This window comes from Micromys minutus (genome assembly GCF_963924665.1).
Source record: "Micromys minutus genome assembly, chromosome: 1".
Lineage (NCBI taxonomy): Eukaryota > Metazoa > Chordata > Mammalia > Rodentia > Muridae > Micromys > Micromys minutus.
Window position 1 is genome coordinate 241310660 of NC_137969.1, and position 144179 is coordinate 241454838.

The 144179-nt window shown below is 40.9% G+C and overlaps 2 protein-coding genes and 1 pseudogene across 3 annotated transcripts in view; 1 reads left to right on the plus strand and 2 right to left on the minus strand.

Moving 5' to 3' along the window:
• Positions 1 to 46219: 46219 nt before the first annotated feature.
• On the minus strand, positions 46220 to 94384 carry GALC (galactosylceramidase; the record flags this gene model as incomplete). Its single annotated transcript, XM_080938724.1, has 17 exons — positions 46220 to 47831; positions 51116 to 51192; positions 52335 to 52498; positions 55697 to 55874; positions 57144 to 57294; positions 59247 to 59333; positions 62091 to 62180; positions 72251 to 72378; positions 73569 to 73693; positions 75999 to 76154; positions 81652 to 81782; positions 82561 to 82599; positions 86047 to 86186; positions 88284 to 88397; positions 90681 to 90744; positions 90921 to 90989; positions 94190 to 94384. 17 exons carry the CDS (start codon positions 94382 to 94384, stop codon positions 47685 to 47687), a joined length of 2055 nt encoding a protein of 684 aa, XP_080794850.1. The 3' UTR covers positions 46220 to 47684.
• Positions 94385 to 110228: 15844 nt separating this feature from the next.
• Positions 110229 to 111242, plus strand: GPR65 (G protein-coupled receptor 65; the record flags this gene model as incomplete). The annotated part of the gene is made up of 1 exon (XM_080941863.1): positions 110229 to 111242. The coding sequence occupies one exon, from the start codon at positions 110229 to 110231 to the stop codon at positions 111240 to 111242; it is 1014 nt and encodes a 337-aa protein (XP_080797989.1).
• Positions 111243 to 129050: 17808 nt separating this feature from the next.
• The window catches only part of LOC308417800 (lipoyl synthase, mitochondrial-like), a 15377-nt pseudogene continuing 248 nt past the window's right edge, over positions 129051 to 144179 (minus strand). Inside the window, exons 1-2 of the transcript in view lie at positions 143795 to 144179; positions 129051 to 129169 (exon numbers count right to left, since the gene is read on the minus strand). The exon at positions 143795 to 144179 is cut by the window's right edge and continues 248 nt beyond it. The product of the transcript in view is annotated as a lipoyl synthase, mitochondrial-like (transcript). The remainder of the gene's footprint in view (positions 129170 to 143794) is intronic.

Here is a 144179-nt window from a genome sequence, read left to right on the forward strand (position 1 = left end):
ACAACTAATACTGCAGAAATTCAAAAAATCATCAGATCCTACTACAAAAGCCTATACTCAACAAAACTAGAAAACCTGGAAGAAATAAACAACTTTCTAGACAGATTCCAGGTACCAAAGTTAAATCAGGATCAGATAAACCATCTAAACAGTGCCATAACTCCTAAAGAAATAGAAGCAGTCATCCAAGGGTTAAAAAAAAAACCCAGGACCTGATGGGTTTAGTGAAGAATTCTGTCAGACCTTCATAGATGACCTAATACCAATAATCTCTAAGCTATTCCACAAAATAGAAACAGAGCAAACATTACACAACTCATTCTCTAAAGCCACAATTATCCTCATTCCTAAATGCCACAAAGACCCTACAAAGAAAGAACACTTTAAACAACTTTCCTCATGAACATTGATGCAAAAATAATCAATAAAATCTTGCAAACCAAATCCAAGAACACAGCAAAATGATCATTCACCATGACCAAGTAGGCTTCATTTCAGGGATGCAAGGATGGTTCAATATATGGAAATCTATCAATGTAATCTACTATATAAGCAAACTCAAATTTTGAAAAAAGCACATGATCATCTTATTAGATGCTGAGAAAGCATTTGACAAAATTTAATGCCCCGTCATTTTAAAAGTCTTAGAAAGATCAGCAATTCAAGGCCCATGCCTAAACATAGCAAAAGCAATATACAGCAAATCAATAGCCAACACTAAACTAAATGATGACAAACTTAAAGCAATCCCACTAAAATCAGCGACTAGAAAAGGCTGCCCACTCACTCCCTACCTATTCAATACAGTATTAGAAATATTAGCAAGAGCAACCAGATAGCAAAAGGAGCTCAAAGGAATACAAATTACAAAGGAAGAGGTTAAAATATCATTATTTGCAGATGATATGATAGTGACCCCCAAAAGTTCCACCAGAGAACTTCTGCAGCTTTTAAACAACTTCAGCAAATTGACTGAATATAAAATTTATTCAAACATATCAGGTGCCTTCCTGTATTCAAGGGATAAACAGGCTGAGAAAGAAAGTAGAGAATCAATACCCTTCCCAGTAGTCAGGAAGAATATAAAATACTTTGGTGTGACCCTAACCAAGCGAGTCGAGGATCTGTATGACAAGAACTTCAAGTCTCTGAAGAAAAAAATTGAAGAAGACCTCAGAAGGTAGAAAGATCTCTCATGCTCATGGATTGAAAGGATCAACATAGTAAAAATGGCCATCTTGCCTAAAGCAATCTACAGATGCAATGCAATCCCTATCAAAATTCAAACTCAATTCTTCATAGAGATAGAAAGATCAATTTGCAAATTCATTTGGAATAATAAAAACCCGGAATAGCAAAAATATTCTCAACAACAACAAAAAAAAATCTTCCGGGTGGGAATCACCATTTCTAACCTCAAGCTATATTACAGATCAATTGTGATAAAACCCGAAAGGTATTGTTGGTACAAAGACAGGCAGGTAGATGAATGGAACATAATTGAAGACCCAGAAATAAACCCACACACCTATGGTCACTTGATCTTTGACAAAGGAGCTAAAAACATTCAATGAAAAAAAAAAAATAAAAAGATAGCCTCTTCATCAAATGGTGTTGGTTAAACTGACAGTCAGCATGAAGAAGAATGCAAATCAGTCCTTTTTTTTTTTTTTATCTCCATGTACAAAGCTCAAGTCCAAGTGGATCAAAGACCTCTACAGAAAACCAGGTACACCGAATCTAATAGAACAAAAAGTGGGGAAGAGCTTAGAACACATAGGCACAAGGGAAATTTTCCTGAACACCAATGGCTTATGCTCTAAAATCAAGAATTGACAAATGAGACCTCATGAAGGTCCTATTGTTGAGCACGTGTCCTTGTTAGATGTTGGAGCTACTTTTGGGTATATGCCCAGGAGTGGTATAGCTGGGTCCTCAGGTAGCACTATGTTCAATTTTCTGAGGAATCTCCAGACTGATTTTTCAGAGTGGTTGTAAACTGATACAACAATGTTTATAGCAGCCTTATTTATAATAACCAGAAACTGGAAAGAACACAGATGTCCTTGTACAGAAGAATGGATACAGAAATAGATGTACATTTACATATCTATTCAACTATTAAAAACAATGACTTCATGAAATTCCTAGAAAAATGGATGGAACTTGAAGCTATCATTGTAGGTGAGATAACCCAGTCACAAAAGCACACTCATGGTATGTATTCACTGATAAGTGGATACTAACCCCAAAAAGATTGGAATACCCAAAAAATAATTCACAGAAGGTATGAAGCTCAAAAAGAAGGAAGGCCAGAAGGTGGATGCCTCAGTCCTTCTTAGAAGTAAGAACAAAATATTCATGTGAAGAAATAAAGGGACAAAGAGAGGAGCAGGGATTAGAAAAAAGATCATCCAGAGGCTGTCTCACCTGAGGATCCATCCCATATACAGCCACTAAACCCAGGCATTATTACAGATGCCAAGTAGTGCTTACTGACAAGGACCTGATATGGATGCCTGCTCAGAGGTTCTACCAGAGCCATACTGATACAGATGAGGATGCTTGCAGCTAACCATCAGACTGAAAATGAGGACCCCAATGAAGGAGCTAGAGAAAGGACTGAAGGAGCTGAAAGTGTCTGCAACTCCATGGGAAGAACAAAATTACCAGCTAACCAAACCCACCACAGCCCCCAGGGACTAAAACACCAACCAGTGAGTTCACATGGAAAGACCCATGGCTCCAGGTGCATATGGAGCAGAGGAAAGCATTCTGACTTCAATGACGCTGAGGTGGAAGAGGATGGTTGGAAGAGGGAGCACTTTCATGGAGGCAATGGGAGGAGGATGACAGATGGGATTGAGGGGAAGGTGATAACATATGAAACTTAAATATGGAGAATATCCAATAAAAAATAAGCTTATCAGCTACATGCTTTAGCCAAAATGAAACAAATCCAAATTTTAATTTTCTTCTGGATCAGACTTACACGGTTGGTAATCTATCTGCATATTGATGGAATTAGGAGTCCAAATTAGTTTTTAGTATGTGTTCTGAGAAAGGTCAAGTTCATCTCAAGCAGGTAAGTTTTCTGTTATTAATGGAATTTATTTTTCACGTTTGTGTCTGACTCAGCAACTTTTACATTGATGGCATACGAATCCTAAAAGTTCTTCCAAGCAGGATTTGTCTAACACGATTACCATCATTTGGGCTTTTATGCTGTTTTTCTAAGACACATATTTCCCATTGGTATAACATCAAAGAGACTATAAAACCTCCTTTCAATGTGGTCCATAGAAGATATGAGAAATGAACATATCAGAAGTAAGCAGATATTCAATGCAGACATACGTAAGTGACTGCTTAGTTGAAGTATTATATCATAGAAGACCAACCTGGGAAACATTTTGTAGGTAGGTTGAATTTCAAGCAAAATTCCCAGCTGTCTAGACAAATAAAATACCTTAGAGACATTTACCAAATGGAGAGTGACAAATTATCTGAACAATACAACCAGAATAGGAGCATCTTCTTCTAAAGAGGGTTCATCTCTGAAGTTGCATGTTCACCCACAACATGATTTTGACCATGGGTATTTTGAGGTGCCCTCTTTTAGTTACCAAGGAGACAACTAAGTTAGAAATTCTCCGAGGTCTCTTACCACCAGTCATGTCTTACAACTGTACATCACCATGCCTAAGACATTTTCTTGAGAGCCATTTGTCTTCTATTCAAGATTCTCTTTAAAATGCTCCAGTAAATGGCTCATAGTCAGTACAGGTAACTACACTCCCTCCAATTTCATTTCAGCTCATCCTTGTGTGTTCCTTGCACTGTAATGTTTGACAAATAACGTTGCTCCTCCAATAATTTGCACTCATAAATATAATAGAGTTTCATCCCCCTAAAGAGAAGCTAAATAAACTTAAATGTGGCTTGAACCCTTCATAGTGATCTCTTCTCTGGGTGGGGCTCAGGATTGAACAATTTATCAAGCTATATCTGTATTTCTGGGAGGCAATTTCTGGGAGACAAGCAGAGAATCAATTCCACATACAGTGCCTATGAATTGTATATGCACTGTACTGGCTTCTGAGATCAGGAAAGAAACAGATATGCTAGCTGTAGAAATCAAGTGCTTTGAGAGAACAGCTTCATAAAGACATACTAAACACAATAAAGTGTTCCCTATACTTAAATACTTTTTAATGAGGATTATGACACATTCACATTCAGTTTTAATAGAGAAGACAGATACTCCAACTGGCTGCCTTCTCAATCAGCACAGCTGTGCACACATAAAAAGCGTTGTACTTCAGAGATGTCTCTACAAGGAACAGATAGACCCATGTGCTTTACCAGGTAGGGATTTGGATGCTCGTGGAATGTACATGTTAATTCTGGCTGGCTGCCAATAACCAGTTCTTCCCATTTTGCCAGGATGTGCACCCCACTGTTGTTGCGCTCCTCCAAGCTCACAAACAAATGCTGAACACACAGGCAACTCAATACCAAAGAGCACAAAAAGGTTCCAACAAGAAAGCCCAGGGTAATCAAAGATTGTATCAACTTAGACCTCTGCTGACCATTGGGACATGCCTGCACACCACTGTAGACATCAGAGAAAAAAGAATCAAGTAACAATGGTGATCCCTGAGTGGATGTGCCTTACACACCTCTCATAATGCCAGGCAGGTGATCATGCAGAGGTGAACACTAAAATTTATGTTATGCATTTAAAGCATTTATTCTTTGTGTTGTCTTCAAAGCACATGATGACCAAATGCCACAATGCTCTCTCCTAAATGTACTGCAGACCCAATAAATACATTAATAATTGACATTTGTTTGACATTTATTGGCTTCTCTTGGGGCTTGTGATATATGAAAAACAGGCCACTTGAATTTTAAACAATGTATTACTGACATTCTTTGGATTATCGTCTTAAAATAGTTGTAGCTCTGAGCTATTCCCCCAATACAAGTAAGATAAAAAGGATGGCTTTTGATCAGATGCACACATGGATTCTGGCAGGTGCTTGAGGGAGGATGGAGACAGATGCTTACTTCTTCCCTGTGGAACTGAGCGACAGCTTTGCAGTGGAAATTCCTCCTTTGGCAGTCTGACCTTCTATCTAGTAAGAGAGTATTTATTGCTCTTGAGTTTTAATGGCATCCAATTCATTTGGGGTGACTCTAACAAACTGCACTGACCAGTCCATAAAGGCTGTCCTTTGATACAGGTGTTGATTGTGCTAGGATCTCCCCTGGTGCTTCTGGGCAGAAACATAGCAGCTTTTCCATTAGAACCACCTGCACCAATGGGTAGTACAAAGTCATACAAGGGAAGCCGCGGCTGAAGCTAGACTTGCTTCCTCCAAGCATCTTGTAACAATATGCTACAGCTATTTGAGGAAGCTGTACCTCATCTTCAAATGTCTGAGCTTTCTATTGCAGCTCTTTTTTTTAAAAATGCTGTTTGTAATTGTAACCAGATTGCCCCCCCCTGCCAAACACACCATAGAATCTGGCAATAAAGGTAATGCTTTTCTATAAAACAACAGTTTCATAAAATGATCAGAGCCTAGCCTGGTATCCTAAACACTTACCTCGCCCCTTAAAGTGTTGAATTAGATTAAGGTGTCATGGGGACATAACGGATGGAATGTTTCAAAATCATAAATGCAGGAGGTGGGATTCTAAACCAGTAGAGTGGGTAAAATGGAATAATGCAATAAAAGCTAGCTCAAACGCTAAGTCTGATTCCTGATTTATTGTTTTAATATAATGCTGTAAAGGCCATGCTTGAATATACAGCAGGATTTTATTGATCAAAGAGCCAGGCTCCTAACAATGAGTGGTTAACAATGGTCTTGGGCTGAATGTAGTGGCAAACACAAACAAAGCTGGGCTTGGTATCCCCTAAAAAGGAAACAGGACAGAAGTAGGGGGAAATTGAGAGGCAGTGTTTTAGGAGTTCCCAAGAGCCCTTCTGAAAATCCCATTTCTCATCTTCTCAGTATGGCTCTGCAGCTTTAGAATTACCTCTAGCCCAGCAAAGCTCAACTAACTGCATACATTTTGAAGACCTGGAGAATAACCACAGCCCTTGAGACCAGTCTGAGCTTGCTGTGCTATGTCCTGCCTGAAGCTAATGGTAAGAAACATATATTATCAGGGGAAAGTAGCCAAAGGAAAGGAAAGCAAGGGTTGTATTTATGTGCTGTTTCCTGTTCTCCTGAAGGCTCTGTCCTGACATCTTGGGAAGCCCCAGACACAAACTATGAATATAGCCTAAGTTTTCTTGCTGAGGACCTTTCCAAACCATCTTAGCAAGAGATAGGAAATTATACTGGTTACATTGTCCTGCCTCTGTGTTCCTTAAAAAGAAAGAGTCAGAGGTAGGGATATACTCTTATAATCTCAGCCTTTGGGAAAGTGAGGCAAGATTAGGAGTTCAAAAATTATCCCTGGCTGCACAGGGAGTTCAAGGCCAGCCTAGGCTAAAGAGAATGACTCCCTCTCCCCTCCCGCTTCTCTTTTACTCCTTCCCCTCTTCTCCCACCCCTCTTCCTCTCTCGCTCCTCCCCCTGCCCTCCCCTCTCTCCCACACACACACAAAGCCCAATACTTATGAGTCATCTTTACAAGGCAGCTTTTCAGCAACTGTATCCTTTTTTCTTTCCCCAGAAGCAAGACACCCTAGCTAGGTAAAGCTCCAGGATCCCATATGGTCCTGTGACTTCATGTAGATTAGGAAAAACTGTAAGCTGTAACTCCTTCAACTTCACAATAGGATTAAGAATGTGACCCACTTCCTACAGTCTTGAGTCAAATGTTCAGTTTCTTAAGTTTACGGGTGGGGGGAGCAACTGGAAGTCAAGGTTGCAAAGAATTTGACAACAAAATATGGTTTCTGAATGTATGTAGATTGTCCTGAAGCTACTCGTATTTTAATGCTAATTTACTTCCCCAAGAAGGGCTGCCTAGTTATGTACTCATGAGGTGACTTCATCTGAACCTTCCCATTTTAATTAGAAAATAAAGAATAGCCAGTGACTAGGCAGGATAAGGGAGATGGAAGGAAAGAGTCTGAGGTAAGAGGACAGAGAAGAACTGAGAGGAAACTCCAAGATAAAGATCCAGAAATATGAAGATCCAAGTGGGCTTAATTGGCATTAAGTAGCTATGAAAATTTAAGGATTTCATAGGTCTAATATCTCATATAGAAGGGAAGATTGTATCTTTGTCCATTTGATGTAGTTTTGTTGTGTAGAGGTCTTGTAAATTGAAAATTAGATATATAAACCTGTATGAAAAGCTATTGGGCCTTAGAGTTGTGTTTGTGTTGGGATTTGGTGTAAAGAAACAGCCCAGGATGGAGGCGATAAACAGGTGGAGTAAACTGCCAAGGAAAGGGAGTTGCGCATATGGAGTGAGACTTCTCAGATTCCAAAACTGTGAAAAATAAGTGTGAGTTGGCCCACCAGTCCTTTGAATTTTGCTATAGCAGCCAGAGGTGACTAAGCAATGTATCATTTGGCTATATTCTTTCTCAAATAGTAAGCACCTTTGCTACATCAAAATAAACCCTTCAAGGCTTAAAGGGTACAAAACATGGAGTTCACTTGGTATTGGTTGACTGCTCCTGGGCAGGAAGCCTTCTCTTCAGTGTGGCTGATACACCCAGTGGCACTTCTTTGAAGAAAACTGATTTTCCTTTTGTCAGCAGATGTCAATCACATCATTAGGAGGGATAGGACTTCATGTTTACTTTGCCTTCTCAAAGCTGGTACCCCATTTAGTATGAGCATTTTCAGGAATTTTTGTTCCTTTTTGTTTAGGGTTTTATAGAGAAATTTTAATCCCACTGGCTGGAATACAGACATGCCCTTAGTACATACCTTTAATCCCAAACAATGGAGGTAAAATTCATTTGTAGAAGGGAGTCCTCCATGTTTGATGGGCAAACAAAGTGACAAATCAGAGAAAAAGTTGACAGAGTAAGTCAGAGATAGGACATACTAAACTCTCACCCTAATAGACAGAAAAGGTGGTGTTCAAGAGCAGTGCAGGAAGAGAGAGGTAGGCAGTCAATTCCATTAAGTCACTTGAGAGGCCATGAAGTGATACTGAGTTTATGGCAGTTCAATTCCTTGTGTTCAGGGACAGTTTTTACTGGCACAAGTTTCATGGAGATGGGTCACAGAAAAAACAAGCTAGAATCAGGTAAAGACAGAATGAGCTGGAGAATGGGAAGGAGTGAGAAGACTAGACCAAATTGCTAGAGTTAGTTTGAGACAAAGCAGAACAATTCAGTGAGAAGCTGAGAAAAGCCAGATAGAATCAGTCAGCTTGGAGAGGAGCTTGAGTCAGAACAGCTGAGTTGAACCAGCCAGCCAAAGTTCAGAAAGAACTCAGAAGGGGTAAGATTATTCAGCAGTAAATCTCAGAGGCTAAAAATATTCTAGGCCTAGATAAGACTGTGTGGAGTCTAGAAGCTTCTGAGACTAGGCCTAAGTTAGCAGATGAAGTGAGTAAGGAACAATTCAGGTGAATAAAAGTTGCTTTTGTAGGCTTGTTTCCTTACTATGTTCCTCCCCACTTGAGTGTTTGTTTGGTTTTTTTTGAAGGGGTGAGGACATGCTTTTGATTTTTTGGTTTGTTTTGGGAAGAGAAAGAGAAAGCATGAAGTTGGATGAGAAGAGAGTGAGAAGAATCTGAGAGGAATTAGGGTATGGGAAAACATAATCAAAATATATTGTATTAAAAAGTAAGTAAAAAAAGACATGAAATAGAAATCAAGCAAGTTAGGGGTAAGAAAGAGATCAATGGAAACCTGAGGAGACAAAAGGCAAGCAAGCAGTGGCAACAATAAAAATAATAATATAAACATATGAAATATAATATTTAGATATAGTTTATATGCTATATACTAATAAAAAATTTTAAAGACAAAATAAAGAAAAAGAAAAAAAAAAGAAAAAGCCCTCCCTTCTCTTAGAGATATGCTGTGAGCCAGGCAGAGGCTTTTACCAGGGTCAGTACGTTCTCTCTCTCTCTCTCTCTCTCTCTCTCTCTCTCTCTCTCTCTCTCTCTCTCTCTGTCTGTCTGTCTCTGTCTCTGCAAATTAATAATTCAGCCCCAGATTTAAGACAGAATTTTTACATAAATGTGCAGAGTCATCATAGATCTATAAATTCAAGACTAAAGTTTTCCCCAGTCAAATTCTTTTCAGATTAATCATCACCTTATGCACTTCTGTGAAATTTATCAGTATCTGCTTGGCACTGACTTGAATGCTAGATCTGCGGACAGCTTCTGTGTGGACTCATGCAGCATATGTCACTTCTAGACTAAGTCCTGGAGAGACTTGCACTTTGTGTTTTTCTCCCTCTTAACATTTCTTTTCTTGTTTGTTTTATAATTATCTTTTAATATTGTAATAAAAACATCATTTACCCTATCCTTTTCTCCCTCCAAATCCTCCAGAATACCCCTGTATGCACGTGCATGAATCTGTTCTTAGAGCTGACCATTTGGTACTAGACCAGTGTGCACTTCCCCAAGGAAGACTATTTATCCTGCTCCCAGTAGTTCCTACTATCCTATAGTTCTTTGTGAAGGGTTGAGGCCTCCTGGGCTTTCAGAGATCATTGTTGAAGAGAGATCAGAAAGATTGTGAGTCTGCTGTGAGTAATTTCAGAGGCTATACCTGTAAAGTCTCAGCAATATGAGCAATATGACTTCCCAAGCATGAGCTGAACAAGGACAACAACAGACATGCTAACATGGGAGGGGTTTAAATTTTACTTCTTTTATTTTTTTTTTTTTTTGATGTTATAATTATGTTACATTCCGCTTCCTCTCCCTGATCCCAGCCAAACCCCTCATATACCTACCTGCCCTGCTGTTTTTTAAAACTACAGCCTCCTTTTGCATTAACCATGGTTTTGTATGTGTGTGTGTGTGTGTGTGTGTGTGTGTGTGTGTGTGTGTGTTTGTGTGTGTGTTTGTGTATATCTGAGACACATTTGCAGAGACCTCCCTTCCTCCCCCTATAGACTCCCAGACTACAGCCTAATGCAAACCAATGAAGCAGAACTCTGTGAATATGACCTGCAGTTCAGAGAAACAATGAAGCCTCCCATCCTATGGCTGAATAACTTACCCCAATATCCCCTATTTATTTTCCCCCAAACCCATAAACATAAGTGAGATCACCCACAGCCCCAGTTTGGCTGGAACAATTCAAAGTACAAGGAGGATACTGTGTTTCTCAAAATAGCCAATGAAGTAGATTGAACAAAGGCTCCCTAAGAATCCCTGGTCCAAATGCACAGAACCTGCCACTGTTACTTCACACAGCACGGAGCACGGTCTGGAGGCGATATACATTCCAAAAGGGAGAGAGGACTCTACAGTGTCAAGATGGGCCCTGACTTTAATTATGAATATCCTCATAAAGGAAACTGGGCTATAGAAAAAAATGCTAATACAATCTAGAGCATAATATGATGGGAGGGAAAACAATAATAATCCAAGCCATAGAGGACCCAGTGAAGGCAAGGGCCAGAAAATGTCTGCTGCCCGGCACCTTCCACAAGAAACTAGGTCTTTAAGCATATAGAATTTAGCTTACTCAGTAAGACCAGTTGTAGACATCTGCCTCCCACTTCCAGACACAACCACTGCTGCCACATCTGTGCAATGTTACATTACACGTACGAGAAGATATTGCTCACGACTCATTGTGCCTTGTGACCTCATTATGGACCCAGCAGTCAAAACTGGCTAATGAATAAAATCATAGGGAAAAAATCTAATAGTTCTGGGGTTTGAGAACATGTTGCATTAAATTGTTCCATGTCTATTTAATCCTCGGAGCGATTTCCTTTTTCAGGTGAACAAGCAGGGTTTTAAAAGGTTAAGTAATTTGTCCAGTCATGAAGCTAATAGAGTAGCCAAATGTGTATGCAAACCCAATTTAAGTCAAAATTTAATTACATTGAATTTAATATATGAACTATATCAAAATTGGCTTTTGTAGTAGTGTTTCTTTTTTTTTGTTTGTTTTGTCATATCACATCTGCTAACATAATATGTATAAGTAGAGAGCCACATGGATTGAATGGATGGAACCCACTTTAGCAGCAAAACATAAAATTTCCAATGCCCAAGAGCCCATCTCTTCTTTTGACTCAGCAGGTAAAGGTCCTAGCTCTGAAGCCTGACAACCCGAGTCTAATCCCTGACACACAGGATAGAAGAAGAAAACAATTCCCATAGCTTGTCATCCAACCCCCATGCCACAGTATGCCTGCTTGTGCAAGTGCACATGCTTACATTTGTACAAACCCACACATTTTTGCACACTAAATAAGCAAATGTAATAAAGTAAGAAAAAAACAGTAATTATTTGAGCTAATAATAATAGTTATATAACTCCACTGCTGTGCACATCAGTATGTGTATATGCACATGATTCGTGTATGTGTGTGTGTGTGTGTATGTGTGTGCATGTGTATGTGTGCATGTGTGATGATTTGGGGGGGGTTGTACTCACCCATATAAGACATATAAGAATGTGTGAGGTCTTCCTCAACTGTTTCTCCACCTTTCCATTTAAGGAAGAGTTTATTAGTGAATCTGGAGCTCATGTCGGCTAGACTGGCTGACAGTAAGGCCCAGGAATCCTCTTGTTCCCTTCCTTTCCCTTGAGCACTGAGATTATCAACATTGGAATTGTGTGTGTGTGTGTGTGTGTGTGTGTGTGTGTGTGTGTGTGTGTGTGTGTGTGTGTGTGTTTTGTAGATCAAAAGTCAGCTATTCATACTTACACAGCAAGCAATTTACCCACTGACTTAGGGTGTTATTGCTGTGGGAAAAAAACACACTGACCACAACAACTCTTATAAAGCCAAACATTTCACTGGGGCTGTCTTGCAGTTCAGAGGTTATAACTGGCTTGCAGTTATCAGTAAGATAGGAAGTATGACAGTATTCAGATATCAGGATCCACAGGCAGCAGGAAGTAACAGCAATAGTAGCCAGGCTTGAGCTTCTAAGACCTCAAAGCCCACCCACTAGTGACACACCTCCTCCAACAAGGCCACACCTCCCAGTATTGCCTGTCCCTATGATCCTGTAGATTCATTATTATCCAAACTATACAGCCACTGAGCTGTCTGTCTTCCCAGTCCCACACTACACAGGTTTATGGTAAGTACTGTTTGCTTGTGTCAGTATTCCTAAGTAAAGTTGGGAAAACTAGCTGTACGGGGTATTTTAAGGTTGCCTTTTCATATTGTCAGATGCCAGGACAGTTCAACAAGTCTGAGATAAATGATGCTAATTTTTGCATCACACAAAGTGAAACTTAGAAAGCTGATTTCTCCCCCTCCCCAAGCTCCCCCAGTTAGGAGCAGCAAAGCCAATGCTGGGACTAGTGGCAATCTGACCTAAAACCTGTACTCTCCTGTACCCCATCAAAGGGAGATTATGCCATTGAAACCTAAACCTTGACTTCTTTTGAAAGGAACACATCTTCTAGAGCATTCCACCCCAGGCTCCATCTCTTGTGACTCACTTTGGATATAATGTAATGACTACCTTTTTTTTGAGAAATATGGAAAGAAGGCCAAAGGCAAAGTGAAACAAACATTTTGTTTATTTTGTTTAGGATCTGCAAAGAAATAAGGGACAGCTAAGTCTTGCAGCCCCAGACTAGAAAGTTGCCCGTGCTAATGAGCTGGGCTTGTGGGGACAACTCTGAGCTCCTTCCCTGAGTCTGCTCTGAGCCCACAGAGCACAAGTTCATCCTCCTCCACCCATTCCTTCCATGCCTCAAATTCTATTTGTTTCCGAACTGAATGCTTTGTTCTCTTCAATTGCCTTTGGTGTAAGACAAGGTCTCTGCTTTGGGATCTGCCACAAACACAGATGACTCCCTAAATGACTGTGACCTGCATTTCTTGTTTTGTCATCTCAGCAAGATAGAAGCCTCAGGACACGGGGGGGGGGGGGGGGGGGATAGAGCAGTGAGATACTTTTATTTTATTTTTATTTTCCTTTACCTGCCATCAAGACCGTGCTATGAGACATTTAGCTTTTCTAGTCACAGCTTCTAGCCCGTGGTCAAAGGAAAGAAAATTTGAATAAAGGGCAATCTTAGACTCATAGTGTGGCACTGTTCTCTGACACTTGTGTCGGGGTGGCACAGACAATGAACCACACCCCAGAGCCAGCCTGCAGTGTATGACCAAGAAGCTGAAGTGGTGTGAGGACCAAGCCCCTTGAATCAATTTCCTGGAGGCAGAAGAATCCTACCTCATTGTAAGTATTAGGAGCTGTGTTCCTCTACCTCTGCAGAAGCAGGCAAGCTTAAAGAAATGGCTGGTTAGTACAATACCGCTATAAACATGCAATGAGAGACACTGCCCACAGTTCATTCTGGCTGCTGAGCATATGGGCATGCTATATTTGGTCAATTTGCTCTCTCTCAGAAAAATAATTTGGTTGCCATGCTGGGGTTTTCAAAATGTGGTGATCTCTACTGAATAGTTATTATCACAGCAACAATACCTGCCTGCTGGGTATTGTTATACCAGAAGGGATGGCATAACTACTATAATATGAAAATGTAAGTTGTAGAGATGCCCATGAGGATCTTTCCATAGGACTGGCTTTCTTTTGCCTGTGAACCAGAATAAAAAATATAACATAATGTAATATATTATATTATAATATAATATAGATCAAATTTCATAAGTGCATTAAATACTCTCAATTAATGAAAAAAATCTCAATTCAACTCATGCCTCTTATCCAATTGGATTTAAAAAGAAAAATCTATGCCTTTCAGCCTTTCAGTGTTCACAGCCTACTGCAGAAGGCTGACTGCCTAGGAGAGGGTGGTAATTATCTTTTGTTTTTGCATCTTGTATAGTCGTCCTTTCTCCTCAGACTGTCACAAAGTCATGGTTTCTGACCCTCCTACATCAGAATGTGAGTGGAAGAGGAAGCAAAGCGGTTTCACGTCATAGGAGTCAAGTACATGGCCCTTAGGTTGGTTCTCTGGCCGGGACCCTCTTCCCTTGCTTGTCCTAGCACTAGGCTTTCTCACTAGAAGTTCTATAGACATAGGTAAATGAGCTTGTTCCTCTTGCTGGGTATTTAATCTCAAAGTGACCCCTGAAATTGTGCTATTTACAGGAAAAAAAGCAGTTTCTAGTTGTAATGTGACTCAGTCCTTAACACACACCTTTAATCACAAACAGTGAAGGTAAAGTTAGTTTGTAGAAGGAAGTGATTGTGTTTGTAAGTGACGTCTAATTGAGGGGCAGACAAAGTGATGAATCAGAGAGAGATTTGACAGAATAGGCGATGCCCAACTCTCATGAGAAGAGAGAAGAAATGAAAGCTACTTAAGAGAACAGTGCAGGGAAAAGGGAGGAAGCAGTTTTACAGGGAGAGTTTTACAGAAACAGGTTGAAGAGAAAATAGGCTAGACACAGTTGAAGACAGAAGGAGCCAGAAGATTAGAACAACATGCTAGAATTAGTTTGAGGCCAAGCAAAGCAATTCAGGAGAAGCCCAGAAAAGCTAGATTGAATCAGTCAGCTTGGAGAGGAGTTTGAGCAAGAACAGCTGAGTTGAACTAGTCAGACAGAGATCAGAAAAATCTAAAATGGAGTGATATTATTCAGCAGGAAATCTCAGAGACTGAAAACATTCTAGACCTGGTTAAGATTTTACAGAGGCTAGAAGCTTCCATGACTAGGCCTAGGCTAGCAGACCAAGATATTAAGCCTCAAAGATAACAATTAAATCTGGCTAATAGAAGAAACTGTTACATTTTTTAGATGACAGAAGGAACCTATATTGGTTCCCCCACCCCATGCTTGCTGATGGCCTTAGAGTCTAAGGTGGTCTCTAGACATCTGCACAAGAGAACATGCTTTTCTTGCCTAGAAAAACTCTGGAATATAGTCCACACCAGCTTGTTGACAATCTCTCTTTATTCCACTCTCCTAGTAATTGGCCAGCAAATCCATCACATTCTGGATTTCTGGGTCAGAGTCACATTCTGGTCTGTGGTATCCACCAAACTGCCTAATGTTTATAGGTAGAATCAGTATAGAAGCTCTCTTGGGAATGGAGAGAACTACACACATTCTTTCATCTCTAGGAGACAGATTTATCACACCTATCTCATTACTTCTTCCTAGGTTTCTTGTTTATTTGCTTGCTTGATTGTTTGAGGGAGGGTTTTATGTAGACAAGGCTAGGCAAGAATGACCTGGAACTTCAATCCTTTAATGCCTGCATCCTCAGTGCTGAGACTGCAATTGCATCCAGGTTATACAATGCTGAGATTGAACCCAGGGCCTCATAAGGGCTACCCACATATATTACCAAGTGAACTCCATCCCCAGCCCTGTCGCATTCTGAGTGCACCTTGTTTACACCTCTTTTAATCTCCAGCTCTTTGTTCCATCCTTGTAATCCATCTGAGACTGAATGGAGCGGGTTACAACTCAAGGGTTCTCTCCTCTACTTTTACGAACCTTGCTTCTAGAAACTCAACTGAACAGTTAAAATCAAGACTTGAAGGCTTTTGTTGTAATCTCATTACAGCCATACGGGCGATGACAGTAACAACAACCAGCGTGTTTCAGTCACTGAGATGGTGTGAGAACTAGAGATTCATGCTGGCAGTTCTCCAGATGACTCTTCGCTACAATCCTATGAGAAACTGTAATAGGTAGAAACTGAGGCTCAGAGGAGATCTGTAGCTTGCCTTTGGTCCCTGAGTTTATAACAGTCACTAGTAGGGTTAGAAAGCAGGTTTTCTGATCCCGAGTTCTTCTCTGGCAGCATCTGGACGCCAAAATGTTTGGGTAACCATCAAATCAACCATGTATTTGATAGTCGAATGAGCCCTTTGTAACACTAGTTGTTTGACTATTTACATTGTTACTATAGTTATGAAAATAATCATTTTTTATTTCTCCGTTCTACTCACAGAGCTTTAGGCTACTTACATAAGGCATATTAAATGCTCTAGAAGATTTAAACTGAGGCAGAATGGCAAGGTGGAAGAGTAACCATTAGAGAGCCAACCGAAAGTCTTTAGTGCGGAAGTAACCACAAATGGAATGCGTAACTGTTGGCTCCAAGTTCGATACACGCTTCTGGCAAACGTGATGATGAGTAAGGCCATGTGGCAGAACAGTGAGGCAAACAGACTGAAGTGTGGCCAGTGTAAATGACATGCCAGCCCACCCACCCATCACTCACTGGGCATACGAAGTTCCACTGACTCCTCAGGAAACAGGATAGACGTACTTTGCTTTGGGGACACTCAAACATCAGGGATGTTCTGCACAGTTTAAAGATATTAGGACAGGGCACAGGATAAACATTGCTCTGTGCCAGGCTGTAGGACGAAGGGGCTTCAACAATGATTCTATTTAATCCTCTTAAAGGTGAACTTGTGAAGCAAAAAAAAACTGAGGTTCCCAATTTCCTCTAGGAAGGGCTTGAAGACCAAGACAAACAAAGTGAGTTCATCAAGGGACATTCCTGTTCCCCACACTGAAGCTTCTCACTGTACCAGGTTACATGGCAAACACTTCGCAGATGTGACTAAGGTTCAGCTCATGATGGAAGGAGATTTTAGGGTATTTATTATCCCAGTGGGCTCAATATAATCACAAAGGCCCTAAAAAAGATAAGTAGGGATTGAGACAGGTTCAAAGATAGATTGAAGGAGGGGTCATGAGCCAAGGAATGCAGGTGGCTCTGGAAGAAGGAAGATGGGGATAAATTCTCTCCCTTAGAAGCTCCACAAGGATACAACTCCGCTGGCATCTTACCTGTAGCCCTATAAGACCCCCATAAGATTCATTGAGTCTTTAAACCTCTAGAACCAGAAGATAATAAATGTGAGTGTTTAAGCCGCTAATGGTGTGTGCGTGGCTTGCTGCAGTGACAATGTGACAGTAATAGAGTTGCTTTGCACTAGTTAATCACGGGATCTGGATTTAACAGTGGTGTCCCCGGCACATGCCAGACAGACAACCCACCAGTGTGCTACATCTCCAGTCCCGAAAACCAGGAAGCTTGGAAGCAGACTTCGGTGGGAAAGGGTTGATATGAAGAGATACAGGGAAAGATTGATAAATGCAAGCAAAGCAAACCTCCAGGCTGTCGGTGGTTAAGAACACTAAACCTTCAGCCTTCAGGGGGAGTGTGGCGCGGCTGATCCCTCCATTTCAAACCAGTTGTCTCCAGTACTGAGGCAATACATTTCAGCTGCTCTAAACCATCCCAGTGTGGTGCTTTGCTTTGCTATGTGATGCTCTGAGAAGCTGCCTCATAGATAGGCATCATCATCTTCAGTGTATAGATCTAGGGAGACACCGCCACAATCTTCTCAGTGTGTCCTCGCCTGTTTGTGCCAGTGTCTCATGCAGCAGAGACAGGGTGACTTAGTAGTGAGGAGGATTTATTTCTCACAGTGATGAAGGTCTTGGAAGCCCAAAGTCAAAACGCCAGCAGAGTCAATACGTAGTGAGAATCTAACCCAGTGGTTCTCAACCTGTGGGTTGAAACTCCCATGGGGGTCACTTATCAGGTACCCTACATACCGGATGTTTACATTACAATTCATAACAGTAGCAAAATCACAGTTATGAAGTAGCAATGAAAATAACTTTATGGTTAAGGGCCATCACAACAGAAGAAACTGAATTAGGTCACAGCATTAGGGAGGTTGAGAACCACTAATCTAGTGTCTACCTATAAAGTAGCATTTCAAACACTTTGGATTGTGTAAGTGGAAAAGGAATCTGGAGTACAAAAGAGCCCTATGCTAGTCCTCTCTTGCCCTTCTAGAAGGTGATAATTAGCTCATGGCAAAAGAGCTCTCAAAATTTAATAACTTACCACGTAGTCCAGGTTAGCCTCAAATTTCCTGCATTGCACAAGATGACCTTAAAATTCCTTTTTTTTTTTTTTGCAATATATTTTTTATTATTTTATTGGATATTCTCTGTATTTACATTTCAAATGTTATCCCCTTTCTGCCCCCCCCCCATGCTGCTCCCCCCCCCATACACACACACTTGTTTCTGTGAAGGTACTCCCTCTCCCAACCACCCTCTACACCTCAGTGCCTTGGCATTCCCCTACACTGGGAAAATGAGCCTTCACTGGACCAAAGGCCTCTCCTCCCACTGGTGCCAGAGAATGCCATCCTCTGCTGCATATACACCTGGAGCCATGGGTCTCTCCATGTGTGTTGGTGTTTTAGTCCACGGGAGTTGTGGAGGGTTTGGTTGGTTGATAATGTTGTTCTTCCCATGAGGTTACAAACCCTTTCTGCTCCTTCGGTCCTTTCTTTAGCTCCTTCACTGGGGTCCCCATGTTCAGTCAGATGGTTAGCTGCAAGCATCCTCAGCTGTATCTGTATGGCTCTGGCAGAGCCTCTGAGGAGGCATCCACATCTGGTTCCTGCCAGTGAGCACTTCTAAAATTCTAACCATCTGGTCTACATCTCCAGAGCACTGGGATCACAGGCATCTACCACCACTCTATGCTTTGCTGGGGATCAAACCCATGGCTTTGTGCATGGTAAACCGAGCTATGCCACCAGCTAAGCCTCATTCCTTCGATGAGGATGGCTTCAAAATGGATCACAGAGGGGACGCCTTCATTCAAATGACAGCAGTGTGCCACTGGAAAACAGAACCAAATTGAATTTGCTCAAGAGCTCCTGGCTTCTAGAAGACTTGTCATAAGTATTAACATGTGGGAGCCACACCATAGTCAGGCATGCTAACAAAGGACTATTTCTCCAGAGTGTTTTTATGGTAGTAATGTGCATGTGTTCTGGTTTGTTGTTGTTGTTGTTGTTGTTGTTGTTGTTGTTAATCAATCTTAGGCTGTCTCAGTCCAAATTTTGCCATTTTCAACGGCCCAGGAAGTTTCCAACTTTCCATGTGTTCACTTTCTTTACTTAGGTAAGAGGAGTTACAGTAACCACAGACGCCTGCTAACATTGCTGACACACATTTAAACTTCTTCATTCAGCCCACTTCAAAGTCTCTATTTTACAGATAGAAAAACCAAAGCATAGAAATATCGGGAGATTTACCCAAACACATGTGGCTGCCAAGCAAAAGCAGGATTGAAATCCAAGACTCCTAAATCCTGTTGGCGGAGTTGTTCATCCCACAACCTCGTCTCTCGGTGCCCTTTGATTTCCATGTGGGATTCTTTGCTGTTCTGGGTAGAAATCTATTCGAAACCTCTTTGTCTGTTAAGCAATTATAAGTTTAATTCTGCTTTCAATGCCCAGCCCCAGCCATTCAATAAAGATTACACTTTCTCTAAAGCACAAAGTCTTCCTGCTCAGATTCTTTTATGAGAATCTTTATCTTAAGAATTAACTTGTTTTACTGCCCAACAGCAAAGCAGTTCTCTGGAGATAATGCCATCTCTAAATAAAGCACCAAGGATGTAAAAAACAGAGAAAACACAATAGCCCCAACTACCAGCTACCAAATCACAGACTCCCACCATATCCAGCCTCTGCAAAGTGAGGCTAGCCCCCAAGAACTTACACAGCTTAGGACTGTTTGTCTTTTTTTTTTTTTTTTTCAAATAAAGCCAGCCCTCTGCAAAGCTCCTTTCAGACCCCACTGCCACATTTTTTTCGTATATACTTTTTGCACTTATCCAACCATCTTACAAAACTGTGCTCCTTAAAATTATGGGATGCAGAATGAAAAACCCATCAGGATTTAATGACCGTATTTCAACCTCTTACTGCTTAGAAGAACTTGGCTTTTTCAGCGTTTCCACAATTATTCCAACTGGAAGGGGATCAAAAAGGTAGAGTTTTGAGGTTTCTTTTTTTAAGCTGCCACAAACCATTCATCAAAGTTAAGCACCTTGTTAGGGAGAGGGAGAGAAGACAGGGAGAGACCATGCACATGGAGGTTCGGAGAATATTTAAAAAGACAATCTCACGGTCTAACAAAATACAATTAACTGAATTTCATCAGGGCTTCTATATAAAATACACAAAGAATCAATAGGAGGCATAAAATCCAAAAGTGGGTTGTTATCTCTAGACCAGAAAAAACATTTCATTAGGCTGAAGGATTTTACACTCCCATTGGGAAAATTGCTTTTCCCTCACACCCTTTGCTCTGCTCAGTACAGAAACTCAATTGAGAAGTCAATCATCAAAGCCACTTAGCAAATGTCACAAGGTGCTCTTGCTCTCCCCAGACATTTGTTTCCTCAATGGGAAATTCAGCCACCAGGAGCCCTGGCCCCTTTCTTCCCTGTTGACTGACACTCCCCCATCTCTCAGTGGTGTTTTATTCTCTTGCTGTGTCCTTTACTGTTTGTTGGTCTAGGGAGAAAAAAGTCTGATACTCTAAGGTCCTGAGCAACAGCTTTTCCCTTTAACACTCCAGCATTCTCAACATTCACCACCCCACTGAGAGCCCTGCTTGCCCGAGTTATAAATGAATATCTCTGTCCATCTCTGCAGCTGGGAAAGCCTTTTACGGGCTGATGGCTGGAGGTCTCCTCTTTTGGCACTGCATCCTCAGAAACGCCTGTTGTTTAAGGGACACTCTGCCTGGTCACCACCTTGCAGGCCACAGATCGAGAAGCCCCCCTCCCCATAGAAACAGAACCAATGCATAGTGAGGCACACTGAGTGATCGCTTCAGCAGCATATATACTAAAGCTAAGAGGCACAGAGACCCCAGGATGGAAGTTTGAAGATCAGGCACACACCATCAAAGAAAGAGCTTGAAGAAGCATCTGGAGATGTCGTTATGAAGAACTGAGCTGGAAGAGCATGGTAAGAGACCACTATACCAAGACTTGCAGTGAAGGGTAGCCAGAGAGAAGTAGCAATTTACCGAGTGCTGTGAGCCACCGATATGTGTTTCATCAGTTGACTTCTGAACTGTGTTTACTGGCCAGCTGTGAGCAGAGGCTGCTTCCTTCTTTTTCATGGGTCCTACTTTTTAAATAACCTTTTAGTGTTTTTTTCATCTTATGTGTCTGCCTGTATGTCTGTACACCACATGCACATGGTACTCAAGGAGGCCAGAAGAGGGTCTCGGATCCCGTGGAACTAGAGTTATAGACCATGTGAGTGTTGGGAACCGAACCCTAGTCCTCAGGAAGATCGTCCAGTGCTCGAGACTACTGAGCCATCTCTCCAGCACGATTGCTTCTGTTTTAAAGTGCAGGGCTGTGAAACTCCCACAGGACATGTCTGAACACACCTCCTCAACTACCAGGTTCTTTACAGACATGATTAATGTTTCTGAACCTAACCGAGTGCCTTGTGCTGGTTTTGGACCAGCATGAGCAGGTGGGATGGTGTGCATGCACTTGTACACGTGCGTGCATATATTTACACATTCAAGTGTGCTTGTGTGAGTTCACTTAACTAACTCAATTAACCAGGCTCACTGTGCGCACACATGTCTAACTTACTTTGTCCTAACCACATGGACATGTCTTAAAGATAGCAGACGGTGACAATGGTGGGCAGCCACAATGGGACCCTGGCTCTTCATGAACACCCTGGCATCTGTCTTCCACTAATCTTTAAATTTGGAAAACCATCACTGATGGTCTTCAGCCCAAACCTCTGGTCCTCTCAGTCACCCAGCTTTTTAACAACAATCTATCTAATCAATAAAGTTAAGAATCTTCATCTTAAGTTGATGTTAAGAAAGAATGTACTTGTAGTTATGGAATGTACCTTATGTATGAGTCCCGGTATACGGTCCTCCGCAGTGAAACTGCCAAGCATCTTGCTCTGCATTGCTAACAGCTCACACACCACCCGGCACTCGGCGCAAACATCATCATTTAATATATTGCCCCCATCAAATGGGGCTGCGCTAATATGAAATTGCAGTAGAAAAATGAAGAATGCTCACATCCCATAACCAAGTGAAAATCATGATAGAACAGCAGTTAACAGGCGCATAGCTGCATGGTCTGCTTCAAATGGCTTCGGAGCCAGCTAGCAAATCAACTTCACCTGCCCTCTGAAGAGTGCAGCCTTAGCCAGGCAAACCTGTGACTGGCCAACCAACTGCTATAGCATGAAGCTGGCCACTTAGAAACGGACAGTAAAATGTATGGAAAGAACACCAATGTGCTTCATAGGATACCAGGAAACTCTCGGTGGGTGAGATAGCTCAACAGGTAAATCGCTCGCAGCAATGCAAAGCTGATGATTAAATTCAGCTTCCTGGTTGACCCTTGGTCTCTAGAGAGAACTGACTCCCAAAAAGTTGTCCTTCGGTAGTTTCCACAGCTCTGTGACATATGTGCAAGCAACTACATGTATACACACACACACATACAAAAACACACACACACACACACACACACACACACACAAGCTTAGAATACCTCTAGATTTATATACAGAAAGCCTTTTGCATTCCAACCTCTCCATTCAACATTAAGAACCCTTTTTTAAGAGAACATTCTTTAACTGGAGTCATTCTGCCATCTAGTGGACATTCCTCAGAACTGAGGTATTTCTGTCCTGGAGAACTGTCTCCACAGGGATCCAATACAGTTTTTCCTGAGGGCAGCATTTTTCACACTAGCCCTGGTTCCTGGCTTAGTAAAAAGATATTTTCAAATGTGTCAGTCACACTCAGTGATCTGGAGCAGAATTTCTGTGTTTCAGCTTTTGTCTAAAATCGAGAAGACTCTCAGTAGAGAAAAATTGTCTCCCCCATCCCCCGGGAAAAAAGTGCCCGGGACCAAGCACATCCTTTTTGTGCTGTATGCCTTTGAGGTAACAGACCTCAAACAGGACACTGACATGTCACTTTCTTTCCATTCCTGTTGTTCCAAGACAACTGTATACCACTATGTGGTAAACATGGTACTGTTAGAAAAGGGACATGTCACCTCACGCCTTCACACACATCGATGTGGTTGCAAAGTTACAGCATGAGAGAGAAATCAGAGTAATGGCTCCTTCTTTGAGCAAGTGTCATTTCATATCAAGGCGTCTCGGACTCTCATCTCGTGAAGTGAGTCGTGGCATCGGAAGATTGAAGAGTGCTCAAAGGCACACATAGATATATCATGGGAGGGTCGCATTACCTTATGAACAAGGCAATATTATGCCATGGTGACAAAACAAAGACAACTGCAATATTTCTCACGTTTTCATTTACCTTCTTCTGTTGATAACGGGCTTTTACTGTTATCAAGAACCAAATGGCCAGCACTAAAAGCAGATATACAAGTAATATTCAGTGGACTGAGTTTAGAGCGATGTAGTTATGAATATATATTTTTTCCTTGGATCTGTGGAGGGTAGCATGGTTTTGGCTTTCTGTCTAGGCTCCACCCACAGTCACCTGGCAACAGCCAGGTGTGCCTGACTCACTATAGAAGGGGCTGCTTGCCCTCTCCACTCTTGGCTTCTTGCTCTCTGTCCTCTTCCCACTCCCCCCTCTCTGCATTCCCCTCCCCCTCTCTCCATATGCTTTTGGCTGGCCTCTACTCCTCTTCTCTCTCTCTCTCTCTCTCTCTCTCTCTCTCTCTCTCTCTCTCACACACACACACACACACACACACACACACACACACCTTTTTCTGTCTCTGCCACCCTTCCAACTCTCCTCCCCATGCCATGAATAAATTTTATTCTATACTATACCTTCCTGTGTCTGGTCCCTCAGAGGGAGGGATGCCTCAGCGTGGGCCCATGGAGGCACCTCCTTCCCCAACACCTTCCCAAGGACACTTCCACTAAACATATTCCTTCTCTCCTTATCTTTTTATAAAACATGTACCTGTGTTTTATAAACACATGGTACCTGTATTTTATGGCTAATATCTACTTATAAGTAAAATACATACCATATATGTCCTTTTGAGACTCCCAATTATTATATGTAATCAAAGCCTGGGTTTTCTCCCTTTCTCTTTCCACTCTTTAAGAAACAATAACTTTAAAACAATAACTTCTAAAACAATGCTAAGAATTTGAAAGAGAACAAGAGGTTATATGGGAGGGTTATGAGGGAGAAAATGGAAAAGGCAAATGATATAATTATATTAACCTCAAAATTTTTAAATATTGTGAAAACTAAACAAATCTCCCAAACATAAAAGATCTAGGGCTTGGGTGGTTAAAAGTCAAATTCCTTTTAAGAAGTCCTGAAAGGCAGGAGTATCAGAGCCCTCACTATCAAGGACCTGCATTCCAAACTCTGCACCCCCAGAAAATAAACATAAAATTCTGATTAGGACACTGTATTAACATGCAGAATGTGGAAGGATGCCTGTGCACACAGATGATAGTCATGTCAGAACACACCTGCGTGTCAGCAAAGAGAACCCAAAGGGAGGAAATTGAGGCTTTGATTACATGTAAGAACTAGGAATCCTTCCCCAAAGGACATACATGATATGTACTCACTTATAAGTGGATACTAAACATAAAGTACAGGATACACATGCTACACTTCACAGACACAAAGAAGCTAAACAAGAAGGAAGTTGCAATAAAGCTTGAATCTCACTTAGAAGGGGGAATGAAACAGTGCTAAGAGGCAGATGGGAGGACTGGGAGGGGGGATGATGGGAAGGAGTGGAGGTTTAAGGTCAGGTGTGAGGAAATACGGGAGAGATAGCCAGATGACCAAGAGAATGAACAGGAATCTGCAATTAATGGGGGTGAGGAGGTAAGGGGCAAGGACAAGCCAGAGACCTGGGATAAGGTACCCAAGAATCAATGGGGGTGACCTTAGCTGTGACTCGCTACACTAAGGATATGGAACCTGAAGAGGCCACCTCCTGTAGTCAGACAGGAATTCCAGTGGAATGATAGAGACACTAAGCCACCCAAGAATTTATTCTATCTACAGAAATACAGGCATAGGGGATGGAGCAGAGACTGAGAAAATGGCCAACCAATAACTGTCCCAGCTTGAGATCCATCCCATGGGCAAGCACCAATCCCTGACACTATTCATAATACTCTGTTATGCTTGTAGTTAGGAGCCTAGCATGGCTGTCCTCTGAGAGGCTCCACCCAGCAGCTGACTCAGGCAGATGCAGAGACCCACAGCCAAACAGTGGCTGGAACAGGGACTCTTATGAAAGAATAGGAGGAAGGATAACAGGCTCTGAAGGGGGTGAAAACTCCACAAGAAAACCAACAGAGTCAACCTACCTGGAGCCTTAGGGCTCTCAGAGTCTGAACCTCCAACCAAAGAGTATACATGGGCTGGACTAGGCCTTCCTGCACATATGTAACAGATGTACAACTTGGTCTTCATGTGGGTCCCCAACAACTAGAGCAGGGGCTGTCCCAAAAGCTGTTGCCAGTCTGTGGGACATGTTCTTCTAGCTGAGCTGCCTTGTCTGGCCTCAGTGGGAGAGAAAGCTTGAAATGGGGGGGAACAGGGGAGGGGGTAGGGAGGGCATACCCAGGGTAGGGGATGGGAGGACTTGAGGAGTAACCAGGAGAGGGGCAGTGAGTAGGGTGTAAAGTGAATAAGTAAAAATAATTAAATTTAATTTAAAAAAAGAATTGGGAGTAAATCATATTTATTTTTTAATATTATTTCCTTTGACATAATCATCCTTACATAAAACAATTCAACCTATCAGGCAGGATGAATAGATTTGATATATTTGAAATTCCTATCTTCAAAGATTAAAATAAGTATTGTTCCATTCTAAAAAAAAAAAAAAAAAGATAGGATTTATTACTGCAACCTTGTAACAGCACCAGTCATTTGTTGAACACTTAGTACATTCCAAGCATGAGCCAATTACATCACACACATTATCCCACGTAACCTGCACAATACTCAGAGCATTAGTACGCTACCTCTTTTAACACACCGGAAACTGAATGCCCGAAGAAATCACATTGTCCAAGATCAGGGTGCCAACGAGAGTCAAGCTGCAGATGGCCTGCTTGGCCTCTGAGTCTCATAGAATTCTGACCTTTATTATGCAGTGTACCCAAAGCAATCACATAAAGACTATCGGGAAAAGGACGGTTGGGTAAAGTTTCCTACCCCAGTTAACAGTATAAGCACACCCCAAAGCTTCATTTAGACAGTTTATACTAGTAAAATAAATAAATAAATAAATAAATAAATAAATAAATAAATAAATAAATAAATCTTAGGACCAAATCACACTTCTCATTCTGCCGAGCTCTGAGATATATTTATGAGGTGCCAGGAAACTAGGTGGTTCTTGTGAAAGAGGACTTTTATTGGGTCTTAAATAGCTGTGATAGTGTCCTTGTGAATTTTAATTTGCATCTATTTTCACTCTGAAAATATCATTCGTGTGAGCCTTCCACATAGGTTTATGTGTATCCTGTCTGACTAGTGCCTAATGACTGGGAGTCAGCAGCTGATACTGACACCACCCAGTGCAGTGGATATGAATCAATGTTATAAGACCGAAATGCATGGCTGTAAAGCCAGGAGAGGCTTCAGGGAAACACTCTACTGGAGTCTTGTCGTTCAGCCAATCAGAGTCTTCCGTGAAAATCTCATCTTACAAAACCAGTGTCCTAGTCAGTCTGTGTAAACAAAGTCGTTTTTTGGTAAACTGCACTTTCCTTGTTGGTTGGTTGAAGACCAAGCCTCCTTGTGTAGCTCAGCCTGGCCTTAGACTTGCTATGTAGCCTAGGCTCCTCTCCAGCTCCTGACCTTCCTGCCTCATCCTCCTGTGTGACACGAAAACAAGGTGCACACCACCATGGCAGCAATGGACTATTCTTTCAGGTTCCTGAGTGAGAATCCTGTTGAAAAGAGCTGGTATCCAAGGCACTACAGAAATCATACCCTCACCTCAAAGTTCTGTCTGCTAAAATGAGTCTAAAGGGTCACTGATAACGGGGAGATAAAAAGGTCCTTGTAGGATGACATGCAGGCAGGAAACCTAAGGTAAAGGTCTAGATTTATTTTCTGTGTTGAGAATGAAGGGTAGCCATGTTTGGATAGTAATGCCATTAGCCCTTTGTGTTTTTCTAGGAATCAGTGGAGGTTAAAGAAGAGTTCATGGCATTCCCAAACACCTTACAATCTACATGAGACTGCCTGTGACTCTCATTTAACTTTATTCTTCCATAAACTGGGTCCATACCTTTTGAATTCAGGCTTTCTCCTGCTGAACTAGCTCTTTCTACATGACCCCAGCATCCATTCTATTATGTGATGCCATGGTCCTCCTAGGGAAACACTTGGATTCTTCTTTCTATATAAACTGTTCTGTGTTTCTCTGCTTCTGTTTCTGCCTCTTCCTTTCTCTGTGTGTCTTTCTCACACACATACAGAGACACACACTTCTTCATTGTCTTAGTCAGGGTTTCTATTCCTGCACAAACATCATAACCAAGAAGCAATTTGGGGAGGAAAGGGTTTTATTCAGCTTACACTTCCATATTGCTGTTCATCACCAGAGGAAGTCAGGACTGGAACTCAAGCAGGTCAGGAAGCAAGAGCTGATGCAGAGGCCATGGAGGGATGTCACTTACTGGCTTGCTTCCCCTGGTTTGCTCAGCCTACTTTCTTATAAAACCCTGATCTACCAGTCCAGGGATGGCACCTCTCACAATAGGCTGGGCTCTCCCCACTTGATCACTAGTTGAGAATATGCCTTACAGCTGAATCTCATGGAGGCATTTCCTCAACTGAGGCTCCTTTCTCTGTGATAACTCCAGCTCCTGTCAAGTTGACACAAAACCACCCAGTACATTCATCATATATGTATGTCCTTATAACTGTTCACACATACAGATTCATATGCATAGATTCCTTATACATTGCTTTGGAAACTATGCTTTGGAGGGGTACAACAAATTTAATCAAAAAGTAAAAAAATAAGAGTGACATCTCTAAAACCCAGCCCCTGAAGTGGCTAACTGTCATCTCTGCACACAACACTCCTTAGGCTTTCCCACTTCCAGCAGTGGCCTTTGGACATGATTCCAGCCTGTCTCTTTTCCTTATTCTCTAATATCAAGGTCTTATGAACAGAGATTTCTAAATCCTTTCAGTCACCTAGGCTCCTGCAAGCCCCCGAAGCAGATACTTGCCTAAAATAGCTTCCTTCCCAGAATAACTCTAGTAGCAGATCTGAAAAAAAAATTTTTTTAATCTACTACCTACATTTATTTCTGATTATTTTTCTATGACTTGAAATCTGGTAGCTGTATTCTGGATTTGGTAAATCCTGGCAACAGAAACCACCATTAAAGCAATTTAAGGCTATTCTATCTTTATGAGCATTTTGCTAATATAAAGCACTCTTCTGGCTAGAGTTGTGTGAAAACACAGGGGCCCTGTATATTCCTTGGCCTAGAACTGAAACTACCAAGAGGCCCAGCTCCTTTCAAGGATAGCTGGACATCTACCAGCAACAAAATTTGAAGCCTTGAAGACAGATGTTCAATAACAAAGAGGACTGTTAGGGAGAGGCTCCAAGTATGAGTCTGTGTCAGAACAGAGAGGGCTGCCGAAGACTACATACCGGGGACTAGAGAAAGTCTCGACAAGCAGAAGGGATTTCAAAAATAATCAGCAGGAGTGGGCACAGAGGGGACCAGCTGGGGTGTCACTTTCAAACCTCAGTTGAGCATGCCAGGAACTGAAATTGAACAGAGTAGGAAAAAATAGAACCAAGTTGTCAGCAGATGCAAGCTCAGAGTACCAGGTGTCATCTTCGCATGGCCCAAAGAGGGGAAAGGAAGGAGACAACCAGTATCCTGAACCTGGGACCTGACATGCTAGGCTAGTTCAGGTCAAAACACTGAAGATAACAAACAAAAAGATGTCTCCCAGTGCCTGTTTGCCTGGGTCATCCTGACTCCCTCTGCCTATTTCCTGCTCAAGCCAAAATTGCTGTCAACACAACTACCCACTCACTGCCCACTAACGAAAGACCAGCTCTGCTTTTGCTATGTCCATGTGAAAGCCAGCAAGCTTCCAACACTTCCCAGGACAGTGACTGAGCCACGTCTACCCAGGCAAGAGAAAAAAAAACAAAAAACAAAAATAAAAAACCACTGCTGTCTCAGTGAGGGGACTCCAAGATTTTACCCATCTTGCCTAAGGAAACAAGACCAAAGGATACAGAGCCAATGTATGTATGATTATGATGTGTTTTAGTTTTGTCAGATTTTCAAACTAATTATAGAGATCATTCTTTCCTGCTCCTCCTCTTTCTATTTTTGCCTCTCCTCTCACCTCCCTCCTCCCTTCTCCCTCTTCCTCCTCTTTCTACTTTTGCCTCTCCTCTATCCTCCTCCTCCTCCTCCTCCTTTTCCTTCACTGCAAAGAGAGCAGCTCACCCAAGCGCTGTTGGCAATTTGGAAAGCACCCTTCCCCTGTGACACTGCAAAGCCATGAAGGAAACACAGCTTGGCTACTGAGAGTTAGAATGAACCGTGGTGTGAAATGAAACCTCAGAGAAACAACAGGCAACAGAGGGTGAGAAATAAAGTCTCCTTCCTGAAGAGGACAAAGGGCTCAAGGAGCTGTGGGTGCATTACTCAGTCGTGCTATGTGAGATGGAAGTGCTCCCAGCCTTCTTGCTTCGCACCCCACCAGGAGCACAGAGCACCCCAGTCTCACCTTGCTCATGGCCCACATTCTCTTTTATCACAGTTCACCACATTGGCTGCTTCTTCTGCTTCAAGCTCCGTATTCTGCGAACCGTGGCACATGCCAGCTCTCAGTCCCTTCTGCTCATTTCAAAGTTCCTACGTGACTCATCTGAAGAGTTACAAATATGTCAGCTCTCAAGCTGGTTTGGGATGATAAATGTCGCTCTCACCCTTCCCCATTAAAGGAGACCATTATAAATGCCAGATGACCAGGAAGTCTGGTGTGTGATCTTATCTCCTAGAGATGATAGTGAAGCTATACCCATCTAATTGGTCTTCTACCCCAACTCTGCTCACCTTGCCCTTGGTCATCTCAGGAGAAGAAAAGCCATTCTTCCAGAGGCAGGTAAAATCTTAAGGCCCTCCTTAGACTTTGTTCTTTCTGATATGCCTTAAATCTGGACCATCAGAAAGGCTTATCTCATCTACCTTGTACTTCTATCAGAATCCAACCACTACCACAATGGTTGCTATGACCACGGTGCCAGTCACCATTTATTGGTATCTGGACCACTGATGTAACATAGCGTCCTAACTGGTCTCCATATTTCCACACTTCTGCAGCATGCTACGCCAGAAAGGCACTTTCATCCTGGGCATCCAATCAGATCATGTTCCCACTCAGCACTTCTGAGGATCCCCCATCTTGCCCAGTATGGATTCCCCCAGTATCTGGCTCCTGCTATTTGTTATTCTCTTAAAATTACTAGTGTTTAACCACAACCTTCCATGTGCCTTATACATACAGATGAATAAACAGACCTCAAGACAAGCTGTAGCTGTGTGCAAGATCCCACAGAGCAGCTGCATGCTTCTTACATAGATCCTATTGGAATACAGGCATGGTGAGCTCTTTGAATGAACTTCAATCACTATCCTGTCCACTGTGCCACTATCACTCTATCTCCAAAACTTATATTAAGTTCAAATTTGGCAGGACCTCCACTAGGTCAGTTTAGTAAGACTCTTCTTGACTTCACTATCACTCACATTCATCATCTAACTATTTGGCACACTTTTCAAAACATGGTTGAATTTTTAGGCTGGTTTAACTTGAATCTCCTTTCTTGATAGTCAATCGAGTTCCTCTTAGGAGTTTTCTATCCCTAAGACGTGTTCTGCTGTTCTGTCTGAGTGGTTCTATTGCAAACTCTTTCCCCCTTACTGCAGTAACTTGAAGGCATGCTTTGTGTCATTTTTAAACAAGCATCCAGTGTAAATTTTCCCCACACACCATTAATTTACAGGCTGCCCATAGTGACATACCTAAGTGGTTCAAGGGCAGAGCTGAGTTGTTAAAACAGAATACATCATTTTCAAAACCTAAAATATCTACTCTCTAGCCACTGAAGCTTAAGACGCTTGCTGTTGATTGTGAACGCCACAAAAATAGAAAATTTGTAAATGCTTGGTAAATAGTGATCAGATAAATACTAAAAAAGGGGGGGGGGGATAAAATGACAAAGTAGCAGCTGGATCCCTAGCAAAGGAATCTGGTTGGGACAGCCAAGCGACTACTGCCATTATTACAATACTACAGTAGGAGGGCACCTCTCTCTAAATGTGCATTTAAAGTCTGTGATGCAACCAACAGTGTCTGCTTCCAAAGGAGGGAGATGTGAACTTATCTTCAAGGAAGATCGTACTTTAATTTAGGAAAACTATCCCACTCAAAGATAAATAGTGTCCCATCTGGTACCATCAGGAGCTGTGACAGCCGAGCCACCAAATGCTTCTGCCCCTGATGCTATTTCATTTAATAAGGCAAATGGGAGGGAGGGGGTGTTTCTGTAGAGCTGCAGGCTTTACAGTAAGGTGAAGTGGAACGATTTCTTCCTCTCTCCCTTCCTCCTCTCTCTGTCTCTCTCCATTTCTTCCTGTATCCCTATCCCTCTGTCTTTCTCCTCTCACTCTCTCTCTCCTCCCACTCCCTCTCCCCCCTTAACCCCCTTCTCCCTCTCCCTTTCCCCTCTCTCTCTGTTACCCCCTGAGGGAAGCTCTGAGCAAGGGAGAACCCTGGGTCATACTGTCATACATGTCAGCTGCCTCTTGGGCTGGCTGATGGCTTGCTGTGAGGCAGGGAGGAAAATGGCCTCTGTGGAGGACAATATGGAGAAAAGCCTAGGCCTTACAGTGACCAGTAAGGATTTTGCGTTATTCTCTGTGGTTTTCTTATCTCTGAGATGCTTCTGTGAGCTACAAGTCAAGTGGCTTAGGTGAAACATGACATGGCAAAGTCTGGGTGACAACAACGTAGAGACTTCATGTAGAGGCTTGAGAATGACAGAACTGGTCCTTGTAGAGTTGGGAAGCGGCCCTGATAGAGCACCCCAGAATTATACTGGAGACAGGATTTCTAAACTTAGACTAGACAGAACATTACAAAGTCGATGCTTCAGGGAGAAATGTGATCTCGTTTTAAAACACAACTGTCTTTTTCCTACTTTCTAGCTCATTAGGAAGAGGTTTCTTGGAGTGTTATCCCAGTAGGCAACTCTGCTTTAGAAAACCTAAAGAACAAAACAAAACAACCAAAAAACAGTGCCACCTAAGCTTCCACCAGAAGCACAAAGAACTCCAAGCTGACCCTGCCACACTCTCCATATGAAAGCAGCTTCATGGGGCTTCCCTGAGCCTCGTGCCTCTCTGATCTACTTTACAGTGTCAGAGCATGAGCAGAGGAGACAACAGATGACTCCAATTTGTTCCTATGAGAGGAGAGATGAGTGGTTCAAGCATCCTTTATAGATCTTGGAGCCGTCCTTTCTGAGATATGCTTCTAACAGGGGCACCAAACTCTTACATCCATAAGAGAATTCTTTAACAGGGAGAAGTCCATCTCTAATTTGTGTCTCCTTTACTATGGGAATGTGGACAGATTGCAAATACTACATAAAGTGCTAACAACTTTGAGGTCTCAGTTATAGAGCATTACTGGAAATCTCGGGACAGTAACTCTACTCCCTACCTGTCTATCAGCCACACCTTTTCGTTTTTAATCTTTTTTATAGCTTAAGACCAAAACTTTTGTACTTTCTGTGCAGACGTCAGGGGGGAAAAAATCAGTCTTTATTCTTGGCTAGAGCTCTCAAAGCTCTGACATCTCATTTGATAAAAGAAGACAACTCGGGCCTGTCAACAGTCAGACCACACAATTGCTAGGGGGAACCAAGCGCCCTCCAGATTTCAATGTTGGGGCCACCCAAAAGTATGATGGAATTAGAACATGCTGCCTTTGGGGCAATAAGGTATAAATAAGGTCATAAATATGGGTGGTATTAGAACTACATAAGGAAAGACACCAGAGAGCTGGCTATCTCTCTACCTTGTATGAATGCCACAAAAAGCAGCAATTTGCACAAAGGAGAGCCCTCCCCACATACAGGACCTGGCAGAAGCTTGACCTTGGACTTCCACTCTGCAGACATATGAGTAATAAAGGTCTATTTCCCAGTCTGTGGCACTCTGTTCCAACAGTTCAATATAAGATTCCAACAGCTGACAGACCAGGAAAATAAAGGCCTTTTGGGCTGCACTGGCAGAGAAGCCAGATGCAAGGAGCTGGTCCCTGTTTCCTGGACCAGCTGCAGCACATATTCAATGTTTATCAAGTTCCAGAATATGACAGTTTTGGGAAATGTAGGGTGGATCCAGTCCAACCTCCCCATGCCATTGGAGTGGCTATTAGTTTAAGGAACAAAATGGATCTGAAAATAAACCCTCAGATCACAGAGGCAAGAGCAGCAAAGGTACAACATTTCTTTGATAGAAGCAGGACATTCAGATGGATGATAAAATTTGTCTTCAGTTTGTGAAGAGCAGGCTACATCAGCAGGACACTATCAGAACTGAGGGGACAGCTCCATTGTTCTGATTCCCCCATGCCAGAAGAAAAGGCCAGGTGTAGTGTGACCTTTGTAAAGCTAGCACTGAGGAAGTAGAGGCAAGTGGGTTTTTGGAGACCACAGGCCTATATCTAGCCTATGTGGTGAGTCACAGTGAGAGACCTTTTCTCAATAAATAAGGCAAAGTCTGAGAAGTTACATAAGTTGTCTTCTGGGAGCTTTGAGCACACACATACACACTCACATGGTCACAGACATTTTCATACACACACACAAAGATTCAAATCACAATATTAAGGGTTGACAAAGGAAAGTTGCATTAGCCTTTCACATAGCATTCAAAAATTGTGAACATCTCAGAATCACCAAAATATGCCATCAGAGGTATAGATGCCACTTCCCAAAACTGTTCATGACACTGGCCTCTAATCTATTGTAGAGCTTAGAAGTAGAAAAGGAATCAAACCTTCTTTGAGTTGATTCTGACCTAGAATCGGAATCAGTTGGTGAAAGTTCTACAAAGGCAGATCTGTGGGTTCAAAGTCATTTCTAATGATTATAACTCCTGAAAACATGAAGCATGTCTGTGGATGAATAGAGACACCTGCCAGTACAGGTCAGGTGGAAATCAGCAAAGGCAGAACTACAGAAGTATAAGTTCATCAGGCCCACCATTATCTCCAAATAACTCTATGATTTATTAATTCCATGTTGAAGAAGCCACTCATCTGGATGCTGCATTTTCTTGATGCCTATTAAACCAGGTTTGAGGGTCCACAGGTCATTACTAAAAGGAAGACCATTTAGGAAAACAGCTGGTATGCCACATCATCCATTTGCTGTTCTGTCCTATAATCAAAGTTTGGGGTTCTTGCTGTGTACCCACAGGGAAAAGAGGATTACTGGGTGTTTTTTTTTTTAACTAAAAAAAAAAACTGTTTAGAAGGGGGGATCTGAATGATAAAGAGAAACACTTCCTTCCAAACTCCATAGCTAATGCTGAATTTGTGGTTGCCATGGTGACCTGAGCTGGTGCCTGCCACCTGCCAGGACACCTCCCTATTCCCTGCTGGGGTACAGTGAGTTCCCAAGCTTGGAACACACTCAATTTCCCTTCAGGGACCTCAGAGCCCTTCTCCCAGCCATGAGTTATGTTTAGCTTTAGTCAAAAGAATTTTTAAAAAGAAGAAACTTCAAAACCTTGCCTTGTATTCTTTAAATATATTTAATAACTTTATAAAATACGCATTATAAACAAATCCATGTATATGTACACAAGTATTACATAATACAAGGTAAAACCACCTGAAATTCTATATGACGAGGTTCTTTGTATGTACCAAACACTGAAAAATGCTGTTAACTCCCTTCATTCAAGTATACAGGAACTAAAATGGACACGTTTTACTAATTTATTTAATTCTCATAAGTTCCAGGCAAGTAAGCCTGGTACTGTGACTATTTTATTATTATCTTACTTTACAAACAGCAAAAGGATGCACTGAGTTCCAAGACTGCATGGCTAGGCAATGGTAGGAGTAAGGTTCAACTCCTCACTCCTGACCTCAAAGAAGCCTTTGTGCACTTAATTGCCACAGGTGCTGTGATGGTTATTCCAGGATGCCAACTTGACTACATCTGGAACTGAACTATATTCAAGAATGGAGGGCACACCTGTGGGAGACTTTTCTGCTTGAAAAGAGTAAATCCACATCTAGTCCGGATCTTCGAGGTGAGAAGACAACAGGTCTTTGATCCTGCTTAAGGCAGGAAGATACACTTTTAATCTAGGCCACAACTGCTGGAGGCCTATATAAGGACATGGAAGAAGGAAGCTTTGGCTCTTTGCCTGGTTCCCTCCACCTGCTGACACATCCATTCCTTCAGTGGCATTGAAGCCTACTTCCTCAAGATTCCAGCATATACAGAAGACCTGCTGGGACACCCAGTCTGGTGGAACTGAGCAACTACTAGATTCTTGGAGTTTTCATTACAGCCAGCCACTGTTGAATTAGCTGCACTGTAGCCTATAAGTCATTCCAACAAGTTCCATTACACACACACACACACACACACACGTATACGAGTACACACACATTCATATATATTTATATATATATGTATGTATAAAGTGCATATATATATGTATAAAACACAGAGACATATTCATTCCACAAGTTCTGTGACTCTAGAAAATTCTAATATAGATACCTTCAAGAAACAATAATTTTTCAAAAGTAGTAAAAATGTACCACTGTCTATTCTTCTGCCCCCTTCTGACGGGCAGTTAAATGTTTGGCAACTATTAATTGGCAATGGTGCACAACAGTAATACACTTGCTTAACTAGACTCACTGTAGCTCTATGAGGTCATCTCCTTCTTCAGTACACCCCTGGCAGTAAGATGAGCAAGCCAAAGGCCTCCCTCTTAATGGGAGTGGGGAAAAGGGGGATAACATTTATAACATTTGAAAAGTAAATACAGAGAATAGCCAATAAAAAATGTCAAAAAGAAAGAAAGAAAGGAAGAAAGGAAGGAAGGAAGGAAGGAAGGAAGGAAGGAAAGAAGGAAGGAAGGAAGGAAGGGAAAAAAGAAGGAAACAAAAAAGAAAAAAAGGAAAGAAAGAAAGAAGGAAGGAAGGAAGGAAGGAAGGAAGGAAGGAAGGAAGGAAGAAAGGTGAATATCTCCTGAAGTATTCCAGCCATGGTTGACTTTGGTACTCACATGTATGTGCACCCACACTTAAGTACACATGAATACACACATATATACACACATATGCACAAAGAAAGAAACCAGGAAAACTTAGAAGAAAAGTATTCTTTACATCCTATACCATTAATTCTTGTCCCTTCTAATGATGTCCTCCATGGGCAGTGAGACTCTAGGCTTCTGCTTCTCTTTGGCTTTGTTTCCTTATTGGTAAAGTGAGAATAACAGCTGCTTTACAGAACTTCGGAGGGTTAGATAGGACACAGAGACTAGACTGTTTTCCTGATTCTCTATGCTTCTGAATGTCTGGTAAGAAAAGTCATGTCCTTGCCTATTTCTAATGTTAAGAATGGTTATCTCTTCTGGCTCTGGCATTCCTTCTGCTTTCTCTTCTGCAGGGTTCCCAGAGCCTTGAGGGCATGTGTGTCTGTAAATGTCTTCTGTAAGGTTCAGTCATTCATTCTCAGTACCCTGAGTTTCTCTGCTTAAGGATAAAAAGTAGCTTCTAGCTATGGAGACAAATGTAACCTGGACACTCCAGTTTGGCACCAACAGAAAGTCATAAAGCAAAACAAGGCATATGAGGGAAAGGGGTCTTTAGAGAGAAGAAGGAACCAAGAGATGGGAAGGAGATAAGACAGGGTGGGGTGAAAGAGAATAGAATGTACTGCGTACATGAATTAAATTGTCAAAGAACACAACACAGTCAGTTTAAAGAGGGGAGCATTCTGAGAAAAAAAAAAAATGGATCTAAACTTTTATTACCTGGCATGCTGAAAGTAATGTGTAGAATCCTTCCCAATAGATCTTGCTGTTCATTCCGCATGTACACTGACTATTCCCAGCCACCTCTGCCGCAGCTGTTAAAACTTCACACACTTCCCCCTCCTTTTCCCATTACTGCAGATAATTACATTAGCAGATTTCCTCTATTGATCTACCTTTGATCTGTTCCACTGAACTTCACTCGGCCACGGTGCTATCACACTATTTATTGCTAGATCCTATTCGTCGGCATTTCTTTGGCAGTTTTTCATATCAGTATTCTTAGCATGAGAAACTGAAGTGTTGTGCTCAGCCACCATGCCCAGGGCCCTGCTTCCAGAGATCACTACACATGCCCCGTCTTCCTCGCTCTGTCAAACCACCCAGGGACTAGCTGCTCCTTAGTCAGCAGAATCGCTGTGCTGTAAACTGTTTCTGCCTGATGTTTTATGGCAAATGGCTCAATTTGTTCCATGATAATTGGTCATTTTCATTTGCTTCAGTTTCTTTTCAGTTAGTTCTACTTAGATCTTTTCATAGAGAAGTACTCATCTGGGCTCATTCTGCCATTTGTTGGCAGGTCATCCATCTCTGGGCATATGGGTTATAGAAAAACTGTGATACAAACAAAAAAGGGTTGTTCAGTATTTATTGCCTTGATTAATTAACATGTAATTTAAAAGAAAGTTCAAACTTCTCCACTGTTGGTGGGGTTGCAAGCTAATACAACCACTCTGGAAATCTGTCTGGCGATACCTCAGAAAATTGGATATAGTACTACCTGAAGACCCAGCTATTCCACTTCTGGGCATATACCCCAGAGACACTTTAATACACAACAAAGATATATGCACCACAATGTTCATAGCGGCTCTATTTATAATAGCCAGAAGCTGGAAGGAACCCAGATGTCCTTCAGAAGACGAATGGATACAAAAATTGTGGTACATATACACAATGGAATACTACTCAGCCACCAGAAACAATGACTTAACCAAATTCTTAAGAAAATAGCTGCATCTAGAGAAGATCATCCTGAGTGAGATAACCCAGTCACAAAAGAACAGACATAATATGCAGTCACTGATAGTGGGATGCTAACCCCAGAGGCTTGCACTCCCCCAGAAACAACTCACAGACTGTATGAAGTCCAAGAAATAAAGAAAACAAAAAATATACATATATTCACAAAACAAGATGACTTTGACTATTTCCATGTTGCGTTTTGTTTTGCATGTACTTTACGCTTATTGCAACTAGTACGTTTTCAATGCATACTGTCAAGCCCTTGAAAAAAATCAAGTACTGACTAAAAAACATATTCACATGGTTTTATGTAAAATTTATTTTAATGTCTGAAAAACAGTACTGACAAAAATGTATAATTTTAAGCAAAAAATGTTTAAAATCTTTACATTTATCTTTGTTTTGCAAAATAAAGTCGTTTAAAAAAATAAATAAAATAAAAGAATGTTCAATGTTGAACACATCACTTTCTGTGTTTCATAGCTTTTTCCTTTATTGACCTGCTAAACTGGCTGAGGTTACTCTCTGAGGGTCATTTGCACACCTACCAACATGAGCAAGAGCCAGCCCGTGGGTGAGGAAGGACACAGGAAGGTAAAGGTGAAGAAGTGTCTTCCTGAAAAGCCTTCCTCCTCTACAAGAATGGCTCTCAGTCCTGACTACAAATCAGAATTACAAGTAGTGCTTATAAAATAAGGATCAATCCTCAAACTCCTCCCCTAATCCAAACAAACAGATTCTCTAGGGTTAAAACCCAGGAATCTGAATTTTAAGTCTCTTTGGCTGTTTTTAATGTGCACCCAGAGTTGATGGCAACTCCGCTCTACAAAAATGACAAGAATAGAGTGGGTAGACCTGAAAGCTCCATTGGGAATACAACCACATTGTTTCTATTAGAGATTAGATACTAGCAGGGTTGGAAGTCTGAGGTTATAACCTCCTTTATAATCTTTATATTATAAAACCAGGAACTCAAATTTTGATCACTGATCAAAACAATGGGTTTTGAGTCACATTTCTAGCCCTGGATGAAGACAGGAGATCCCCAAAGCTCAGACAATTACTATCAAACTCTCTGTAAAGAACATAGACATACTATCACTCCCTCCCTTGACCTAAATATATACCTATCAATCACCTAGCCAGTTAAACACATCTGTTCCTGAGACTTTATAAATTAGCATAAAACCCACCTTGACAAGGTAGGCACAATGGCCATTCTCCACTGTCTGTTCTTGGCCTTGAGAAAGACTTTATAATAAATGTTGCTTGTCTTCTGTTCTCTGGGTCTTGTCTGAATGAATTTCACAGAGATCACAAAGACCAAAATGTTGAGGAGATGCCTGATCTGGATGCTAGCCACAAATCCCAGCCTACATCTCCCAATAAAAGACTTATTTGGTCCATATATCTGAATTAACACAAGTCTACTCCAGACACAGACCTTGTCAGTCTCAGCACTTGACATAGCCTTCTTGTATTTTAAAAGTTCAGAACAAAGGTCATAAGCAAAACAAACACATGGCCAGACAAGCTTCTCTCCTAATGGAGATATAAGGGCAGTCCTAGAGGCACAGAGGCTCAGAGATCCAGTTCTCTACCCCTTCAAAACTTTATAGTTTCCTTGAAAAAATGTTAGAACTATGGAAATAAATCCAATCCTGAAAGAATCAATGTCTCCTACAAAGAGACTAGAGACAATAACCCAGTAGGTTAAGTTGAATGTATGGCTTAGAAGAGCAATATTGCCCTCACAGCTCTACCAGTCTCCCCTGACACCTTCTCTAACACAAGACACACAGGGGAGACCTTCTTCCAATTGCCCCTACCTGCTGAGACCCAAGCAAGTCCAGTAGCCATGAGCTCTAGCCCATCCTATCAGAGTTTCTGTCTGCACCAACCACAGAGTTTCTGTCTGCAGTCTCTGAATGGCTTACTGCCCCCAACTACACTGCACAGCTCTACCTGCCTCCCAGGTAGCCTGCTCCAACCATGGACACCCCAGTCAGCCAACACCAGAGACAACCAGATGGAAAAAGGCAAGCACAGAAACATAATCAACAGAATACAATGTAATTAGGCAGCATCAGAACTCAGCTCTACTACTATAGCAAGCCCTAGATGTCCTAACACACCTTAAGAACAAGATCGTGACCTTAAATTTCATCTCATAAAGATGATCAAGGCCTTTAAAAAGGAAATAAATAATTCCCTTAAAGAAATACAAGAAACTACAAACAGGTGGAAGCCCTTAAGGAGGAAACAAATAAATACAATTAAACAGGAGAAGGAAATGAATAAAATGAAAATAGAAGCAAGAAAAAAAACAAAAATGGAGGCAACCCTAGAGAAGAAAAACCTATGAAAGTGAGCAGGAACTACTGACACAAGCATCACCAACAGAAGAGATGGAAGGAAAAGAAAACAAGATGGAATGGAGAATCTCAGGTATAGAAAATACCATAGAAAAAATGCATCAGTCAAAAAAACAAACAAACAAACAAACAAACAAACAAAAACAGGTATAAAATGTTTCTAACTCAAAATATCCAGGAAATCTGGGATACTGTGAAAAGACCAAACCTAAGAATAATAGGAAAAGAAGAGGATAAAGATTCCCACCACAAAGGGCCAGAAAATACCTTCATCAAAATCAAAGAAGAAAACTTTCCTAACCTAAAGAAAGAGATGGCCACAAGCATACAAAAAACCTACAGAATACCAAATAGATTGGAACAGAAAAGAAAATCCTCCCACCACATAATAAACAAAACACTAAATGTACAGAGCAAATAAAGAATATTAAAAGCTGCAAGAAATAAAGGCCTAGTAACATATAAAGCCAAACCTATCAGAATTCCACCTTTCTCCACAGAGATTCTAAAAACCAAAAGACCCTAAACAGAGATCTTGTAGATCTGAAGGAACCACAGATGTCAGCCCAGACTACTATACCCAACAAAACTTTCAATCACCATAGAGAAACCAGGATATTTCATAGTAAAACCAAATTTAAACAATATCTTTCTACTAATCCATCCCTACAGAAGATACTAGAATGAAAACTCTAACACAAGAAGAGAACTAAACACAAGAAATTAACCATCTCAAAGTAAAACTAAGAGAATCACTCACACAGCAACAGTAACTAACAATCACTAGTCATAAATATCCAAGGTACTCAACTCACAAATAAGAAGACACAGGCTATCAGGCTGGACATGAAAACAGGATCCATCATTCTGCTACCTGCAGAGGCTACCTTCTGTAGCCAGGGAGGACCCACAGTGGAGAGATGACACCAATGTACCCACAAAACTTTTGACCCCAAATTTGTCCTGTCTATAAGAAATGCAAAGTCTGAGGAAATGACCAACCAATAACCAGTCCAATTTGAAACCCAGCCCATGGACAAGCACCAATCACTGACATGATTTATGATTCTCTGTTATGCTTGCAGACAGGAAACTAGCATAACTGTCCTCTAAGAGGTTCTAGCTAACGGCTGACTAAAAGAGTTGCAGGTACCCACAGCCAAACAATAGAAGGAGTTTGGAGACTCTTATGGAAGGGTTGGGGGAAGGATTGAAGGTCCTGAAGTGGATGGGAACCCCACAGGAAGACCAACAGAGTCAACTAACCTGGATCCCTGGGAGTTCTCAGAGACTAAGCCACCAATCAAAGAATGTACACAGCTGGCAGGAGGTCCTCAGTTCATATGTAATGAATGTGCAGCTCAGTGTCCATGTGGGTCCCCCAGCAACTGGAGTGAGGGCTCTCCCTACAGCTGTAGCCTGACTTAGTAACTGTTCCCCAAAGGGACTGCCTTGTGTGGCCTCAGTGAGAGAGGACGTGGTTAGCCCAAAAGAGACTTGATGTTCCAGGGTGGAGGAATACTGGGAGGGGGGGTACCCTCTCATAGGAGAAGGGAAGGGGGATGAGGGAGGGACTCTATAAGGGGGGACTGGGGACAGCATTTGGAATATTATTTTTTTTTAAAAAAGATGGGCAATATCTACAAAAAGGTACAATAGAAGCTTTTTTGATTAACTGCTAACCACACAGAATCACCCCATTCACCCCAAAAGACCCAAAAGTCTCAAGCTAAATGTCAGCATTTTGATTTTCTTTCTCCCATTGTTTACAAAATTAAGTTCTGTGCTTGATAACATGCCAACTAGTCAGACAGACTTTTAAGACCCTTCCCCCAATTTGGACTAGAAAAGTCACTCAGTATATGGCTAGGAAAAAGAACTTGCCATATAAAGATGAGGTCCTAAATTCAGATGCCAGGAACTCATGTAAAATTCCAAGTGTAACAGTACATACCTGTAATCCCAGCCCTGGAGAGGCAGAGACATGAAGATACTACAGCTGCTCACAAGACAGCCTGCACAAATCAATGAGCTTCAGGTTCAGAAATACCCTGTCTCAAAAAAAAAATAAGGTGAAGAAGATGGCCTGCTGCTGATTTCTGACTCCAAATGCACACACACACACACACACACACACACGCACACGCACACACACACATGCATGTACAAACACACGCATACATCACATGTGTACATGCACTTGCTTATACACTATTCTTCCTATTTAAAGATCGTTTTAGACATTTCACATGACAATCAATGACAATTCTCAGCTTATCTAGGAAGGAGTCCAGCTGACTAATCCAGGGGTCAGCACTCCAACATGCTAGGAATTTCAGTTGCTAACATTGCCTAATTTGTGAGGTTGTTACAGGTCTGAAATGACAGAACACATGGGAGTTACTATTTGACATAGAACGTCCGAAACCTCCTAAACACTCTATTTACCCATCTGTAGTGGTTTGAGTGAGGATGACTCCATAGTCTGATATATTTGAGTACTTTATCTCTTTGAATGCTTGCTCCCAAGTTAGTGGGACTTTTTTTCTTTCTTCCTTCCTTTCTTTCTTTTTGTCTTTTTTCTTTTTCTTTTTCTTTTCCTTCTTTCTTTCTTTCTTTCTTTTTTTTTTTTTTTTTTTTTTTTTTTTTTTTTTTTTTTTGGAAGAATTAGGAGGTGTAGCCTTATTGGAGGAAATGTGGTCTTGTTAGAAGAGGTGTGTCACTGGAGGCATGCTCTGAAGTTTCAAAAGCCTACACAAGGCCCATTCTTTATAGATCGGATATAAATTCTTACCTATTGATTTAGCATCGTGCCTGCCCGCCTCACGCTGGACTCACCCTCCGAAACTGTAAAGCCTCAATTAAATGCTTTCTTTTATATGTTGCCTAGCTCATGTTGTCTCTACACAATAGAATAGTAACTAAGACACCTGCTAACAGCTCCGTATTTGTTGACTCTGTATTATCAGGGGTGATGCTAGATACTGTAGATATGGCTCTGCATAGAATCAAACTTAATCTGTTTCCAAGGACATTACAAACTAATTCTCAGTAAATGCCTGCTGACAGTACTTCAAGACACTTAGAATGGGAAGAAATCCATTCACTGGTAAAATTCATGATTGGTGCAGCAAGAACTTATAGTCCTTTACTTGAACATTCTGTGTCCCAAATGGGAGGAATTTATAGTTTCCTGAAAAGAAAAAATGTGCTCCCAAAAAGCTAGGCAATTTCCTACCATTGGTTAGACATGAAGCAATGGAGGCTGTGGCTGAGAGCGGCATCTTCCTGATCCAGAAGTCTTCCCAAAGCCAGAGTCACTCACATCACCTCTCCTGAGGCTATGTGTGGGGTACATGCACATAAATTCAGGAGCCTTAAGATGTTGGAGGTGTTAAATCCCCTGGAACTAGAATTATAGGTGGTCATAAGCTGCCTGATGCGGGTGCTGGGAACCAAGCACAAATCATGTGCAAGATCAATAAGCACTCTTAACCTCTGAGCCATCTCTCCAGCTCCACATAGATTTTAAATCTTGCCATTGGGAAAGAGGAGAGCTTGGGAAAATAATAATACACACCCAAGAATGGGTGTGGACTTCCCAGGAGAGATTTTCTTGAGAAGTTATCGGATTCTTTTTATACATTTTTATATCCAGAACAGTAGCATCTATGTTATAGATTCTCCAAGGCTGATTGGCTGGTTAGAATCTCTGTAACTATGGGGAGCTGGAACATTGCAGATCTAGAGACTATCGTGGGCTGTCCTTACCGGTTAACTCACTGTCAACTGTTTGACCTTAACATCCTGTCACCCTTAAATAAAACCCATTGAGATGGCATGAACAGGCCCCTGGCTTGCACTGACACCAAACCAAGAATGTCACCAGCTAACAGGTTGAGACCACAGCTGAAAACTCTCCCCTCAGCCCCCGTGCTGTTACCCATCTACTGATGCTGCCACCAGTTCATCTTTAAAAATGCATTGATTAATGATTTCTGTTGTTTTGTATCTATAAGACCTTTGTGAAAATGCTACCATAGAGAAGCATGTATTTAGGATGACCTAAATCTGTGTTCCTGGGCTGGAGTCAATCATGTTTTGCTCCAGAAGAAGCTAATACTCCCTTTGAAGTTTGATCTGTGAATACGCACTGTTGGCGTTACACACACTAACACATTGCAAAGACTTTACGTGTTTGGCTCTTTGTCATTCTTGAGCCCACTCCAGAAAGCTGTTTTCCTAGATGCCAGCTCCTGCACGCATCTCATCACACTTGCAGACCTGCAGGGCTAAGTTAAATCAGCTTCAGTGGGAGCCAAGTATCAGCCTGTGAGAAATGCCTCTACCAAATCTGCCTGCTGTGTCCTTGTAGGCTACTACCTTGGTTTGTTTGTTTTGGGGGTGGGGAGAGTGAGTGAGTGAGTGAGTGAGTGAGTGAGTGAGTGAGTGAGTGTGTGTGTGTGTGTGTGTGTGTGTGTGTGTGTGTGTGTGTTTAAACAGGACAGGGTGGAGATGAAGCAGTGTTTTACTGTGCAGCAAAGGTTGTCCCTCAATTCACACTCAGCCTCCTGAGTGTTGGGGCTGCTGGCACAGACTGTCAGGCCTGGTAGATTCTTGAAGTCCATGCGAGTTCTTTTAGTTCTTAGTAGTTTATCTCACCTGGCTAGTTATCATCCTTTGTACTCTAGTTTTGTTTTGTTTTTTATTTGATTTGATTTGCTTTGCTGTTCTGGTGTGGTTTCTGTCTTCTGTACTTGCTCTGAACCTTGACTGAGAGAACTTAGGAATTCTAAGATTTAAGAATCTCACAAAGTATTGGGGAAAGGACTAAGGAAGAGAGACCATTTCCCAGTTAATTTTAGAAGGGATCACTCTGTAGCTGAAACCAGACAAAGATATCATAATTAAATAAAACGAGTAATATTACACAGGGGCATAGATACAAATACCCTTATTCCACTGCTTGTAACTGAGATCCTCCAGGACTGTAGAAGCAGGGTGAGGATCCCCACTTGGCATGGCATGTCTAAGGAACACAGACATGTTTAATATCTGGACATTAGACAATGCAATATACAACATAAACAGATAAAATAAGATATATGCATAAACAGATAAAAGAATAAAATATATACATAAACAGATAAAAGAAAAATTATACAACTATCTCCTCAAACATTTAGCAAGTTTAATTCCTACTTATATTTTAAAAAAATCTCAGAAAACTGGAAGCAGAGGAAACTTTCCCTAGACAAAGGGATCAAAAGATAGTACAGGGAGAGAAGAGAAGAAGAAAAGGAAACCATTTAGAATCTTACACTAATAGGAAAGATATTCTTACTAAGATTGGGAGAAAAGTGAGGACATATGCCCTTAACACTTCCCAATGATGGACCTGAACATTCCAGACAACACAAAAACAGAAATCTCTGACACAAAGCAGACATGCTGGGAAGGAAGAAAACCATCTATAGTCACAGACGACACAATGGTATGTACAGAAATCTTAATATATGCCAGACACGTTGCATGGCATCAGTGGCTCTAACACTGACGGGAGTGTACCAACACAGGAAAGTTTTGAGGAATGTGGGTGGTTTCTTATGAAGTTAAACAAATCTTAATGTAAGAGCAAGTAATCTCTCCCCTCCCCATTAATCCAGAATAAATAAATGCAAATTCTCAAAGAGTTGTGTTAGTGCTGTTATGAGTTTTATTTTTAATCTCATAAAAATAGGAGATGAAAAACCAAATTGTGGTATATCCATTCAGTGTTCCCTTCAGAATAATGAAGAGTGTACCACTTTGGCAAAGTCTTACTAGAGAAATCTTCCAACACCATATCACAGTCGCTTGAAATTAGGAGTAGAGGAACTGTTGTACAGAGAACTTTCTGGAGTAACAGAAGCATTCAATAGCTTCACTGGAGTGTGGGCTACAAGGGAATGTTTACATTATTAAAACAAACTATACACTCAAAACGGGAATATTCAATGATATACAAATTATACTTGTATGCTACTTTCTAAAAATACTTTAAAATCTAAACAGTAAATTATCTAGCCTTGGTTTCAATTTTTCAAAAGTAATACAGACCTCACTGTACCCCTACTCATGTTAGAGCTTGACAAATTCCCATGGAGTGGAGTAATTCAGTGAGTAATGTTTCCTTATAAAGAATTCCAGAATTCACTTTACCCACATGGAAAACTGATCTGTTTCTAAGAGTTACATTAATGTTACATAAATCATACTAATGAGAAACATGCTGAAGAACATTTAAATAGAAACATTGGAAATATAGTAAGTGTACCTATCCAAAACCATCAGGAGGTGATCCAAATCTGTGAGCTACTTAAAGCCTCAGTGGTCCTCCTGCAGACATAGACAGATGAAGGTATTCACTGGTGCTCTGCTGTGTCAGAGCCCCTTGTGAGGACAAACTGCAAAAGGCACAAGAAATGTGCAGGGAAGTTGCTAGACTTGCCTACAACATTGGATTATATGGGGGAAATGTTCTCAAGACAGTTAAAAGTAGGAAGTAAGATAGTTTTACAGTACAAACAACCCAATTAATCTGGTTGTCTTTTATTCCTGTAAAAATGGCTTTGGTATTAGTTTATTAATGAGGTAATTTTCAAATCATCCCATCATCATTTTGCACAATTCCAAAAGTATCATCCTGGGGTGGGGAGGAGACAGTGATAGGGGAGGGAGGGGAAAAGAGAGGGGGATGGGAGTGAGAGAGATGGGAGAGGGAGAGAGGACTGCAAGTTGAGGTATTCCCTGAAGTGCTCATTGGTATGCTCTTAAGCATCAGCATCTTCTAAGGAAGCCTGGACTCAGGCACGGGGTCAGAGCTCACACAAACAGGTCTGTGGTCCCAGCCATCTGCATGATCATTTCCAAACAACATGGAATGAGCTACCTCAGTATTAGTGCAAAGGCTCAGGGCCAGAACCATCCAAAGCACTCCTGATGGATGGGACTGACCAACAGTGGCCCTTAAGGGCTACCATAGACAGTGTCAGAGACTACCTGCATCCCTTCTGGAATTATCTGAATAAACCTTTCAAAGGATCCAGCAAAAATGTACCTTTTCCCCTATTTACTCCTCATTATTGTTAGCCTTAAAGGCTCATACATAGATCCATCAAAATCAGAACTGGCCCTGAACCAAAATCAAAAATAGAAAATCCAAATCAGCTCTTGACACCCCATGAGTACTAGCGAGCAGCTTCCACGTGAAAGTTATCAAACTGCGCAAACTCGAAGGTGTGGGTTCCGATCGCAGCCCAGCCATGCCCTGGGTATTTCACGGGGACATCTTTCCACAGGATCTTGCCATTCAACATACCCGAGGCGAAATTACCCTGAAGAAGAAAGAAATGTTTCTTGAAAATGGAAATGAGGCTCTGAAGTATATTTAAGAACATGCTTCAAACTACTTAGTGGAACAAACGTCATCTCGTCTCTCATCAAAGGCCTAGAACTGTAAAATACCATTTCATGTGTTTCAGCAAAAGCCTAAACTAGACCAATTTTTTTTCTCAAAGAATTTTTTAAAGTACCTGTTAAAACAGTTCCCCAATACATTGGATCTTGATATTTCCTGACACTCCACCCAAAATCAAAACAAAAAGAAAAATTGCCCACAATATTTCATAGTATTATGAAGCTTCAGACAAAAGTCCATTAAGATAACTCAGAAGTTGTACACACTGGTACTTTGGCTAAGCGGAGAGATTCCTCCCGAATTTGCTGGAGCCCAAATGCCTGCTACAAACTGCTATATACTTAAGGTCTAATTAAGGGCTATGCACTGAGCTAGAAGAGGAACTAGCCTTTATTTACTCTTTTGTCCCCATGAGGAGCATGTCACTAAAAAGCCATATGGAATGCCTACCTTTAAGGCAGAAGAACAGTAGTCATATGTTAAACAGAACAGTGAAGAAAAGCAGAAAGAAGAGGTAAGTGCACATAAGATGTGATTTACTTGTAATGACGGAAAGAAATCAAGTGTGCCTTTCTCAGAAAGTGACCGTTACACTTCCCTTACTGTCTGGCACACAGTAAATTGTAAATTTCAACCTTTATTACTACTGCTGTATGCACTAAGAGCACACACGCAAACACACCAAGCATACAGCTAGCCACAGAAAATACGCTACTTTCCAAAGATAAAGAGCTGGAGAGTCAAACTATCCAGCCAAAACTCAACACAAATATTTCTGTCTCAGAATCAAAATGCAATGCTCTTTAATTTTATGTCTGGAGAGGGTTAGGCTGACTAAAATTCATTTCAAAGCTTTCCAGAGGAGCAAGAGAATTGAATCCAAGTCACCTAATGCCCAATGTGAGGCCAATGCCTCTGACTACAACCTGCCCAGTTGTCTCCATCTCAAAGCACTTCCTGGACAACCTCTGCTACTTCTAGGGCAGTAACTGTTAGCACTGGGTCAAAGGATGGACACACACACACACGCGCACACACACACACACACACACACACATCATATTAAACAGAGTTTGTTCCACAGGGCCACAGCGCCTCCTGGACTCACTCCCCAGGCTCCAGTGATCCTGGAGTCCCAGATGCTCCTTTCTCAGGGCACGACCAACAGCCTTTTAGACTCAGCTTGCTCTCTGCCTCATTTACATCTAAACTCAAGCATCACTCACTTGGCACAGTCTCTTCTAACTTCCCCAGTTAGAAAGTCAGAACAGGGAGGCTGTTTTATCACACTACCCAAACTTCTTCACAATTACGTGTGTTCTCACGTTCAACTTACTGACTTAGAACAAAGCTCAAGCAAAGAGTGGCCTTAAGGCCAACCACCTATCTCTGTAGTCCACATCCACTGGAATGTATGCGCACTGATCTTTCACCATGATGATCTGCCATGGCTGTCCCCCTCTAACAGCAGAGTTGAAGATGTGCAGCACAGACCACATGGACATCAAAGCCCAGCTATCTGCTGTCCAGCCTTTTCAAGTAAAATGCTTGCCCAGCCCTGAGTATGACTTCCTCACACAGCATGGCTCATCTTGAAGGTACCTCAGAAAGTGTCAGAGGTTAACTGATTTGTCCAAAGTCTCAAAAATCCATTAGTGGCAGAATTAGACCTAGGAATAGGCCTTTTAGTTTTTCTCCCTTATCGGCCTGGCACCATTATCAGGACCATAAAATTTTGGCTAGACAGGTCTTGGGACCCAGGAGAGATCCCACCACTACTCCATCTGACACACATACTATTAAGCCAACTCTTAAGCCCAGAGCCATATATTAATGCATCTTCCGCCATCATCAGAGAAGCCTTCTTTTGTAGTAGATAGTGATTAACACAGAGACCTAAACTGGTCTCGGTGCAGAGAACAAGAGACTTCTAAAATGTTCTACCCTGAATAGGATGCCTATGTCACACCCCATCTTCCCATGACTCAGGGATCAGTGGTGGAAGGGGAGGCAGAGGGATTATTATAAGAGCCAGAGGCAGTGGGTGACTATAAGAAAAACTCTTCCCTGGATGTAGCAGGGGAGCTGTGTATATGAAACCACAGCAACTGTTACACCATGCATGAGACCTGTACAAGCTCAAGCTGGAAAAAGTCTATGCATGCCCAGAAGAGGAAGCTATAAAGTTCCACGGCTGGCTGAGGAACCACTGGTCACCGACAGCAACAGTGAGGGAAAATCAGTTTCTGTTAAGTGTGTTGCCTGATGAATGAACATGCTCACACGGAGAACCACATACCCCAGAGGGTGTGAGCAACATAAGCTGGACATGACAGGTTCTTGAAAAAAAGAAGACACAAAGTTATGTGGGTAGAGAAGTAGATCTGGTAGGAAATGGGAGGTGTGAATATAATAAAAACACTATACAAAACCCTCAAAATAATTTACAATAACAAAATCAACCCTTCTAAATATCTGCCTTCACCAACAATAACACATAAGCATTCAGGAACTGTCTGCCATCATTCTATCAAAGAACAATTAGGTCAAATTATGTGCACTGAGAACAATGTGGTCAAATAAACTACCTCACATCCCAACTAGATCCTCAACTCTCATTAATAAACATCTTAAAATGAGAATTCTCATTTTTTAGTGGTTGGATGGAAACAGAGAACAAATTTAAAAGTTCTTTGAATCTCAATTTCAGTTTCTGCTTACAACCCACAGACAAGCAGGAAAGGACTGCTTCAGCAGAGCCACACATCACAGACACTTTCTCTCACAGCATCCTTTAGGAGCACTGTCCATCTCTACCTCGTGATCAACCAAAGATGCTGATGCTGATGGCTGGATTCCCTTTATCCTATGAATTCTCTGGTATCTTCTCTAATAATTTAGAAAACTGTGCTTATACTTAACTGAGTCTGAACTATCAGAAATAAGCCTCTATGACTGCATATTCCTGAACATTCTATTTATACTCTTGGTTCAAGAACAGTGAGAAGCACAATTCACTTGCTGACTAATCACTCCATGAGTCACTGACGCACGCCGTCATGCGTGGACGGCTGGCTGGTGATTCTGCAGCAGCCTCACTCTTTTCATCATTGGTCACAACCTTCCACTTGTTTTATAACAGAAAATTCTAGAAAGTTACACAGGCATTTATCTCCATTGTATGTCATCGGCAATACCCACCTTAATGCTTAAGGTGAGTGTATACCATCGCTTTGCTGTAACGTCAGCATGTCCTGAAGCATATGTTATCCATCCGCCTGTAACACAGAATGAGTATCTCACCCGGCTTGCTTCTGAGACCTAAATCCTAGGATCATGCAGGGAGGTTGGTAAACGCCACCTGTATGTAGTTAATCTACCTCAGTGAAACAGTGTTCCTTCACTTCCAGATCTATAGTTGATCTAAAAGGAAAATACCTTACTCAGCTACACACTATGCAAGCATGTATTAAGATTCTATTCTACACCACAGAACGTATGGATGCTCACAGCAGAATGCGATAACCCTCAAAAGCAGCTACAGTCTGATTCTGATATATTACTATCTAAGCCCGTGGGTAACGTCTCTCTGGTTGGAACAGCCTAAGACTGCAAGACTACCAGAGAGTGAATCTGCTCACATGAACAGCCTCAACTTGCAATAGACAGAGAATGAGCTAATTCTGCAAGTATGACATTTGAATGCTGAGAGACAACTAGGCCCAGACGTCAAGCAGGTGATCTAGTCCTGCAAATCTTCTGTAGGCATTGAAGATGCAGACTGAAATTCCTAGTTCTGGTTCCACCACTAACTAGTTCTGGGGATTCTAGGAAAGTCAGTCCATGTCTCTGGCTCTGCTTTGGATCAAAATCTCAGTGAGAAAGGTCCTGAATGGGCAGTACCCTTTCCACCTGTTATCTCTTCACCTCTTTACTTACAGAGCTGGGGCAAAGAGCAGAAAACTATACAACAGATTGGTTTTGGTTTCCTCTCTTTCTTTATCTCTTTCTTTCCTAACACAGGAGTAAGTCAAGAGACTGAGGATCTGCACAGGCCAATGCTACTGAGGCACAGCAGCGAGGAAAGACAAACTATTTCCACGTGTCACGTGCATTAGGGAAGAGAAGCTCTCCATTTAAAGAGGCTCCACTTGCTTCGACTTCTGTGAACGTTTTAGTCTTGAGTGTCTCCTTCTCCGGGTTTCTCACAGACCTTCCCCTCATAGCACTGCATGCCCCGATGCCCTAGAGGCCTTTCTACTGCTGTTCTCTCAGTTACCAAGCTGCCCCCTTCCTTACAAATCAAACAGCTATGATTCTGAACTGCGTACTACTTGCCAGCACATGCTGACATTCATCCCAGCAGACACAGACAGTTAGGCTCACAGTAAGTTATGACCCACGAAAATATGTCATTTACCCAGGTCAGCTGTAACTCTGTAAGAGCCATTTGCAAAAATCCAGAAGAAAACTCCCGCAGCACTTCTAACCAAGGTACCGCCTTTATTCACTCTTCCGGCGATGAATACACCGCCACTCCGAGGCGTCTCTATGTAAACGTCACACTTCACAGTCATGTTGGTCCTGCAGAATCAAAGAGCAGATTACATCACCCTCTTCAGTCACGCTAGCATCTAGCACCAGCATGACAACTGCACAACAAATGCCTCCACTCTTCAGGTGAGAGAGACTTGTTTACATCTTAACCTTGTAGCAAGGATGGGCTTCAAGAATGCTTACTGACGGCTGTTTAAGTTTTACATGCTTATTTTAGTGGGTTACTGGACAATATTTATGAGCTTTAAGCACTGTGACAGCATATTCCTTGTCTAGTTGCATTAAAACACTGTCATTCTGCCAGTGTGACATAAAAGGAGACATTTCTACATTTCATAAAAGTGGTTTACAGTGACTGTGAGCAGAAAGCTTTACTTTCATTTCCATCGGCAGGGAAGCACCAGGCCATGAAGACGTGTCTGCAGAACTTAAGCTACTTTGAGAACAGAGTATAATTTATAGCTACCAAGATTTTAAAATGCCCGAATAAAGATCTAACTAAATTCTGACTCTAACCTGATAGTCAATTTGAGGGCTGGAGCCCTCAGTTAAGACTCAGCAGTTAAGAGCACTAGCCTTCCAGATGACCCAAGTTTGATTCCCAGCACCACAAAGAGGCTTACAATTGTCTAAAGCTCCAGTTTTGGGAGATCTGATATTTTGTATGAACTCTGCCAGGTCTGCACACACACGGCACACAGACATACATGAAGGCAAAATACCCATAGTCATAAAAATAAATCTCAAAAAATGTGAATCTAATACTTTGCACTGATTGTGCAGCAAGACCTCCAAAATATAATGGGAGGCTTGTTAACTCAGCCCCACAGTACCATCTCCCAGTGCCTAAGTCAGTAAGTCTGAGGTGGGCTCTTGAATATCACATCTAAGCTTCCAGGATGCTATGAGGATGCTGGTCCACAAATCTCATTTGAGAAGCAGTGTACACTGCACAGTTTGTCTGCCCAATACCTTTACAGAAGCAGTAAAGCCCTGGTCATTGGTTCACTGGTCCACAGAAAGATTCTGGCAAGCAGGAACCATCAGAGCCTTTACAAAAAGCTCCCTCCAGGCTGTTTTCCTTTTAAAGATGTTACTGGGTATAGCACATTCCTTCTGAGACAATACTGTCACCCTAAACTATCATCCCTGTAGGCAACCCACCTCCTACTCAGCAGCTAACTGAAAATAGGAAAGAAATGTGCATACTGCCAAGTAACAAAGCTGACACTTATCTAAAGTAAGACTATAGGCACCAAGACGTTGTTTGAACATGAGGTAGGGGACAATGGGTCCCTTACTTGCCCTTTACATTCCTCAAAGTTTCCTAAGTGAATTGTGCACAGCTGAACCTTATCACATATAGCAGGGGAGAGAAGGAAAGAGGGAGAGAGGGAGGGTGAAAAGAAGGGAGGGAGAGGGAGAGAGAGCAAACACATGTAATAGAGAATTCAGCTGTGAGCAAGAAGAGGTTATTTTGTGGAGATCCTTGGATCACAACCAAAGCTTACAAGTGAGACAGGAATTCTTATGTATATCTTCAGCAAAGCTTGTCCTACATGCTCAAATTACCATACTGGTGCTCGTCAAGATCCAGGGCTGAGGCAGGGTTCTGAGGCATAGCAGTGCTGAGGGCCGACTGCTCTACTAAAACAGCCCTGCACACAACTCATCTTTCCTGTCTTCCTCTGAGGAAGAAGACTGGCCAGTTAAAGCAAGGCTTCTGGCATAGACCACCAGACCAGAGAGGCCAGGCCCCGTTTCTGACATTTACATGAAATGGAATAATGTGTGAGTCTTATTCGAAAACCTCGTTTTCTCAACCTACGAGCTGAGCACAATGCATCCGCCTTCCGTTGTGAAAGTTTTACGTGTGCCCTTGACGGCCTCTCTCAGCAGCCCTTGGTAGCAAGCATGGCATCTGTGTGGCTCTCTGAACAACCCTGCTGCTTCCAATAGAGGATATAACGTTGGAAAATAAAAGAGGATAAAACAAAAGCACCAGATCACATGGAAATTGGGCAAAAAGGTGTGGGGCTGCTTTAGAGCAGGGGGGTTTCTAGGCTGCCGGAGCAGAAGAGCATGTGGGAAGTGGCCAGCAGGGGGCAGAGGGAACTTGGAGAGCCCACCTCCAGTAGAAAGACAGGGCATCAGGTGGAGGGAGGGGGTTGCCATCCCACAGTCAAAAACTCTAACCCAGAATTGTTCCTGTCTAAAAGAACTGCAGGGACAAAAACGGAGAAGAGACTGAGAGAAAGGAGGTCCAATGACAGGCTCAGATCAGGATCCATCTCAAGGAGAGGCCCCAAGGCCTGATGCTATGGTGTGCTTACAGACAGGAGCCTAGAATGGCTGTCTGCCTAGAGGCCCAACAAGCAGCTGTCTGAGACAGAAGCAGATACTTACACCCAACCATTGGATTGAAATCAGGGACCCCTCTGGTTGAACTAGGAAAAGGCCAGAAGAAGCTGAGGAGGAGGAGGGTGGGTGACCTCTTAGGAAGACCAGCAGTCTGAACTAATCCAGACCCCTGAAATTTCTCAGACACTGAGACACCAACCAGGCAGCATACACTAGCTGGTACGAGGCCCTCAATGCATGTACAGCAGAGGACTGCTGGGTCTGGACTCAGTGGGAGATGCACCTAACCCTTGAGAGACTTGAGGCCCCAGGGAGTGAGTGGGGAGGCCTGGCCAGGGGTGGGGGAGGGGAGGTGGGGAAGGGGAGATGAGAAACTGAGGAAGGGAGGACAGGGAGGAGATAACAACTTGACTGTAAAATAAATAAATAAATAAATAAATAAATAAATAAATAAATAAATAAATAAATAAATAAATAAATAAATAAATAATTTTAAAGTGAAGCTGGTCTAAAGTAGCTTCCTACACTAGCTAAGGCAGTGTAATTCTACTATTTGTCCAGCAGGTGGCAACAGCAGCTCAACAAATCAAGTCTGGTAAAACTAAAAGAATTTAAATCACAATGCCTGCAAAGCAAATACGTATTAAAATATAATCAGGTCCAGAAATCCTCAATTTTCCCATTAAAGTTAAATTTCTATGAATGCAGTTATTTCCAAACTGGAATAATCTGAAGGAAGGACATGGAAGCTAATTTGCTCATTTGAGGTCACATAATTATGACCACCACCTATTAGGTTCCTCGGAATGTACCCAAATCACAAGCTCTGACCCCAAGGGCAGACTGAGGGTGGCTCTCACACACCAGTGGTTATCGCCTATGATACTTATGGTGCTGGAAGCATCTGCAGCCCAGGTGATAGGTCGCTGGTTGAGAACTTGGCGCAGTGTGAAGCGGTGCTCAAGGTCTTCGTTATTCGTGTAGTACTCAAACACGCCAGTCTGGTCGGCAAAGTTTGGAGCTTCACTAAAAAATGGGTACTCTGTTCAGAACACAAAAAGTCCTCCACTTAGTTTCTCAGTGGCTCATCATCAGTTCCTTACCAGATCTCTGCTGTGCTATCTGTGATACACTGTGAACACTTGAATAATCTTTAAAACATAATACTTAGAAACAAGGTTTAGGTGTGTGTGTGTGTGTGTGTGTGTGTGTGTGTGTGTGTGTGTGTGTGTGTATTTGTATTTGGAAATAACCCAAATAACTGACCAGATGCCTGTACCAGAGCCAAAGGCCTTTCCGTGCCAATCAGCTGAAAGATCAGGTCCTGCCATGGGACTGTGAGCCCCAGTAGTGAATGGCAGTGTCTGTTAGGGGGAACACTAGGTGCTGGCCCCTGCAGTCAGGTACAGGTGATGACTCTGGCAATGCTAATCCGCCCCCTGCTGCTCTTCTACAGGTGTCAAGGTCTGGAGCAGATGACAGAGCTACCTGACTCACCTGTGAAACCTTCGATCCTACCAAACACTTAGTAAGCAAAAGAGTTCTTGCAGCATCCTCAGAGACAAGCTCAATGGGTGTGCCTTCTGTTTTCATAGGGTTTTCCCCAGTTACCCGGCCACTAAGGCTTCTCCAACCACTTTACAGCAGATCCTGCTAAAGACCTTTGGGCTAGACTATAACCTCCAGCAACAATGAGATGGAGCCCCTCACCACAGCATGGCTGTAGTGGGTACTCAAGTCCCTCGTACTGAGCTAGAGACATAATGTGGTTTAACCTGCACATTAAAGAGATACTAGTGGCAGCCAGGACGGTAGTACCTAGCTACACACAGTAAGCTTCACCCAGAACAACTTAGAATTATAACTTTCATTCTCACAATGACTTCTGCATTTATTCTGGAACTGAAAACCAAAAATTCACACCAAAGACACAGAAACACTAGCTATTGTTTAACCAAAGAAAATGCTAAGGCAGTGCTTCTCAACCTGTGGGTCACGACCCCTTTGGGGTTTCAAACAAACCTTTCTTTCACAGGAGTTGCACACTGGACATCCTATATATCAGGTATTTATATTATAATTCATAACAGTAGCAAAATTAGTTATGAAGTAGCAATGAAAATGACTATGGTTGGGGGTCTCCACAGCACGAGGAACTGTATAAAGCATCGATTACAGCATGAATCAATGAGGAAGCTTGAGAACTATGGCTCTAAGGCCTAGAAGGTGGACTTTGGACATGCTATTGCTGATCAATCTGAGAAGAAGAAACTCTGCCCTCTACAGGTCACACCTGGTTAAAACTGCTTACCAACATCGAAATCATCCTTATAGTTGGTTGGGAAGGGCTTCGAGTCGGGAGGGGGAGGGTAGCTGCCTTTGTGACCTGTGGTCAGAGTGGTGAGTGTGAATATCTCATCCTCCTCCAGTTCCAGTGTGAAGCTGCCACTATTGTCAAGGAGCTGAAAGAGAAGACAGCCCCATGTTCAAGGTCGGGTGCTAGGGAGCTTTGAAAGATAAACATAAACAGCCCTCCTGTTAGGACTTCCTAAACATGTGAGGAAGACAGAAATAAATACCAAAACTCTTGACAATTTTAAGGGTATGTTAGAAGTATGTAAAAATAATATTTTATACAAATAATCACCAGATGGAAGGGTCAGTGACAAGACGCCTGAAAGTCGCCATCTGCCACCCTTCTCTTCCATTACACTGCAGCTCTTTAAAGCTTGGGTTCACTCAGGGAATGCAGTTCAGCAGCTCCTTTCAGAGCTTTACTAAAGAAAATAACCCACAATCCCACAGACAACTCAGCTGTTAAGCCCAAGAAACATCTTAAATTAAGAAAAATTAAAATCTATTTATTATATGGTCAGTTTAAATTTCAATTAATAGACTAGTTTTGTGTCGCATTTTTGATCCTAGCAACTCAGCCTTCCTAACTTTTTCATCTCATCCTTGAGGCTGACAATGCAGACATCAGAGGACTGTTCTGGGGTTACATCAGAGGACTGTTCTGGGAATTAAACCAGATGTTCATAAAGGTCTTGCTTAGCTCACCTCAATGTGCGGCCAGAGGAAACACTCTAGAGCATAGTTCCGGCAGTAAGCGTAACCCTCTGGAGACATCTGAAGCCCTACATAACTAATGTGGGCATGAAGCTTGAACCGCCCTTGAAACATTAATAAGTTTTATCTACACTGAATTAAAGGGTTTGGCATCATATCATTGCTTTAAGGATAAACAGATGCAGAGCCATGAACATCTGATGCCACATTCTGCCCAGGATTAACTCCAAACAATATTCCTAAGTGGGAGATAAATTTAATTATGCTATTTCTAGCAAATATCTACAAGTAGAGAGGGGTCTAATGAATATTTAACCATTAATATTGACTAATTATAATATTAATAATTAAAAATCCATCAGAACAAGTCAAGTAGATGATATAATGTATTTGCTGGGGCCACTTTATTCTTTGGAATCTTTCTTAAGAAATCACCAAACACCATAGGCCTCTGGACTAGAAGCAAAATAAGGCAAAGTCACCACAGTGGTGGGGGAGTCTTTAATAAGACCCATACATAGTCCTACATTGGGGCCAGTGAGTAAGGTTTTAAAGAAACTGACACTTGAGGTGACATGTCTTCACAGATATAAAGGAAGCTGAGAAGTTTACTCTGTGAAGAGACACCAGCTACTGAAATCTGCTTCTGGAAAGGAAATCTGTCTTGTACTTCATAAGAGGACAGTCAAGGCCAGTGAAGGGTAACAGGGTAGCGAGGACCATGTGATAGGACAGTGAGAGCCATGTAACAGAACAATGAGGGTCATGTGTCAGGTCAGTGAGGGTCATGTGATAGGACAGTGGGGATCATGTGGCAGATCAGTGGGGTCAGATGGAAAATGTGTACCTATGGGAAAAGCTGTTGTTACATTCCTAACAGTATTTTAGGCACACCAGTCTTGTAGCACTGTGATGGCTGGCCCAGAAAGTCAGACTGAGTCTGCTGAGACTTTCTGACTAAGGAGACATAATGAAGAACAAACAGAAACGAGCAGCAGGGAGGAGAGGAGCGATAAAGAGTAAGAGAAACCCAGAGAGGGTAGGACTGCCTACAGTCAACTGCTACGGTGACATAGACCGAGGCAGAGGAAGATAGTCTAAATGAGGCACCAGCAATGGTGGCACATCTACCAACATAAGCTAGCATGTAAGGACGGAGAACAGCTATGAAGACACACAAAAGCTCCTCACACCTCAATCAGAATGCCTATGTAAGGAAAATATAAACACAAGTTTATCTCTGCTGTTCTGTAGCCATAAAATCAACTTCATTTTAATTCATTAATCAAAAGTGTTTCTTCTACTGCAGTAATGTCCCAAACATAGAAATCAAATTTAAGACTACCCATAGAGTATCCAGTTGTTTAAAATGAAGTCTCTCCGGTGGTTTTCCAAGCTTGGTATACCACACCTGTAGCTCTTGTATTTCTCTCTAGGGAAAAAAGACAAGAAAACATACTTAAGAGATTCATCAATTCCTGACATTAATACCACAAAAAGAAAACAATGCCTCCTGTTTCGAGTTGCTAGAAAGACCACCTCTGGGTTTAAATACTATTGAAAATAGGAAGACATTGTTTAAGCAAATCTTTCATTTCTTGTGAACACCTGACACTTTTCTGGTCCACCTAGGACACTTCAGAGAAACCTGAGGAAAGCGGACACAGCACAGGGGACACTGACTTGCATCAATTTAGAGAATCATATCAGCTCCATCACTGTAACACTGAACTGGGCATGCTCAAAAGTACTCCCGTCATCTTCCCTTAGAAACATGTGTTCTCTGACCTTGCACTAGGTAGGCCCAGAGTGAGTCTACTACCACTCCTTATTAAACTGCCACCTTCAACTGAGCATGTTCAGGAATGTGCCTGTTTCTAACGTGCTTTCCTCTAGGACTGTGCACAGGGTCCCTGAAGAAACCTGCCATGCCTCGTTTTACAGAGGAGAGCACTGTAGTCCAAAAATCTCTACTCATTTGACTCAATTAACCCACTGCATTAACACCTGAGAACACTGCCAAAGATTAAGAACAGGTCTTAGTGCCTTAGATTTAAAACACTCGTTTTCCCTATGTAAAAACATTGTTAGACATTTATATATTTACTTCTAAATATCTTGATTTATTATTATAAAATCTTAATCTGTTTTCTTCTGCCTTCTTGTATGTTTTTATTATCATATAAAGTTTATCTTGTTCAAAGATTTTGTTTTAATATTTTTCTTCAAAGAATATATAACTGCAAAAATGCTAAGTGACTGTTGATCTGATATGTTGACAGATAATAACCCAGAACTGAAGATCTCATAGAAATAGGTAATAATGCTCTAAAAGGTCTTAAATGTTTTTCATACTTAGTAATCATCATTAATTATGATTATTATATAATCGGGGTAATTCCAGCTAAGGCAGCAAATATATAAATGCCACACTGACAATAATCCTAGACTTAGACACACACACACACACACACACACACACACACGGAAAGAGAGAAAGTCCATTTTCCAAAAGAATTTGGAAGGAGATAAATATCCATGTTCATAGAGGAATCACATGAAAAGTAACAGATCCACATAATTTTTAACAACTTGGGAAAACAGATCTCAAGTGGCATGTTTGGGCTTCTGAGCAACAGCTTGCACACATGTGTTCTGTGGGAGCTACCTGGTCCTGAGCAAAGGGTGACGTGGGAGTGGGCAGGTGGGTGGTAGAGGGATGGAATGGGGACCGTTGAGGAGGGAAGACCAGGAAGAGGAACAACAGGAGACATGTAAATAAATAAAATTATCAATAAAAAAGCAGATAACAGGAACTTGCAACTTAAACAAAACATAGCTTTTGGCTTGATTTTGGACAGAACTGATTGCAAAAAGCTTCTATCAGAAGTCTTCCAGCTTGCTGGAGTCAGATGTTTAATCAAATACAGAATACAACTATTCCACTTGTGCTTTGTGAGCAAAGTTCCCTTTGCTAGGTGTTAGAGTAACAATATTGCTTTCTGACTACAATTATTAGATGTTTTGTCTAATTTTCTTAATAAATTTTATTCTCTTAACAATTTTATTCGTGTATATAATGCATTCTTGTTGGTTGTCCCTCCCTCCCCCACCCTCTCTTATCCCCCTACTAGCCCTGCTGGTCCTCTAACAACACTGGTAAAAAACAAACAAAAAACCAAACAAAAAAACTAATGCTTATGACATTATTAGTAAGAAAGCACCCTGCCTTCTTCTTAATCAAATCTAATAAGAGGTTTTTAAAATGGTAACTTTTGGGTATTTTGTTTGGTTTGTTTTTGTTTGGTTTTGTTTTTCAGTATAGAATACTCTAAACTTTAGTGTTTGTTTGAAGACTCCTCAGGAGGCAGTGGTGGTGCTTGCCTTAAATCCCAGCACTCAGAGGCGGAGACAGGCAATCTATGAGTTAGAGGCCCACCCCATCTCCAGAGTAAGTTCCAAAACAGTCGGGGCTATACAGAGAAACCCCATTTTGAAAAAGAAAGAAAAAAGGAAAAAGAAAATCCCTAAGACCACACAACTGATGCTTACCCCACCAAGGACAATCAAGCCCCAGACAGCTTTGTTAGGTATCGGCTTCTGCCCTATTCCATTACGAAGGTCAGAAGAGACCTCCCTCTGTTGGTGGAGGGCTTGAGTAGCATGCAAGAGAGCCCAGGTTTCTAACCCCAAACATGCCTGCAATCCCAGCACTCCTAAGGTAAAGGTGGGACACTCAGAAGATCCTGGTCAACCTCCACTGTGAAATGAGGCTGCCTATATTACATGATACTGTGTCTTTAAAAAAGAAGGTGAGGAGATAGAAGGCAGCAGGGCGGGTGACCACACATATACAAATTCTTAGTAGTTCTATAATACACGACAGAACTGATGGCCTGTAATAGGACACAAAGCCTTCACAAATTTTAAAGGTGTGTTTTATTTATTAGATGTGTGTCGATAAGTTCACAAGTGTGATCTTTCAAGGCCAGAAGAAGGTAGCAGATCCCTGGAGCTATAGCAGATCCCCTAGAGCTATAGTTAAATATAACTGTGAGCTACCTGACAAGGGTACAGGAAACCAGTTCCATTTGGGGGAACAGCAGCAAGTACTCTTCATCACTGAGCCATCTCTCCAACCCTAACATAAATTTTGAAATCAAAATAAAAGTTAAATACATGTACTTACCAAAGATCCCTTAAGAGTGAAGGTAGCCAGCTGGTGGGAGACATTATAATACGGTAGATACGGCCGTACACACATAGAATGTTGATGGCTCTGAGGGAGAAAAGGTCGTGTAAGTTATCCACACAATATACAAACTATTTTGTGAGGAAAACATTATAATCAATGCCTGGAAAGTAGCAGGAATGGAAAACATTTATAACAAATATGAACTTATTTCAGTTTTTAAAAATAAACTAACAGAACCTTAATTAATACATACTGTATGGGCCTGGACAAAGCTTAGGGTAAGAAAATGACCTTAATGGCAACTTAAATCCATAGAAACAGATCCAAAGAACCATAAGCATAAATAAAATAAATGTAACAGATGATGTAAATATATACTGTTCTCTTTTCTTCTCATGGCTTTTTAAAATTAGATACAAAGTAATAATTTCATAGCATTCTGTCATCTTTCTGTTGGAGCAGCGGCATGTACAATAGAAAAATACAAAAATGGCAAAAGAATAGCATTTCTTTGTTGCCCTGGGATCCAGTCAGTTTAAATCTAAAGTGGTCCGGAAGCAGGAAGGTATGTGTGGTAAATTCTGAAGCCACTGACGAGATACAACTCTTTAAAGTGTAGTGTGAAGATCACTAAAGGAACAGAAAGCCACATCAGAAAACATTCAGTCAAAGAAAATGGCAAAGGAGGAATACCAAACAATAACAAAATCATGAATTGTAGAAAACAAAGAATAACCAGCAAAAATAAACCAAACTATATAGCAAACCAATGCTCATTCAACAGTCCAACCGAAATGCCAGACAAGGATAAGAGCAAAACCCAACTATGGTCTATTGAAAGGGGACATGCATTACGTTAAAAGAAAAAGAAAAACATAGGCTGAAAGCAACAGTGAGGCAAAGTAAACCAACAGAGGGCACAAAAAAAACTAGCAGAGAAAAACTGATGTTAGAACAAAAGAAAAAATATAAACAGAAAGAAAGTTTAATATCAGAAGTAAATACATTAAAATATCAGAAATAAAAACATAATTTTTATTTTGAAATGAAAATGCTCCAGGGAAGGGGGATCCCAGTGGGTTGAGGTGGAAGTGGGTAGGTGGGTGGATGGAGGAACACCCACTCAGAAGCAAAGGGGAGCAGGAAGGGAGTGAAGAACTCGTGAAAGGGGACCAAGAAGGGGGGGGCAACACTTGGAGTGTAAATAAAATAAAAAACACAAAAGGAAACCTAAGAGAACCAGGATGAAGAAGGGAGACGATTCTGCAGTGGTTGAGATTTGACTTGTTGAGATTTTCCAGGCAGAACAAGAAATGAACAGACAGACAGATCCGAGAGACAGCCACGTGGAATTCTGCAGGCATCAAAGTAGCTATTCCTTCACAGTGCTGAGTATGGTCCACAGTGAGGCAGTGGCTGCAGTCCTCTCAGAGAAGAGCCAGGAAGTTTGCTCTCCAAGCAGCATGGGATAAAATGAAGCATCAACAACAACAGTTGCAAAAGATAAAAAAGTGTTGGGGGTTGATTCTAATGCTTTGATTCAATAAGGAATCTGCATGTCCAAATGCTAAAGGTCCTTGTCTCCAATTGGTTTTTGATTGATCAATAAAGATGCCTGAAGCCAAGAGCTGGGACCCTTAGAGTTTCACTGGCTGGGATGCAGAGGGGAGGAGACCCAGAATATCCATGACATGGAAGAAAGGGATGGGATGCAGGAGCTGAGGGAGCGAAAGCCAACTAGCCTTGTGAGAATTCAGGTGGGTGGCCAGTAGCCACTTCCATGATTGGGCCTGGGATAGCAGGAGAAAGTTTAAAAGTGCCCAGCTTTTGATATAGCCAAGGCATTTTAAAATTAACTGGTGTGTGTGTGTGTGTGTGTGTGTGTGTGTGTGTGTGTGTGTGTGTTCCACTTATGAATACAGATAGCTCCTGGACAAGTGCGTATGTGCAACCTGCTGAGCACTAAAGCGTGGTAGCCCAAACTCATAGCTACAAAAAAAGTACCTCGTCACAAAGCAGTTGAGTTGTGGAAGAAATCACAAGGACAATAAGAAACAAACTGTGATCAAAAATTAAAAAAAAAAAAAAAAAAAAAAAACCCTAAACGGACAAACAACACTAAAGTACCACATACAGAGGAAGAGAAGGCTATTCATGCCTAAATTTTTTAAATGTTCCAAAGAGTAACCTGGCCTTCTACTTTAAGAAACTAGACAGTTTTCAAAAGAGCAAACCAAATCCATAGCACAAACAGGAAGACAATGAATACTACTGTGAGATACTACAGAAAACCAACCAATCAGCATTATTCCCTTAGATAAATAAGCCTTCAGAAGACCAAACAAGAAGTGAGATGGCTCAGTGACTGAAGAGAATGGAAGAGGAGCACCCTGCCAATGGAAGGGGAGTACCCTGCCAGCCTCATACAACTAAACTGGGACTGCACAAGGGGGTCAGTACTCCTCCACACAGATCAGAAAGTCAAAGTGATAGAAACACAAATTTCCAAAGCTTCTGAGCAAAAGTTATAACATCTGACTACACCTACAATAAGTTAAAGAATCCTTAAACTAAAACTCTCATAAAGGAAAATCCTGGAGCCAGGTGAGATCACATGTGAATTCTGTCAAACTAAAGAACATCAGACCTTCAGACATTCTCCAAAAAATTTTCCCAAATCACTCCACGGGGATAATAATTATTCTGATACCAAACCAATACCAAACCAAACAGGTCATAACAAGGAAAGAAAATCCTAAAGCATCTAAGAAGTCAAATTCAACATCAAATACAAAGGATAATGTGTACCATTGAAGAATGATTCATCCCATGTATTCCTGAGACACAAAAACCAGTCCATACAGTGCAGCACAGAGTGCACAAAGGGCGAACACCACATGAGCACATGCTGGGTGAAATCCAGAGCTCTGCATAAAGAGATTCAACATGCTCAGTACAAAGGACAAGCTCCTCAACCTAAGTTTTAAATACTGGCAAAATCTCCACAGCTAACAAGCACCCTCTACAGGGTTTCTTCTGAATCGGCACCAGGGCAGGACAACTGGGTAAATGAAAGAAACACAAGGCTTCTAGGATAATAAAGGAATGACTAAAGTGTCTTACTTGAAGGTGGGATGCTCATCTAAACAGATAGGGGAGAAAGAAGGAAACCACCACAGGTAGCTATGAATATCTTAATAGGGATGGATTATTACAGGACAATTTGTTTTATCTAGGTGGGTAGTTTATACCAATATCAACTGGCTCTCAGGTAACTGTGTGGATGTTTTCTGAAGTGAAAATTTACTGATATAAATCTGACTGATAAATTACGAGCTTCTAGAGTTCTGATTTTACTGGGTTGCTGGGAATACAGCAGAGGCCTCAGCAGGTAGCTGTGGGAGAGCTGCTGCTGAGACCAGCGAGTAGCAGGCAGCAGACTGGGGTGGAAACTGGGAACTTAGCAAGTCAGGTGGAGACCTTCTGTGATTCAGATGAAAATACCCCTCAAGGGTTGGACTTTCCTTTTTAACGTTACATAAACATCAACAATATTTCTACACATGAGAAATGAAAACACTGAAAATAACCTTGAGGCTTCCCCTTTACAGTAGGATACAAAAGAATAGGGTAGTATTAATAAAAAGCAACATGGTTTCCACAATGAATGACAAAGTAGCAAAGGGAAATTAAGTAAAACACAATGCACAGAAAGACACCCCACATGTGTTGACTGACAGGATGGAATGGTAATGCTCCTGCACATTACACACAGAATAAGGGAAACAGCAAGCTTAGGCTGTATGCTTGCAACAATTTATTATGTTGAAATGCAAAGTACCCAAAATAGCCAATCTTGAAAATGATCAAAGCTGGGAAACTCACACCAACCCTCACTCTGAATTATAGTAAGATACAAGGGTACCAAACATACACACACACACACACACACACACACACACACACACACACACACACATACACACACACACACACACACACACACACACACACACACACATGGTGGAAACAGCGAGGTGTTGAGTTGAGCATGGCTGTGTAACAGGCAGTGAGTGTGACACAGTTCCTGCCCCTGCAGCATTGCCAGGTCATGGATCCCTCTAGGTGCTGATTAACTATTGCCCTTAAGCTGATCTGCTGTCTTTTCTATTTGCTTTACTTTCAATCTCTCTGTCTGAGGAATACACTTCCCCCATTACTCAGAACTAATCACTCCATGATAAATGAAACACACAGTTTTCAGGAATGAGGGATGGAGGTGATCATGAAGCTTTGGAGGATGAGGAACAGGCCTTCTGCTTGACCTTTAGGGTCAAAGGAAAGAATACAGACAACAGAACCACAAAGGCCATAAAAACCTACATTACCCCTGTGACGTGGCCAAACTTGGAATTATATAAGGAGATACATGTGCCCAGTGACTGCTGCATTAACTAGCAAAAGTGAACTTGAGGACATCAAGAAGAGAGGGTTAAAGTGCTCTCAAGAAGAAAAGGCATGGATAGGAAAAGAAGGAGGAGTCTATAGAGAACAAGCAAATGACAGATGGGTTTATCTTATAGAAGGAAGGCTTGTGTATGATCCAAAAACAAATAGTTTTAGAAGAGTATGGTTTAATGGAAACAGACTATGGACTAGTGAATTAATGTTTATAGGGAGTTTGTCAATTTTGGACATGAGGCCATGGAATTGCTAGAATAAAGAAACAAAAATTAGAGAATTAAAAGATGATGTAGAAGCATTTTAGTTAGTACTTCATTCTCCTAGCTCTCTGAAGGATGAGAGTGGACAATGCCTAGACAGATACCGGAGAGAGCTAGCTGCTTTACTAGCATAAAATTTAAAGCATTTTAACCTTAGTCGTCTGTCACCTTTCTGTCCTTAGGTGAAAATAGCTACTGTAAAATTTGCTGACTGCTGTACCAGGAAACCACAGGAGCTGAGCCCAGCTACAGCGGAGGAACAGGCTGTGTAGAAAAGATAAGGAAATGTGCTTTGATTTGTGTTTAGTTTCTGTTTTAAGGAAGGGAGGGGTGGGAATAAAGATCTGAGGTTGTTAGAATTTATGTAAATTAAAGAATTTCTAATGAGTAACAATGATTAAAGCCTTGGTGATGTAGCTTTAGTAAACAAAGACTGGGTTCAGGCTCTCTGGTCAAAAGAAGGAAGAGGGAGACTGATCAGGCAAAGAGAGAAACACCTGGACTGCTGCATCCACTACTGACTCCCAGTAGTTACTCAATCAGCACTGCTCCACTACCCCTTCTCATGAACCCCCTCACACTGAGTGCTGAGGCTGGATCTCAGCAGCTAGGCATATACACACCATTGGAGGAAGTGGACCAAATGCCAAGCACCTCAATTAATTAATTAATTAATTAATTAATTAATGAGGTTCAGAAACTAACATGTAAGACTTAAAAAAGCAGCACTCACCAAAAGAGAAAGAGAGAGAGAGAGAGAAAGAGGCATCTACACTTTAAATCTACATGATCTTAGATTAGTCAGTGGTTTCCTATATCTGATACTAAACATGCAGAAAACAAAAAAGAAAAAAAAACCTCAACTTCACACAAATTTGGACTGTTTTTACTTCAAAGAATGCCATTAGAAAGAAAGTTAGGCATTTAAAAAGTTGGGCATATTCTCCAGCACTGGGAGGATGAGCTAGCAGTATTATGAATCTAGGATCAGAATAATCTACCCTATAAGAATGGAAGCAAATATACGAAAACCACGTGTAGTGGCTTTCTAATAACCCACTTTAAGCTCCGGGTAGACCATGCTACCAGCCACCACCCTGGTTCCCTTGGATCTAAGGATGAAAGACACACACACACACACACACACACACACTAGCTTATTTTTAATATGCATTCAAGCTCAATGTCTGGGCACTTCTAAGCCTCCCGCAGCTAATGTGCCCTTACCTTAACTCCCAGATCAACAACTCTAAATCTGCCCTTAGCTTAGTTGCCCGTTACCTTCTCCTTTCTCACCAACCTAGATCTGCCCTCAGCTTAGTTGTGTTTAATCTCTCGCCTGCTACCCCAGGCCCAATTGAGGAAGCAGTCAATGGCCACTCCACCTGAGATCTCATATGACTGGCTGCTTTCTCTCCCTCCAAAGCATGGCAAATTTTCTTTCCTCTGCTTGCCTGCCTCTCCTAGTGTGCATGAGAGAACCTGGAAGTCCCACCTCTTCCATCCAGCCAATGGCCACTAGCATCTTTCTTGATCAATCAAGAACCTATTGGGAAACAGGACCTCTAGCATTCACATGCAGATTACTGATCAAAGCATCAGAACCACTTCCTACATCTCACCTTTTGTCCAATTAAAAAAAAAAAACTTCTCTCAGACAAAAATTGGACAAAATTATAACAAGTATGTAAATTACAAGTATGATATACAATTAACATCTAGTCCATAATATTTGCCAATTAAATAAAATACTCTACCATCATTTCTAACTTAAAGAGTTATAATTTCATCTCTGAATTATGTTTAAAGCTTAGCTTGCAACATTATCCAAAAACTATGTATTTTATTTTATATGCTCTCCCAATGCTAAAAACTTGTTTGATTATGAGACTATAACTAGTCTTTAACCTTGTTAGACATCTGAGAACAAATTAAATATTGTCTGAGTATATGGGAATTACCAAACATAGCTTTTAAAACTTAAACAAGTATAGAGACAGCTGACTATCTGGACAACTTTTAATTGTTTACAACACTGAAGTGCTGTCTTTAGCCTTTCAGCCTAGCTTACTCTGTCTTGGCAGAGCTTAGTAGTCAACTATTTTATTCCTGTTTGTCCTTTATGGACAGTATTTGTCTGTAAATGATATAAGTAATTTTTGTCCAGTGGCTATCTTGTCATAATAAGTAACCTCTCCTGGAGGTAAAGATGTTTACTTTGTTTTTTTTTTGAAATAACAGTAAATGTCATATTTTGTGGATTTTTGATGTTTTTGAAGACTAAGTAAAGTACTTTTGAACTGTTAAACCTTAACTACTCTCTTAGGTCATTTTTCTTTGAGTAAACTGAAAACACTTTATTATAAATAAATCAGAATCTAACATAACCATGAGTTTGTTATCTGGACTTTAATTTGTGTTATTTAATCATCTTAAACAGTTTTTTAAGTAGTTATTAGAAGGACTGAGTCAAAGTCTTATATTTTTAAATAAGTTGTATAGGTACTACATATAATTAATAACAATATTAATTTTAAATTTTGTATAAATATATAGATTTATACCAATGAAAACCATGATTTTATGTTAATGTATAATTTTTGTATCAATGTAAAAAATTACAGTTTTAATTTTGTATCAATTATTAATATTTTATCAATGTAAAGTTATGGCTACATCATGTTTTATTTAAGAATAAAATTTAGTAATCTATCTCATCTATTTTTTCCCTGTTGAAAATTATGACCATTTTTAAATTATTTCTTAAAATAACAATCTCTATAATTTGTAAAAATAACTTTTTTTTTTTTTTTTTTTTTTTTGGTGAATAGGGACAAAGAAATTTTTTAAGGGGTAGAGAGGAGTAGGAAACTTAGAAAGCCGGGTTAGACCTAAGAAAGCTAGCTTTAGCACCTGTTATCTAGTATCTGTGTGTTTGGAAGGTTCAGAGCTTAACTGAAGTTTTAACAAGATCTGTCTGAAAGGATGAATGAGGCAGGATAACCTGGAACATGTGGCAATGCCCGAAGCTGTTTGGGCAGCAACTGGAAGCAGAGGACCAAGCAGGTAAGTCAGTTCAACATCTCTGAGGATGAATCTCACCAAGCTGTACATTTTGTAATATATCACAACCAAAATTTAGTATCATTATGATATTTTTAATGATTGTGAAAGATATATAGATCAAATAAGGATAAACTATTGTTCTTTGTTTGAGTAGGTAAAAGATGTCTTTTTTATAAGTTAATTTTATTTATAATCAATTGTCATGTGAAGAATGGCATAATGAATCTTTATCTGTCTTGTTTGGTTTTCTTTTTCATTTTTTTTTTGTTTTGATTTGGTTTTGGGTTTTTTTGTTTGTTTGTTTGTTTTGTTTTGTTTTTTAGCTTTTTTAGTTCTTTAGGGAGTCTCCTCTGTCATATCTGATCCATATAACTCTGTCTGGATGGGGTCCAAAGCCCTTTCTCCTTTCCAATCAACACAAACATAGAGTCTCTCTCAAAATAACAAGTCCTTGGTCCAATAACCAGATATCATTAAATATTTAGCTTGACCTCTCTCCCAGAAGAATTATAATATAACCAACCAAACTCATAATTACACCTTTGATAATTACAACAACTTAAAGGAAATAAAGCAATCTAAACAAATATTAACCAGTGAGACAGTGTTTTTGTTGTTTCCCCTGTCCTGACCTTAATGAGAATGAGGCCTAAATTATTTCTATAATATAAATTTAAATTTTCCTTTGTTTATTGTATAAGCCTATTTCTAGGCTCTCTCTTTATAGAATTTCTAAGACCTAAATTTTTACTGTCTGAGATAGGTTAGGCTTCCAATCCCTTGCCTTTGATCTGATTTTTTAAGATTGAATGTCTCCGTATTTTTATTTCTCTGTATTTTACTTTAATTAAATTTCCTTTTGCTTATTGTATCACTCCTAACTTTTCTCTTTTGTGGAGCTTAATATCTGTATACTTAAGAACATCTGAAAAATAAAATAAAACAAAAAGAACATCTGAACCATTATTATTACACTCCTTACTATCCTTCAAAATAGTTTAATCAAATTTTAAAACCTATCCTTTGATATTTTGCTGGCTGGAGACAGGCAGCTTTAATGTTTGCTTCTCACCTTTCTTTCTCCTAGGGAACCAGTCAGCCTGTGTGCACAGCAGGAGTTCCCAGCCTCTCTCAGCTTAAGCTCTCTCTGGCAGGCCCTGTGTTTCCTTATTTCCCTGGGCTAGAGTCATGTGACTCAGCTCAGCTCACTGAGAGATCAATTCTCCCCTCCTCTGAGACTTATATCATCTGTGTGTGCAGGTGGGAGATCAGAAACACAACTAATCTGAGGGCAGATTTAGGGTGCTGAACAAGAAGGTTACTAGATAAGGTGATGGCAAATTTAGAGGTGATGAGCTCGTAGTGAAGGGCACATTAGCCGCAAGAAGGGGCTTAAAAGTGCCTTCCCATTGAGCTAAAAAAAAAAAAAAAACATTAAAAATAAGCTAATGTGTGTGTGTGTGTTTCCTCTATTAACCCCAGAGAACCAGGGCAGTGTATGATAGTGTGTTCCACCCAGTGCTTAAAGCAGGGTCGTAGAAACTATACACTACAGCTGCATGTGTCTTCTGAGGGACGTTTAGATATATGAAGAACTCTCACAATCCAAGAAGAAAACCAAAAATACGCTTAGATGGACAGTGGAGAGTTAAATAGACATTTTTCCAGTGAGGACATACAGATAGACAAAAAGTACATGAAAACATAACCAGCATCAGTAGTCACTAGGAAAAGGAAAATCAAAAGGTAATGACACCACCTCACACCCTGGAGAATGGCTATAAACGAAGAAATGGACAGTAACTGCTGGAGAGGCGAGGTGATACTGGAAGGCTTATGAACTGCAGGTAGCAAAGACAAAAAGTACCAGCACCTGGCGGCTCCTCATATTAGCTACTGTTTAACTTGGCAGCCCTATTCCTAGCTACACAACCAAAGGAACTGGATAGATGAGGAGATCCTCCTGGGAAGATGTGACAGAGGCATGATACCTGAGCACAGGTAACCAGCTACATGGCAGAATGTAGTTAAAATAAACAGGATAATTTAACTTATGCTCTAGTAAGTTAATGTCTTTATAAATATACTTTGAATCTGAGTCTTATTCTGGGAGCATGAAGCTGGTTGGAAGAACTGGTTGTGACTTTACACCAATATATCTTTTAAAAAGAGATATATTGTCTTAAAACAACAGAAGGAGCAAGGTAACCACCAGCCTTCTCCAACCTTTCTCCCATGGAGACAGTCATAAGGCTCTTGGAGACATGCCTTCCTATGCCCAGAAGAAATCAATATCTGTCTAAAGACAAAGCTTCTGGTGAAGTTTGAGATGCCCACAATTGAGTCTCAACAATGAACAAATACCATAGTTTCCACGATGATGGTGAGATTCCCCAAACCATCAGTCAGTGCTACATAACTTCCTCCTTTCTCTAGATGACCAACTGTCTTCAGGTAATACCAGCCTGGTTGAGTAAACTGCGCTGTATGAGCTATAAAAAAGCAGAGAAGGATGTGAATGAGACAACAGTAAAAGAAAATAGCTGTCTACCAATTTGAGTCTGACTGATTCTAGGCAGCTATAGTCAATTTTAAGAAAGTATCTCCCAAGTTTATGTTTCCATTTTTTACATATTTCAGCTGAAAATCATATCTACAGGAAGGCTTTCTGAATGACTGGCAAAATTAAATGAACCTGGGAATACAAGACTATTAATTATGCATTCCTTTTCCCACAGTGCAAAATTAAGTGACTGTTCACAACCTCATCCATCTTCCCAATCCTTGCCCAGTTATCACTACTTATTCCATTCTAACAGAACAAAAAAAGTAATTCAATAAAAAAGATACTTTAAGTTAATCAATGTACCTCAGAATAGAAGAGTGTTACTTCACCAAAGTAAACAGAATACTTCCAACAACCAAGAAGCTATCCAATCGCCACAGAAGTCTTAACTCTTCTACTATTTTGAAGAGCTACTTAAGAAATTTAGGGTAATGCTGTGATTACAGATCTGAGAATAACACAAATCTAAAAGTGATAATTATCAAAATATGGGCTTAAGATTAAAACAAGCGGATTTAGAAGTATCTTCTTTTGAATATATATATATATATATATATATATATATATATATATATATATATTAGCCATAATTTATATTTTCCTAAAATTTACATGTTCAAATATTTAGATTTAGGAACCAGTGTAGAGCCATATTATTTCATAAGCACATGTATTTCTTTTCATTAATAATTATAATTTTTGCTAGTAATATTATACACTTACTTTAGTACAATCAATAAAATGGAACTGACAAAAAAGAATAATCCCAAAACTTCTAGATACACTGAGATGAATATAAGTATGTCCAGTCCATCGTTATTATCATGATGTGGGATTACATAATGAGTGATCACCTCTGTCTCCATCACTGGACATCCCCACTCCCTGGGCTACTTGCCTTTCCCTCTCTCCCACCCCTTTTCTTAAGGGCCTAGTCTTAAAATAATAAAGTACAAAACTCAGACAGCAACCAGGTTACCCAAAATAATATTATAAAACACTTAAAACAGTTCCCCACTTAAAGCACAGACAGTTTGTATAGCCTCCCTTGGTGCTTTCTGGTTTGTCTCTTAAAAAGAATTTGTGGAGAAAGGAATAGAATCTATACATCCATACCTGATACCCAGATAGGAGATGCTACCACATAATGTCCACTCCAAGGCTCCTGGGCTGTCATCAATCCACTTTGTCCATAAGGCAATTCTTCATAGTAACTAGCCACCAAATTCCAAGCAATGGTGCTAATGCATTAGTTTGATAAAGAAAGAAAAGAAAAAAACACCATAATACTGTGTATTGGAAACATAAATTATGTCTAAAAGACAAAACTAACAGTATCCTTCCTAATTATATTTAATGTAATTAAATGAACATTTACTTTTAAGTACCCCAAACAAAATACATGTTGCCTCAGTTCACTCCCATTTTTAAAAATCCAGTTCAATGTTCAGCCATACATTTTAATGGTAAATCAGAGAATTAGAAGTAACACACACACACACACACACACACACACACACACACACACAAGAATTCTGTTTAACAGTGAGAAAGCCAAAAGATGAATGATGTTTGGCGTGTCAAAGATTTGAAGAAGGTACAAGTAAAAGCTTTTTCTGTAACTGCTCTCCCATTGACAGCTTCTTGCCTAATACCCTGATTTCACACAGTTTGATGAACTTGACTTGGGACTGCTGCAGTTTTAAAATGAGAACTCTTAGAGTCAAACAGGACTCCCTCTCCTGTGGACACAGGATGATGACTGCTCTGAATCAGTGGGTGGCTGGGAGCACAAACACATTGATGCAACTCCAGTCTCTTGTTTCTGCCTCCACTGATGCACTAACTGGACTAGATTGCTGGCCTGGCTTTAGGCCTCTTTTCAGATAGACACTAATAACTTACAGCACACACTGAGCTCCAGGAGCAGAGTTGTGGCCTTACAACTTTCAGAAAATTTAAGCATAAAGTGTAAGTTTTTATATCTGACCGTTTTCTTTTCAGCTGAAAAAAACCAGCATGTACCCAGAGAATTTTATCTCCCTGGCCAAATTTTCTCCCAACACACAAAGCTACTCTGGCACTCTTAGAAAATCTAACCCTTCTCATTACCTTTTTGTAAAATGAAAATAATAATAATGCTAATTAAACACACAGACACACACAGGCAACGGACATCATAAGAATTCCTCTGATCTGAATCACACATGCATGGCATCCTCTTTTTGTACACTGGTGTTTCCCAAACTTGGGCATCATCAGACTCTCCATGAGTACTGACCAGATGTACGAGTTCCCAGGCCCCTGGAAGTCTGAGCAGCTGCCTACGCATCAGTAGAACAAGTACTGCAGCATTTCTTATGACAGGGCAAAGTTAAGAAATACTTCTTTATGTGATAGAATATGGAGGTCTGATAGCATCTGCATGTGGTGGTGCATGTCTATAATTTCAGTACTGCGGAGAGTTCAAGGCCAGCCTGAGCAATAACAGGAAGACCCTGCCTCCAAAAAACATAGGTTAAAGGCATAAAGTAAAAATATACTTAATATGAAAGAAAAAAGTTATAATGCCCTGTTAAATAAAAAGGAACTTACTCAACAGACCATATGCTAATGTGTCAATTTCATATTTAAGCATATATAAAAATAGGAAAATGCTTTAAGGAGCACTGCTTCAGGATGGAGAGGTTATAGCCAGCTTTGTCTCATTTTTTTGTACACATCTTCATTTTTTCTACTGTCTGCAATGATCACCAAACATCCAAAACAAAAGTATGCACATCGGCTTGTTTTTAATAGACTCATAAGGATAAGTTTACATCTAATTATTCCTAAGCTGTCATCAAAGCATTTAGGAAGCATCCCCTTTAATAACAAAAACATTCTGTCCTTTATTACCTTTGTTTTGTTAAGAGTTAGATAAAGTTATGTGAGCCAGGCAGCCAGAGTGGAAACAGGTACCAAGTAAAGTCTACAGCCCTGGTTTTTGGTTTGTTTTTGTTGTCGTTTTCTTTTAAAGGTACTTATGAAAGAAGGGTAGGTAACAATTCTACATTAAAAGAGACTTTGAGACCAAAACTGATAAATGTAATACATAGAAATGTGCTATATCTTTCTTTAAAATAAATAAATAAACATTACAAATGACATTTAAAAATATAAAGGCTGAGAATTAGAAATACTTTCTACACTAATATCTATGAAAATGATATGATCATGTGAGAAAATATTCTTGTTTTGCAGACACATTAAAATATGATGGTATGAGAAAGTAATTTAAAATATATGTAAATTGTGAAAATCGTTGTACTGCCTGAGTAAAGTGTACCCCAATAAACCCAACTTTACTTGATATGGACTGTTCTCAAATATAGAAAAGAAGGTGTAGATTAAACAAATATTAGCCATATGTAGATTAAGTAAATAAAGCATATGTTTACAACCATTGAATCTAAGATAGAAAATTATAATGATTCATTTTTCCCACTTCTGTCCTCTCTAAAATTCGTTATAATAAATACTCTCAAAAGATTGTAAATAACTTACGCGGTCATATTGCCATTGATGTAATTCTGGTTCAGTATGCGACCCCAGCATCCTGCACCAACATTATTGTTGATAGTGCTAAAATCTTCAGATGACCAAAGCTTCTTCCCTGACATCTTTGCATTCCATACTGTGTAGGTTCCAGGATAATGAGCTCTAAGAGAAAGAATATAAGTGGAGAAGTCAGAAGCACCAGACTTCCATAAAGTAAATGGGTGAACTGAAAAACAGTTCTTCACCAAGGTCTGCTGTTAAAAAAAAAAAAAAAAAAATCAAGTGGCTTTCAGAAGACAGTTGAGAGAGGAAAGAAGGCTTCTCAACTGTTCCATCTGTAGGCCCACTACAAAAAAAAAAAAAAAAAAAAAAAAAAAAAAAAAAAAAAAAAAAAAAAAACAGCAAAAACCTGCAACCACACAAATAAAACGAGAATATTCTAAAACCCAGAACCCAACATGAATGAGATTAGCTGAAATGTTCAACAAAATGGAGAACCTATAGAGACCATATCCAGAGGTTAGGCAAGGCCCCCGGTTGGGGAATGGGGCCACCCACCCATCACCAAATTTTTAACACAGAATTGTTCCTGTTTAAAGGAAATATGGAGACAAAGTGTGGAGCACAGACTGAGGGAAAGGTCATCCTGAGACTACCCCACCTGGGGATCCATCCCATATATAGACACCAAACTCAGACACTAGTGCTGATGCCAGGAAGTGCTTGCTGACAGGGGCCTGATATAGCTGTCTCCTGAAAGGCTCTGCCAGAGCCTGACAAATACAGAGGTGGGTGCTTGTAGCCAGCCATCGGACTGAGCACAGGGACCCAATGGAGGAGTTAGAGAAAGGACTGAAGGAGATGAAGGGGTTTGTAAACCCATAGGAAAAACAACAGTATCAATCAACCAGATCCACAAGAGCTCCCAGGAACAAAACCACCAACCAAAGAGTACACATGGAGGGAACCATGGCTCCAGACACAAATGTAGCAGAGGATGGCAGTGTCAGGCATTAATGGGAGGAGAGGCCCTTGGTCCTGTAAAGGCTTGATGTCCCAGTGTAGGGAAATACTAGGGTAGAGAGGTGGAAGGAGTGGGTGGATTGGTGGGGAGCATCCTCATAGAAACAGGGGGAGGAGGAATGGCATGGGGTGTTTCTGGAGGGGAAATCGGGAAAGGGCATAACATTTGAAATGTAAATAAAATATCCAATAAAAAATTATTTTTTTAAAAACCAAATGTAATATACTATAATAACAACTATTTTTTCAAAATGCTTTACAAAGACCATGAAACCTTCAGAAATTAAACTGGTTTACAAGTTAAAAGAAAAAAAAAAAAAAAACAATCATCCTCTAGAGGAAGCAAGAAGGCAAACAAGATGAGTCAGGCCAAGCTGTCTGTGAAAAAGCCACCTCTTCTATATCTCTGTCCTCTTGAGACAGAAATCTTGACATTTATTTCAAGGCAAAGCACTAAAGCAAATCCACAAAAGCCCCATAGATTTTAGTGTATCATTAATCCCTGTGTGAGAAGAATGAATGACACTGAGAAAATTAAGGCCCTGTCTCTAAGCAGCAGTGATCCTCAGCCATTGGGGATTTTAGCCCTGAACCAGCTAGGAAGCAGTATCTAGACACTGTCAAGACATCAAAAGTGCAGTGATTGAGAATCTGTCCCAGAAAATCAACTCCTTTCATTCAAGCATGTGAACAGTCAGTCAGGTGAGGTCTACATATATTCTGAGGGTTGCAAGAATAAAATTCTGCTCTAATGAAAATTGTAGACATTACTGATTGAGTCAACACTACTAAAATAGTAAATGTAAATTAGAAACTAGACAGTAATACAATAATAAAAGTACATCCACTAACTTCAAAAATAAGAGTATAAACTTTCCAGCTTAATTATTCACTAACAGTTTGAGACTAAAAGAGGCACATTTCTAACATCTGTACTTTCTTGGAGTAGAAACATAACATCAGAAGAATGACTGGAAAGACCTTTTAGTCAACATCATTTTAATCACAGTCACTTTAGTAGAAAGCCCTGATGGGAGTTGTTTGTATCAGTAAAGACATAAGATGTACACTAAGGCATAAGATACTGTCAGGGGGAACTGAACATACCACAGAGTGCACCACAGGAGGTACTGGAAAACAGTAATGCACCATCAGGAATGCGCTGAGACAGGCAACTAGTCGCCACTGCAGGTCAACATTACAAACATCTGAGAGCATTCTCGCTCTTTCTAGGGTTAAGAAATTATGAACTTACATATTTCACCAAACTAGAAAAACCAAACTGCTAATCTTCAAATTACGAATGACTGCAAACATATAATTCTAAGATATTTTTACATTTAATTCTTATATCCCTTACCTTTATACTGTGATCATATTGTCCAGTTTGGCACTTCAGTCAGATATTAATTGTTAATCTATTAAAATCAGAGTATTTTTAGTTGGCTTTCAGAAAATAATGTGTCTGATATACCTGTTGTTGTTGCTTTGTTTTCTGAGACTAGGTCTCATTCTGTTGTACAAGCTAGCCTAAAACATACTATAAACATACTCAGAGACCCTCACCTCAGCCTCCTGAGTGCTAGCATCAACCACAGTATCTGGCTTGTCTGATGTATCTGATGAAAATACACTCATATCTATATGTTTTAAAGGAAGATAATCCTAGAAACATTTGCTATGCAATCATTTGTTTTTAGAAGGTCATAATAGAAGGAAATTTAACTGTCTTATTTAAGAGTCCACATCTTCAAGAATTTTTCTACACTCTGAAATTTTATAGTCTAAACTCTTCCTCTTATTGTAAATATATCATGTATTTCTCTTTAAGCTTTGTTTATATATTTTGGATTATTTCATTTAATCTGATATATTCAAATCATCACTCAATGTTTAATCAATATAAAAATGATAAAGTCTGTTTTATAGTTTTGAAAATTAAAATACAAAACCCAGTCTGTATTTTACACTTCTGACATACCCAAGTAAGACTAGCCACATTTGCTGTACTCCACAGACCCCCATGATGGCTACTGTATCAGACAATACAGGTCTAAGACCTTAACAAGTTCAGCAAAGCCAACCATCCCAGCCGTGATGGCAGAGGTTTATATGAGAATGAGATATCAGAAGCAGAATCCAAACTCAATGAGACAACCACACTCACACCGAGGGAAAGTACGCAAAGGCACTAGGGAGAGTAAGGCCCAGCAGAAACATCCCAGGAGGTGCAGTGACTATACAACCAAACCCACAGCTACAGCCCATATGGCATGCATGCAACATAAACAGTTCCGAAGTGTGCATTTCCTATGGCAACGGGAGCCAAGGAATGGCTATCTCAGAAGACCAAAACCTAGAAAATCCAGATAACAACTGAGAAAGGATTTAAAAATTCACACATACAAAACTGGAAAAGTCTCACAATTGCTTAGCAAGGGTAAGCATTTGTACTGGCTGATTTTATTTGTCAACTTGACACAAACTACAACTACCTGAAAGGAGGAAATCTTAACTGAGAAAATGCTTCCATAAGCCAGCTGTCTGTAAGGCATTTTCTTAATTAGTGACTGATCAGGGGAGAGTTTAGCCCATTATGAGTTGTTCTGTTCCAAGTCGGGTAGCTCTGGGTTTTATAAGAAGGCAGGCTGAGCAAGCCAGTTAAGCTCCACCCCTCCATGGCCTCTGCATTAGTTCCTGCCTCCAGGTTCTGCCCAGCTTGAGTTCCTGTCCTGACATCCTTCAGTGATGTATTATGATCTGGAAATATAAGCTAACTTGGTTTCTGGTCACAGTGTTTCATCACAGCAATAGAAGCCCTGACCAAGCATTCTAGGTCATTGTGACCTAGAGAGGACTGTCTATAGTGGATAGTGTCATCATGAAGATCATAAACAGATAGACGTAGTGACTCAAGCCTGTAACCCACATCCTGGGCTCAAGTCAGAAGGATTATTTGAAATCAGTCTTGGGCCAGAGAAAACAACAAAGAAGAAAACCCCCTAGTAAAGGCCTTTCCTTCTTATCTGGAATCTGTTAGTGACCAACCAAAAACCAACATCCTACGTAGCCAACAATGCATTTATACAAACAGCTTGTTAAAATCTTGAGTTCTGTTTGTGTCTGCCTTCTGAATACTGGGGCTAAAAGTGGGCATTGTTTCATAAATTAGAACAAGTAAATGTATATTCGTGATCCAAAAGGTTAGTAGTTCAAAGTTCATCCAAAGTTCAGAGATGATACTAAAGAGAAGCGTTTTCTTTGTTTACTGCCTGTGTACATGTCTGACTGATTTGCAAACCTTAAAGACAGAACATCTTTTTCCATGATGTTTTTTCTTCCTGGTAAAGATGAGCACTGCTTTTTTTCCCTTCCTGATGAATTTCTAAGTGTTCAATACAGAAAAATGCTATTCTCCAACATGAAATAAATGCCATCTTAATAATCTGCAAATTGTTTGCTGGCGTTAGAGGTCAGATTAGTAGTTACAAGTTGAGGTAAAAGTGCAGAAAGGTTTCCAACCTGACTGAGTACTTTACAGTTTTCCTGGTGATAGGTCCATAAGGTAACCTAGCTATGACTTAGACCCAAACTACCAAAAAGCATGAGGAATACCAACCCTGGATGTGGTTTGAGTCTCATCACCACTGTGTAAAAAATAAACAACAACAAAGAGAACAGCATATGAGCATAAAGCAGTTTCTCAGTTTCGGCATAACTGAAATTATGGGCTTGTTCATTTTTCACATGGAAGAGCTGACCTGCGTGCGTATCCAGGAACGTTTGTGAACAGTCCTGGCATCAAGCCACAAGATAATAAGAGATTCATTTACCTAGCTAAGATAATTCCAAATACCTCTAGAAATGCCAAATGTTTCCTAGGAAATAAAATTATCCCCACTGAAACAACTAATATTAAGGTAGAAATCAGAATAACTGTGAACAGCAGAAACAAAACCACGTCTTGTTAAAAATAACTCCTTAAACAAGAACCAAAAAGGTACTAGCACGGATGAGGCCCTGGCCTTGAGCCCTTAACTGAAAATGAAAGACAAAAATAAAGTACCAAAAATAAAATGAAGTCCAAGACTTTTCATTTAGAAATAAACCATATGAAGAAATTAAGCCATCTCCCAACTGATTAAAACAAACTGCCGAACACAGTTCAGGACAAACTTAGGACCCAGGGAACTGTAAAGCAGAAATAGATTAAAAAATAGAGGCAAAAGTCTAAGAGTCAAAATACTAAGGATACAAGATGGTTACAGTCCGTGCACATGACTAAGTGTCTGCACATGAACAGAGTCACAGGAAAACTGAGGTAGGTACTAACTTCACAGCATTGCCTTGGTAACTTCTAAAATTAAACACCTGCATTTAAACCTAAATAAAGCCCCGTTCTATTAATCTAAACATTAACTCATTTGTTTAAAAAGTCACCGATGCATTTCATTGTCACAGAGCCTCAAATCCACATCACACAGAGAAAGGAATGAACTGTGAGCAATCAATGTGTTAGTGAGTGGACACTGCAATAGGAAGGTAATCAAAGGGGCAGAGAAGGCGAGAGAAGCACAGTCAACACCCAGATAAGGAAGCCACAAACTGTTGGTGTGCAGAGTAACTCACATCTTACCCTATAACATCAACCACCTTCCAGAGGTCCTGGTCCAGCAGCAGGGAAGAAGCAATCGGCTCCCAGAGATTATCGCTGGCTATGATTCTCACGCGCTGGAGACCCTGATAATCCAGCATTTTTCTTAATTCCTAAGGAGACATAAAGATGAAACAAAAAAGTTTGCAAGTGACCCTTTGGTTACTGGAATATGACCAAAATAGCCAGTGTATTGTTCAAAATTCTGCAGTTTAACTACAGTTCCGGCTCTGATTCTCGCAGGAGCGACCTTCTGGAAAACACCATAGAAGCATCTTTCTCCTTAGTTTAAAATTAAGCTTAACAACAGAAATTATGGAGTTGGAGGGGTCGGGTGTACATAAAACCTATCAAATAATATTATGTAGAAATAATGGTTATTTTTCTTTCTGTATGTTTTCTTCTTCAAATTTTCTATGTAGACATGATAAAATTGAAATATTATCTGTAATATGTGCTAAAATACTCCAGTATCATATTTTAAGTATTTATCTGTCTATTTAAAAATCCTATTATTATTATTGAAAATCTAAGTCCTTAAATATTTATATGCCATCTTTCCTATGAATACTAAGTATCAATTTTTGCTTTCCTGTCTGTCATGCTTATGAACAGGATAGGAAATAAGATTAACTTGCAGGGCCATATGCTGACAAAAACCTAAAGATTGACACACCATTCTACCAGAAAAACAACTACTCACCATCATATATAGACCATTCAGGGCCTATGAAGAATTGTATACATATCCTTCTCTATCCGGAGTATAGACATTAAAAATTTATGTCACATCTAGCAACTTAACTATGCTGTCAAAAAATAAGGTTTCTAATCGGTCCTCCAAATACCTTTGTATGAAGTAATAAGCAAAAAGAGACTCATTTTACAAACCTTTATATAGTTGGCATCAAATGGCCTTTCATTCCAAATCTGCAAAACAAAATTCAAAATGTCAGCAACGAAAGTTTTCAAATATCAGACGTCGAACACAATGACTGAGGCATCGCATCTCATCTATCTGACGGGTTTGTTTCCGATCTTTAAAAACTGCTCTCATGGAGCTTATGCTTTTATACAACAAAATAACTTTTAACCGTTTAAAGTTCTTAAAAGGATTTAGAAAGTATTTTCAAAAGTCATTTCTGGAGCCGAAGAGACAACACAGCATTACGAGCACCTGATGCTCTCTCAGAGGACTGGGTCACGTCCCAGCACAGCAACATCTCCAACTCCAGTTCCAGGAGACCCAGGGCCCTCTTCTGGCCTCCGTGGGCAGCAGGGACATGTGTGATACACAGCCAACACTCAGATACATAAAATCTTTTTTTTTTCAAAAATAAGGCATTTATTCCAGAGATTTCCATCAACACAATATTCATGCAAAAATATTAGAATTATAATGTGTGCAAAGCCTACATTGGACACTGAAGAACAAGCAGGAGTGAGAATCATTGAAATAATTCTAATATATGGACGTAGTAAAAAGCAAGTAGTTACCAGGGTATGGTTAGGAGGAATTTTAAAGAGAATTTGTTTATGCAGAGGAATGTATTGATCTGCAAGAACACAAAAGCAGGCTCTTGGTGAGGAAGTGTTAAAAGAAACACACTTTGCTCTCTTAGGTTCAAAATCATGGGGGTGTGGTTTCAGTGCTGAAAGGGAACTTCTGGGCCTTCAGTCTTACAGTCTAGAGATGAGCCTAAGAGTCTAGGTGTGACAAAGAACTTATCTGAAAAGTGACTCCCCACTGCATGTGACTCACCAGAGACTAAAATAAGACAGTTACCATCATTCACAGGAAATAATTTGTGAACATGTACCATATCAGAAATCTAAGGGATCCGTCTGCATTTAATCACACTAATGGGTTAAACGAACCAACATTTAACAAACGTCGTCCCCAGATACAAACTGTCAGCTGTGGAAAGGAGGGGAAGCAGTGTGTGCTGCCTGCCTGCAGCATGGCTCATCCTCATGCCGTGATCATCCCACGGGAGCCTGAATCTGCAGCAGTGGCCGTCTCTCACTGAAGCGCTCATGATGCAGCTGGAACATGACAGCTCCTGTTCTACCACACAGCAGAAACTCAGGACAAGCTTGCTGGTAATTCATACTGTGAGTGCATGAAAACTTCAATACAATATCAACTTTAGTCAACAATATATTAAAATGCTTACAGAGGCCCACTACAGCTATGTGTGAGACTTTTGGGGTACAGTTTGAAGTGTGCAGCTAGCCTCCAAAAGTCAAACTCAGAAAAGCTGCAACATAATGTTTTACAATTGTTAACACATTAAAAGATGTTAAATAACATTTTAGGACAGAAGGAGGCAGATTTCTAGCAGCCTGCAAAATCCTGTCCATTTCCAAGGTCTAGGAATGAAAAACAGCTTCAGTTTGAAACGGTCACACTGTATATACTTATGTATTGTACTATTGCCAATGACCTATTAATGCCAATTTAATATTTATGCACTAGCTCTTTATAAAAAAGGATTGAGGTGATCCCTGGATTAGGGCACTAACAAAAAACTCATCAAAATGAGAATGAGTTTTAAAGTACAAAGGAACAGCCAGGCAGCAGTAGCACACACCTTTAATCCTACCACTTGGGAGACAGAGGCAAGAGGATCTCTGTGAGTTCAAGGCCAACCTGGTCTACAGAGCTAGTTCTAGGACAGTTAAACCAACACACAGAAACCCTGTCTTTGAAAACAAGAACAAAAACAAAACAGACAAAAGAAGAACCTAAACAAACAATAACAACAAAGGCTTTGAAGGATAATTTTAATTGGATTGATACCAGAAAAAGAAAGAAAGAAAAGAAAAGAATCCTAACCACAGCCAATTAAAATGCAGACTTGTGGAGTCCCGCCCAATGGCTAGATCTGCAAAACACTCCCACACACCTAAGATTCAGACAACATTCCAGTAAACAGAGCAGTACAATTATAAGAACTAAAGGATCAGGGAGTTTGCTATGAGATTATAACTCCTAGGAATGTCTCAAATGACACCCATAAAGTCTCACCACCATGACTGCAACTGTGAGCTGAACAAGGACAACAGCAGGAGATATCCAAAAGTGCACAGGGAAGCCATGAGGCCTGGAAGAACTACAGGCAACTGAGGAAAGCTGGGAGGGGAGGGTGGGCTTCCCCAGAGACTCGCACACCAATTGGTTGTCTAAGGCCAAATGGTCAGCCCTGAAAACATACATGCAATACATTATATGGACTGTACAGGCTGTGTGTAGAAATACATATGTATGCATACACATATATCCTTGCAAGAACAATTAGTAAAACAAAGGGGCTGTGAATGTGCAGGAAGGTCAGGAGTGAGAGGGTTGTGAGAGGACTTGGAGAGAGCCAAGGAAAGAGAGTGCTGTGATTATATTATAATCTCAAAGGTAAAATTAGAAAAAGAAAACTTGCCAGTTAAAAATGTTTGGCTGTGAAAAAGTTTAAAAGAAGAGGAAAATATTCAGAATTGTGCAAAGGCAGTAATAATTTAGTCTGGCAAAGAATAGCAGTAAGAGGTCAGCTGCGGTTCATGTTATCAGACACCAAAACAACAAGTCAGTCTCATGGCACAAAAGGATTAGTCTACAAAGAGCAACAGCATCAAGCATTAGGACAGAGGAAGGTCTGAGTCGTTTTTAACTTTCAGCTCCATCATGGTTGATTTGGTTTGGTTTTTCTCATGGTAGATATATGAGTTCAACTTTCTTTTTATTGAAATAACAAGAACCATGTATGCATTCCCTAAAAAAAGGTAACATGTGTTTGGGAGGATTTAGTTTGTTTTGAAGCAATAATATAAAATGTGGACTTCCTTTCAACCCCATTGACTAGGAATTAAATAAAACTAGTCCCTGAACACATTTTTCCTATTGATCAATTTAGAAAGAGGGCTTTTGAAAATCTGGTCTGAGTAGCCTAAAGTATTTCCCTCTTTTCTTTTAAAACTGTAATAAGGGGCTGGAGAGATGGCTCAGTAGTTAAGAGCACTGGCTGCTCTTCCAGAGAACTTTGGTTTAATTCCCAGCACCCACAATCAGGTTCACAACCATGTGTAACTCCCAGTTCCGGGAGACCAGATGTTCTCTACTGGCCTACAAGGACACTACACACACACAGTGCATAGACATACAGGAAAGCAAAACATCCATACACATAAATTATAATTTAAAAATAAAACCTATATCAAAACACTGTTATGGTATTATGCACTATGTAAAGTGTATTTCTATACCTAACATATGGTTATAAATCTTTTTAATGGATCAAAATTGAATCAAATTACTTTCTAAAATTATAGATACATATTCAAAAATAAAATTAAGAATAAAGTATGTTAAAATATGTTACTAACCCCAATATAATCAATGTCCAGGTCATGATAATGCTTGGCACCCAAAATCCATCTTACAATATAGTAGGCAGTGAGTTGAAGATTTACATAAGGCCAACTGAAACCTTTGCCCAGCCATCCAGGGAATGACCACGGCAACCCTGCAGGGAGAACAAAGGTAAAAGCACATGAAACAATGCTGGCACCACTAAGACATGTGAGAAACCAGAGCACTAGGCAAAAGCCAACCGCAAGCTGGCGGAAAGGAGAGACTCCACCAAATGCAAAAAATCATTTCTAGTAACAGAAACCAAGATTTCTTACTGATCCTTACAGCTATGCCCTAATCTTCTAACTGTCCTTTCAAGAGAATGAAATTAAATAAGAAACAACAACAACTCCTTCACAGCATTTTCTAACAGAAAGAAATGCATGTTTTAACATCTCTGTTCTCTATAGGGATGTCCAATATTACACTCTTGTTCTCTGTGGTCAAACTGAGGAAACCTGAAAGGCTATTCCAAAACAACCCTCACATGCTCTACGTGCAACCTAAAGTTCTCACAAGGATATCATCTTACAAACTCAGGTTAAATTATCAGTAGGTCAGGCAGCCAAGATCCGCAAACCTAACTTGGCCATTAAGCAAACACATAAATGTCAATGAGTCAACAGGAAAGAGCTGTGGGTGAGGGAATGTCACCCATGTGCATGACCTTCAGTAACTAGTGCCTGTGAAGTTAAGGAGAGAGAACTGAAAGGCACTAGTTACAATTCCTGCCTCAAGTATAATATTTGAAAATAAGCCCAGCAGCTGATTTCCACTTAGATATATTACCAATCTAGTTGGCTGCTAAAAAAAAAAAAAAATCAAAATCAACCTGACACGATATTTTTCTAAGCGAATTTCACTACATAAAACGTGTGACATTGAAACAAGAGAACATTTAAAGACAACAAGCTGCTTGCAGCAAAGGTCCACCACCCATGAGAGTCTTTGTTGGGATGTGGTTCAGCATGCCCGACGTCTACATTTATATGAGGTCTCACCTTGGAAGCAGAACAATGGAAAGCATGTGCCCAATGATGCTTACAGTGTTCCAAACATTGTTGGGGTCTCTCATAAAGTAACATTTGAAGGAACACACTCTTCACTGTCCTTTTAAATTTGGAAAAGTAATACACTTTTCCTTTAATTATCAAGATAACTTATTTTCAGTAACTTAAGGTATTTAAAACAAGCCATAATTTTATTTAACTCAGTCTGGATGTAATCAAAATAGCAAATTTACTTCAAGTAATAAAAGCCCTATGCTCTGGGTATTTAAAGTACTTCATGCTGCTACAGAATTGTGAAATGAATACAGGCTAGCTAGAGCAACTATCCAGTGTGTCCAATGCTAACACCTAAGCTCAATATGGGTAGAAACTGGACACAGTATTTGTTTAGAACCCTCAGTCTCTGGTGATCTTAACATCAACAAATGTGCTAGACAGTTTTATGTCAACTTGACACAAGCTAGAGTCATCAGAGAGAAGGAATGCTCAATCAAGAAAGGTCTCTAAGATTGGGCCGAATATAAGACTGTAGGGCATTTTCTTAACTAGTGATTGATGGAGGAGGGTCAGCCCATTGTGGGTTGTACCAACCCTGGGCTGGTGCTTCTGAGTTCTATAAAAAAGGAGACTGAGCAAGTCATATTGAACAAACTAGTAAAGCAGCATCCTTCCATGGCCTCTGCATCAGCTCCTGCCTCCAGGTTCATGCCTTGTTTAAGTTCCTATCCTGACTTCCTTCAATGATAAACAGTGATCCAGAAGTGGAAGGCAGGAAAAAACCAAACAAACCTTTACTTCCCAGATTGCACTGTCTGTAATAGTGTTTCATCACAGCAATAGAAAGCCTAAGAAAGCAAGGTTTAAAAACAACAAGCCAGGCATGATGGAAAGCCTACAACCCTAGCACTTCAGAGACAGCAAGAAAATGAGATAGAGGTCAGTCTGGGCTAATAGCAAGGTCTAGGCTACCTTAGGTCACAAAGGGAAACTCTGTCTCAAAAATCAAGCAATCAAATAAGACATAGAGATACACCATAATAAACAGTGACAATGAAATTTCATTCCTGGTGTATGCTTTATAGATGGTAGTACAAGGGTAAGAGCCAAATATTAGTACTTTAGTATTAAAAGACACTTCACAAGCAAAATTCCAAGTTGAAGAGTTTAAGGAAAATGGAGTCTTAAGCACTTTACCTTACCCATAAGTATAATATCTGGGTTCCTCTTCTTAGCTTCCTTCATTAGCCACCACTCATAGCCTCGGAAATAATTCTCATCTAACTCATAGTGCATGTGGGAGGGCTCAGTGCCATCTGAACAGGGAGAGCAAAAGGAAGGACATGACCCAAGGATGTGCTTTCCAGAGCCTCTCAAGTACACACACATACACACTCATACAGTCTCACTCACTCTCACACACACTCACTCATATTCACACACACACACACACACACACACACACACACACACACACCACTTAAAAGCAAACATACACTAAAACAATTTTTTTAAGTAGTACTTTTCTTGTATTCTAGTTCTGGTTCAGAAGTTGTGCAGATGAAAATTTGTAAGAAGGTGGCTTTGCAAAGTTTTCTTTTTTTTTTTTTTTTTTTTTTTTTTTTTTTTTTGTATTTTTCATTATCTTAAACACTGTAAGGTTCTTAAGTAACAAAGCCATAATGTTATTTTCAAAGTAATACCGAGAGAAATGCTATTACATTTCGTTACTGAAAAATCCCAGGACTAAGTTCTGCTGAGCTTTCAATCCCCCTGAGGTTTTCCAACCTCAGGTGCACACCCCTCCCAACCTTGGCTCTGAATCCCTGTACTCCTGAGCCCCGATCCTCATATTCCACAATAGAACATGTCATGATACAGCAAGCTCTAAGAAAAGGTAACTCTACATGCCCATCACAGAGTCCTGTGCTAGCTCTCATCCAGCAGAGGAAACATCAGGGCCAGCGTTAGGTCTCTGACGCCAGTGTCCTTGTGTGCACTCATGGTTCACAGACACTAGTCTGTGCTAAGTGCAGCCTTATGAGGATGAAGATCCTGGCCCAATTCTTCTTTAGTCATTATTTCTAGTTTAGCTTCAGCAAATGCACTGCCTCAGCATTAGCTTTCTGTCTAAAAGGTTTTAACATACACCTTTTTTTTTTTTCCTGAGAAACATTTCTGTTAGGGAGGTTCCCTTTGATTTTCACTTTTTTTCTTTCAGCATAAACTAAGCACGAAGGCTGAGAAAGGGCCCAGTAACTGACCTACCTCACTTTCATTCTCTCCCTCTCTGACTCTGTTTTACCTCCTTAACTGTTTTCCTTCTGAATTGGGCTGCCCTGAAATTACCTTGGATTCTAAGTTATGATCCACAAACATCTTTATCACAACAGATTAAAACTACCCCCAAAAGAAACATGAGCCTTCCACAGATTAGAAAGGAATCAAGCTGCCTTCTGAAGGGAGAAAACGTTTAGACCATTTCAGAAGCAGCCTCCAAAGGGAACACAGCCTAACCAAGGTTCCCTGCTCTGCCAACTATGCATAACTCTTGCTAACTAAACCAGAGATTAGAGTCTTGTTCCCCTTTTCAACAAAATTCAAAGTCCTTGTAGGTCCCTCAGAGACAAGCCATGGGTCACTAGACCTTTTTGTTATCACTAATAACAAAAGTGTTGTCTAAATAAGAGGGCCTCCAAGTCATCACTACTGTCAGGCCCCTGATAAGTGGCCAAACCCAGTTTATTACACTGAAAGCCAGGGCTTCTGTCTAAAACTCCAGAAAGAGTACACATTCGATGAGACTCAGCAGTAAAGGTGCTCTTCCGGAGAACATGGGCTTGGCTCCCAGCACCCATTTGATGGCTTACAACAATCAAAAACACTAGTTTCAGGAAGTCCAACAATTTTTTCTGGCCTCTGCAGGCTCTAAGCATGCACATGGTACATACATACGCACACAGACAAAACACTCATATTCATAACACGAAGATAAATCCTTTTCAATAAAATTTACCTTGAATCACTAGCAGGAAGACAAATATACAGAAAATACTCTCAAGTAATATTAATGATTTTGGTCTATTAAACATTAAGTATATCTAATTACTTTTAAATTTGGTTATGAAGGTTGTATCTTTATTTAAATTATGTTTGTTTTTTAAAAGCTATATCTGTGTCTCTAAAGTACATTTGTTGTTTTAAAGTGCACTTCTAAAGTTAATAACATCTTACATATTCCACACATAATTAAATTTTTCCTATAACTTTTCCATAAAATTCCAAATGTGTGTGATTTTTAGAAAACTGGATTTGTTCCTCTAATGACTACTTCAACTAAATGAGCAACTTAGAGTCTCAATACTAGTTTGGGAATCTTATGTTTAGCATGATTTTTTTAAAAATAAGAAAAGCCAGACCAGCAAGGTGATGTCACCCAGCCCAAGGCACGCATGTGCACACACCTGAAAATGTAAAATGAGAAAAGTAAAGCCCAGTCCGCTGAAGAGCAATGTCCTCTAGTGAGAGCATCTCCCTTCTTCCCATACGTTTAAGTTTAGGTAAATGTCAGGGAGACCCCATGTCCCAAACCCTCGTACCTGTTGTTTGTCCATCACCACCTATTTCCACCTTTAGAATATGCAGGGAGGCACCGAAGTTTGGCTGTGGAAAAAGGAACTGTGTTAGTGTGCTCTGTCATGGGAAACCTCCTAGAGGCCTTGGGCAGTACAGTGAGAAAAGAGCCAAACTTCTATCAGAAAGCTGAGAGGTTCTAAGGCTGAACTTTACCGTATACTTTCCAAACATCACAGGCCCATTAGGTGATTATTTTTCCTTACCTTAAATAGATAATCCAGTATTTCAGAACGATAGGGCTCTGGGTAATTTACTAGAAGCCGGGAAGTTGCCTGGGGAAAAAAAAAAGTTTTCAAATTTATGAAGAAAATAAGTATAATCATCTGTATTTTTCTATAGTACACACACACACACACACACACACACACACACACACACACACCAGCATGAGCAAATGGAGCTGTGGAGACTCATTTATGGAGAGTTTGTGTCACTGGGTGCACAGGCCTATTGTTTTTCTGAAAGCTAAGTGGTTTTCTTATGATACCGTAAGAGTTGGTTCAGAGACAAGCTTATAAAGGCTATTAAAACATTGTGATGGTTTGCATTGTCTACTTGACAGGATGGAGTATCACTGGGAAGACAATCTGTGTGTGTACGTAAGGGAGCTTCTAGACAACTGAAGTAGGAAGACCCACCCTGAGTATGAGAAGAAACATTACATGGGCTGACACCTCAGACTGCATAAAATCAAGAAGGCTACCTGAGCATCAGCACAGCTGTCTAACTCCAGCACATATGATGTGACCAGCTGCCTCATCCTCCCTCCCTACTACAATGGACCAAACCCTCAAACTGGAAGCCAAAATAAATCCTTCCTCTGCTAGATTGTTTTTAGGTATTTTGTCATATCAACAAGAAAAAGAGCTAGGAAGATTTCAATATATCTTGAAACTGACATATTCTGTCCTAAGAGCACCTATCAATACCTGGGGGCTAAGATAAATAAGATGAATCTCAGACAGTTTTACCCATCAATATCTTACAACCATGTTAAGAGCTATGCTGAGAGGAAACAGTAGCCCCCCCCCCCCACACACACACACCTTTATAAATTTGACCTGCTGCTGTTAAGACTGATCTAACAATGATTCCCAAGGCAAGACTGTATGAACAAAACCTCGCATAAGACTGATAAGAGAACAGATAGAAACACACATGTATTAAATTATGGCAGGCACTCAATGAGCATCAGAAGCAAAGTCTTGAATGACATGAAGCAGGTTCTCCCATGAGCCTCTGCAGTAAGTACATCCTCACCAATGCTTCCACCTACAGATTCCTGGCCCCTAACACTTTGAGTAAATACACTTGTGTTATCTCAAAAGAAAAGATAGTCCAGGCACTAACTAGATTTAGTCATACCTAGACACAGAGGACGGCCTGAAGAAAAAAATTAAAAAACCAATAATGAATCAAAGACTTGTACTTTGGGAAGCCATATCAAAGAGTAGGCAAGTTGTTAGATACAAGACAACCAGGGGAAACCACAGCTGTGTCTTCAGGGCTGTGTCTCTAGTTCAGCAGCAGTAAAACCATGATAGGGTAAGCACCCACAAGCAGCTTGTGTCTTGGTAACTGTGCCTCTTGATGATCAAAATGTCCCCTTTGTGGTCACAAGCATTGTTGAAGCTGAAGTTGTAGTATATCAAACTAGGGTACCAGAAAACTTTCCCAACAGCCGGACACAAGATCTTAAAACAACTTCCAACTTCCTCCTCCATAACCTCTAAGACATAAGAAGAATCACAATTGGCTAATCACTCCTGCCCTCATAATGCTACTCCTAGTTACTTTGTTCCCTCAGAAGAGAAACTTAAACAAAGGGAAATGAAATGACTTGTTTAAACCAGGAGGTAACTGCCTTGTAGTCTGAAGCCCAAATGTCAACCACTGAAGCAAAATGCTTTCCCTAAATATGAGAAAGTCAGGAGAGGGCAATCTAAATATTGGTACAACTGTGCTAGGTAATGTGTTTTACACACATGTTTAAACTGGTGTGTAAATAAAATGTTCAACCACCTTCATTCATTCGTTATTGTTCTCCTAAACTGACGAACACGTAACACAGTAGAGAGACATTACTAAGTGAATATTTTACAAATTTACCTGCTCTGGGGACTGGAGAGATGGTCACTCACAGTGACCTGCTTCAAACCTCTATAGCTACCTGCCCCCATATGTACCAACATTCCCACCACACACACACACACACACACACACACACACACACACACAAACACACACACACACACGGTTAAAATAGATCTTTAGGAATAAACATGAATTTCCTGTTCTATGTTCTTAAGTGATCACTTTTTAAAAAAAAAAATTCAGAGTTTCATTATGTAGCAGTAGAACTGGCTATGTGCACCAGGCTGGCCTCAAACTCAGAGACAGAATCATCTGTCTCTGCCTCCTGAGTGCCGGGATCAAAGGCTTACTCCACCACACCAGGTTATGAAATTACGTTAATCATTTAAAATGGAGTAAATTAAGCAAGACTAGAAATTTTATTTTTTTAGAGCCTATACACATAGATTTAATATCACAAAGATATCAAAAAGAGAGGTTAAGGTTGTATATGAAATAATGGCTATTTTAAATTTAAATAAAAAAACAGTACTGAGAATAAAGAGATTAGTTCATAGTACACACATACACGCTGAGGTATATAAGAGCTTTTTACTGTACTCCTAGCTTTTCTGTAGATCTAAAGTTACTCTTAAGACTTCAATTTAAAAGCAAAACCACTCCCCAGTCCTGAGATCTTTGAATTAACAAAAAGTCTCTCTCAAGACTTCATCTTCTGAGAATTAACTGGTGTTTTATTACAATGTCAGAATGGGAGATGAAGACAACTTAAATTTTAACCAATACACCTAATGGTTCTCTCCCTCAACACTCCCCAACACAGAGGGGGGAGAGAGGGAGAGAGATTGTGTGTGTGTGTGTGTGTGTGTGTGTGTGTGTGTGTGTGTGTGTGTGTGTGTGTTAGTGGATGAAACTATTTTAAAACAATATCCCAGATCGCTTCAGGCTTTACACAACCCTAGAGTCCAAGAGGTCTTACAGGGAGGGGGAGTGTACTATTCGCTGCTCAAGAAGGGTCCCCAAACCCTGCACTAGTGGCCTATGTCTTCTTCTCATGGCTCCACCAACTAACTCCCTGGGAAAGAGGAGCATCTGAGGTTTCGGGGATCCCTCTCTCCCGCGCGGCAAGCACAGCCCAGGCCGGCGATCCAGAGCGAGGGCTCCCTCGAACCCTGGCCACTTCACTTGACTGCAGCAGACAGCTGTCCCTCGAGACCTCTGGATCCCCAGTCCAATCTGTCAGCCTGTGTTGTCTCGAGCCGGCTCCGGGGTAGCAGCGTTCGCTCGCCCGGCAACGCCGCGGGGGCTTGTGGGAGGGGGCGTCCCCGGCATTCCCTGCGCCCCTCCACATTCCTGCCTCCCGCCAGCCCGCGCTCACCCCGCCGCCGCTGACTGCGCCGATGCCATCGAACTCCCGGCCCAGCCCGTCGGAGTCGTCTAGCACGTAGGCGCCGCCGGGCGCTAGCATCGCGCACAACAACAAGGGCACCGCGACACGGCTCGCCGAGCCCGCGGCGGCGGTCATGACTTTTGCTTGGCGTAGCTGGGAAGCGTTACATCGGCTGTTAGCCATTGTGCGGGTCACGTGACTGTGGCACCCGGGAAGGCGGGCCCGGTCGCCTCCCTGAGGAAGAAGAGCGGGCGGCTGAGGCAGCTTCCGCCATCTTAAGTGAGGGCTGCGGGCTGTCTGCGCAGCCGCTGTAGTGTTGAGCGGGGAAAGACTGTGAGCTTTGCCTTGTCACTTCTGTGTCAAAGAGGCGGGACCGGGTCTCTGCGTGTAATTACTTAGTGACCACTCTTCCTACCTCATCCGATGGATCATCTTAGTGAACGGGAAGTGAATAGTCAACAACTGTCAAAAGTAGAGGGCTGTGAGTGGCCCTACCCTAGTAGATCATTCTCAGTAGGAAACAGCAAGGAAGACCAGGCTTGAAGCCCCAAACTAAGCCCCCAGTCTAGCGGTCATGTTGGTTGAGTCGCTTGGTTTTGGGACCCTGATTTTTTCTAAACCACCGTGAGACAAGAACAAGAAGTCAGGGAACTCCAGATAAAATAACACAAAAAATAAAATAATAGGCACTCGGGAAATCTTAGTTGGATGCACTTCGGTGCAAGCTGACATTTTTTTTCTGTTCGATTGAGTAGTCTGCTATATCCAGGTCTTTTAGCCTTAAAAGAGTTAATATAATTACTTGTACAAAATGTTGCTATAAGAGACCTAAAAACTATAATAGGTCCAGGATATTCAGACCTTTATCTGTTTTTTAAAGGACTATGAAATTCACTTATGAAAGATGCTCTGACTAAAATATAGGAAGTGGTAATGTTTGCCAACTGTTGTTACAGTAACCCTCACCTCCCTACTCACTTCTCTATCCAGCTAAATACCCTGGCAGGTTCATCTACCCTGTGCCTTGCAGACCACAAGACAATAGCCATGAAAGCAGCCCACCCCAAAATTATACACAAACTCCACTCAAAACATTGTGAGACTTTCTGATTTTTTTAACACCTCAATTATGCAGACCTCGAAGTAAAGTCTATAGACCACATAGGGTCACGGTATGAAAAGGTTGGGCATGCCTGCTGGCACATTTTACAACTCGACTGCTCCAGATCAGATTCAGCACATAAGTCATTGACCTGTTTTTCTCTTTTTTTTTGGGGGGGTGGTATTTATTTTCTTAGGGTGTACGTTTGTGCCATGTGACCTAAATTTGTATGCTTCATCCATCCAGTCTGTCACAGCTGCTTAAGTCTTAGGACCTCAAAAGATGGCAAAATTATACTTCCTTGAGACTATCATGAGCTAACTTCCACTGTAAGAAAACTGATTCCAGACAAACCTAAATTGGTAGGAAAGTGTGAACTATCCTGGGATAGTTTTGATTCCACTAATACTGTAGAAAATCTCCCTCTCTCTCTCTCTCTCTCTCTCTCTCTCTCTCTCTCTCTCTCTCTCTCTCTCTCTCTCTCTCTTTCTCTCTCTATCTATCTCTCTCTCTGTCTCTCTCTCTCTCTCCTCTGTCTCTCTCTCTCTTCCTCCCTCCCTCCCTCCCTCTCTCTCTCTCTCTCTCTCTGTCTCTCTCTCTCTCTCTCCTCTCTCTGTCTGTCTGTCTGTCTGTCTCTCTCTCTCTCTCTCTCTGTCTGTCTGTCTGTCTGTCTCTCTCTCTCTCTCTCTCTCTCTCTCTCTCTCTCTCTCTCTCTCTCTCTCTCTCTCTCTCTCTCTCTTTCTCTCTCTTCCTCCCTTCCTCCCTCCCTCCCTCCCTCTCTCTCTCTCTCTCTCTCTCTCTCTCTCTCTCTCTCTCTCTCTCTCTCTCTCTCTCTCTCTCTCTCTCTCTCTCTCTCCCTCTCCCTCTCTTCCTCCCTCCCTCCCTCCCTCTCTCTCTCTCTCTCTCTCTCTCTCTCTCTCTCTCTCTCTCTCTCTCATTCTTCCCCTCCACCTCCCCCTTCCCCCACTCTGAAAATTCCTTTAGTGAAAAGCATAGAATCAGTTGAGTTCCCACCCAAGCCCCTAAGATATCAGAGTGGCAAGGAGAAGACACAGGCACTGGGGCTTAAGGGAGCATAGGCCTTTGCATAATTATCTTTGGAAGCCTCATCCGTATTTCCGGACTGCTATCTTCAGTACTTTCCTTGTTGAGGTAACAGAATATCGGATAAAGGACTTACAGACTGAAGGGCTCATCTTGGCTTGCAGTGGGAAGGCTTGGTGACCTGGGACAACTGCTGGTGTTGCATCTTCAGTCAAGAGAGACAAGAGAGGTGACTGCTGTCACTTTTTTGTTCTCTCCAGGACCCATGACATCTTCCCTTTTCAGATAAGCCTTCCAGGAAACACCTTCATAGACACACCCAGAAGTGTGTTTTGTTGTGATTCTAAATTCAGCCGAGTTGATAATGAAGATTAACCTCTACAAATACAATTATGGGAAATTATATGAAGGGATAAAATTAAACCACTTGGAAATTCTGTGTAATTGGCTTGTGATATCTCTAGGGTCTTCTTAAACCATACAATATCTTCTTTAGGCTTTAGGGGTGTACATGTGTATACCAGCTGTTCAAACCAAGTGCCTTCCTCGATCTCTTGTTTAATTTGTGTTTACTGTGTGTGTGAGTGTGTTTGTTTTATATTCAAACATATTTAGGGATGTGCACATGAGTCTTTGAAAAGGCCAGAGCAGGTACTTGGGTGTCTTGCTCTACTGCTTTCTAACTTATTCCCTTGAGACAGGATTTCTTACTGAACAGCAAGCTCCAGTAATCTGCCTTCTCCTTCCCCCTCCAAAGCACTGGGATAACAATTGCCTGGCACCTGTTATGTGGGGGCTGAAGATGCCCATGCTTATGCAATGGTGTTCTTACCTACTGAGTCATTTCCCCAACTCTTCCACCTGTTTTTCTTTTTTGTGGTGGGAGGGGGGATTGTTTTTTGAGGCAGGGTCTCTCACCAAACCTGGAACACCTACCACACTCATAAAGACAGGTAGTTGAAGCCAATATGCAGCACATGCCTTCCCGTAGCATGTCATTCCAACTTTCTTTTGGCAGACAGGTTATAGATTTTGTGCAATGTGTGCACAATGAAGAATAGGAAGCAGACCATTAACAAAGATGGTACCTATCCTGGAAGCAGCACAGTTCATATGTCAAAGCACACAGCTGTTGTTTGCAGTTTCTAATCTGTACTTAGGAAACAAATATTTCTGTTTAAACAAAGTCATGTATGCAATCTGGAAGAGAAAATTCACCACTGTGTGTGATAAAGAGAAATCAGTTATCAGAGAAGCAAATGTGTTCTTAAATGTATAGATTCAGGATAGATGACAACAGACTAGAAGAGGAAGGCCCCAGGTCTCAGGTTTCAAATGTGTTCTTTTAAACCATTTTAAGTTAGAAGTGTAACCTGTTTTTATCTTCCTCTAAACATCTGCTTTTTGTAAGTTAAGAGAAAAATCCTAATCTTTAGAGAAAGATGAGCAATCTTGCCTTTTAAGCAAAAGTGCTGTTTAAGGTTCATAACACCCCTTCCTATCTGTTCTAGCACAATGTATATCTAATCACATCTTCTAAGCAGTGTCCAACTCATGCACACATTCTGTATATGATTCTTGAAGTTAAGAAAAAGTCACTGGTCACATGAGGAGAGAAGATGAAACAGTTCCTGAAAGAGTTGGAAGCATCCCTTTGAGTTATTCCCGGAGTGTGGAAGAATAGGAAGGCTTGTCTCTTCACAGACACCCTGTAATAGCTCCTTGTAGGACTGAGTTTCCAAATCTCTACAGAGTTGCTTCATTGCAGTTGTTTCTGACAGCAACTTATAAATCAACTACAAACAGAGGCAGGAGAACGGGAGTTTGGACCCAAGTACTTTCCAAGTCTGGCATCAAGCAAACACTTTTAACGCCTCCTGTGCCTAATCAGCCAACACCCTAACCTGGCTGCCCTGCCTCTACCTACAAACATGCAGAACCACACATGTGTGTTCACATGTTCACACTGACACATTCATGCACATTACATAAATATATGTAAGATAAAACATGTGTTGCATATATTACATATACAAGACCCACATGCATCTGTGAATACACTCACGCATTTATACACATAAATTATATAACTATTAATATATGTTACAAATGTGTGTGTGTGTGTGTGTGTGTGTGTGTGTGTGTGTGTGTGTGTGTGATACATAATGGGAATCAGAGAGACAGCTAAGGATTAAGGGCATCGACCACTCTGCCAGATGACCCAGGTTCAATTCCCAGTATCCATATGGTGGGTCACAACAGTCTCTAGGGATTTGACACCCTCTTCTGGCCTCTGGGCACTAGGCATGTGAAGTGGTACACAGACATACGGGCACCTATATACATAAAATAAAGTTTTAACATACGTGATGGCAATGAAAAAGGTTCAGAGGATAGAATTCACCATGTGGAGTAAATTGTATGTCATTACTGGGCTTTCCTTACGAGAGTACATGCACATAAAACTATGACTTAACTGTGATGGGAGTATTGGCTTTTAATTTCCAGACAGCTTGCTTGGCCTCAAATCTCTCTCCTCCAATTTCATAGGCAGAGATTATGGATAAGGCACTTAGCCCCATTGGACTTGAGTTTCTCCTCTACAAACTGCTGCCAGCAAGGCACCAGTAGGAGACTCAGTCAAGTTAATATTCACACAGTACTCAAAAGAGTGACCAGCACATGCTACATAAATCATTTACAAGGTTAACAACTGTGTTTTGAATGTACCTTTTGTTCTCACATTTCAGCAAATTCAGGGAAAATAGATTTCTATTTTTGCATTGGTTTGGATTTATTACAGAGTGCAGACTGAATAAGTGTGTGTGTGTGTGTGTGTGTGTGATTGTATATGTGTGCTTGTTTTAATGATTTTTATCTTTTTTCTCCTTTTCTGAGATCTTTATTTGGGGGGGGTTGCACACTCAGGACACTGTACATACTTGGAGGCTACAGGTTCTCTCCCACCATGTGGCTCCCAGGAATCAAATTTAGGTCTGCAAGCTTGATGATAGGCAGCTTTACCCACTGAGGCACGTACCCAGTCCTTGATTTGCTCTGAGTTTTGCTTCTACAATAACCCAGACCTATCCCTACTTCCCAATGCTAAGCATGTTGGGAGGCGGACTTAGACTGCCTTCTAGAAGGAAGAAAGCAGAGTCTCCCTCTTCCGTCTTCCAGCACAGGCTCTTATAGTAACCAGACCCTCAATCAGTTCCTTGAAGCTGTACTTTGACCTTGGAAGGGTGACCAGATGTTTGAGGCTCTTACCACACACTGGAACGCTGGAGTGCCACAGAGACTCTGGCTAAAGTGTCCTCAAAGGCCCAGCACAGTGGGGTCCACAGTACCATCCTAACCTGACTGTCCAGATGGGGTAACCTGGTTGTCTGTTCTTTATCTCTAACCTTTTTTAATAAACCTCATCCTCTTGGCTCTGCATAGATTATGGATTACATCCTGACTGCTTTCCAAGTCACTCTTTGTGCCAGGTAACCACAGTTTCTGTTGTTTGCAGCAAAGGACACTGGCTGAATATAACCCTCAGTGAATGCCATCATGACAGTGAATTCTCCCACTGTGAAAATCGCTTCCTCTACCTGTAGCTCGTTTTTCAGTGATGTTTTGTCTGCAAAGACCCTTGAACTGCAAAGATTTGTTCGAGTAGTAGAAAGCCAGGAAGTTTCAGTCCCATGCTGCAGAGAAAGTACGCCCGGTCTCCTTTTAGCTGTCAATAGCAACAGTCAGAGAGGAATTTGAGAGTCTACTGAGCTCCCAGGGCTGAAGAAAATGACAGTTTATGATAATTACCTCTATTTCCTATTTTTTTCTGTCACTGTAAGCAAATAACTGGCAAGAAGCAAGTTGAGGGAGAAAAAGTTTGTCTTAGAGTTGAAGAGGTGTAACTCATCACAACAGAGATAGCAGGGCATCAGGTGTCCTGGGCCTGGTCACCCTGTGTCCACAGCCAGGAAACAGAGACAAGGAATGGGAACAAACTACAAAAAAATTCAAGGTCCATTTTCCTGGCCCTTAAGGGTTCTACAACCTTCCCCAAACAACATCACCAGTGGGACAAAGTGTTCACACACAGGTTCTGCAAAACATTTCAAGTTCAAACCACAACACAGTTCAAAAGAGAGATTATTTCAACATCCAGCACAATGCTGCCCAGCAGAGAGAGAACACCAAACACAGACAGCATTCGACCTTTTTATTAGCCATACTAATGTCAAGACAGAATATTAACCTTGGTAGTTCATTTTACATAACCCCAGATATTACCCTCATCAACAACCTACATTATTTTCTCCACACTTAATTTTCTAAGAGCCCTTACTGTATGCATTTGTCACATCTGAATTTGGATATCAGCAAGATTGCCCCAAGCAAGTAGCCCAGAACCCCAGCCTTTCCATTCCTCCCAGTCACCTCTTTCAAAACTAAACTCATATCTTTTCCACTCTGCCTTTCTGCAAAGAACCCTTTCTCATTAGGCAACGAACACAGCACAATTAATTAAACGTATAAAAAGAAATAAAAATGAGAATATGTAGCAAGGTGTCAGAACCTAATCCCGCCCTATTTTCTTGCTGCTTTGAATCTCGGAAATTGCACCAGACAACTGGTGCAGCTCAAAAGGAGAAAGGGGAGGAAAATGTCCTTCGTCAGCAGAATAACTGCCCACATGGAGAAGCTGCAATCCAGAATCCACATTCATTTACCCTGTTTCCCTTTTTGAGGCCCAAATGTGCTTCCTCTGACCAGTGCCCACTGTGATCTCAGAAGATCAGAAAACTGACTGCCCAAAACTTCTGACCCCAAAAAGCTGATCTGCTGAATAACAGTTTATTGATTTGGCCTTTCTAGTGTCAAAATGCCTCCGTGTTTCTGGGCTCTGAAGTTTCTCCAACTATTCATTTAAATGCCACTGTGACTAAAATATGGTACCAGTGCAGTTTTAACTAAGTTGCAGGGTCCATAAAAGTTGGTGTCTTCTTATGTGAAGTAAGCAATTTTTTGCTCACTAACATTGTTTCCTTCTTTAAGCAGAAGTAAAACTTTCTATTTCTCATGTTCTCTAAATACATCCTCTTTTTTTTTTTCTTTTCAGTGTCTGAAGAGTAAAGTGCACAGATATTTGATATAGATGTAAAAATACTCATTCTGTAAAAGCAAAAGTATGGTATATCTAGGTAAAATTAGATATTGTGCAAATCGTGAACTACCCATGAAATAGAAACAATAGTTGGACAAATGTGCAGAGAGAGAGAGAGAGAGAGAGAGAGAGAGAGAGAGAGAGAGAGAGAGAGAGAGAGAGAGAGAGATGGGGATTGTAGACCAAAATTATTTTATTTTGGCAAATTTTTAATCCCCTTGTTTTTGTATGGGCATGTACGTGCACAATATGGGCAGATTCATATGTGTGTGCACATGTGTGTTGGTGCATATTTCAGCCTGAGGGACACCTTGGGACTTGTTCCTCAGCTTTCATCATTCTCTTCTTTCCTTTCTTTCAAATTAAAGACAAGTCTTTCTCTAACCCAGAGTTTGCCTTCCTCTCCCTTCCCAGTACTGGGATCACGACCAGATTCTACCATACTTGGCCTTTTTGACATTGCTCCTGAGGCTTGGACTTAGATCTTCATGGCCGCAAGGGAAACACTGTATTCCGAAAACCCCCATACCCTAGCCCTGAAGCCTTAGGTCATTATCGTTTTTACATTTTACCTTAATTTTCCATCATCTCAATGACAATATATCCTGAAGGTTTTAGCTACTCCATGTTATTTGTAAATTCTGGAATACTTCACAAATGTGTTATTGTTATAATTCTTTGTTATTGTTGTTTGTGTTTGTTTGCTTGCTTGTTTTTGAGTCAGAGTGTACCCCACGTATCCTGAAACTCACTGGGTAGACCAGCCTAGCCTTGAACTCAGAGATCCAACTGCTCCTGCCTCTCAGATACTAGGATGAACAGTGAACGCCACCATAGCCATATTTTTATGGTCATAAAGATGTACTAAGAAAATCCTAAAAGCCTGTACATTTCCCTTATATCCCTTAATTAACTGCAGGAAGAAATGTCTCAGCTATAACATTACTCTTTTTTTCATCTAGAAACACAGTCTTGGCACACCCTGAGTTGAGCCTAAAATTAAGATTTTCCACTCTCAGTTGATTTCATACTTATAAAATAATATCCTTGCCTTAATCTCTAATCAAAGTTTGTTGACGTACAGTTTAAAAGTGGTATCTAACTTTTCTTTTCTCTAAAGTAGGATGTTCTAGAAACTAATTTCACTTTGCATTAAACTAGTTATAGTTTTACCTTGTTAAAGCACTGCATTAGAGTTTTAAAATAATAATCTATAGCACTTGCAAACACATTTTCAAATTTCATGATCATCCATTTGTCTGATTCAGTCCCATCAACCACTTTCAGCAATCGGTGTTTTCTATTCCCAGGGGATTATTAGAAGAGAAAACGATTCTATAATCAAATACTATACATCTAATCTTATTAGCCTCCCAGGAGCAAAGTCCCCCCAGAGGTGGATCCCTTGACCTTCTCATATCCCTGCCTGTTTTTGCTGTTAGACCACAGTAATCACCAAACCCACTTTACCTCTTCCGCTTATTCTTCAGGAGCCAACTCACCCCAAATTGGTCCGCAATATCCTCTCCATCCTCACACCCAGATTACTCATCCTACCTCATTCATGCACCTGTAGAAGTGTTTATCCCAGGCATCCAGGGTATCAGCGAGTGTCCCTCTCTTACTTGGTGGTATGCTCATTCCACAGATGCCTGCACAGTCAATCTAATGGCAGAGGCAGTGACAGGATGAAGACACGAAAGGATTAAAGTTAAAACGTATCTCATTAAGAAAAGCATCAGAATCGGAGGGTGTAGAGATGAATCACTGGGAGGAGTGCTTGCTGCACAGTATGAGGCCCTGAGCTGGGATGAGCTGGGATCCTAGTTCTCAAGTAAAAGGCTGTGCATAACTACGTATGATTGGAATCCCAACACAGTGGACAAGCTGGGACAGGAAGATCACTGGATCTTGCCAGTCCAGTTCCAGGATCAGTAAGAGGCCCTGTGCAAAGGCATCAGGCAGAGCAACACAAACAGGACACTTTCCTGGTTTCCAAAAGTGTGCATCCTGGTGACACAGCTGCACACACACATACATACATCAGACACATACATATGCATTAAAACATGCATTCATAAAAGTATACATTTATAATTAAGGTACAAGGTGAATGAGTTATAAAAATCACACAACAAATGACCCTGACATCCACAAAGAGAATGGGTTATAAAAATCACATGACAATAAATGACCCAAACAGCACTTAAAGAACAGAAGGATCCTTTTGTTTGAATTCGGATAAAGTAAGCCTTCTCATTAAAAGGCTGCTTCCTCATTGGCTTATGACAAAATACGAGCGCAATTTCCTGTCCCCACAACACCGCTGGTTTCTCTTCTTGATAAAGCAGATTTGCCAGTCTCCTCACTCAAGAGAAGCATCACTCCAGACACGGGTGAGTATGAGACTAAAAACTAGAGCAAGATTTCAAAGTAAATAGTATACTTTTGGCAGAATGATCAACAATGTGTAACATTTCATCTATTTGGGGCTTTGTGAGTGTAACAAGACCAAGCTTTGGGAGAGAGATGCAAGTGAGGAAGACACATGGTCTCTTCTACTTTGAGTAGTGGGGATGTCAGAACTCAAGCTTAGAACTGGTTAGGTGATGGTATGGGTATAATAAAGGGGGCACTGTGTGCTCAACTCTCTCCTCAGGATGCAGCATATTGGCATACTGATGCTTTGGGAAGAATCTCTGCCATTCTGGGTAGAGGAGCTACCTCACCCTTGCAGGGGTCTAGAAAAAAACTTTTGCATCCACCGGAAATCATGTGAGGTTAGAAAATCATGTTTCCAGTGTCATTAAGCATCCGTTGTAACTATTTGATAGTGAGAACTGTCATGGTCCCAGAGACTTGTGGAGACCAGACAGTCAGCAAGCATTCCTTAGGTGAAAGTGTAATGCTGTGTGCACGCAATTCGCTCTTTGTGTGCACACAATTTGCTCTTATCTATTGTCATCAGTTATTTATATTATTTTTACAGCTGTGCTATAGACGGTCTTTTTAGCACTTCATAAAATTTTAATAGATCACTCGTATTTTCATCAAGGGTGGCAAAATTTCTCAAAATTTCACCAAAGCGTCCTAAATAATATTTGGAAAGATACAGGAATAATATGTTTTGTGTATCTTTTTTAGATGCACTTCCATTGGCTTTACAGGAGATATCTGCAATGCTGGCTTGGCAACACGGGTACCCTAGGCTAGCCTGTGATGCACTTACCAACAGTCAAGCATGACTTCCTTTTAGGAAATCTGTGGGGCAGCAGAAGGGAAAGCAGTACATTGGTGACGTTAACAAATGGTGAAGGCTTTCCCTGTGCTTGGCTCTTGGCCCCACAGGTCACCTTACTTACCTCTCATAGCATCCATCCCATGTGGCCAGAGCACCTAACTTGCATGAGAGGAAACAAACTTAGAAGAACCACAGATTCTCCCAAGAACTCTGAGAACCTTTCCAAAAGCAACCACAAGCATATACCGCCTCTGTTGCTCAACAAACAAGATGCTATCAGCTTCATCAAGCCACCCTGGCTGGTGACTGCTCTCGGCAAGGAAGGAAGTGCTTTTATAGCTAAAGACTTGTATTCTGTCCAGAACTCTAAAACCCCGCTAGAATAATTTTCTCTTTTTCATTTTGTAGAAACAAACATATACTCGCTTAGTAACACAAAAAGGAAGACAGCACTGCCAGCCCTTTGGGTTTTGGTCCTGTCTCAGGAGACCTTTATAGCTTAGGTGTTTTCCCTTGGGTGCATAAGGCTCCCCAAGATTGTGATGCTGATATTCATCAGAGCCCCCCTCCCTAGCAGCTTATGCAGGTTCTTCCCTTCTTGTGGTTCAGACCATAGTTTCATTTTCTGTCTTCATCAAGCACCTCTAAAAAGGTCTCTTCAAGAATGGAAGAGGCAATTTTCTGAGTGTCAGTTACACGTAAATGCTGGGTTTTGCTCTGTGTCTTGAAATGTGATTATTGGATGACAACATCTTCTTGGAATACAGAAATGTGAATACTCTGTCATCTGGTTTCAGTAACTGCTGTTGATAAGCTCTTTGTCCGTCAGAAATGTGTCCCTTGTACACAATCCATCTTTCTTCTCTGGCACGCTCCCCACCCCCACCCCCTTAGTTTTTGGTCTCTGCTGTTTGATCACAGCACACCAGAGTACAGAGGTTTCACCTTGTCGTGTCTGACACTAGGCCTCGTAACTCAGGGGGCTTCGTGTCCCTCGTAAGTTCCAGAAACGAGTCAGCCATTGTGTTTGTGCATACCGCTTCTCACTGATCTCCTGTTCTTCCTCTGTGGGGTTCCAGCTACCCCTGTTCCGATCATTTGGGGTTACCCTCCATGTATCTGTCCTGTGTCCCTTTTTCTTTACACTGATAATTTTCTTTTTTTCTGATTTCTTCAGTTTCCTGTATAATATTCTCTTCTGAGGACTTTTTACTATTACATTTTACTCAACAAAGTCTACTCTAATTTTTAGAGAAAAAAAATATGGCTTTTCAGTTTTGACGTTCTCATTCTCTCTCTCTCTTCTTACTCCTTCCTCTCCTTTTTCCTGAGGCAGGCTTTCATTCTGTAGCACAGGCTGCTTGTAAATTCATGGTGATTCCCTAAGCCACAGCTTCCCAAACACTGGGATTCCAGGCAGGAGCTATCACACACAGCTATTTTTCTTTCTCTTCATTTAGCGGGTGTTCTGATCCCAACTTTTATTTCTTTAAACTGATTAAATATACATGATTTATGTATTCCTTTATCTCTAAAGTTTCTGTGCCCCTAGTTTTCTGAGTTCCCCACCTCCCCAACTCCCCTCAGGTATTTAAAAAAAAATCTTTATTAAGTTATTTTATTTACATTCCAAAAACTGCCCTACTTCCCGGTCCCTCCTCCCCAAGTTTGTCACCCCATCTCCCCCCCCCCGAGTGAGTGCTCCCCGACCTGTCCACCCACCCTAACCTCACCCGCACTGCACTAACATCCCTCTTCCCTGGGCATCTAATTGCCACAGGATTAAGCTCATCCTCTTCCACTAAGGCCATACAAAGCCGTCTTCTGCTATACATGTGCCTGGGACTGTGAACCAGCCCGTGTATGTTCCTTGACTTTTGGCTTAATCTCTGGGAGCTCTGAGGGGGTCAAGGTTAGTTGATACTGTTGTTCTTCCTATGGGATGGCAATCCCCATTAGCTCCTTCAATCCTTTCTTTAACTTTTCCATATTGGTCCCTGATCTTAATCCAGTGGTTGGCTGCAAGTATCTACCTTTGCCTCAGTCAGCTGCTGGTAGAGCCTCTCTAAGGACAGCCATACAAGGCTCCTGTCTGTACACACTATATGGCCTCAGTAATGTTGTCAGGATTTAGTATGCACCCATGGGATGGTCCCAAGTTGAGCCAGTCACTGGATGGTCTTTCTTTCAGTCTCTACTCCATTTTTGTGCCTGCTTTTCCTACAAACAGGAACAATTCTGGGTTAAAATTTTGAAGATGGGTGGGTAGCCCCCTGCCTCAACTGGGGGATGTGAATCCTAGCAACCTCTCCCATCTCAGGTCTCTGGGACTTTCTAGAAGCTCCCCTCCTGGCCTCCAACCTCTACTGCCACATATTTCAATTCTTTCTCCTGCCCCTCTGAATGATCATCCTGTTGCTCCCTATACCTAATCTTACCCCTTCTTTTTTCCTCCCCCTCCCCTCTCCCACCCAGTTTCCTCCCTCCCTCTGCCTCCTGTGGTTATTTTGTTCCCCTTCTAAGTGTGTTTCAGGTATCAACACTTGGGCCTTCCTTCTTGCTAAGTCTGTGAGTTATATGATGGGTGTTCTGAACTTTTTGGCTAACATCCACTCATCAGTGAGTACATACCATGCATGTCCTTCTGGGTCTGGGTTACCTCACCGAGGGTTATATTTTCTAGTTCCATTCATTTGTCTGGGAAATCCATTATGTGATCATATTTCTTAGGGCTCTTATCTTTGGGGCTCTTTGAAGTCCAGGCTGAGGAAGCCTTTCTTTATGAGAAAATTCTATGTTCATTTCTTCTAGATGCCTAAAACTTACTTTTCATTCACTAATATTTCCATGACTGTTTAAATTATTTTTATTGATTTGATGGAGTCTCATGTAAGAAAAGAGAAGCAAATTGTATTTCTTAGGAAGGCTTACATGTCAAACATGTTGTCAAGATGCTTTCTAGCCTCAGTCACCAAGGTCTGTTGATTACCCTGTTTAACACCCTAAGCATACCGCTTCATCAGTTTTTCCAAACTGAACATGTTGAAATTCACGAGTCGCATGTGCTCAGTCACCCAGCACCCACATTAAGAAACAGAGTACTGTTGAGTATCCGAAGTCTCCCTTCTGCCTTCTTTCAGTGTTACCTGACCCTGCCAAAGGTAATTATTGTCCTGACTCTGCGTAAACTCTGGCTGGCTTTTATCTAATAATATGCTCTCTCTTGTGTTGATCATGTCGGTTTGCATTGTGTTATTAATCATCAACTCTATTATTTCATTTAGACCAAAATGAAAGTATTGGGATAGAGATGGTGGTGGTGGTGGTGGTGGTGGTGGTGATGGTGGTGGTGGTGGTGGTGGTGGTGATAGTGGTGGTGGTGGTGGTGGTGGTGGTGATGATATGACATATATGCTATTCTACTGATGATAGGCATTCTAGTTGGTGTACATTGCAGACAGTGCTACTGATCTTAGTGCCTGCTGCTTAGCAACATTACCAAATCATGTTACACGTGTGCATTTTCCAGCCTAGTGTACATATGGGTTCAGGTATTACCAGCAAACTTGGTATTTTCCACCTTGCAGATTATTCTGGTGACTGTGTTAGTGGTGTCTCATTGAGGTTTTAGTTCATATTTCCATGATGGCTAATGAAACTGTACCATGTAAGTAGGTCACATGAACCAAACTAATGGTGCAGACTTTGATCCTTTCTAAGTGAGCATCTGCTGATTATGTGGACACTCAGGGGAAGATTTTTTTTGTTTTAATTTAGCTCCTTGCATAAGCCATGCTAAAGTAAGGGACTTGCCAGCTTTTCTCTGTCCTCTGTAAATGTCTCTGAAACTTGTCAATCCCCTTTCTTTCCTGTTTTGCCCCCTCCCAGAAGCTAGAGCCTCCTAGATCCCAGTGCGTGGGGTGGTAGAAGAGCGATTCTGCCTTCATGGTGTGAATTCTGTGTCTCATTTCTCTGATCCAGAAGCCTAGGCTGTTCCCCCAGCCACATCTAACTCAAGCATGTCTCCTGCTCACCTCCCTCTCCCCAGCTCTGATTTCTGTTTTCCATCACAAATATTTTTGCTATTGCTTTAACAGTCTGCCTTGCATGTTTTATTCATATCTTTAAGTGTGATGAAAACCAGACAGTTTGGGAGTTTTACTTTTCCTTTGAGAGTGAGATGCATTCTACCCGTGACTTTTTTCCAGTATCAGAATCATGCCTTGTGATAGGAAACCCTTCTGTGCTCTGAACTCATCTACACGTGGGAAGAGAGGGACAGTGGTGGGCAGCTTGCTGCAGAGGTCCCATCGTGTAAACCATCTACTGCAAGGTCTCACCAGCAAAGAGACTGGGAGCCCCTCTCTAGGACACTGTCACTATACAAAGGAATGAACCTCAGAGGTAACCACCACATTTTCACAGACGAGAGATGGTTCTTGCTCCCCACTTCTGGACTATAAGCGAGACACAGTTCATTTCATAAGAAACAAAAGAAACAGAAGAGGGACGGGTGCCTGTGTATCAGCGCTCAGCAAGTTACATTCAAACTCGACTTAACTGTGTTACAAAAATATTCTCTTAATAATGTGACGTGTGAAGTGCCTTATGCTGTTGTGACTTATAAGTTGTGTAGCCATGTGCTTGACATTCCAAAGCAACAAAATAAAGTAACATTTTCTCACCATAATCAAGTAATCACCATTTTCTATTTTTAGCCACCACAGTGGCTTTCATGGTTTAAAAAGCTTTGGTGATACTCATTAGGCATCATGTGGTTGGAAAGACCACTCTCCATAAGCTGGTATCCTTTGAGCAATTCTTATTGGCCATAGAAAAACCATGTCCATCTGATTTTATCTGCTAAGGTTCATTGGTTTAGTTAAACAGTATTTGTAATTTGAAATATTTCTTATTTTCACTAAATTAAGGAAAAACAGCGTTAAAGTCATGACTGGAATGAGGTTATATACCTTATACATACCTAACCTATTCTAGTTCTCTTTTTTTTTTTTTTTTTTTGTTACAGAAACAGGACACTTTTCAAAGAACACCCAATGGTATGAAAATAAAGCTGGATTATTTACATTCACCATATCTCCTCTAAGATTTGAAGGGATAAATGAGAGGCAGTGACCCTTCACCAAAGCTGAAAGTCCATTGCCACTGAACACGAAGACTTCTGATGGCTAAATCTAATTAACTGCTTTAAGTCGCTCCCAGGAGCTTGGATCCTGACTTTTAGCAGTAATAGTCTATGTAAAAAAAAATTTGATCTATAATCACTCTCTAAATGCATGGATGAATTGATCAGAACGACACAAAAAAAAAAAAAGAAAAAAAAGAAAAGAAAAGAAACAAGGAAACCCTGAGAGAAAATAATCCTAATAAAGAGAATTTAACATTGAAAACTTAGAAGGGTAAGGTCCTTTGTCCTGTTTACAGCCTAAGAAGAAATGTAATTGCCACTGTAAAAAAAAAAATGACGATGAACAGCACGTGTGTGGAAGAACAGCACGACCTGGACCACTATCTGTTCCCAGTGATCTACATATTTGTGTTTATAGTCAGTGTTCCAGCCAACATTGGATCTTTATGCGTATCCCTTCTGCAAGCGAAGAAGGAAAATGAACTAGGAATCTACCTTTTCAGCCTGTCACTGTCAGATCTGCTGTATGCCTTGACCCTGCCTCTCTGGATAAATTATACCTGGAAAAAAGACAACTGGACTCTCTCCCCCGCCTTGTGCAAAGGAAGTGTTTTCTTCACCTACATGAATTTTTACAGCAGCACGGCATTCCTCACTTGCATTGCCTTGGACCGCTACTTAGCGGTCGTCTACCCTCTAAAGTTTTCTTTCCTAAGAACAAGAAGATTTGCATTCATTACAAGCCTGTCTATCTGGATACTGGAATCCATCTTCAACTCTATCCTTCTGTGGGAAGATGAAACGAGCGTTGAATATTGTGATGCAGAGAAATCCAATTTCACTCTCTGCTATGACAAATACCCTCTGGAGAAATGGCAGATCAACCTCAACCTGTTCAGGACGTGCATGGGCTACGCCATACCCTTGATCACCATCATGATCTGCAACCATAAAGTCTACCAAGCTGTGCGGCACAACCAGGCCACGGAAAACAACGAAAAGAGAAGGATCATAAAGTTGCTTGCTAGCATTACGCTGACTTTCATCTTATGCTTTACCCCCTTCCACATGATGGTGCTCATCCGCTGCATTTTAGAGCGCAACATGAACTTCAGTGACAAGTCGGGAAAGCAAACATTTACGGTGTACAGAATCACAGTGGCGCTGACGAGTCTAAACTGTGTCGCCGATCCAATTTTGTACTGTTTCGTGACTGAAACGGGGAGAGCTGATATGTGGAACATATTAAAATTGTGTACTAGGAAACACAATCAGTCCCAAGGACAAAAAAGGGACATGTTTTCTGTGTCCACAAGAGATACCGTAGAACTAGAGATTATAGAATAAAAGGTGGGGGCCGGTTAGATTACATGGCATTACATAATAAAAATTATAATTTAGAAATCTGGCATAGGAGAACCAAGTATACCCCAGTGGAAATATTTTGAAGGTACATTGTACAACTCCTATGTTGACTTTAGTAAGTGAGGTATGGAAATGTATTACTTTGTATGTATTCTAATGACTAAGCATCGTCGTTTTAGTACAAATTCTCTTTGTCTCTGTTCTAACCCCTAAGAGGCATGCAGGACTGTTAGTCTTTAAGTTGGTGGCCATTCTACCTGACCATTATGATTTTTTTCTGATGTTGTTCTGTCTGTCTGAACCAGTTTTCTCCTCCGTATAAACCTGTCTTCAACAAGTGTAACTACTAAATATTTCTAATCATATTCATTCACAAGTATTTGAAGCCACTCCATGTACTGGGATTTTCCATCGGGGACTTACTGGGGTTTAAAAAGAAATGTTCTCATGAAGTTTACATACATTTGGAGATCTAGTCACCAAGTCACATAAAGTAAAAGTAAATGGATTTTGTGTTTTTACCTTGATTTCTTTAAATGTATAGCTGGTTATATGATAGTTGGCTGAAGGAAGTCTCCAGCCAAACAAATAGATATTTATAGACAATCTTACAATCATAGGCTTCCTTTTTGCCTTATATTATGTAAAAGTTCTTGATGTATCTTTCAACTCTTCATTGTGAAATTGACCCCTGCCTTGTTTTAGGCAGGCACTGGGTAGGCATTTCTTTTAACCACATTTTAAGAATATTTAAAGGGTTTTCTACCCTACTTTCTCCTTTACTCCTTCTCTTTGCTGTATGTTCTTTCTCCCTATAAAAATGTGAGCAGCTAGCATGGATCTTGATGTCGCCTTGGTCCTTTTCATTGCGAAGCAGAAGCTTGACAATCACAAGGACATGTTTGCAGCATGGTGTATGAGTGTTCATGGCAGTACTTTCCCACTGGTCTTCGATGATGAAGTGTGCACACTGTGGGAAGCCATCTTGCCTTGGTGTTGTATATTCATGCACTACATTTTCCAGTCAAAATGCTTTCATAGAGTTAATACATCCCATGTGCACTCAGAGACACATATATGCTTAAAGACCAAACATAAAATATTAAAAATAAAGAGTAGCTAATAATCATTTAATTACTTTTGAATGGTATTAGTAGCCTGCAAGAATACACATTAAGATTTTTCACAATCCTAGAAATATTTTTGCCCACATATGAAAACTCAGATATAGATTGAGTGACTTGAGAGTCACATGGACTCATCCCTTGAATCCAGAACCCTGACTTGATCTCCAGGCTTGAATTATGTCCTTTATGGAATTTTAAAAATACTTTAATATTTTACTTTCTTTCTGTATGCATGAAAAAGCAGTGCAGTTGCTGGGTTTAGTGGAAATGAGAGCCGTACCACTAATTTATCACTTTAGAAATAGAAATAATATAGATAGTAATTATTCTAATCTGTTATAGAGACTTGCTTAAAATTTTCTTTAGTTACTGAAAGAGACATAACAAACTTTCACAACCATTGACAAAAACATTATGATCAAATAATTAACATTAAAGCATTGGTTGAAAATACTGTAGAATTATTTCTCTAAAGCTAGCAACCCGCATTTTCTCTCGGAGCAGGGGCAGTGATGGGGGAAGTCAGCAGGTTACTCTTATGATGAGCACTCAAGACATGACTGAACCCAATCAGCATTGAAAAGTTAGCCCTTAGATCTTTAAAGACTTCCGAGTTCCTCATTAAGATGCTCCCATTAAAGTTAAAGTCTTTCTGGAAGGGAAAGGAACCTCTAACTGTTCTTACCCAGTGCTTTTTGGATAAAGAATCTAATCTGGAAGGCCAATCCCTTCACCTACCTATTATTTGAAACTTTGCAGTGTTTTCCCTAACCTTGCTTCCGACAGAATGCAGAAACAATGGTAGCTCCTGCTCTCCAGGTTTATTTGTTCTTGTCTTTGGTGCATGAACGTTTTCCCTGCAGGTACGTCTGTGCTCCATGAGAGCATCTGCTTTTAACGAATTGACAGGAGAACCTTGTGCACCCCTGTGAGCTGTCCGTTTATGGCTAATAGCAGCTCCTCTCTTTGTCAGGACTGTGGACAGCGACCCAAGAAGAAGACTGTCTCCAAAGGTACCTCAGGAGTAGGTTATAGCAAGGAGAAGCAGTTGGAGCTGGCTCCAGGAGCTGACTGTAATACACATACTCTCCAGATAGTCAAACACTGCCATTTAAGGAGATTCAATGTTCTTCATGTTTTCTGGGTCTATGGGAAATTCTCAATACTGTCAGTACTTGCGTGTTCCCCACTCAAAGGAGATACACTAACTGTATTAACATACAGGTAGATATTCATTTTAATTTGCATGTGTGACTTTTGTTTTCTTATTCAGACTGATTTTTTTTTTTTTTTTTTTTTTTTTTAGTACATTTTTGGTTAGCCCTAGAAAAGGTACACAGCGGTGCTGTTTCTTTGTTTCATTTTGGTATCTTGTTCGATTTTTGTCTCCAGGTTCCCTGCCTTATTTAGGGAATTTTTATGGGTGAAAAGATACATAAAGAATTAGCTCCTTGTGTTGTCCAAACTATGTGCTGTCTCCTTAAGAAAGTCCATAGCAAATCTTTTTGTACAGAGTGCTGTGTTTTTTTCTCCTTCTCTCAGATGCTAACAGAAGGCTTCTGGGGACACTGGTGTCTATTCTTCAGAGTGATGATTGAATAAGTCACTACTGACCAGTTACTTTTGTTGACTTTGTTTAGCTGTTTCATTTATATTCAGTTAGGTGAGTTTGATTTCAAACCGGAATCCACGATACAGAGCACGTAGGGATCTCTTTATCAACTTATGTTATCTGCGGGCCTGTTTTTCAAATTCCAGTTTCATCATTCTCTTATGCATGCACGGGGCCCTGTTCTCTCCTAGATAAACCCATTCCCAGTTACTATGGTAACAGTTGCTACTGTAGTGATGCTGACCCAAGAAGGCTTTGTGCTAAGTAGATTCAACTATGCTGGAAACCCTTTATGAAAGCAAAAGAATTCTTGAAACAGAGATAGGAGTATAAATGTGTAGACACAACCAACAAACTTGTTCTCTGTCACGAAAAAGGAAAAAAGATATTGTAACCCTTTAACAGTAATTTGTGCTGTTTTGTATAATGTCTAATGCCAACCAACAAAACGTCTCATTTCTTAAACATCTGAAGCCATGCACCATTTGGGTTCTTTTGGTTTTGTCAGTAGCTGAGGGAAACATTTCAAATCTTTTCCTTCCCTATTCTGTCTTTTATTTCTCCCTGGAAGTTGCTGATAGGGGTGTGTTTGTTTTATTTCCCACCCAATATTTTATTTTCTATTCAGCATAGTAAACAAAATAAATACAGTGTATACATTAGAATGCTTTCAGCCACAGTTGTGTTACTCCGCCCCCCGAAGATACAAGTTTTTATTTTGTAATGTGTACATTTACCACATTCTATTTTTCTTCTTTATTTTATTTATTCTTCTCTCATACAATGAACCCTGATGGCAGCTTTCTCTCCCTCCCCTCTTCCAAGTTCTGCCCTCCCCCAGATGAGGGTATTCTAAGAAAGCGTTTATCCTTTTTTTTTTTTTCCTTGTACAATTCTAGAAAATGTAATCCTAAGTAAGTTTATATACACTTCCTAGGTAGACACCCTAGGAAGGAGGAAATCTATGTTTCATGAATACAAAAACAAGCTGTCTTTTTAAAGTATTATTTATCCTTAGCATAAACCCAATTCAATTCAAGTAAAAGAAGAAAAAATAAACACCATACTTTTTCTCCCCTTTATTTTATTTTATTGTCCTCCTGATATGCTAAAGATGGAGCACATTGAGATAAGATATATATTGGCCACATTAGCTGAGTGCATGCTATCTTAAGAATTAGAAATCACAAAAGCAGGTCAGATAACTGAGTGAAGTAGAAATGATGTGGCAGTTGAGATTCTTCTCTTTTATTTGGTGACGAGCAAGGCTAGTCCTGTCTGTGGCCACTAGGGGTCAATCGTGTTCCAGCATGGAATTTCGAGGACCTGAGTTCACGACAGCTCACAATGTGACCTAAGATCTGTTTTCTTGTCCAAACAAACAGCAAACACCTGTAACTTGGAAAAAAGAGAAAACACACCCATATTACATCCTCCCCTTGCTGAGAATCTGGGTTATAGACTTCAAGAGCTGGCTCAGTGGTAAAGAGCATGTGTTGCTCTAGCAGAGGACCTGGGTTTGGTTTCTGGTACTCACATAGTAGCTCCCAAGTATCCAGAACTCCAGTTCCAGAGAATCCTATGCCTACATATGATCTCCAAAGGCAACAGGCACACATACGTGCAGAAAAAACATATAAAGGGAATAAATCTAAGATTAGGGGGCTAGCCACCTTTGTGTGTGTGTGTGTGTGTGTGTGTGTGTGTGTTATAAGATACTTCAACTGTAGGAAGTTTGCAGGTGATCCTGCTTTTATAAAATTACTGTGCTGAACTCAAGACACAATTCAGTATATTTGCAGTTTTTAATTTTTAATTTTTGTTAGATCACAAATTGACATCTGTTATTTTGAATTGCTTAAATCGATCCTCCCACAAAGAACAGTGATGTCATCATGTTCTAATTTAACAACATTTACATATAATTAAACATGCGATACCCTGTAATCTGTTTCCCTTATAATTTTCAGACACTGTTCATAAAACACCAATGGATATTTACACAGGTTACAGTTCCTCAAATGATGTTGCAATTAGGTGTTCAACAAGCAAACCATGGGCTGGAGCAATGGTATAGAGATTAGCAAACAGCCTTTGTTGTACAGTTCAGAGGATCCTGACATCTATGTAATATGCCACATGGTCTCACATGTACCTGGAATGCCTGTGTTTCTGGGAGTAATTAAACAAGTGGACCACTGAGGCTTTCTGAATGCCAGTCTAACCAAAACACAAGGGCTCCAGATTCAGGGAGACCATACCTTAAAGGGATAAAGAATAAAGTGACAGAGAATGACCCCCAATGTCCTCTGGCTTCTTTATATACATGCTAAGACAAATACTCATACATAAACCACACAAATATCACCTTTGCACTCACACACACACACACACACATACATACACACACACACACACACACACACACACACACACACACACAAGTGAACATATACTAGAAAGAGATAAATGAACCGGTCTTTATATTGTTTAATTCCAGCTTTCAAATAAAAATATAACCTCCTTAATTAGGAAATGTGGGCTATTTCAAACTCAGATTAACCAGGAAATTTTTCAGACTTTATCATGCCATGAAAATATTTCCAGATCTCAGTATTTTAAAGTTCTTGGATATTTGATTAGACTTGTAAATATCCTTCTAAAAGAATTCACTTCAGAATTATCCTAAAATTCCTGGTCCTGTCTCCAAGAACTGCTGACACTCAGACATGACTGATGGCAACTGAAAACGGTGGCTGGAAATTTCAGAGCAGCTCCTACCTTCACCCGGATGCTCTTAGGAGTTGTTACAGTTATTATAGTGAGTATGTTAATCAATGGGGTGGAGTAAGGTTGATGCAGTTTGAATAGCTCTCTCTCTCTCTCTCTCTCTCTCTCTCTCTCTCTCTCTCTCTCTGTGTGTGTGTGTGTGTGTGAGAGAGAGAGAGAGAGAGAGAGAGAGAGAGAGAGAGAGAGAGAGGAGGGGGAGGTTGGTGATTCCAAAAGCCCTTACAGATACTTACATTTGAGCCAAAAGATTTTTTTATGAAAATATCTTTATTGTTTATTAACTGTCCCACTACTCTATATAAAAGTCATTATAGTTTTCACAAGCTTAACCAATTACAGGAATAAATGATTTCCTCCTTCTCTGTGGAAATTTCCTTCCCAGTAGACAGGGCTCTTTCCTGGTCGAAGCCTGGTAGGAAGGAGGGAATAAAGAACACAGGAAGGGTGGCTGGGGCTTCTCTGCTTACAACTCAAGCTCAGGCTCCTCTGAGGGAGGCTCAGCCCGTGTAGGTCTGTGGCCCACTGAAGCAGGCCTCTGCCTTGAAGGCCACCTGGCCCCGAAAGCCTAGAGCATTGTATAGCGAGGTAGCTTAGTGAGAAGGAGGACCCTGGCGAGCCTATGGCTTGGACCCTTCTTGGGCTGAGAGTTTTAAAGATCACACGGAAAATGAGTTTGAAATAAGTTTCCCTTTAGAAGACCTCTGTGTCTTTACTGTCTGTTGGAGTAAAGCGGTAGACACATGTCCCTGATGAGTCCATCCTCTTGCTTTGGTAGAAGTGGGTGTGTTCACCGTGGATTCCCAGCCATCACTCTTTACTCATGAAAACTGTCTTCAGTGCCGTTCTGTCACCAAGGCAGACTCATAAAAATTAGTCTTCCTTTCCCTACACATGTATGTCAGTGCATTACATGTGGGCCTGGAGTCTGAGTAAAGTCAGACACCCCCTGGTTGTGAGCTGAGAAATGAACGCTCTGAAAGAGCAGCCAGTGCTCTTAAATCTGTGAACTATTTCTCTGAGAACCCTTCCCAAGTTTTAATAATTCACAGAACCACTTAATTCATTTTAGTCTACATGGTGGCATCAACCTCTGTTGGTAGCACACACACACACACACACACACACACACACACACACACAACTGCATGGTCTTTGTGAGCTGTAGTTCCCGGACCACATGCTGACCTATGGGAAATTCCACTTCAGTCATTCCTGAACTGTCCTTCCTCTTTGAGGTTTACACCAGAGTAAGTGAGATTTACGAGATGCCAAATAAAAATGAAGAAGAGGACTTTGATTTGCTTCCTCCTGCACTATCACTGTGACAACGAATTTCAGTTTTCAGTGATCTGGTAAATATCATGGGTCCTCCCTACCTCCCCAAATATCATGGCAAGCGGATCATTGGCAAAATTCAGTAGAAGCCAGGGAATAGACACATTTCAGCAGATCATGTAGATGTGCATTCCAAAGAAGATGTCCTCCAGAGATGGCTCTTTGGGGGATGACTAACCGCCACAAGCATGTTTTTAGCTTGAGGGATAGTGTGTGTAGTTAGTAGCTAAATTAGTCAGCCTAGTCTCCTGGCTGCAAGGAGTGATTCAGCAGTAGGCGTGTGACATGAGTTGCTTACGTGCTTGAAAGGTCTCTAGCTCCCGATGATGCAATATGCCACTAAGATGCCTGAAATATTTATGGCCATTTTGTTATCAGAAAGTAGCAGGAAGTAGAAAAAAAGAAAGCTTGAAGAACCATAAGCCTGACACTGAATCTTAAGGATAGAATAGTTTTTTGAACCAAATGGACCTCCTCATTTAACCCAATCCATGTTTTTATTTACTTGCATCCCAAAAGTCCCTAGTGGAAATTGGAATGTGAGGGTGGTATTATAGTGTCTCACTGTTGAATAAGCAGGGAAGGCCACATCCAAATAAGAGGGAAACAAGGACACCTCTCTAGCTCATAACGTTAGCAGCCCTCACTAAGACATAGCAAGAGCCCTTACTAAACCTTTGCCTTTGATGTCCTGGATATCATGGTTTGAATGTGACATGCTCCCACGGGCTCAGGTGTTTGAGCACAGCGTTTGGTGGTGTTGCTTCAGTATTGGGATATAAGGTCCTCAGTTGATGACTCTGTTTTTGGTAGTTTGTGGGACCTTGAGAATATAAGGCCTACCTACTGAAGTATATTACCAAGATAAATCCTTGAAAGTTATATCTGTTAAGACCTTGGTAAAATATTAAGGCTTGAATGGAATGTAAGGACTAGGCAAAAGGTTAAAGCCTAGATAATTTTTACATGGCTAGTCTGCCATTTTGTGCTGTTCCTAATCTTACAAGAAAATTCTCTCATATGTTGTTTCTGCTGTTGCTAGGAAACCCTCTCATCCCCAAGCTGATTCTATATTCTGTTATACTCTGTGCCTTTGGAAACCAGTCACAACAGAAGTCAGTAGGACTGTTCTGTATCGTTGCCCACAACAAGCTTGGACACAAACCAACCACCCAACAGCACTTCGTGCACCTGTGAATAAGCCTTCATGGTAACTGCTTTTGTAAGCTGCCCCTGGGATGGACCCTAACATCCTGCACCAATACAAGAAGCTATTTGAAATAAGACTTCCATTTTGAGTTGAAGTCATATAAAGTTTAAGGTCCCCAAACCTCCTGGAAACTGACACCCTACTTGGCAGAAAAAGACATATGCATGGGTAACTGACATCCTGGTTGGAAACTTAAAACATGAATGTTAGGCAAGTCGAATCTTGGTTAACCAGTTAAGACCTGAATGTTAGATCAAGTAAGTCCCCTACCACAGTTGAATACCTCAACCCATGGGAGCAGGATAAATGTACAACAAAGACATGTTTCTAAGGAAACCCCCCATCCCTAAATCTTTATTGGTGGAATAGCTTAACACAGATGCTTATGGAGTTTAGGCTTAAAAGCCCTATAGGAGCTTAACTCAGTGTCAGTTCAGCTCCTGAGTCTGAGCCATGGATCCAAGGGGTCAGTCCTGGGGTGTACGGTCAATAAACTACCCCTGTCTGGCTAAGATTGCTGTTTGTGTGGTTTTTGAAGCAACTCCTGTACCCTAACAATATCTGCCCTAGGTTTATGCATGAATGCTCTTTTTTGCTGGGCCATCACAATGAGGGAATCTCCATCTCACAGACCCATTGCCATGATGAAATCTATTATTCCCATCATGGAAGATTTTTCTGAAACAGTGAGCCAATATAAAACATCCCTTTCTGTACTGACTGGGTTTATGTCTGGGTTCTTTACCAGAGAGGAAGGAGCCTCAACTGAGAAGAAACCTTCATAAAAATCTAGCTGTAAGGCATTTTCTTATTTCGTGTGATCAACGGGGGAAGGGCCCAGCCCACTATGAATGACGCCATCCCTTGATTCTTATAAGAAAGTTCTGGGTTCTATAAGAAGGCAGACTGAGCAAGCCAGTAAGAAGCTTGCTCTTATGACCGCTGTTTCAGCTCCTGCCTCTGGGTTCAGCACTGTTTAAGTTCCTTCAACAATGAACAGCACTGTGGAAGTGTAAGCCAAATCAATCTTTTCTTCCCAACTTGCTTTTTGGTGATAGTGATGTCATAGCAGCAATAGAGGCCCTGACTAAGAAACTCTCACCAATTACGTCAGACATTTTATCAAAGCAATGAGAAAGTAACAACACATTAGTCATCAGACAATGTTTCCTAGATATTTTTAGTTATGAAATTATTAGGCTAAAAAAATACCCAAAATATTAGGTGCTTTTGTTTTCTTCTTGTGTGTGTATGTGTCTTTACTTTTTAAGATGTTTTAACATTTATTTAAAACTTATTCACTTTACATTCTGCTCACTGCCCTGGTACTGGTCACCTGTCACACAACCCTCCCTGCATTCCCTCTCCCTGTCTCCACTGAGCAAGTGGGTACTCCTCTGGGTGGTTCAGTCTCTGAGTCCCTCAGAGGTGCAGGTTAGTTGATTCTATGGGTCTTCCTTCCTGTGGAGTTCAGGACCTGCAATCCTTCCTCCTATTCTCCCATAAAAGTCCCCAAGCTCCAGTCATTGTTTGTGGATACATGCCTCTTGCATACTTTCAAATACGCTGTTGAGTGGAGCCTCTCAGAGGCTATACATGCTAGGCTTCTGTCTGCATGTATAGCAGCATATATGGGCTCTGGATCACAAACAGAACTGATCGCACCATTTATATGGTGCATAGTGCTTCTTGGTGATCTGAGATGCTGAGAACCTCATGAGGTGGCCATTCCTGAGATCTGTATGAGTCAGGAAAGTGAGCTGAGCTCAAGCGTGAAGGTGCTCATCACTCTTTTCTGAGTGAAGACTTCGAGCTAGTATTGTGCCAGTGAGGGTGTCTTGCCAGGCCAGTCATTACTGTGACCCTTCTGTTAACTGCTGGGTAAGACTTAGTCTTCTCCGGTAGCTTTCACAGCACCTACCGGCACTATGAAAGCTAGCCAGTAGGACTGATTTCTCTATGTTCAATGGCTTAAGAATGTGGCAACTTCAGCAACAGAGGCTTAGCATCAAATTCTGGACGGCTACTAAGAATAGTGTCAACAACCTGTAATATGAGGTCTATGGGACTTCAGTGACCAATGACTTCAAGAGAGATAACTCATTTCTGGCAATGAACTTTTTATTGGTTAGCCTGTGGTGTCTATAGTCGGTTCTTTGTAACCCGTTATAGGGTAACTCCATTTAAATTCTCTTTGTATGTGTGTGCATATATGTTTTGGGGAAGTGTCTGTAGTAATAAATTACTTTTTTGGAAAGGTCTCTTTCCTTTAGTGATCCCAGCCATCTTCCCAGTGGTTCTCAGCCCCGTAGGACTCACATATCAGATGTCCTGCATAACAGACGCCCACAGTACCATTTATAACAGTAGCAAACCACGGTTATGATGTAGTAACAAAATGACGTCATGGTTGGGGAGTCACCACAACATAATGAAGTGTATTAAAAAATAGAAGCATTAGGAAGGTTGAGAGCCATGGTTCCTTTTCCTCCTCTACCCTGTCCTCCCTAACCTTCCCCAATTTAACCCTGCTTATTACACTATTTCTTTTAACTTTTTATACCACAGTATTATAGCTCACCTCCCATGAAATTCCACCCCAACCCCCTTGATCTAAATAATTTCTTGACCTCTAAGGATATTTCAAACAAAGCATACATATCTGAATATTCAAAGCTAACACCCACAGATTGGAAAAAAAACATGGCATTTATCTTTATGAGTCTAAGTTACATTATTTATAATGATTGCTTCCTGTTCCATCCATTTACCTACTAATTTCATAACTGTATTTTTCTTAACAGCTTAGTAATATTCTATTTGGTAACCATACTGCATTTTTATTATTCATTCATTAGTTGATGAACTTATACATTGTTTCCATTTCCTGGTTGACTTCAGCCACTCTGATTAGAATAGGATGCAATTCCAAAGTAATTTTAGCTTTCATTTTCCCATGGCCATAGTATATTAACCATTAAAAAATTATTGCCCATTTGTATTTCTTCTTTTTGAGAACTCTCTGTTTAGTTCCATGCCACAACTTTTAGTTGAGCTATTTGCTCTTTTGGTATTTAGCTTTGTTTGCTTGTTTGTTGTAGTTCTTTGTGTATTCTGGACACTAACACTCTGTCAGATGCATATTTGCTAAATCCTTTCCAATTCTGTAGACTGACTCTTCACTCGGTGTTGTGTGTGTGTGTGTGTGTGTGTGTGTGTGTGTGTGTGTGTGTGTGTGTGATAAAGAAGCTTTTTAGTCTTACAAGGTTCCAACAAAAAATACTTTTCTGAGTTTTAATTTTGTTTAAAATTCTCATTACCAAGAAGAGTTTTACAGATCACTCTTGACTCATTCCACAAAAGCCAGCATTTTTCAGTATGGGAAATGAACTGTAGATTAGCCTCCAGTTTATTCCAGTATTACATTAAGGAAATGATTTACTATGATTCTGTTTAGTGTTAGAAGAAAACTAAAGCAATCTAGTTTTCTGTGTGACAAGTAAATCAGTGTGCTCATTATCTGTTCATGAGGAAGCAAGAGCACTGATCAGCCCTGTGCATCCAGTGGCTTATAAATGCTTCCTAAAAGCAGGGCTCCAGTCACAGATCTCCCTGCTGGTTCACCCCTGCAGTTTCCTGTGAATGTTTTTCACAACAAAACTGGCTGTATCCTAATTTATTTCTACCTTGTTGGCTTCTAGTTTAGAGTTCTGAACCCCAGTTTGGAAGCAGTGCAATAATAGGGCAAACATTTTTGCCAGTTGCCTAAGATAACTCTATAGATGGAGATTAGGGAAGTGGATCAGCTAAAATTCAGTGTAACACCTAGCCTTCATTTATCATCTAGGCAACATCTACTCTACCTGGAGTCCTTGATAAAGTTTTGAGTGCACCAGCATCAGAAGAGTTGGATACACATTTAACAGTTATCAGGATTTTCCCTACCCTCTTTTTCTGTGAACTGAGATCACTGTGAAGAAGGGTTGGGAGGGGTGTTCAGTAGTTGTGTGCTTATTTTAGATGTCATTACAGGGTTATTTTCCAATAGTACCTGGCCTCTCCTTTGACAGGCTTTCCTCTAAATACTGAGACTGGAAGAAGGACCACAAATTTTCACTATTGTAACTGACACCACACTTTTGCTCACTTCTACATACTCAGAAATACAATAACACGAGTCATCAACCTGAGTCAGCAGTCTAGCCATCTCATGTCCAGAAACACCTGGATGGTAGAAAAGAATCCTGTTCAGACTTTTAGAGTGATACTCTGACCTGGTCATTATAGGCATCATGTCCACAATAGCTCTTCTAGTTACATGACATACTAAGACAGTCCAGCATCCCTACCTCATTTACTGACAGTCATCATTCTCTTAAGTCTTTTAAGGACTCATTCTAGATTTTTAATGTTGACCTTAGACTCACCCCAAGAGTTTTAAGATCATCTTGAGATTTTTTTTCAACATTGAAAACCATGTTAAAATGAATTATTCTTGTATGTAAAAAGTCCCCATTCAACTCCCTATCCGCCTTCTCTATCCCAGGTCACTGTGCTTCAGGTCTACCCCCCAAAGCCCTGCTCATCTTTTAAGTACAAGATTATTACCCAGGTAATGGAGGTTGTACCTCTTCCCTGACTGTGTGCCAAGACCCGGGGAAGGCTTGAGGGTAGAGAAAAATAGATCTTAATGTGAAATAATACTGTAGTGGATAGTGCCTTAGCTGAACCCATTTATCTATTTCTGGGAAAGAGGAGGCTGCTTCCAAAAGGGAGGAGTTTGTTTCAGTCATCCTGAAACATTCAGAGGACTTCAAAGTTCCCAATTGCTATTCTCGGATATTCTTAATACAAGTCACAGGATCTCACCATCTTCTCATCATGGTAATGATGGTAGATGAGAAGTCCTACTAAAGCTGTGGAGAGCTTTTCTACCTAAAACTATAACCTGGACTTATTTTTCAGTACATCTTGCAGGAAACGAGTCTCCTTTCTTTTGATTGCAGTTAAGAGAGGCATTGTAGCCGAATTGTCTTGCAGTTAGCATTGCCCTCAAAATGCTCAAGTATAGGTCAAAATACCCAATCTTCTACATGAACATCAGTTCACTTAATCTCAAGGGAAAGACCCAGCAACTTCATGCCAATATTATGTTGTTGCAGGCCAAGGATGACCACCATTCTGCTTGCTATGAGATGTGGAATGCTTGGGTTCTGCTCTATCTCACCCAGAAGGCTTGATATATAGAGCCAGTCTAATTGTTATCAGCCTGACCACCTTAAGGAATTACAGCTTGCAAGAGGCTTGCATATAATCCCTGAGATTAGGAAGGAGTGACAAGAGGGGAAGAAGATATTAAGAAAATAATATGCAGGGTTAGCTCGCATACTGGGTACTTCAAAGTATAACTGGTTGCTCAAGTCTGTGCACCAAATCTTGCAAAATCATGAAAAGGAAAACACCTTGTATCGCAGCATCATATTTTGGTTAGGAAATGGAAGCAGACCTTGGTTATAGCCAGATTAGTAAAGAGAGGGCAGAGGTTTGAATTGGAAAGGCAATAAAAGCAAATTGGCTGGGTGTTCAGTGGTGCTCAGTCCTTTAGAATACATTGACTCCTGGATACATTTCATTCGGCAGGTGCTGGATTTAAATATCTGTATGCAGATGATGAGTTTTTCTCACTTGTTACCATCAAGTGAGCGAACTGTTAAGCGAACTGTGTTTGTAAAGGATATTGAATTTCTTAAGCTCATTTCCAGCAGACAATGGATACTTTAGACAACTTCTTATGAAATTTATATTATATCCATATCTGAGGCTCACTTGATGCCAAGTCATTGCATCAAGCTCTCTTGATGAAAAGAGCTAAGATCTTAGCAATGGCATGCTGTGCTGGTGCTCTGGTAAGAAAGAATTTGATGTCCTGGAAAGTGTTGGCAAAGCATCATGGAGAAAAAGGAGGCCTCAAGGAAATGGCACTTATTTTGAATCCAGAGGATAACTTGTTCCCGACACTGAAATGATGAGATGGAGTAACAACTTAGAGCAGTGAGTCAGTGAGTCAAAGAGAATATGTGGAACTCCTTGTGCCATCTAACACCTCTGGCTTCATGGCACTTGCCAACTGTCTCTCTTAAGATGCTACTGCACCTTCACCAACAGTCCATGAGCTCTGTCTGCCTTCCCACACACCAGACACAGGCCCCTTGTATTTCACGCCTGCAGGTAGTAAGCTTGATAGTGTTACATATTAAGTGTATGGGAATTAATTGCCTATTGTTTTCATTAAGGTTACTATTGCTACAATAAAACACCATGGCCAAAAGCAAGTTGGGGAGGAGAGAGTTTATTTGGCTAACACTTCCACATTGTTGTTCATCACTGAAGGAGATCAGGACAAGAACTCAAACAGGGTGGGATGCTTACTACTGGCTTATTCAATATGGCCTGCTCAACCTGTTCTCTTATAGAACCTAGGACTACCAGCCCAAGGATGGCATCACCCACAAGGGGCTGGGCCTTCACCCAACAATCACATATTAAGAAATGCCTTACAGCCAGATCATATAGAGGTATATTTTTCAAATGAGGTTCCTCCTTTCAGATAACTCTACCTGTGTCATGTTGGCAAAGCTAGCCAGCACAAATATCTATTTCTGGATATGAATTCCTAAGCACAGCATCACACTGTTGACATCTATCAGCAAAGTGACTGCATGCCCTGGATCTATTTTCACATTTACCTAGGCTAGGATTTAAATGGTCTCTGAATGTGTGGAAGAAAAATAAATTATTTGAAGAGTGGTAGATGACTAGATGAATAGATGCTGCTGGTGACGAGGTATATTCTTCCTGGTGGAGTATTTAAGAGCTTAGGAATATTCTGCTGAACGTGAATCTGAAAAAATATTGAATAAAAACTATTAACACGGGTCTCATTGTCAGACAGACTTGAGAAGTACCATAACAGAAACACTGCCAAAGCAGTTAACACTGGAGGTGAAATCCACCTCACACAATTCAGAATGACTAAGATAAAAAACTCAGGCGATAGCGGATGCTGGCGAGGATGTGGAGAAAGAGGAACACTCCTCCATTGTTAGTGTGATTATAAGCTTATACAAACCACTCTGTAAATAAGTCTGATGGTTCCTTTAAAAATTGAACATAGTACTTCTTGAGGACCCAGGTATACCACTCCCAGGCATATACCCAAAAGATGCTCCAACATATAACAAGGATGTTTATAGCAGCAACTCCATAAAAAAAAAAAAAAAAACAATAATATCAACCAACCAGACCCCAACCAAAGAGAACATTTGGATGAACCCATGGCTCCAGCTGCATATATAGCAAAGGATGGCCTTGTCGTGCCTGAACGAGAGGAGAAGCTCCTGGCCCTGTGAAGGCTCGATGCTCCAGTGTAGGGGAATGCCAGGAAAGGGAGGCTAGAAAAAAGTGGGTGGGTAGGGGAGCATCCTCATAGAAACGGGGAGAGAAGAGATGTGGTAGGGTTTTTAAGAGGGGAAACTGGGAAAGAGGATAACATTTGAAATGCAAATAAAAAAAATATCCAATTAAAAAAAGAAATAAAAAAATTCTCTGCATGGCCACCCAAAATATACCAAAGAGGCAGAATCCTTGATACTCACTTTTGGAAACACTGTTGCAGATCTGTCTGTGACAAAGTGATAATCCTTAGAATTTTTGCAAGACATGACTAAAAGGCATACACATATATGAACCTTTTAATTTTTTTCTATTTTTAAGTAAATCTTTTTATTTTGAAAGCCCTTTCCCAGAAAGAATTCTTTTAAAAGATAAATTTAAAGCTGTGCCTATGGCTTGGTGGTTAAGCATGTGCCAGCCATCTATAAGGAACACAGGTCAAATGCCCAGTAACCACATAAATATTAGGTGGGCATGGTGGTTCATGTTGTAATTTCAGCCTCAGAAGATAGAGACAAGATTCCCCAGAGCAAGCTGACTAGTAAGACTAGTCATATCAATGAGTTCTAAGTTTGATTGATTCATTGAATAATATTCTCAGAAAAATAAAGATATTTCTTGACATTACTTTGTTGTCCTCATGTGCACATACACATCCATGCTCCTGCATGCACACTCACTAGAAAGTGGTAAAGAATTACAAAGTTGGGCTTCCAACCAATGCAACATACATTAGGGATGCCCAGCTACCACAGAATGGCTCAAAACCAGCACATGTTGCCAGGGGAAGGTTACCTGGCCGTTCATGTGAAAAAGAGCAGGACCCTGGATACCATTCTCGGTGTCTGCTGTGTTTCTAGAAGCCTCAGTTTATTTGGTGTATCAGCCTTGCCTTCAGTAACAAGAGAATGGAAGTCTATATACTTTTAGAAGGTGGTTGTGTAAGAGTGAACTTTCCTGAGGTTGGGGCAAGAGGACCAGAGGCTGCCTCATGAGCTATACAAGCTGGGTCTACAAAGCATGTGGCATGAGATGCCGTGGCGTGCTACCACCCTGAGCTCACCTGGGGATTCTGAAACCCCACAATGCTAGTCTTGCAATTCCATTTCAAAGGCAAAGCCACTTAAATGTTTTTTTAACACTTTTTCCAAAGTCAATTCTGTTCTTTCTGGAAGTCTGAAGCAAGACTCTTGGTGATGCCAAATTGTTCTTAGATTTGTCTAGTCTGTTCTTGGGCTGGGTACCTAGTTACATCTCCAGACCTCTAGGCAGAGCTATTTCTTGCCCCTGGCCTTTGTGATTATCTCTTCCCTCCTCATAGGCTATTAGCCTGTTGTATCAGTGCTAAGGACTTCCGGTCTGAAGGTAACATTTTGATACTCCCCCCCAAAAAAACTTTCTATTTTCTGTAATGAACACATTTCATTTTTCCAAGAAAATAAAAATGTTTTTATTTCCATAGAGAAAGAATTAAAAAATCAAAACAAGCTTTTGAAGCTGCCCAGAGGCATCATACAATCTGTGGGTATTTCTCCCAAGATCATTGTTAACATGATGTAATAGCTCTTCCAAATTGTACTTCATCTTTGCAGACTAACATCCCTGGATAGTTGGAATAATATTCATGGGATGGAAGGGAGCATGTGGATTAGGGATTCATCCTACTATGCTTCTGTGTTACAATCATGTGACTCTGTAGACCAAAGGCAAACTCAGAAACCTTTGGCTTTACACATTAGGATGTTAGAAGTTTGTTGTTAAGCCTTGAATTTTCTTTACTAATGTAGAAGAATGTGCTGGGTATAGCTAAAAAGTAGACATTGGGAGACTTGAATTCTAATTCCTGAGACATCACCCTCTATGATCTAAATCATATCACCTATATGATCTAAATTCCAATTATCTTAACTATTAGATGAGGATTCCGTTCAACCGAAGACCCCATCTAGATTATATGGCTGTGCATCTAGCTAACTACGCAATCACAAATATAAAACAAGTCACTTGGAAAAATCTTGCAGAACTCAGAACTTACAAAAAGGGTCCGTCTTAGAACTTTAGGATTTCTAAATTGCTGTGTAGGAAGAGTGTGTAGCCTCCTTTAAGAAAGTTATTAAAGCACCTTCCCTTTTTTCAGCAATCACACACAACCCTGGAGTTGCATATTTCTGGGAAGAAAGCTGAAGGGTCGAGGGTCAGAGGATGTTGTGGAGTTTGGGCTCTTGATTTCAGTGCCCAGTTCAGATGCCGGTGGTGCACTCAGTTTATGGCAGCCCAAGCTGTGGTCCTTCATGCATACTCAGTCTCTCCACGCTTTGCCAGATGACTCTGGCTTGGAGTTTTGACAGTTGCTTTTTCTCTACAGCTTGGATGCCCTGATTTCCTGGAAAGCATACAATAAGGAAAACATTATTTTATTGAGTTTGTGAAGAGCTCATTTATTATAAATGTCAGAACCTTCCTCACAACCCCCAGTGACAATAAGCACAACCCTCCTTAGTAAGCTAATGCAATGGTTACCAAGAGCGCATCCTGTTTTCTTCAACAGCTGAATTAGAGAATTGGCAGACCCAGGTGTATATAATTTGAATAAAACTTTCCTAAAAATTCTTGTATTTTCTCCATTTCTCTCTTATCTACACTTGGGCATTGTGTTGTCTTTCATTCCACACCTTAGTTCTCCTTTCCACATCAAAGAAAGTGCTTGCTATTCAGTGTAAAATCCTCTCCCTTCCTCTGTTTTGTTTTTCCTCAATTATAAGCCATTCTGTGGATGATTAACTACCACTTCATTAAGCTGGGAATAACCACTTACAATCTGAGACTTATTCTGGTGAGTAATGTAATAACAAAACCTCTGTTTTTATATTATATTTTTCTTATAGAAAGAAAATTTGGGATACTATTCATCAGAAAGAATTTATCAAACATTGCCCTTTTGCTGTGCAACAATATTACTCCAATATTTCCCAAATCTGCCCTACAGGCAGAGCCTTGCCTATTCTAAGAGAGGGCTTTCCCAACAAGTTACAGTCCTGCTAACTAACTCTTGTACCATTAGTACCCTGTGCTTATTACTATACAACATTATGATAAATCTATGTGATGTAAGGAAGGTTCCCCCTTGGGAAGCTTTCCTTCATGAAAATTGCTCTTGTTATTCTTGGGTCTCCACACTCAGTGGAATTTTAGGATCAATTTATCAAGTTTATAAAATTATAATGTGTAATTGTTATGTACTCTGTTAATATAACTATGATTAAAATGGTATGTTATTTGCCCTTCTATTGTAGTGATAAAAGATTAAGACCAAGGTGACTTATAGAAGAAAGACTTTACCTGGGCTTATGCTTCTGGGGGTGAGGGGCAGGAATTGGAATCCATGACAGTGAATCAGAGAGAGAGAGAGAGAGAGAGAGAGAGAGAGAGAGAGAGAGAGAGAGAGACATCAGGTGTCAAACATGGCTCATGAACAGAAGCTTAGGGCTCATATCTTGAAATCCTAGCACAAAGCAGAGAGAATGAACTATGAGTGGAGTCCAAACTCCCGTAGCCTGTCCCCACCCCAAGGGTAATCATGGAAGTGATGTACTTCTTCCAACAAAGTCATACTTTCTAAACCTACGCAAACAGCATCACCAACTGGGGAACAAGTATCCAAATGTGTATCATGACCAGGAGAGACATTCCTATCCAAACCAACACAGATTGGATGAGAACCCATTGGGCATACACAAAGATTTTTAACAATTTTCTCAGCAGTCTGATGGGGCAATCAATATTGGTGGCAGTATTATGAGGCGGCCACTGTATATGCAACAGAGAATAAAGCAGTAAGTAGCCATAACTTATTCTATAACACCGCCATCCTGTGAACCATAATCTTTAGTATGAAAGAAGAAGGAAGCAATTAAGCTTGAGAAGGTTTTAATGAAACAGCTGCTTTGAAGTTAAATTCCTTGTGTTTATCCCTCAGTTGTATCTATGTATAAGTATGCATGTGCTTGTGGGTATTTAAGTAGTCCTAATTTTCAGATCATAATCTATATGTTAGAGATATGTCAAGGTTGATTGCCCATATGTTCATTAAAATTTTTGAAATTACAAAACATTAAACCAATGACAAACATCCCTAGCATCCAGAATAGTGTCTAAAATGAAGGCTTCTCAAAGGTATGACTAAGTTCTGCACAAGGACCAAGAAAAAAAACCAACCCACCACCACCAAAAAAATGCACAGACACTAGATGATTCCAGAATGGTTTGTCTTAACTAAAGTATCATGCCAAAATGAATCAACCTGAGGATGCTCCCTATGACCAAAATTAGGCAATTAAATATATTTGTCATAATTCTAACTCTTCATGTGTCACAATTAAATTCTGCTGCCAACTTGACACAAACTTAAAGTCCCTGGAAAGTCACGAACCTGGAAAGAAGAAGGCTCAGTTGACAAATTGAGTTCATTTGATTGGCCTGTTTGGCATGTATGCCGGGCCTTTTCTTGATTGATGTAGGAAGTCCAGTCTACTGTGGGTAGCACAACCCCTTAGCAAATGGGTCTGGCTTATATGAGAACCCTGGCTGCATAAACCACAGATGGTGAGCAGTGTTCCTTCGTGGTTTCAGTCCCAGCTTCCTGCGTGCTGTTAGATATGTGAGCTCTCAGGTTCCTGCTCTAGCTGCCATACCTGCCTCTTGCTGCGATGCCTCTCCACCATGATAGACTCTATTCCTTTGGATCAAAAATAAAACTCTTTCTTCTGTAAATTGCCTTGGTCATGGTGTTTTAAATCACAGCAACAGAAAAGTAACACACACAAGCTCCTACTGTGTTTTAGGAGGGAAAACTAGCTCAAATCATACAGTTAAATACTCATTCTTAATACTTCATCTCCCTATCTTGTTGTATTACGAAGAGGAAATGATCTGCCCCATTCCTGGATATGAAGGCTATTTTTTGTTCCTGCCCTAAAATAATTGGCATTGAGATTATTCATTCCCTGCACTGAAAATTTGCCACTTCCACTTAAAAGGTCGAATTTAGTGTCAAGGCCCCAGGGAGAAAAAGTCACAAAGGCTCTTCTCTTCCTTCCTTTAATCTCTAATCTTCTTTCTGAGTCCACCCCAACATGCCTTATTTCTCCTTGAGATTTCACTGAAACAATCTGTATTAAGGTTACAAGTAATTCCCATGTTATCAAATCCTGGTAGCTGGCTATTTATTCTAAGTTTGAGTCATTCCATGGAGACATTAGCAGGTGGCAGATCCCACCCTTGAGCCCAGGAATGTATTTATGGGAATCGCTTATTTAGCTGTTTGGGTGAGTATTCAGGTTAAGATTAGCCTCACATCACACAGCATGGTCTTTTTACTCTGAAGTATGGTACACTGGGTGTCATCTAAATTTCTCTCTGTTGTAACCAATTTCCCCTTAGATCTTATGCAAAGGCTTCAAAATAAAGGAAATGTTAACATCTAGAAACAAAAACCATTGTCCAACAGCCCTCAAAAGATGGTTCCTTTCATCCCTTGCCACTATAACTCAGATCGACTCCTAAATCCCCTCTTTGTCATGATCTTGTTGTAACAAAACTCCATCACTGATCTTAAAAACACCCTTTTGATTTGCCCATAGGCTCTGTCCACTTATCTTATAATCTCTTCTATCTCTACTGTATCTCTTCTCTTTCTAATATAACACTGCCACACAGAGTTAATCTCCACACCAAAGGGGTAATTGACACCCTTTGTTTATTGCTATTCATTCTTGTCTGTGATAAAAATACCACAAGCTGATCACAGCCACTCTTTCCTCATCCTGAACATATGAGGAGTACATTTCCCTGCTATCCCTTTCAGGTGACATGAGCAGAAATATTGTGGTCCACTCTTAGGAATCACCCATTAATACATCCCAGTCAGCTTCTTCCAGCTTCTTCCTCTCAGGGGCTGGCTTGAAATGATGACCCTATGGGAACAAATGTCAATTTGCCATCAGACCTGAATTCATGGAAAACTGAGGCTACAGCAGATGATCTGAAAACTGTCCTTGCCAGAAGAATGAAGAATATATTTTTATTGAAGCCACTGATTTTTAGGAGTCTTGTTGCTTAACATTATCCCTAATTGACAAGGATGGACAGATAAACGTGAGTGCCATAATAAACACCTGGATTTATGGCATTAGTGTGATCCTTACACTAAACTGGGAAAGAGCTGATGATCAAAAATTAGAAATGTACAGGTTCTATGTTAACTGTTGGGATTCTGTAAACCCCACCCCTCAGTTACCTAGCAACAGCCAGGTATACCCCACCCCTCAATTACCCAGCAGTGGCCAGGTATGCTCGGCCCCAGTGACCTGACACTATAAAAGGAGCTGCTTGACCCCTCCTCTCTCTCTTGGCCTCTCTTGCTCTTGTGCTCTTGCAGCTTTGCTCTCCCTCTTCCCTTCCCTTCCCCCCTCTCTCCCACTTGCTCATGGCCTGCCTCTACTCCTCTACTTCTCTCTCTCTCTCTCTCTCTCTCTCTCTCTCTCTCTCTCTCTCTCTCTCTCTCTCTCTCTCGCTCTCTGCCTCTGCTACCCTCTTAACTCTCCCATGATGTGAATAAACTCTATTCCATACTATACCGGTGTGTGGCTGGTCCCTCAGGGAAGGGATTCCCAACATGGACCCCCCAGAGGCATCTCCCTTGCCCTCAGGCCTTGCCGCACCTCCATGGGCCATATGTCCCCCCACTCTCTTCATCCTTCCCCTAACATTGGTGCTGTGACTCGGATCCTTATCCTTTCACAACATTGGTGCCCTGTGACTCTTCCTTTCAGTGACTTTTCCTTTCATTGGTGCCCCGTCATCTTTTCCTTACATTAACCACAAAGGATTGATGTAGGAAGTCCAGTCTTCTTATATGCTAACCTAGAGAACATACTAAGAACTCCCAGATTCCATGAAATAAACAGACAAGAAATAAACATACTAAAGTATGTTGGCTCCTATCTGTCACTCGTAGCCAGCTATTATAAGAAAGAAATGGCAGAGGATGGCATTGTCTGGTATCAATAGGAGGAAAAGCCCATGGTCCTAGGAAGGTTCCTTTCTCCAGTGTAAAAGAATTCCAGGGTGGTGAGGTGGGAGTGGGTGGGTGAGAGGAGGAACATTCTCACAAAAGCAGAGGGACAGGGAATGGGAGAGGGGGAAACCAGGAAAGGGGCTAACATTTGAAATGCAAATGTATGGAATATCCAATAAAAAGGGGAAAAAAGAAAAAGAAAGAAATGGAATTAATAAGAACTGGCTAGTGGGCTGGATTATCAATTGAAGTAGAAAAAATCAGGAAAGCCAAAATTTAAATTAAATTAAATTTAAATTAAAAAAACTTCCAAGATTTCTCAGGGTTGAGGAAGCTAATGATTTCTGTACATCAAATAACTAAAGATAAGATATTTAGGCCAAAAATGAAAGGAAATCCAGCCCCTTGACACAGATGACATCAAGGGTGTTGGTTTTGTTAGAGTTTGTCTCCGTACATCAATGGGGATTAGATGTTGGTGAGTTAGACCAAGGAAACACAGCCTACAGAAGGCCTAGAACATAATTTGTGGTCTTTTTAGCAGTGTGTGAAATTGGGAAAGTAGGTCAGCGCTCAGTGAAGATTTCAAGAAAACCATAGTGCCCAAGAAACCACAAGACTGACTGTGTAAAATTGCCTGCATACTGCAGAAAACAGGTTCTGAAAAATGCCAACACCTTATAATATACTCCCCGAGATCCACCTCCCAGACCATAGTACCAGTGGTTCTCAACCTTCAGGGGCCAAACCACCCTTTCATATTGGTTGCCTAAGATCACTGGAAAACATAGATATTTACATTACAATTCATGTAACAGTAGCAAAAGCACAGTTATTGCCCAGGGCCATGCAGAAACAAGAACAACCAGCCAAAGAACTTGTGGAATGCAGGTCACTGGTCAGCACAATTAGGATGGGTGTGTCTTTGACAGGCATCGTCTGAGAACTGAGTGTCCTGAGAGCTTTATGCTGTTATGGAGTTCTGCTCTGCTTACTGCCCTCACAGCCCTCTTAATCTAAGTGTATGAGAACTACTGGGACTTCCCCTCTTCCAGGCTTTGCTGCTGGAGCAGGTTAATAATTCAATAATTAATCATTTCACCACCCTAGGAAAGAACTTAGAAATCTAGATTGTCAGCGATGACTACCAACCTTAGAAAGAATTTGAAAAACTAAAATTGTTAGTGAAGCTAGATTGAGGTGTTTCTGCTACTGGCTTCAATGTAGAAAATCTTAAGAAGCTCAAGAAGGCACACTCAGTTATGCTAGGGACTTTTTAAGGTCATGGAACAGGAGTAATGCCAATACTGGCTGCCATGGTGCTCACTGAGGCTGGACTGGTTATGACCAATTTCTTGTACCCATTTACTACCCTCAGCTTCCTGATATGATTGCTGATGATTGTAGATGTGAAAATATTGGGGAACATATTGGGTTTTTAAATAATTATTCACTAAAAGAAAAATGGAATATACTCACATTGTAATTCGGTACTGCTTGAAAGATTTTGCTGGAATATATAAACTAAGAAAAGAAAAAAAAAATCAACTGACTGTTGGAGCTTGCTCCATCCATCAGCTGTGTGTATATATATGCATATATGCATATGTGTATATGTGTGTATGTATGTATGTGCATATTTTTGTATGTGTATGTATGCATATGTGCACGTATATGCATCCCTGTGTATATGAATGTATGTGCATATGTGTAAATATGTATATACATATATGTGCATATGTATATTTGTATATGTGTATATATGTACATATGCATATATGTTCACATATATGTACATGTGTTTATGTATATTGTATTCTTGTCTATGGGCGAAATGCTTGGAACCTGCTTGTTGAAACTTTGCTTCATCCATTTAATGTGTGTGAATGTGTATATGGCTATTCATTTGTCTGTCTGTAAGTTTATATGTATGTATATATGTTTGTAAGTATGTGTGTGTACATACGAAGTTATTAGAGTCTGCTTTTGTTTCATCTACTCAGTGTGTGGGTATATTTGTGTATACATGACTTTTCTCTCTTTCCTTTTCTTTCTTGCCAGGCCCTAAAGAGTTAGAAGAGTTCAAACTGTCTTGCTGGCAACAGGAAGTGCTGGCCCTGATGAATCAAGCTTTGTTCTCTTAGAGAAAAGTCTGCTGAATGATTTCTTTAATTGCTGACCATCAACAGCATCCGCTCTGTTTTTACCTCCGGCACTGACCCCTGTCAGCTGCTATCGGCATTGATCCTGATTGCCAGCATCATACCTCACTGCCTGCTTCAGTTTACTCGGTGATATCAAAGATGGCCTTTAACATTTTTGACAAGTTACTAGTAGCAACAAAAATAATTTTATGGTCGGGGGTCATTACAACATGAGGAACTGAATTAAAGGGTCACAGCATTAGGAAGGTTTAGAACCAATGGTCTAGGGCTCGGAATTCTTTACAATTAATCCCACCTGTTTCTGCTTCTGTGTTACTGGGCTAAAACGCTAACCAAAAAGAACTTGGAGAAGTAAATGTTTATTTGGCATATAGCTTACAGTCCATCACTGAGGAAAACCAAGGCAGAAGAAGCTCTAGGCAGGAAGCTGGAGGCAGGACCTGAAGCAGAGACCATGAAGGAAGGCTGCTTACTGGATTTCTCTCTCTGAATTACTTTACTATCTAGAAAGGTCAGGCCCACCTGCCTGGGGGATGTCACACCCACAGTGGGCTAGGGTCTCCCAAATCCATTAGAAATAAAGAAAATGCCTCAGAGATGTTGACACAGCCAGACTAATGGAAGGAATTATTTAAATGAGGTTAGTTGAGATTTAATTGAAATTCTCTCTTTCCAGGTATTTGTAGTCTGTGTCAAGTTGAGAAAAATTAAGCAACACATTTCACCAACACAATTTTACCAATCCACTGTGGAGTAGGGACTATTTTCAGAGTCTATTGTGGTACCTTGTTTATTTTTTTAAGTGAATAAACCCTGATAACTTACCTTTTAGTTCAAAATTTGTTAGACCTTAAAGAACAATATGCGGACCTTATGAAAAGTTTTAAGTACAATATAGAGACCCAAGATTTTGAAATCAATACAATAATGAAGAAGGGGAAATCTATTTCTTCCCTGAGGAATTTGTGAATGTTTAAGGTAGGGAATGCTGATCATAGGAACCTTATTTGTGAAATGCTAGCTGTCCACCAAATACCTATTCTTTTCTTCTGAGACACAGACCTTACTTCTCAGCTTCGCATGTAAGAAAATGGCTAAGTTTTCTTCAATGGACTATGAGCACATGCCACTTTACCCTTGACTCATGTTGTCCCCAGCATGTCCTTATTGGCTGACTGAAGTCGTAAGGCCTCAAATCCATTAGATAACAGATGTTGGAGAAAGCATCATTACTTCCTGAGCCCTTAGATGACCGTGGAAGAAATAAGAATCCCCATCAGTCCAGATCGTCTTATAATGACTTCTTGTCAGAAGTTTGAGATTTTTAATTTCAGTTGGCATATCCTAATGTGTCATATTAAAAGGTGACAAAGCCTTGCTTTGTGTTACCTTCGACCCCTTTCAATAAAGGTCAAAGTTGATACACAGAATTCAAGATCTCTAGAGTGTCCTGGATGGCATGTGGCTTGGGTCTGGGTGCACAGTCTCTTTTCATGAGTCTTTAATAAACACAATCGTAGTCTTGATTCTCCTGCTCCACCGTCCTTCCTTTTCTCTCTTCTCCGGTGCCCCTCTGTTGTACTCTGATAAAACTCCAACTCTGGCTTCACCCAGCTCTGCTTCCTCCCACACTCACAGACTCCTGTGGTTTAGCTTCCACTTTCAATTCAAGTCTGCTGATCTAAAAATAAGATCATAGTACAATCCCAGGAACCACACTGCAGTTTCAGACTGCATCCATTGGCCTAGTCTTTCACACAGCTATTTCATCCTTTCTCTTCTCTCAAGACTCCCCAACTGCTTCCCCTCCCTCCTCCCTGCCTCCTCCCCTCTTCTGATGAGTTTAAATTCCACTTACATCAAAAAAAAAAAAAAATAGACAGGATCAAGAGAGAATTTTCATTAGCTCTACCTCCTGCGCTGCCCACCTGCACCTGTTCCTGTGCAGTTCGCCTCCCCTCCTGGGTGAATTGTCTGTGCCACATTCTAAAGCCAAAGCCTCCATATGTGCACTGGGAACCATTTCCTCCTTAAGGTGCTTCCTCCAACTGCTCTGTCCTCTCTCTCCTACATCATCACATCCCGAGACATATCCAGATTAAAAATAAAGAGCCAAAAAAAAAAAATTGGCTTGAGTATATGTTACTCCCCAACTTCCATCCATTTACTGGATTTCTGAGGTATATTCCTGAAGGTAGCTGTTCACACTCTTTTGTCTTCTTTTCTACAATCTTATTTGTTCTTGAGCCTACCCCCAGGCACCTCTTCCTGCTATCACTGAGGCACTGAGTATCAAGATCACCAATGATTTTCACATTACCAAATCCAGATGGCCAGGTACTTATTAGTTCTTCTCTCATTCACCACATCAGCTGCACATTGTTCGTTCTATCTTGTGCTGTTTTATTCTCCATTCTCTTACAGACTTTAATTTTTTCTTAGTGTTCCACCCTTTTCACTAATCACTCCTTCTTGTCATCTAGTGACCTTTGAAGTGTCGGAGAACTCTAGACCTTGTCCTTCAAATCTGTACTTTGCAAACCGCATTTATTCTCTAGATTTTGTCAGAGTTCGTAGCTTCTTACAAATGTCTGTACAGATGGAGCTCAGATCCCTGTTTCGAAGCCAGGCATCTCTGTTAATTTCGGGCTTACCTAGCCAACTACCTTCTTGACATCCCTACTTAGATGTCTAGTGGTTATTTCAAAACTGGCAATCTAAAATATGAAACCACTAAATGTCTTCGCATTCAAGCCAGCTCAATACAAATGGCTCATTTTAATCATTTAAGGGCCAACCTCCATTAGGCTTCACCATCCCCCTTTCTAAAGCCCTACAGCCAGTGCATCAAAACATCCAGGTTCATTTGTATCATGCTATGCCCAGAATCTGACACTTCTCACCACCTCCATCATCATGGTCTCTCACCTCAATACTGCAGTTGTGTCCCTGTGGCCCAAACTACTCATCCCTCCCCACTCTCCTATGAGGGCTCTTTCCTTCTTTCACAGAAGAATGACTTTTCCTTGGGATACCTGGTCTGCAGATGCAGGTGATGCTTCCAGACATTTCTTGCAACTTAGTATAGTCACTGGGGATTTCTAGAACCCCCTTAAAAGATAGATCAGAGGGGCCACTTTCATTGCTGTTCAACTACATTTCCTTCCACCCTGTTCTCCAGCATCATGGCAACATCTTAGGCCACCAAGGACCTTCTTGTGTCAACTCTTTTCTATCTACATTTGTGTGAGGATTGAGTTGGGAAGGCTTTCAGTCCCCAGGGCCCTTGGTAAAGCACAGCTTCTACCCATCTCTGGTGTACAGACACTGTCATTTGGGCTGCACTAACTTGTTTGCTTTCTAACTCATCCCTACTTAGCTTTTACTATCGTATCAGCCAGAAGGACCACTTGATTCTTGTGTTTCTAAGTTGAACAGTTGTACTCGTTAATTTTTATGTGTAAATGTTTCATTTTCATCGATGAGTCTTTTATTTAAAAGGTTTAACCTGAGCACTTAAATACCTTTGTCTCTGTCCTCAGTGTCATAGTTAGGGTTTTACTGCTGTGAACAAGCACCATGACCAAAGGCAACTCTTAAAAGGACAACATTTAATTGGGGCTGCCTTACAGGTTCAGAGGTTCATTTAGTCCATTATCATCAAAGTGGGAACATGATAGCATCCAGGCAGACATGGTGCAGGAGGAGCTGAGAGTTTTACATCTTCATCTGAAGGCTGCTAGCAGAATACCAGCTTCCAGGCAGCTAGGATGAGGGTCTTAAAGCCCCTGCCCACAGATAAACCTACTCCAACAGGGCCAAACCTACTGCAACAGGGCCATACCTTCTAATAGTGCCACTCCCTGAGCTGAGCATATATAAACCATCACACTCGGAGTCCTCTTTTTCCTCTTCTTACTGTTTCTATTGTGTTCCCATCTCAAGTGTTTAGATGGTTCTGTGTGTCCATCTTCTGTCGTTCTCTGCCCACTCTTCACCAGTTCTTTCTATTCTGGATGGCATGGCTCACTCCTGACAGTAGAGCTCTACTTGCTTAACAAGCCCTCAGCTTTGTTATCCTGTAACTCATTCTCTCACCTATTTAAGATGGCTCCTGGGGTGTCTGTCATCCTATCCACCAGCACATTCTAATTACTTTGTAGAAACTAGGATTATCACTTTTCTTTTGAGAAAGCAATTTCTTGACCTATACTGGGCACAGATATTCACTGAGTTATGGTGGATTTAAGCCAGAGATTCAAGACAAAGTTTGGCTTAGGGGGGCTTTAGTTATGTTTTCCAGATGATTTGCACCAAGACTCTAAGCCCATTCCAAAACACCCACAGTCAAAATTATATTTGGTTAATATAAAGTTAGTTTCAAATACCAATGTTCTTAGTTCCTTTCCCCACCCCACTTCCACCCACCACCCAGCTGCATGGTTTTCCTTCTAAACAAAAAGGATAAAGCTTCTACCTGCAGGACAACAAACAACACAGGTCACAGTTCCCACCTCTGCTGTCATATATGCTCTTGCTTTACTAATTCATATTAACCTGGTTCTGAAAGAAAGCGTTTGCAAAGTGGCTTAGGGTATTTTGGTTCTCCAAAATTTGGAAAGAAATACTCAATAGCTAGGAAGGCATTTTGAAGCCCCCAAAATGAGTTTTTAGCATTGCATCATGGGCATCAGGGAAATTCAATTCCTTTCGTAACTTTTCATATCTATGGCTTCTCATCTCCACCAGATGACTTTGCAAAGCCATATGACTCATTCTGGAAGAGCTGTTTGCTTTGGATCAGAATCCAAGTCTGTTTTCTTTTGAAATGTTTGTGCAGGAAAACCAGGCCTTGAAGATAGGCAGAGATAACTGCAGATAAATTAATAATTCTGAGGAAAACAATCTAGCCTGGTGCCAAGGAACAACGACTCGATACAACAGGAAGGTTAATCACATTGTTTAGTCGGAAAACGCGCTATTTACAAGTCACTAATGGCATCGATCTGAACCATTGTCAGTTCAAGTTACGTTCATATTCTTCAAGGTGAACAGTTCATAAAATATTTGTGGAGAGTACAGTAGTGCCTGTTACATATTTATGTCCAATCTTTATTAGAAGAAAACACTGTTGTTTCCATTTTGACTTTATATTGTTTTATGATTTCAAAGACAAAGTTTTGAAAAACACCAATAAAAGACACTCTGACTGAAACCCCAGGACTTTCTGCTGATCAGTGTATCTGAGATTAATAATCAATGTAAAGCTGTTCCATTTGCTTGTTTGTTTATGGGTGCATGCCAGTGTGGATGTGTATACATGTGTGTATGCGCACATGGAGAGCCAGCCATTCACACAGAGTGTCCTGTCCTCACTCACTAAATATTTTTAAAGTTATAGTCTCTCCCTCTACCTGAAGCTTGTCTAACGACTAGATTGGTTGGTTGGTCAGCGAGCTGTAGGTATCTGGCTGTCTCTGCCACCTCCCAGTAAGGGGAGAATAAATGTGAGGCACATGTCTGGATTTTTACAGGAGTACTGGGAATCCAGCCCTCAGGGCCACATGCTCGAGTGGCAATCACTTTACTAACAGAGTCGTCTCCCCAGAGCCCATCTTGTGTTTCATTCAACAGTATCTTAGAGCACATATTTATCTAGCAACAGCAGTCGTTTTACTAGGTACTACATTTACAACGGTGGGGGAGGGGCTAAGGCTTCATTTTGTGGAGATTGTGATCTGATTCACTTAAGGAAAGTGTTTAAAAAAACTGAAGATGGACTGGTGCTTTGTTCACATCAGCATCAGCAGCATGTGAGTTTAATGAGATGAAGGGAACAATGGACACAAGAACCCGAAGATTAATCAGCAGGACCTCTTACCCTGCAGCTGTAGTGATAGGGTGGTATATGGGTGTGTATATCTAAGCTCAATCTCCCCCAAAACAATGGTTGCCATATGCTGTTGTGGCTAAAGACATCTGAACAAGATAAATACATGTTTTAAGACACAGGTCCTTGCTTTGATTGCTGTGCTCAAAAATGTTGAGACTGTTGTAAAACTAGAAGTGCATGCATGTGTGCACATATGCCCATACCCTGAAGAGTTTGATACTTTCCTTTATCTAAAGCAAATCAGACATCTGTTCTCAGCAAGGCTGTCTTGTTGAGAAATGAGCCTGCAAGATGAAACATTTTCTGTAAAGTGTCCACATGCTCTGATGGCATGGGGGTTCCTCTCAGTTTTTTAGAAAACCAGAAAGGAAATAACGATTGACCTGAACACACTTACATTTTCCTGGGGTTTGTTTGTCCACCTAATAGGTAATTTCTAACTGTCAACTCAGAACTTGGTACATGTAATGTACTGTGCTGCACTAGCAGAATTTGGACAGTTCTGTTCTGTCTCAGGAATTCCAGAAAGATCGTATTCTTACTCCTAGACCTCGATTACACAGAGCAGAGGCAGAAACACACACACACACACACACACACACACACACACACACACACTCACTCACTCACTCACTCAAAGGCTAACCCTAATTCCTTTCTGACAATCATGAAACACCATGTCCTTAGGGTTGTCTGGAGACTCTGACAAGAACTTTCCAGACCATAGTCATGTTCTTGATCATCAGACGGCGTGGTTGCCAGCTCAGGTCAACACAGGGCATGTAAAATGCTAAGCATAGCATGTGACCTAGTTCATGATAAAGAGCACCCATCGACAAGACAGAGTTGTAACATCAGCAAAAGCTGCTCATAGATCTGTGGCATTGCCCTGCCATAGCTACCCTTTCATGTCCCACTTTCTTCACATTTTAAAAATTATATTCTCTTTGGGTCTGTGGGTGTATCATGGGAATTCTCTACTTTATGGCTAATATCCAGTCACGAATGAGTACATACCATCATACCATGCTTATCCTTTTTGGACTGGGTTACCTCACTCCGGAAGATACTTTGTAGTTTGTTTGCAAAATTCATGATGGCCTTTTTTGCAATAGCTGCATAGTATTACACTGTGTAAATGAACCACGTTGTCTTCAGGGAATTAGATGGGAGGAGGGAGGAGAATGAGGAATGCCAGGGAAAGACAAGAGAGAGGCCCAGAAGGACAGGAGAATAAACAGAAATCTACAGCTGCAGGGGGTGGGGGAAGGAGAGGAGAAATCTTAGAATGTCCCAGAGACCTGGGATAAGGGGGGCTCCCAGGAGTCAATGTGAATGATCTTAACTGAGATGCCTAACAGTGGGCGTATGGAACCTGAAGAGACCACCGCCCAAAGCCAGTCAAGAACTTCAGTGGAGGGATAAGGACATCAACCCACCCATATAACTTTTGCCCCAAAATTTGTCCTGTCTAAAAGAAATGCAAGGATGAAGCAAAGACTGGAGGGAATAGCCAACCAATATCTGGCCCAACTTGAAACCCATCCCATGGACAAGCACCAGTCCCTGGCACTATTAATGATGCTCTGTTATGCTTAGGGACAGAAGCCCAGAATAACTGTCCTCTGAGAGGCTTTACCCAGCAGTTGACTGAAACAGATAAAGATATCCACAGCTAAACATTATGTAGGAGTTGGGGACATTTATGGAAGAGTTGGGGGAAGGAATAAGCCCCTGAAGGGGGTGAGAACCCCAAAGGAAGACCAACAGAGTTAACAAATCTGAATCCTTGGGAGTGCTCAGAGTCTGAGCCACCAAAATATACGGGCTGGAATGAGTCCCCTGGCACATATGTAACAAATAGGCAGATCTCACCGATGCCCTGCTTTATTGATGTTTTGGAAACAACATCAGGTTGGACCTCCTTGGCATGTTTCAATACACGAAGAGATTGGTCAAAATTGGTCCGGGGATCACAGCTTTCCTCTGTGATTCTGGAACAGTCTCTACATTGTGTGCATACACATCTAGTCCAGACAGGTCTCGGGAGTCTGGGGTGAGGCATTCCATGAGGATTTTTGGATTCCTTTCCTTCAAGCATGACACAGTCTTGGCAATGTGCTCAGTTCCCCAGTCGACCACATCATCTCAATCCACCAATGTCAGGACTACATAATCCAGAGCCTGCTCAACAATCGCTTTGGCCATATTGCCGGGCTCATTAGCATCCAATGGAGGGGGACTTGCGGTCTTAGAACAA